The sequence below is a fragment of the Zosterops lateralis genome (assembly GCF_965231275.1).
Source record: "Zosterops lateralis genome assembly, chromosome: 2".
Lineage (NCBI taxonomy): Eukaryota > Metazoa > Chordata > Aves > Passeriformes > Zosteropidae > Zosterops > Zosterops lateralis.
Window position 1 is genome coordinate 105008942 of NC_139763.1, and position 143760 is coordinate 105152701.

Genomic DNA, 143760 nt, shown 5'->3' on the forward strand with positions numbered 1-143760 from the left:
CTGGGAAACAATTTGAGGGCAGTTGTTAATAATGTGGATGACAAAAACCAGAGGAGCCTCTCTAATTGGTTTTCTGAGTCCCTCGTTCTCAGGCTGGCTGATTGGAGTTGTGCTGCCTAATGTTACTTCCCACTCTGTAATCCCTTGCTGTGCAGAGAAGGGGAGAAAGTGTTGTGGGACTGCAGCAGAGGCAGCCCTGCTTTCTCCTCCCTGACAGTCCATGTGCTCTTGTGATAATAGCTGAGGTTTATTAAATGGGTCTGGTGTCTGCATCCCCTGGTAGGCAATCCTTCTTCATGTGACTCCTTGCTGTGGAGCCGAGCTCAGCTGCAAAAGGATCTCAGCACCTCATTCTTTTTAGAGCTCACCCTGCCAAAGCCCTGCACCAGGAACAGAGGTGAGGTCCTCCCTGGCCAGCAACATGGAGAGAGGCACAGACAGGCTGAGTCTGTGCAGTACAGGATAACATGATGTTACTCAGGGTAACATCAATCTACCCTTATGTAGGTATGTGTTGTCTCCCTCTTTTTTTTTTTTTTTTTTTTTTTTTTTTCCTAGGAACTATTGTTTCATAGAAAAAAAACCCCAATTTTATTCTGTGCACAGGCTCATAACTTATATTACAAGCTAAGAGAACATGGACATCTGATGTTGTAGGTTGTTTTATGATATGTTGTATGATTGTTGGGATTTGTTTATACCAAGGACAGGTCTCAGCCATGCTCTACCCCAGAGCTCCCCTGCCTGCCCTGGGAAGGGAATTCTCTCTGCCCCAGCTCCCTGTGCTGGGGAAATCACTCTGGGGGAAGCTGAAGGACAGAAACAAATATCCAGAGGGAAGCCAGACCCCACAAGGGCTGTGGGTCCTGACTCTCTGCCCACGAGGCCAAAAGAACAATCTCACATTTACTGCAAATTTATGGGTTAATATCTTAAAAGTCTGACATAGCAGAGGCTGTGCAATACTTCAAGCTACTTTAGCATGCACATCTTGTTAACATGCCAGCCTAATTCCACTCTTTTGCTTCGCAGACAAGCACCACTTTATTAGCCACAAATCCATTATCTTCTCATTTGAAAGGCTCTGAATAGCTTATGGCAACATTCTGCTTTTGTAATACAACAAGTCTTTTCACATCGGTTGAAAATACTTTAAGAAATGAAAAATAAAAATTCAACAGTGACAGGCATTCCAGTCGTGCCTTTCATCCTCCCTGTGTGAGCCAGCAGGTGCAACTTGACATTCTTTAAACAAACCTTCCCCCTGCTTTGTGGCTGAATAAAGGCCTTGACAAATGCTTATCCTTTGATATGATGTGTACTTGACAAAATTCACAGGGAGATCTGAACTGCTGCTTTGAAGCAAATACTTATTAGAACACTGGAGAACTAAAGTGCACTGTGATTTGGCTCGGTTGCTAGTAAGACATCAAGTAAAATGTGCCCATTATGTCAATTCAAAGCCAAATCTAAACACTGACTTCTGAGAAATCTGAAGAGAATTTGGGGCTGTGCAGCTCTCCTGCTTTATTGCTTATCTAATTTGCATTTCCTTCTCTGTCTGTCAGTTCCCCTCTGCGTTTCTAGCCGAGCAGTTGGTGAATCATCTGGAATTCATTAAATATTTTCCATTACTTTATTTTGCTTTCCCCTTTCAAGCCTTCTCCCCCTCTCCCTCAAAATGCAATGCACTTCCAGCTGAACAGGAAAGGGGATGGAGACTTGTATCCCTTTCACAGCTTCAGGGCTGTTCCAGATTTGTGTTTCATCTATGCAGGTATTCAGTGTGGAATATTTGGTCTAGATTACTTGGAAAGGTGCCATGAAGAATGGACCAGCAGAGGGTCAAAAAAAGACTCAAGTTGTAGCCCAGGAAAGATTTGTAGGTGAAATGAAATTAATTCATCTCTTTCTGCTCAGAAAAAAAAAAAAAAGAAAAAAAAAAAAAGAAAAGAAAAAAAAAAAAAAAAAAAAAAAAAAGACTCCTAGAACAGTTTTCATCCTCTCTCTCTATTAATGTCTTGAACAATGCTGCAAAATGTCACAGTTCATTGCAAAATCTTCTTTCTTTGTTGCACATTAGTAACCCTGAGCCTGCTTTTAGCTGTCTGGGTACAAGCAGGCAGCTTCAGACATGATTTTCCAGGTCTAGAGAGCACTTTAAAAATGCCTGACCTGCCTCTTCCACAGCAGATGGCAGGTAATGCCATCCTGGTAGAGGATCTCTCTCTGATCCTAACAAGCTGTCTAATTTAGCAGAGGTATTTCAAGATGCAGCTTCAGAGAGCTTAGGAAATTCAGGTTCAAATCTGGAATCAGGAAGCCTCCCTGGATGTATCATTTACTCACTTTACCTTGATATATTTATGGCAAGTGTTGATAACTTTTTAACAGCTTTTCTGTAGTCTAATAACCTCAAGCATAAAACTTTTCTCACAGTTTGGGCTGAATAGATAAATACATCACATAGCAGCAAGCAAGTAAAGGAGAAAGGTGCTCCAGGTTTTTGTTTCCCCTGTTGTCACAGAAAGAGTGCTTGGAATTCTTGATTTGTTGATGTGTTCAAGTGGGAAGTGACACTTGTTTCTTTTCCTGAAAACTACCATGTAAGCAAAACAAATCATGTTTTGCTTTGAACATACAGGTTACATCCAAATATTACACCTTACAGCAGGTGTAAACACAGATATCAATACACAGAAAAAAACCTATCCACTTGCAAGGCTTGCTGCCCTGGGGAATGGTTTTGGAAGACATGGGTGAGGAGCCCAGAGGGCTTTCCAAGGCTTGGGCCATTCAGACATAGCACTGGCCTGTCCTCAGGTGTGTTCAGCCAGCTCAGCCTCAAGTGGAATTAATTTTAGGAGAGAGTTGTAGGTAACTTTCAGGTAATCCTGCTGCAGAGAGTGCAGTGGAGTCTGAGGTTCACACACAGGGCTTGTTTCTATTTTTCTACCTAGACAACCCCAAGGGTTGAATCCCTTAGAAGCAGCGAGGGTTGCAAACACAGCAGCTGTCAGCAAGCCTGGCACTCTGACACTGGAGGGGGCAGGTGCCACTCATGTCCCCTGGAGCCAGCAAGTTCCAGGTGATGCCTTAAGTTTCAGCTTTTGTGTTTTCAGATTCTGTGATGCCCAGGGGTGCAGTTCTGAGCCTCATATTAAGTGCTGGTGAGCTCTCTTCACAGAGCAGGGAGACAAAACAAATCCTTTTCCTGCTGAAAACCAAGGACAACTTTCAGCCCAAAAGCACAAACAAGGGTGGCTGAAGGGAGGAACAAGAAGAATGGGACCTCACAACCTGAAGCTGTAATTAGATAACTAAATCCCAGTATGCAAATGGACCAAAACTTATAAAAGTGTGAGACCTCGAGACTGGTCAGCCACTTTGTGACTATTTTGGGTGCATCTTGGGTGTAGCCCTGGTCAGGCTCTTGTCCTGCCCAAGGTGTATCCTGGAGGCCTTTTAATAAATACCTGCTTTATTCTCTAGCTCTGTCCAGTCTCTGTTCCGAGTCAGTCTTCCCAAGGCGTCTCAGGGAGCACCAGCTGAGCTGTCAGGGTTTATTAACCTCCTGCCATGCACACACCCACCTACACATGTTCAGCAAGAAGCCAGGAGCACTTTGCCTGAGCTCAGCAGGACGAGAGTGCTGAGCCAGAGCAGCTGGGCTGGGCTTTATCTCAGCAGGCAGAAGATCAGAGCTAGTCCTGGTGCTGGCACTGGGCTAAGGAGGCAGATTTGCTGATGCTGCTGCTCTCAGATTTCGGCTCTGTCCTGGTTTAGGGCAAATTTGGGATGAAACCTCCAAATGCGGTTCCTTTGGGAAGCAAACCCAAACAATCCCCGGGAAAAAACAGGTCCAGGAAAAAAACTCCTAAGAAAAAATGGAAAAAACTATTTATTTAACAAAGTGCCCACAAGCACAAAAAAAATACAATAATATGAAACAATAAAACCTCTCATGGCTCTGAGGTGAGATGGTAAACTCTGAAAGTCTTTATGGGTGTAGCCTGGCTCTCCCAGTCTCCCATCAGTTCCTCCAGCCCAGGCCCCAGTGGGCTGCAGATGTGAGATCCCAGTGTCTCTCTGGGTTTTTCAGTCCAGGACAGGTTTAAACAGTTCCCAAGAAAAAGAAAAAAAACAGTCCAGGGAACTTCTCTGCCTCAGCTAACTAAACTAACTAAAAGCACAGGAGATCTCTGTCCCACTGTCTGTCTGTGCTGCAGACAGCACAGTCCAGGGGTGGAATGTGGAGGAGTGAGGGCAGTTTCTGAAAACAAACTGCCTGCTTCTTTTTCCTCCTCTTCACTCTCAGAACCAGTCTGAAAGGTGTAGAACTTAATATACAGCATAAATAAACAGACAACTGGGGATACAAGCATCATAAAGTCACCCTAGGACAGGCTCCTGGACACGGGGCCAGAGCTCTGGAGATCCTCAGGCTGTGGTGTCACAGCACCTAAAGGCTTGGCATCACCTCCTGCAACCAGAGCTGCCCTGCTAATCACCACAGGGGCTCAGCAGAGGAACTATTAATTAGTGGTGCTAAGCCAGGGACAGCAGAGAGTCCTGCAAAATTCATATCGGTGTCAGCCCTGAAAGAGCTTTGCCTCTATTAAAGAGATTAATGGGCAGTGTGGAAAGTGAAGTCCTGCTGCTGCATCTCTGCTTTGGCTGCACCCCTCGGTCTTTCCTGTGATAGTCTGAGAGCTGTCATCCCTTTGTCAAGGGCTAGAGGAGGCTGCTTTGCCCTTTTTGTACACAATTTTGGTTTTTTTCAGAGAACCTCTTCTTGCATCTGAAATAGATGCAGCTCCTGAATTTGCGTGAGACATGGAGTATAGCAGAGCATCCAGGGGGAAAGAGTGCATGCGGCTAAATCTAGAAGCCCTCAGAGAAATTCACTGTCAGGTTGGAGTAAAGGAAAAAAAAAAAAAAAAAAAGAGGAGTTGTTCTTTCCATGTTTTAGTAGTTTTTTATGTATGCCAGTGAGACTCTCCCACTTTCTTCCATGGGAAATACTGGAAAAAGCAAACTGAAATATGATTATATTCTTCAAACTAGCTGTTTGTAAGTAAAATGTATTTCATCTTCTCCAATGGAAACCAGGGGAGTCGGTAAGGTGATTTCTTTTCCTGCCATTATCCACAAGTTTCAGTCTCTTCCCACGTCTGGTAAATGTTTCTAGGAGTCTGTAAAAAGACATCTGGGAGGCTCCCAGGCTCCCAATATTCAATTAGCATTTAGTACTACACTCTTTTCTTTGCAAATTAAAAACTGTGCAGTTACCATAGCAACCTAAACAAGATAAGAATCTGAGTGAAGACAAGCTGATTTAAGTGAAGATAAACAGACAGCAATGTAGATATTTTAAATGAGTCTGGGAGTTCCTTGGCTGGTTGCGTTTTTTGCTTATTTCTGAGGGGTTTTGTTGGTTTTTGTGGGTTTTTTGGTAGTTTTTTTCTTTCCTTTTCTCAAGGTGTATTTGGAATAATAAACCGTAATCCTCACTTGAAAGATCTCTGGCAATGACTGAGCAGCAAGAGACTGGTTTTGGTAGAGAAAATACATCCAGCACAAACCCATGTTCTTTCACAAAGTTCCTTGAACTCTGCTTTTAAAAGTGGGGGTTTTAGACAACAAGAAGTAGGTGTAGCCATCTCCCTGTTTTGTTTGTTGTTGTTGTTGTTGTTTTTTCTAATTAGGGGCTGGGAGAGTGTGCTGAGACTTAGTGTGGGCAAGGAGCTCTGAGTTTTGTTGGGTAAGCAGGTGGGTTTATGCAATGTGATATTTATATTGCAGTCTATAACATGTTTGCACAGAGCTCGGATCAATGCATGTCCCTTTGGACATGGGCAGATCATGATTTACATTTGGTTGGTTGTGCAGATGGAGCTTCAGAGATATAAAAGCACACCTTCTGTACTAGTTTTGTGAAGACCAAGCACAGGTATGAACCTGAAATTAGAGAATTTTTCCCCAAAATGCTGGCACTGTGCTCTCCTTTGTCAAGGTGGTACCCTTGAGCTCGTGGCAAATGGGACATTTCTGAGCCACAGAAAAATCCTGAACAGTCCATGGAAGTTGTCTGGCATATTCTCATGGAACATATTTCTCATGGTTTCTAAGCAGTTTTGTTTTCAAATGAAGGTGAGGAGAAGGAGCTAATTCCAAACTCCCATCCTTCCAGAGTGCAGTTTGCCTGCAGTGCTCTCCTCCACATCACTACAGGGTTGAAGCTGAAGCTTCAGGGTGACTCTTCTCTGCCAGCCATCCTGCTCCCTGTTGCTGTTTAGTGAGAATTTAACTCCTGTGAGGAGCCCCTCATCAAAGTTTTGGCCCCGGCAAGCCAAGCCAGTGCATGTGTAGCTCAGTGCCAGTACTGAAGTTACCCTGTGGGATAATGAGCTCAGGAAGATGTCACTTATGCTCAGCTCATGTCAGTGCAGAACAAATGTACCTGTAAGAGGTGATTTTCTGCCCTGCATCAGGTTGACTGAGGCAATTTTTTTGCTGTGGTGACAATAAAAATGAAGGCAGAAATTATTGCAATATTTTATACACATTTGTGTTAATACACTTCTAGGACAGTGTTGTGTGTGAGATCCTATACGGTGTGGATAATAAGACAAATTAGGTATTCCAGCTGCAAAAACAGAGTGTGCAGGGGATGATGTGCAGTTCAGCTGCAAAAATACGGCATTTTTGTGACATTATGTTCAACCCTCTTCCCCTGAGACGTCTCCTTCCAGGTCAGTGTGGACAAGACAGCCATTGCCAACATGATGGAGTCCAGTTGCTTGGCAATCAGGAAATTTGCCTTTCTGCAGTGGCCAGTTTTGTACTCCCAGCAAATACCAAAGTCAAATGAAGAAAATTGGACTGTCAAAATCTCTGTTAGCAGAGAAAAACACAGTTCGATTGGGGTGAGTAGGATTTTGTTAGAGAGAGAGTAAAAATACATATGTTTTGAACATATTTAGTTTCCATTAAATTTCACAGCTTAGAACATTTCAATAAGGGTCTTTCCATTTGTGTCTCTTTCAAGTTAAAGTATATCTTTTATTTGACTTTATTTATTTCCATTAGTGTCATCACCATCTCCACCTTTCATTCTGGTAGACTCACTGAATGGTCCCTGTCAGAGAATTTCACTGATCCAACCCTAATTTTTCATGTGTGTGTATATAAAACTGTGCATTACACACTTTCACAGGGGTGAGCAGCAACTCAAAATTCCTGTGGGAACCACCTCTTGGATTTCCTTTTCTTATCATGTTCCTATGCTGGTATCATACTTGGCTGGATGCTTTAACAACTGTTTAAAAATGGGAGCTCATAAGTGACAGGAATATCCATGAATTGTTCAAATTCTGTGTTCAGTCAAGGTTTATGTGATTTTAAATTCTTATTACATAATTATGTGCTTTAAGGATGCACACTCAGAAAGTCTCAGCTGGTAGGATTAGGGAAAAAAAAGTCCTTTTGCAGCAAATCTACTGAAAGAAATATCTGAGATTTTGTGTAGACTAAATTTTCCCTAATCCAATGCATCCTGTGTTCCAGTCAAAGCATCCTTCACAGTGTGACTCTCAGCTAGTGTGCATAATTCATTAACTAATGCAAATTGAATGGCTCAGGAAATAACTCTTTTTTAAGAAAAAAAAAAAAAAAAAAAAAAAAAGAAAAGAAAAAGAACTCCTCTTGTAGGAAAACTAAAATTTCTTTGCTCAACAGGGAAATTCAGAGCTTTATATCTGTGCTTGTTTTTCTTCCATGCACGTCAGCCTATTGCAAACCCCTTAGTGATATTTTATAGCCAGAGGTTGAGGTGATTTGGGAAAATCCCAAACTGGATGAGCTGCAAACTGGAGACGATGACAGACCCCTCAAGAGCCGATTTTGGTTATGGACCATGTGCCAGTGCAGAAGGCTGTGGTCCATTCAGAAATTCAGATTTTCAAGAGAACCAGATCCCAGTGACTGATTGGATACAGAAACTCTGATTTGATACAGAAAAGGATGAGGGAAGTTGGTGTATCTGTCAGCTGTAAACATGGAGGCAAAAAGTGTGTTTTTAAGAGGTTGAAAAAGGGTGCGAATTGTGTCATCCTTAGTGCTGGATGTGGCAACTTGATGCAGCATCTATGAGATTTGTGTTTGGTTTTTTGTTTTGGTTTGTTTTTCATTTCCCTGCTTCCACTGGGTCTGTTGCAGCTGCAATAGTTAATGAAGTGCTGAAAATGGAGCTGTTATTCAGCACAGGGGGAAAAGCCTTCCCTCTGCCGGCTCCCCACAGGCTGCAGGAGTCCCTGGGATGGGTCAAGGGGAGGACTTGGCCGTGAGCTCAGGCAGCAGAGCCCGATGAGCAGAGCTGGGGAGTTTGACAAACAAATATCTCGGCAGCTGCATCCCACCCAGGCTGGGACGGGAGGACAAACTGTGAGGTGTAGCTGGAGCTCCCCTGAGTTCCTGTGCTCCTGCCTCTGCTCTGCACAAGTGGGGCTGCAGGCATTCCCCTGCAGGCAAAAAAGGACTTTCAGTTTAGGATAAATCCCTTGGTTTTGCGTTTGTCCGCCAAGGTGTTGACGTTTGTCTTCTTTTGGTTTATTTCACGTGAGGCTCAGCCACAGACATTCTCACAAATAAACAGACGTGTAAGACTTTTGCTAGCATATTTACTTTTCCAGTGTGAAACTAATGAGTGACATATTTCTTTAGCAGCTGCCTTGCTTGTGCAGCCCCTTCCTGCAAAGATCGTGCCCTGAGAATAAGGGGGAAAAATATAATGAGTTCAAAACCTGGTAGAAGGATAGCAAACATGTAAGTATAGATGAACACTTAATTGAAATAATAAATGACTCACTCCAGCAAGACCCTGAGTGAATCCCAATCCTGGACTTCCTGTGCTATGTGAAGAGCTCTGATGGTGTTTATTTAAATGGGAAACAGTCTCTGCAAGGAAATGGGTAAATAGGGACCTCAGAAGTTCAAAGCTAAGGTCCTGCAGAAGAAACACCAAAGCTCAGGGCCATGCCCTTAATTTGTGTACACCATTGGTCACAATTCTTATCAATCAATGATCTATCTCAGTGCTTGTTCACTTTATTTGGACTTATTGAGCTTGCAAAAAATTGATCTTATTTGTTTTTAGCTTGTAGGAGCTTCTGTCTCTTCAAGCTTTAATGACAGATGAAGGTAACACCAGATTTACCTGATTTTGGACAGTGACTGTCTCGTTTTGATTCTGTCTTGAAACAAAAAAAGGAAATGGATGTATCCAAGCATAAAAGAAATTGTCCAAGCAGTTAAAGATACTCATTTGTAAAACTGCTTGTCTCATATTCTGGAACCTCTGGAGAAACAATTATCCAAATACATTTTCTGGCTGCAGCAATCAGTGGAGGTCAAGCTTTTTATTTGCCAATACCTTCTGCAGTGTTTATGTGAGTTAAGTAACAATCATTTTCTTCAGCACGGATGTTTCCAGCATGTGTGAGACAAATTTTGCCAAACAGATGAAACAAGAAGACATCTCCAAAATGTGCAAGTGAGGCACAACATCACATTTACAGCAGGGACAGCTTGTCAATAGAATTGTTCCTCTCCCAGCAGTGTCTGCTGGAGCTGCAGACAGAAAATCCCAAAGTGGTGTCAGAGATGCCTAAAATAACCATGAAGTTATTTTCAAGTTATTTTCTAAGGAGGTATCTTCTTCTACCATGGCCTGACAATGAAGCTGTCAGAGATTTGAGCAGGCACTTGGCCCCAGAGCAGAGTGCATCAGATCTGAGTGTTTGCATAACTCAGATGCAAGAGTTGTAGCACAAATATCTCTGAGAACACTACAGCTGACAGGGTCTGTTGTGTTCATCATAGACTGAGTGATGGAGGAAGTACTAAACCCAGTGATAAATTCAAATTCCTACTGAAATTTCCAACTTGATCCTTGCTTGGACCACACCCTGTTGAATATCTGACCCCTCAACACACTGGGATATATCCAGACCTGCTGTGGAAGATGAAGGGTATAACATGGTCTGTGCTTGAGGGCCAAATACTTGGCTTTAACTCTGCAACAGTGTGGACAACTTCAGAGGGCACTGCATCACTAATTTATTTCCATTAGGAGTGGGATGAGCCCAGGAAGACCCCTTAGATCTGTGAGTGCAACTCAGTTTCTCTCCTGTCAGTTCAGGCTTGGTACCTCTCTTTCAAAATCATGTAAGTCCAGAATGTAGTAGAGAGCAGTGAGGGTTTTATTTTGGGGAAAGTGTTTTTTTTGTTGTTGTTATTTTATATGATTGTTTGTTTATTTGTTTTCCATGGTTTTTTGTTTGCCTTTTTTTCCTCTATTTTTAAGAGGAGAGATATTTTTTCATCCGCTGTTTGTGGATGTGTCTGGGGAAATGCACCACCACACAGATACAGTAAAATGGCTTCAATTTAGTGATAATTCAGCACCAGATTCTGGCTGTTTATAATGACTTCCAAGGAGTTTTCAGTCCTGCTTCTCCCTGGTTTAAATCCAACCCCTGTTAACCATGTCCACGGGATGACATCTGTGCCCATGAGGAAGTTTGCATAGCCTGCACTACTTTTACAGTGCAGTCTAAAGTGCCTAGTTGGGTATTGTTTGACAGGACAAAATATGCATTAAAAATAAAAAAAGAGGGAGGCAAAAGCCTGTGAAAAATAATTTGATGCATAAAAGTTTCTCAAAGACACCACTGGTGCTGCTTTGCAGTGTTGAGATGATTTTAGCCCTTGACAAATTTAGAGCCTTAAAAGGGACACAGCAAATGTTAACCAAAGTGCCTCCAGGGCATTGATTTTAAACACCTCAGCTTCATTTTGGTTTTCCATTTTTAGGCAGGAAGTTTATTAGAAAGGAAAAATACACGTTGCAGGAAAGGAGAGGCCTCTGGTAGTTTCCAAGTCAGCATTTACGTGACTCAGGTTCATTTGGAGGAGAATAATTTATGGTGGTGTGAATAAATAATAGCTGTGAGTTTTAACTGTCCAAACATGATACATAATACCCTGGGAAAGCTTCCTTTGCTGCATGCTAATGACTGATTGTTGGCTTTTATGTTATGAGTGACTGTTGCGAGTAAATCATTGGAAAATAACTGATGTGCTCAGGTTTGCTTAAGCAGCACTTGTCAAACTGCATCTTCAAGCCATGGTGAGACAGGAGTTCAGCTCACTGCTGCAATCACTGTGGTCTCTTTGCCTGCATTTGTTAGCAACCATGCAGGATCAGCTGCTGAACTTAAAATATCAATGGTTTGGTGTGATTTGCTTTGCACACAATTGCTGTTATATCAGCATCCCTCCTTGTGGGAATAAATTTATTGAGACATCAGGTAAGTGACCAGATCATCTGGGGAGATCATCTGTCAACTAATCCTAAAAGCAGCACAGAAATACATGCACTCATGTGTTCATTTTGTGTGTGGAGAAACATTTTCAAGCTGTTGTTAATCTCATTGTGTTGGCTGCTCCTCTATCAGCATCCACAGCAGGAAACACTTCCTTTTTTTCCTATTGCAGCTTTACTGAAATGCCTCTTTTTCTATCATTTTTTTAAATCATCAAAGAGAAGAGTCTTGCATGCTTTTCTCCCTGCTTGACACTGCTTCTTGACGGAGAACCTTGAAACTTTGTCATGAAAGGAAACTGTCTAAAATGTTGCTTTGATTTTCAGTTGCATCTCTTTGTTGTTTCTATTGAGGGACCTTTTGACAGGCAAGGTGTTTTTCCTCTGTCTCTTGCAGAGGAAATAAAATTTTGGGTAAAGAGATAACTGGACAATTCCAATTTTTTCCCTACATGTTTAAACCTACATTTTTTGTGCTTTGTGCATAAGCAGTTTTCTGAGTTGTTTCCAGGGAGGAAAAAAATAAACAAATAAAAATAGTGCAAAGGGTAGTCACACATCTTACAGGAGCAATAAAAATTTCTGCCACCTTTTTTCTCCCAGGTGACAACACATCCATGGAATTTCTTGGCTATCCTCCTGATAATATCCAGGCTCTGAGTTCACTATTAGAGCTGTATAAGAAAGAAGTCTTGACCCTTTTAATCTGAGGCCTTTGACAAGGACACGATTGCTTTCAATGTCACAAATGAGATTTAGGGTTTTTTCGGGTCTTCCAGCCTTGTGAGAGTGCAGGTTTGGGTTTTTAATTGCTTGATGGGAACAACAGTTCTTAATTGGATTAAGACTATAAAGGCAGGAGGATACCAAAAGCTCATCCATGTATTGTGACGGCTGTGGGTCACCACGGGTTTGAAGCCAGTCTTGAGGTGGTGACATGGATTTCAAAGATTTCATCTCTTATTTAGAGAGTTCATTGTGCCTGCCAGTTCCACTGCTCAGCAGAGCAGCTCTTCTGGCTTTTTTTTTCTCTTTTCCTCTTTTTTTTGCATGCATTCATGGCAAGATAAACCTGCCCAGTGACTGATAGGGTGAAACAACCCCACCGATAGTGAATAGGTAGGCGGCTGTACGACCAAACATGGTTTTGTCCTGCTTTAATTTCTCATGAAATATTTGTATTATTTTTAACAGGTTTTATACTGCAGGGAAGTTGTTCCCTGCCTGCATTTGTGCTCAGTTCTGTTTCTTTTGGATCCAGTGCACTCATCTGAATTTAGAATTCAGTGAGCAATTCTCTGTGGCAGTCACATGCATAACTTCTCACCATCTGGCATCACTATGGCTACTACTGGCCCAGTGCAGTTGCCATGGTAGTCAATGGAAATTTCTGAGGGTGACTTCACAAATCCAACACAGGAAAGAAAATCTGTCAATCCAGAAAAGAGCTCAGCACTGAAGCATACTCTTATCTTTTTCCTTTGCCCTATTCTTGTTCTGTGGAAAGTGTGATCCCACCTGACAGGTGGGGACCACTGCCTCCAGATTCATTCAGTATTTCTAAAGAGGTGGAGGATTGTAAAAATAGGTCCAAGAATTGAAAAAAATATGTCTTCCAAGAACCAGGTGAGCAGGCTAACTCTGGTGCCATCCTTGAAAAAACGGCTGTGGCACAAAAGCATGAAGGCAGGGGGGAAATCAGCTATCACAGCATCACATTCACAGATCTGGAAACAGATCTTTGCTGTTACCAAGGAAAAAAAAAAAAAAAAAAAAAAAAAAAAAAAAAAAAAAAAAAAAAAAAAAAAAATCCCTCTAAGTCCTTCCATGGTTAAGTTTGTTTTAACAAAGGTATGAGTGTGTTTGACGTCTGATTAATGCAAGTCCTTCGTTGTTGCTCTGGCTTTCTCAGGAATCAGAGAATTAAAAGGTTACATTGAACAAGATTCTTAAATTAGTTGAATGACTGTAATCAAGGGCAGGATTTGGCCCGATATCTTGGTTTTATTGATGTCATCTACCTCATGTGTCTCTAATACAATGGAAATACAAGAGTAGTTTCACTCCCTGTGACCCTCTTATGAGTGAGACCAGAACCTCACTAGGAAAAAGAGAGCTACAATATTTCAGAGTTATTTTCATGCAGACTTTCTTACTATTATCTTTTTCTCCTCTTTTCTATGTATTTTTTCTGTGTATTAAAAAACCACTTTCCCTCCTCTGGAGTGATTTTCCCTATCCCATGCCCTCCCTACTCCCAGCTTCCTTGACCCTCTTTTTACCTTTCTTTTCACACGATACACAATTTGGGTTGTTTTCAAACAAACGTGAACTTTTGCTTTGTTCTGATTTTATTTGTGGCCTGAAAAACAAAGCACATTAACTTGAAACAGACACTGAATTGCCTATGGGGGTAACTCGCAAAGTACTGATGCTTGGAAAGCTCCCAAAAGAAAACAAAGCCCAGCAGTCTTGCCTTGTTTGTAGAGCTGATGGAGATCATTGACTCCTAAACCTTTGCCATCTCCTTCCAACCAGCCCCCTAAAATAACAAATACATGGGTTATGTCAAACAGTTATGGTCTTCTGGATGGTGAGCCAGACATGAGAGTGACATTGAGGCTGTTCCTGCACATAAACACGAGTAGCTCATCTTGGGGGCAGCTCTGTCTGAGCTGTTTGCTCCCACCGGGAATCTGGCCTGACGTCCCAGGGAAAGCAATCCAAGGGATGGGTCTGGAAAACAAAGCTCCCTCCATGTGTGTGGAGTGAAGTGGCTCTGCAGGGTTTTTGTTTGTGGTGTCCCTGATGATGTGCTCGGTGCTCTGTGAGCACACAAGTTGGTGCTGGATGTCCCAAGTCTAACTTAGACAGCACAGCTGGCAGGGAGTGTTCCAGGCAGAGAAACCCAAGGCCAGGCTAAGGGGGACAGTGGGATTTTGTGGTTGGGGTGTGCTCACAACTCTGTGGCTCAGATCATGTGTGATTTGAATCAGCTTGTGGGGAAAATGCAGGCCAATCATGACATATCAACATTCATTCAGCTGACTTAAGTATTTTTCTGTGTAAAAATAAGAGAATTAACAAAGACAGTGCTGTAGTCTAAGTGTTATTTAAGATAGCTTGGAATAAAGCAATTGCTCACTCAGAATTAAAAATTTGATAGCAAAATTTCACTTCATTGCTAAAGAAGTTTAGCATTTTACACATATCATAGAAAAGTGTCATTCTTTATTGAATGCCATGCTGCTCATGTAGTTCCAAAGTTTAGGGAAAAGGGAAACTTTGCAGCCTTAAGGGTGGACCCCAGCTAGAACTTGCACACAGAAACAGAGAAGGAAGAGGACACCTCTACATACAACTTTGTCTAAAGGCACGAAGGTGGGAGTTATTTTCCTGCTCAAACGGGAACAAAAAAAGGTATAAGAATTTCTTTCTGCTATAAGAAACACCATTTGTTTCTACTTCTGTTTTGGAAACAGCAGTGGTAAAATGCTGAGGCACAGCTTCTGCCTTTGCAGTGTCTCACATAGGAAAAAAAATAGAGTGATAGTCTGGATTCTTGCTGCTTTCAGTAGGATTTGCCACAGGCTAAATTTGTGTTTGCTTCCAAGGCTTGGCTGCCTTACCTTGATCCATGGGAATGATTCCTGCTTATCACAGAGCTCTGTGCAGCCAGAGTGTGCTGTGCCCCCCATGCTGAGCCCTCAGATGGCAAAGGTTCCTCTGCAAAGTCTGCCATGTGTTTGAAGGGCTGCATGACAGACTTACAGGGCACATTAATGTAATCTGTCCTGTGAATAAATGGGGATATTGATCACAGAATACTTTTCTTATTTATTTTCCCCTCATATTTTCCTAAGGCATGTTTCCTCTTTTTGCTTGGGTTTCCTTGTCCTTCCTTCCTTCTTTCCCTGTTCCTTTTGCTTTCCTTTGTTTTGGACACGGTAAGTCCAACTGTATAAACATCCATCTAACAAAACCAGCATGTGATAGAGAAGCAGACTAAAAGAGAAATTGGGTTATTATCTCTTATACACAATAGATGACTCTGGTAAGGAGTGGGATGCTGAAAACATAATTTCTCACTCTCATGACCCTCTGGAGTGACTCCAGAGCAGGCAATGGAGTCACCCTCCTTTAAACACTAACAGGGGACACCAGCCCTGAGAAATTCCTCTCACAGTACTCTCTCTTCCACTGCATTATGCAAATATATTACTTGTGTTGACTGCTCTCAGCATTTCTTTTTCAGGCCCCATTTAGGCAGAATTATTGAAGTCATCTAGGTAATAACGTGAAAGAAAATAGACTCATTCAGTGACAGATTTTGAAATTGCAATTGGCCCTTGAAATGTGGGTGAAGTCAGGGACAGGTAACAGATGGTGGTGGTGGCTAATCCTTCAGCCTATTATTTACCCACATGGGGATCTGAACCACAGATTTTCATGCTGCAAATAAAGGAGAAATTAATCACTGTATGACAATGTATTGGTTAAATAGTGCAGTGATATTTGCCTCCATCCAGAAACCACATGCAAGGAAATGGGCTCCAAAACAAGAGTAAGGCTGTTTTTTGTTGACAGCCATCACATGATTTCAGAGGATAAAGAGCTCCACCATTTCATTTATACAGAAAAAAATTAATTTTCTGGCTGTGCTAAGGAGTCTGTGAAAGGAAACCTACATGCAAACACCCCATGGACTCTAATAGGAAATGATAGCTTCTCTGTGGAATTGAACTGGGAATTACATCACATGCGTAGGACTCTATAGGATGGTTAAAACCAGAAATTATTTCATTCTGTGTTATTTGACAGTCTCTTAGCTGGCCTTTCTTTGCTGAGGGTAGAAGTGCTTTGGTTACTGCAGGCCTTTATAAGTAAACTCTATTCGACTCTAGTAAACTTCTGCAGATATATCTATTAAATGCTTATTACATTTTGCAAGGTTTTTCTACAAAAGAAATACACAAAGAGCACTTCTGTCTATTCTGTTTCTCGGTAAATGCCTCCTTAAAATGCTGTCAAGGTGAGGTCATTTTTCCATTGGTCTTCCAGAGCTAAGGTACTAAATTTCCAGGTAACTTTCCTGCTATCTTCACTGTTGTTAACTGTGGTAAGGAGAAGGACCAGCCCTAAAACACTCCTGTCTCTATCTGACTATCAGAACGTTTTCCAGAACCCACTTTAGACAAAGAAGACTTGATTTTAGAAACAGATGTTGGGAAATACAGGTTCACAACTAGAGGGAAGGTGGAATACAACCTGAGCCTGCAGCAAATACCACAGCCCTGCCCATGCATTGGCATGCAGAGAAGAACTCTGAGAAGAGGTCAGGACTTGGTCCAGTGCTCTATAAATATAAATAACTTTCATTTGTGGGTTTTGGAGGTGCCTGCCTATTTATGGGAGTAGGAGCAATAAGAAAGTTCGAGGTCAAAAGCAAGCCATGGAATTTTGAGAGGCTAAAGAAAAGCAGCGGTGAAAGTTGCATAACTGAGTAACAGTTTCCCTTTGTAGTCCCAATTTCATTTTTGCAGAAAGGGCTTTTTCCTCTGTGTGTGTGTGTATGCGCAGAAGGAAATAAATATGCACAATTTGCTGATGTATTTCACACATGAAGTGCTGACAGAATTATTGGAGATATCTATCACAATTTACAGTGCTGCACTGGGCCTCAGTGAACAGGTCCCCTAGAACTTCTTCTGTGTCTTTACATCCAAAGAATAAAAATCACCACTAAAAAAAAGAGGAAATTAGTCAATCCTTATAAAATCATTGCTCAGATTAGACTGACGTTGTGGTTAGGGATTCAAACAGCCCTGGCTATATCTTCTTTTCATTTAACTTTTTTTATCATTGACTCCAGTGTAACCCAGGGTGTTTGATCAGATTTTTTTGTTACTAATGAAGGTGTAGACCAGACCTCTGACACTGTCTTTCAGACCAGGGAGTGCAACTGAGTTGAACCTTAAAATTACTCTAATTGAAATAGTTTGTAACAGAAATACTAAGATTAATCTGAAGAATTATTTAGGGTTTCTTTTGTTTTTTCTTGCATTCCCCAGATTAATGTTTTCCTCATTTGGCATTTCTCGAACTTCTGTGTTACCTCTAGTCCTTTCAAACATGAGTAGAAGCTTTGTGAATTCAGGTAGTGAAGTCAGTATTTAGTACATTTTAGTGCTAAAGAAGCTGTGGTCTTGACAAAGAAATATGAAATACAAGCTTTAGTTTCAATAAAAATTGTAGTTAAAAGACATCATCTTTTCAGTACTCATCAATCAGATTTTATGGACAGACAGTTTACTGCTTCAATGCATAATATCAAACAGAGAGTCTGACCTGCTCATCACACTGGTCATGTCTTTTCTTTCCCAATGGAACAATCATACGGTAATGGGAATAATTTCCTTGGATTTTTTGAAGGGCTTGATTGTACAAACTTGAGAAAGTGTCCACACCAGACCTTCCCCCTGGTTCCTAGAGAGCAGGAAGGAAGGAAGGAAGGAAGGAATGTGTCCCCTCAACAGAAGAGTCATATTTTGCTCACATTTCAGTGAAAGCCTGCCTATTGTGTTTGTGAAACACACTGAGGAGGCAAAAGCTGAAATTATAGTTTATCAGTCAGCCAGACTGATTCATGGTTTATCTGCAGCTAATTGCTGACTACTTAACCTACTTTTAGCTGCATCCCCATATTCAGCCTGTTTCAGTCTTTAAATGCCTTCAAGTCAGTTGAGGAATATTAATTTGTTCCTCTGCCCAGAGGGGTGCCCAATTGTTGGGTCAGCTGTTAAGAAAGGGAAAATAGTCATTAGCACCAGACAGTTTGCTTTCTTCCATTTGATCAGATTAAAAATGATTAATCAGAACTAAAGACTCTCTACAAGCAGGCAGTTCCATGTTTGAGGACAGTCCACACTGTCCAACTGAATGCATGCCTTTTGTGAGGTATCATTTGCCATTATTTTGTATTATTTATCCAGTAGTAGCCCCTGGATGAATTAACTTATATTCTGCTTTAACTTGTACTGCCAGAGCATATAGTTCAAACAAGAACACACAGCCCCTGTGTTATTTAGGTAGGGAAAGTTTATTACTTCACATTTATAGAGCCTTGGTTCTCCTGTGCCTTATAATCACAGAGGTCCTTTACTAGCACGACCAGGAAATGAACTCACATCCATTTCTTCTAAAGAAATTCAGACTTACAGATTGAACATCAAATCACAGCTTCTGCAGCTCTGTGAGAATATATTGTGACTTTCATCCTGTTGCTCTACAGTGTATTTTAAAGCTGTTCTGGACAGTTTGATGGCTGTAAGAAATCAGTGTATCACTCTCAAAACCAAGTGAGCTTCAGTTGTTCACAGAGTGCGCTGAGGACTTGGCCTCTTCCAGTTCCTCCAGAGCAAGAAATTTGATGCGCTCCCTGATTTTGGAGCTGCCTAAGGTGGCAAATTTGTGTTCCTGAGATGCTCAGTCCATTTGAAACTCTCAACTCCTGAATCAAAAATGGGTAAAGGAAATTAATGAGCCAGGTTATGCTTACTTTTGTCATGACCAAAGTAAATTGAATAATCACGTTGCCAATATTGGGTGGACTGCAGTGACATTTAGAGGACAGGGCCATTACAGGTGACTCAGTTGCTCTCTATAGAATCTCTGTGCTTGGAAACTCAGTTTTTACTTCTCCTTGTGAACAAACAAGCTCCGATGTTTCAGGAACTCTGCTTCCCCTCAGTGAGGCACCTCCATCTCGATGGAGTCCCTTGGTTGCGGCTCTCTGGGAAACTTTGCTTGGTTGAAAGTTCAAATTCTTGAATTTTCGAATTCTTATTCAATCTGGGCAGGCAATATGCAAATTTTCTCAACAGAAATGCAACAATGGGGCAAAGGCTTAAGGAGTATTTGCTTGCCTGCATCCTCCTCCTCAGTGATTGTGTATGGACACAATCAGCACTTGTTCTTAATGAGGCTGGAGCTGGCCTGGAGAGAGGAATCCTGCTGGGTGGAAAGACCAGCATCAGCACTCCCACAGAGCCCTGGAGCTGGCTTTGCACATCTCCACCCTCCAAGGAGTGTGTTGTAAAAGCCCACAGTCCTTCAGGGGCTCTGACCCAGGCGGTGTGAAAAGGAAAGATGGATTTTCTGAGCATGGGATTGCCCTCAGAGGAACACGAGGGGCAGCTCCACAGTGCTGTGTGCAGCTCCTCCAGTAAATCAGAATGGTTTCCAAGGGTCTCCAGCTGTGTTATAGCCCTTCTGCTGCTGCCCCTGCAATACAACCACAGAGAAAAGCAGCAGCTTAAACAAGTGCTGGGATCCTGTAAATGCTGCAGCTCAGAATGCACCCACATGGAAGCACTTTGTCAGGGAGGGAACTGTGGTTTCTACATCAATAACCAAAATCTCTTGCTCTCTCTGGGCTGGCTTTACCTGATGTAGAAGATGGGAAGAATGAAGGATCCACTGCAGGCTGGTTCTGGCTTTTAAGAAGAAATTCTGGCTGGCCACACAGCTCTTGCTGTCGTCCAGCTAGAGTTGGTCACATTGCCACAGCTGAGTGGCTTCATCAATTTCACAATAGGGACTGAAATCTGCTTTTCATCTGAGTTTTTATTGGAAAAGAATTTTTGCCCCCCTCACGGATTTTGAAATACATGAATTTTATATACTGTGAGTGCAGGTGGGTAAATTTAAAAACTTAAGCATTTCTTGATATTAGGCCTACTTTTTAGCATTTCTCAGGAATTTTGAGGCTGGACGTATAGCTGAGGGGTTTTAAAATGCTTTGAGATGATGGTGGCAGATCTTTGGAACCCTTGATACATCACTGAGGAAAAAGCAAGACGTGATCCTGCCCTTTGCATGTGCCCTGTGTTATCTGGAGCCGTACTGTGGAAGTCAAAGGGATTGCTTCTGCTAAACAGGAGGTGTTCTTCTGGCCTCTGGCTTTGAGAGAGAGAGTTTCTGAACCCAAATTTCCTTTCTGTCAGCTCATGTAACCATAATTACCAGGCACTATTCCCTCTTATCCCAGTCCCCTATCTGACATCTGTGCAGAGCTCTGAAATCCCAAACACATTGGTGTGAATCTGTGTGAGTAGTCTGGTTGTGGGAATTTTTTTTTTTTTTTTTTTTTTTTTTTTTTTTTTTTTTTAAATTTCAAGGATTTATTTCTCTTTTTCTGATCAGGTGCACAGCACACTCCTAGTTCCCACACCAGAGAGGAAGCAGCTTCTTGCTGCACTCTCTCCTGGGCAGTAATTACAATTTCTCAGGAAAGAAGTTTAGTTTGTAATTCAACATTTCCCCATAGCACAATTGTGTAGCACCTATACAAATATTTGTTCCTGTTAAATGCTTGGGGAAAAAAAATCCCAACATTAGAGCAGAAGTCAGAGTAGGTGTAAGGTAGTCACAGGAACAAAACCTTTTATTTCCCTGTCCTTGCATCTTGTACAACATTTATTAAAATTGTAATACCATTGACTTCTGTAAGAATAATTCTTAGATACTTGTAGTTCCTGGTGGATTCTGGATTGATATTCTTTAATCTATTTATATATTCAGTTGGCATTCAGAGGCACAACAGAACTGTCATCATTGCCTGGGTATAAATCTTAAGGAGCAGCAGGTGAGCATCAGCAGGGACCCCAATTCCTGTGCTCCTCCAGTCCTGGAGGATTACAAGTCTGATAAAGGAATGAAAGTAATTTTTTTCTGATTAACTTTGTACTCAATCTTCTTCTGGTGTCAGGGTACTACAGCTTATACCATCTTTTATTCTGTGTCAAGCAGTCACAGAGGAGAGGATAGCATGACAGATAAAGCTGTGATGGTTACCAATTTTTGGTCTTTTTTTTAACTCCTTAAGGATGAGCATTTAGAGCAGAACAAAAGCTGTGAGATCGGGAGGTTGCCACCCAGGATTTCTTGTGATTATTGGATAGTTTTAGTCCACAGTAAAATAGATAGAAAATGGGAATGTAGAGCAAGCAACTATGACTTTTCCCACATTTTTATTTTAACTTCATATGGAAGGAAAAAAGGCCAGGATAAAAAAATATTTAAGAAAATTAATTTTTTTATTGAATATTCATAGCCTGCTGGTGAGAAATGCTGGGATTATTAAAATATGTGTTTCTCTCATGTGGAAATAAGGCTGTCAGATGTCCGTCCCCACCACAAAGAAATGAAATTGATATGACTGTCAAAGTATTTACATAGTGGTGGCTCTTATTTAAGCTGTCACCCTTAACACCCTGCAGCAGTACCCCCCTCTGCCTGCATTGTGGTGCCCCCAAACTCAAAAAAAGATTTTTAAAAAAGCAAACTTTCATGGGGACTGTGGAATCTTTGCCTATGTTTGGGTTGGACTGTATGAACTATTTGAAACAATGCATTTTGGTGAGTGATGTTTCAATATCTCAAATCTATTTGAGTGGGGGGGAAAAATCCCTTAGAGTTTTTTGGGCTGTTTTTTTGAGCACCTAATTGTATAAAATTTTAGTTTTGTATGAGGGTCTCCTTTTTATTTTCCCTATGCGGAGTAGGAGGCCACCTTAGCTATCCACATGAAATGATAAAAATGTTTTATCTCATTGTGTTGAATGACAAGGGGTTCAAGAGCAATGAACGCATGATCACAAAATGATAGAATGGTTTGGGTTGGAAGGGACCTTAAACTCCATCCAGTGCCACCACCTGCCACAGACAGGGACACCTTCCACTATCCCAGGGTGCTCCAAGCCCTGCCCAACCTGGCCTTGGACACTTCCAGGGATCCAGGGGCAGCCACAGCTCCTCTGGGCACCCTGTGCCAGGGCCCCCCCCCCCCCCACCCTCACAGGGAACAGTTTCTTCCTAAAATCCAAACTAAACCCATTTTCTTTCCCTTTGAAGCCATTCCCCCTTGTCCTGTCACTACGTGATCCTTCCTCTGCTTGACTTCTGAACTGAAGATTGTCCACGGGTTTCCAAGTAAAACAAAAACTGAGATTCATTTTAGCTTTTTACAATGCAGCTGCAGCTTTATGCTTTTGTGTCCAAAGAGGCTTAAAGGTAATGGCATGTGAAATTGTTCCTCTGCAGCACTTTGGGTCCATGAGAAATGAAGCCACGATCCTTTATCTCTGCAAATCTTGCAGCAAGGGGAAGAAATTAGTTGTAGGAAGATAAGTTTTGACTAACTTTAACTGGAAAAATAAGTAGCTAAAAAATTACAACATCCTCAAGTGCTCACTACTCAAAAGTTAGTCATGAAAAGTTAGGAAATCAAAGCCAAAGCACAAGTCTTAATGAAATAAAAAAAGGTGCTCTCAATTTGAATTCCAGTCCTAAGCTATTAAGCAACACATTTCCAAGTTTTTTCAACAACACTGAGGGTGATATGGCAAATATACATTTTACTGTGCTTTGATAGTAATTGTATTTCTGCAAAAGAGATTTACTGTAGGTTATCTGTTGAAATCCAGCCAGGTCTTTGGTGGAAAAACCCCTGCCTTTTGTCTATGTTTCACTTCTACATCATCAGCCAGACTGTTTCCATATAAAAAACGTGACTGGAATTTGCAGGTATGTTAGTTATTGGTGATTTCACACCTGCTGAGAAGCCAGACCTTTGACAGCTATAAACAGATGCCTCTGTAACACATTTGGTTCTGCTCGGAGACTGGAAATGTTGTTTTAGTCTCTATTAAAATAATAATAGTGAAAACCATAGCTTTACCCTGAGTAGTAAAACTTATGCATTCACAGTCAGGAAAAACACTCTTCATGATAAAACTATTCATATGTTCATTCAGAAGAAATATTTTTTGCTTAAATTAATTTTTAAACTACACTTTATCTGATGCAAATGTTGAGCAGAAGCAAAGTTGGACTGAGGATGTTAAATCTGCGATTATTCATCAAACATGATCTTCACCTGGAGTTTCAGGGTCAAATCCAGTGGGTCTGCAGGCAAAGATTGCATTACCTGAGAAATATTGTTTTTCCACCCTTTAGGTGTGAAAAAAGAGGTCAAATATTCCATATAATATTCTCTGGTTAGAACATTTTAGCTTCTGAAAATTGTTGTGCTGTAGCAATACAGAATATAGACACACAGGAGCTTCCAAATTGAAAATGACCCAGACAGCCCCTGAGGCCTCAGTTAACTACAATCTTAATTAAAGCTTGACTGTGGGCAGAAAAAGGAAACAAAAAAGTTCTTAAAAAATGCTTAGAGGTTGTTACAGTGGTTAGTAATGCTTTGCAATAGTGTGTGTGCCTTTTCAGTAATAAATGGATTGCATAAATGATAGATGTGGGAGCTCCCATAACCTGATGAGTTCATTATGGAATTAGGTCTTTAACTCACGTGCAACGCTAATCATAGAGGAAGAATGTTCATCCTGAAGCTGGTTGAAAAGAATGGTAACTTAAAAAGCTTTAGAAGACATCAAAAATCTTTAAAAATCAAGTTACACAGGTAACAAGACCAGAATGTGCAGAGAGATCTAAGTTTTGATTTATTTATTTTTAATTAGTGAGTGCTCTGTGTAGTGCAGTGAAACAAATCTTGTTTGCCAGTGTTTCCCCACTTAATGTACTTTATGAGAAAAGCCCACATCCTGAAACATTTAAATCTAATTGCTTCTGACATGCCTATATCAATTTTTATATTTTTTTTAATTCTATTTTATGTATTTCTCTTCTTGGTATCCAGTTCTTTCTGTATCTCTGTTCTCTCTCACTTTCATGTGACCTTTCTTACTGTTTTCAGCTTCCTTTTCCTTTCATCAGCAGGGATTTCAACAGGGGGGCACTAAAGCCTGCAAAACCTCCTTTTGGGTGGGATATTCTGCTGTGCTGTCACTTTGAGGATGCCTGTTTTGATGAGGAACCTGAGAGCTGGAAGGCACTGCTGGAGGAAAAAGCCAAATCCTCTACTCTCAATACAAACAGGTATTTGCACATCTTCAGGTTCGGGTTGTCTTCCCACCTTGTCTAAATCCTGCAGCAGCTTCCCCTCTCCTCCACCTGGGCAAGGCACTCTGTGCTGGGAGAGCTTTTGGTTGTGATCTGGATTCACACTTCACATGAGTGTGGAGATTAATTAAGTGAGGGATGGATACCCAAGACATTTATAATTAACGCCTTAAGTAAGTCATAAACCAGCTCTGAAGATGAAAGCTCCTTGCTTGGCTGATTTACTGAATCACACATTCCCCCTTGACCACTGTTTTAAGGGCACAGTCTTTTGCCAGCTCCACGCATGTGCTTTGAGAATTATTCATTTCAGAGCTCCCTGCACTATCAACAGCTCAGTATTTTTTTTCCCAAGCATGTTAAATCCTTTGAACCTGCATGGCTTCATGAGAGCTGATTAAACCTTTTAGAGCTGTGAGTCGATATTTTGCATGTTGAAGGACTTCATCTCACCCTTAAATCTTGCTGGCTCATGGGGTTCCTCACATGAAAAGTGCTCTCCCTCAACTTTGCAGATGCTTCTGTTTCAGCCTTAGGTTTCTAAGAGGGAGCAAGTAACTTTGAACCTTATTTTCTGCTACAGGGTGGGCACACTTTTCAGTTTCATTGAAAAATCACTATAAAAAATAAATAATAATTCTGGCCTCTTTCAAGGAGTTGCATACCTTTTTTTTTTTTTTTTTTAGAGAGAGTGTTTGGGGTCTAGTCCAACCCTCCTGATGTCTAAAAGAACCAGGGACAAGAAGAGAAGCCAGCATGTCTAAAAGCAAACTAAGGAGGTTATTAGAAGTATAAAAGACACCCTTCAATAAGTGGAGTCCAAATGGAGATTGCAGAAAAGATAATAAACCTTCTGGCAAGCAAAATGTGATGCCATAATGAAGCTGGCCAAAAATGACTTTGAGAAGGAAGGGTTCAAAATTTAACAATAAAACCTTTTTTTTTTCTTTTTTTTTTTTAAAGTACATCAAAAGCAGGAAGTTTGCCAGCAAGTTGATGGGGACAATATATTACTGAAATGTATAAAGATCATTCTAGAAGGACAAGTCCATCACAAGAAAAGCTGGACAGAATTAAAAGGGTGAATGCTCATTGAGGAGGGTTTTCCTGTTGGAGACTGTCCTGAGGAACTGCTGATACTGGGGCAGTCTGATAGTAAAGTGGATTAGGATACTAACACAGCAAAAGAGTTAAGGGCTATGTTTCACAGGTGGAATTTGTGCAAAAACTCTAAAGAAACTGAAGGAGCAGTCACCTCTTATGGCACCTTAACCCTTCAGTCAGCCTTGGTTAAGAGATTTATCGTTTTCTGTGTCTGACTCTGCTTTTCCAAAAGACTTCAGGACAGCCAGGCAATGACAAATATCTGTCTGACTTTCACATTTCCAAACTGATCTAATATTTCTTTGTTATAGTCAAAACAGCAACAAAAAAAAACCCAACCCAAGCCTATGCTTATTGCAGAGCAAACCAGCTCAAATTTCCAGCCTCAGTTCTCTTGTGTGAATAATTGCTCCAAATCCAGTTGAAAGGTAATATTGGAGTTTTATCTTTGCTTGATTGTGACAGGAGACCACTTTCTGTTCCAGCTTGAAGTCCCACCAGCTCCTTCAGTCTGATTCAGGTTCATTCACTGCCCAGCTGGAGTGGAGAGGAAGAAACAATTCCACCTAAAAACCAAACAGGGGCTGAGAGGCATTTGGTGGTTCATATTTATGGGGGAAAAGCTGGTATTCCCAGTTCCGTGTGTATCAGTGTGGCTGGTTGGAAGGGCTGGCCTGAGCTCTGTTCCCTGTCCCCAGTGCTCAGGGGGAAAATACGGATTAAGTGATATTTTTGGTTAAGACATACAAGAGCCACCTGGTCCCTGCCTGATCACCAGCGTAAGTCAGAACAGGCAGTTCATATCCAATTTCCTCTGGTCCCTCTGGAGCTCTAGAAAGCCAGGAAAAATCCTAGAGCTCTGCACTTCATCTCCCTCCCTCAGCACTCCCATTCCTTGGTACAAATGCTGCCATCTGCATGGAGGACTGAAGTACATTCAAGGATAAAAACCCATTTTGCCCACCCTGTACCTGCTAAGCTTCTGTGCAGAAAATAACTTCATCTGGCCCTTTTTTTGCCCTCTCTTTTTTACAGTCAGTGCCATAAACAGGCTGTACATAAACATTCCTTGAAATTGTGAGCAGGTAAGGGCTGTGCTCAATAACAGCACTTCTGTGCAGTAAAACTCCCTGCCTGTGTGGTGCAGGGCTGGGACATTTTGTGTGTGGAGATGAACCCCAAATGCCTGTTGATATAAACCAGATGGGCTCATTCTATCCCAGTGAATACAGAGAAATACAGAGAATGTTGGTGGTGGTAATTTGTGGGTTTGCTACTTTCAGTTTAGGTCAAGGTTTAATTTTACTTTCCAGTTTTACTTTTGAGAAACAGGGTGGTCGTTCCTAGCTGGAAAACTTTGACCAACTTATCTGAATATAAAGATGAGCTTTACCAAAAATGGGGAATTGGAACCCAGCTCTACTTAAGAGGATCTTAAACAGACTTCTGATCTCTAAACACATCTCACTTGTTTGTTTGTTTTTATTTTGAGGTTTTGTTTTGGTTTTCCTCTTGTCATGCATGGCACATGGAGACAGTAATTGTAAATGAGCATCTCCAGGTGGTTGTTGCATTTGTTATACTTTGAGCTACTGGTTTTGGTCCTCTTTACTGTCAGACACAAAACTTTTTGGGTGCTGTGGTGCTGGAATTGCCTGCAAAACCTTCAGGAATGAGCAGGCCTTCCAGAGACACTTGAACACGTAACTGGAAAGGATCACTTCTTACCTGAGAATGCCTTCAGAGTATATTGCTGATACTTTTTTGTGAAATATTTTTGGTTAGCTAAAAAGGGAGAAGTAAGTAGTTTCTCTCTAACATACTTCAAATATATATATTTTTGATGATGATCATAGCTGTCTGCACTAATGAGTCTTTGATTTTATCCTTGATTGCAATTCATAGGGTGAAGGTTTTTTCAATTTCATGAAACTTGCATAATTACAAATTTTGTTATTTTTCAAACTGAGACAGAACCATCTTAATTTCCTTTAATTCACAGACAACATGACTTGTGGAAGGGAGGATGAATTTACTGAGATTTACTTCAGGTGTGTTACAGTTACTTCATGAAATCTTCACATTCCATTGCAGATGTTCATCTAAACTAAATCTCCACCTTTTACACTGGTGGGAGAAAGTCCTCTTTGCCTAGCAACTGAAATAAAATAAAAAAGTTATGTCTGTGTTTACGAAACTTCAGAAGTCTGCAAAAGGCGGGACTTGGTTAATTTGTACCACAGCTTTTCCCGAAGATCACTTTGTGCTCAATTTCTCCAAGCAGTGTTTCTGACCAAAAAAAAAAAAAAAAAAAAAAAAGGCAGAAATTACCATTTTTACACTGGTCTTTTTCTTGCTTAAAACACTGTGAGGGTTGTATCTGCCCTGGGGGCTGAGGGAGAGGGGAATAAGGATGAGGATGAGGATGAGGGTGGGCAGGAGGAGGATGAGGAGGATGATGAGAATGAGGAGAAGAGTGAGGATGAGGGTGAGAGTGAGGATGAGGATGAAGATTAGGTTGAGGAAGAAGATGAGGATGTGGATGCGGATAAAGATGGGGATGAGGACAAGGATGGCAGATGAGGATGAGGATGAGGATGAAGGATGTGGATGCGGATGAGAATGAGAATGAAGATTAGGTTGAGGAAGAAGATGAGGATGTGGATGCGGATAAAGATGGGGATGAGGACAAGGATGGCAGATGAGGATGAGGATGAGGATGCGGATGAGAATGAAGATTAGGTTGAGGGAGAAGATGAGGATGTGGATGAGGATCAGGACAAGGATGAGGATGCAGATGAAGATAAGGACGAGGACGAGGACGAGGATGAGGACGAGGACGCGGCGCTCTCCCGGTGCCGCAGCGCCACCGCGCGTCCCCTCCCATCCCCGCTCCGCTCCTGCATCCCCGGGAGCGTCTCCGGGAGCCCCGGCATTCCCAACCCGGGGGGAGCGGGGACACGAACACTTTTAGACCGCCTAAAGAGGCTCGCAGGGGTGTCGGAGCTGGGTTTGAACAGCTGTCGGGGCACGAAGCTGCGCTCTCTGTCCCTCTGACTAGCTGGTCCCCTCCCTGTCTCAGCTGGAGCTGCCCGGGGGTGTCGGGGATGAGGCACGAACACTGTGTGTCCTGATTTAATAGGGAACAAACTGATGCTGCCGCCTCTGAGCTCCACAGCAATGCCGGTGGCCCCGGGTATTTCGGGCATTCCTGCATTGCCCGCCCAGGAAATTCTGTGCCTGAGCAGCCCCAGAGAGGTTTTTCACAGGTAGCAGTACATGCACATGAAAATCTTACCTTTAAAAACCTAAAAATCTTACCTAAAAAAAAAACCTTTAAAAGGCGACCTTACCTCTGGAAAATCAATTTATGGAGCAGCAAATGGATGGATAAATGATCCCCGTGGGGGGAAAAAAGATAATGTAACTCATCACTGGGAGGCATGTGGAAATATCACCAAATTCCAAGGTGATGTTACTGAGCTGATAATATTATTAGCAAATATTTTACATATGCCTAGTTTCTGTGTTTCCAGGTAACTGTGCTGGGTTTAACGGCTCATATAAACATACAAACATAACAAGGTCTGGTGTATCACATTATATCAAAGCTCTGAGTGAGAAACTGGCAGTTGCTTATCCAAAATAGCGTAGTTTGACGTGACAAGATTTTTGCCGGCCAAGGTAGAAATTCTCCACTGGAGGGGATGATGTGTTTTGTCCTTAGAATATGGGATTCTCCACCAACACAGGCTCCACTTCAGTAATCAGCCATGTGAGAAACATCCCTTTCTCCTTGGTTTTGGTACCTTAATTAAACCCATTTGCCCAAGGAGGCAGATGTAGAGTGTCTGAGGGGTCACCTCACCGTGGCTGATGTCAGCAGACACACATGGCACATATATTTTAATACAGGCTATCCCCTTTTGTCCTGTGAGCAGGAGCTCTCCTGCCCCACAGTTCTCAGTGCTCTGTATGGGATTTCTTATTCGTGCTGTCTCAAACTTCGAGTGTTTGTGTTCCTTTTCAGATGAACTTTGGTTCTGACCCTGCTGAGGGTGCATTGCTTGTTTTGGAAACACTTGCAATATCCCTGGATTGTTTGTTTTCCACCCCAATATGCTGCTACATTCCTGCAAGCTTTCTCTGGTTGTAATGCAATGTTTGGCCAGGAAACAGAGAATACAAATGAAAAACAGTGCCCCAGTCTTAGGGAAATGTAGTGAAACTGTGGCAGAAAGTGTTTTATTGGAAACAAGACAAAGATTTCCAGAGAATTAATAAACAAGCAGCTGCTCAGCATCTCTGCAAGACCATCAACTCCAGATGTGTATTTCCTGGAAGGATCAGAGTATTTTGTTTAACTCTCTTCCTCTGCCCTCAGCAGGTAGGAGAAACAGAGGTCAGGTCTGGTGCTTATGTTCCAGAGGAGATAATTAGATATTTAATAAGTGTAGCAACAATACAATTTGCATGACCAGCTAACCATCTACAGATTTTTTTCCAGTACTAGATCCAAATCACTGGCTTTCTCCGGGTATTTGTTGAAGACCAGCACTTAACAGCACATAAAGAGTCAGGCTCCAAAGGGGCAGCAGCAGGAAAACGCTTCTCCCCTGCAGAGCTGAGCAGGATCTGTCTAATGTTGATATTGGGTCTCCTTTGCCAGGGCAGTGGAGTTTTGGAAGGGTCGGGACCTGTATTTTCTGAAACAAGGGCCCAACTCCTCCACAAAAAAATAAGAGTTTCAAAAACAGTGATGGAGAACATGAAAGCAGACTCTGGTCCCCAGGAAGTCACAGCACCATCAACTTCTTGCCCTGGGAGAGATGGAAGTTCAGCTTCTAAGGTGAGGCCAGGTACTGAATTCAACAGCAGCTGGTTATGTCACCTCAGAGGGCTAGAGAGGAATTCTGCCGCCCTGTCTCCACCCTGACAGTGCCAACAATCCAGGTTCTCCATGATAGCTAACACCTTTCCCTTCAAAACTGTTCCAAAAGGATACAACATCTCAGTACAATCCTGGAAGCAGATATTCCCTGTAGAGAGATCACAGACTGGCCCAGGGGAACAGCAAGGGACTCTCTGTTCTCCCAGAAAATACAACTTGAAGAGCTATTGAGCCAAAGGATTAAGACCAAAACATTGAAACTGTTGGGATGCTTCGAATCCCAACAACAGGAGCAGAAAAATAAGTGTGAGGCAAATCAGGAGATTTGGAGATCTTGGAGCTGAGAAAACCTGAGTGGAAGAGATGAGATTTTACAAAGGTTGAGAAAGGGACAAAGTCCTATATGACCAACCCAGTTTCTTTCCTGGTTTTTGAAACAGCAAGGGAATTGATAATTAAATACCAGTGGTGGGCTCTGCAGGACACAGATGTGGCTGAGCCTGGCAGAAGCCAGCACACCTTTTACACTGCAAACAAAGCTCTTATTGCTAAGCTAAGCAGGTCAGGCAAAGACACTCACAAGGATCTCAAAATGCTTCGTTTGCACTCAGGTAAATATCTGTGTGAGCACCCAAGTGAGCAGCAGGACACGCAGGAATCTGCTTTCTCTGGAGTGGATGATGAATGGGTCACCTCAAGACAATGTTTGGACAAACCTTTTCTTGAAAAGTAAGAGAGTCAGGAGGCAGGGTGGCTTTGCCCTGTGAGGTGGAGTAACAAAACTGGCATTGCACACAGTGAAAAAGTGAACCTTGTGGCCAGCAGCACAAAGTCTTTGGGCAGAAAAACCTTTGCAGGTAATGCGGAGACGGGGAATTCCTGTAAGCACATTTGCAGATCATCACATGAAGATTGTAGTCTCTGTGGAGACAAAGGACAGGGACAGACAGCTCCCAAACTACGTGGGCCTTCCCTCCCTGGAACAGAGCAGCACAAATGGGCTGCCAGTGGCAAATAAACTCAGCTGCAGTTTGCAAAAGGCATTGGTGTCATTGCAACTTCCTTCATCCTTAGGAACTGAAAGTCTGGATAGAAAGTTCCTGGTGGGAGTTTAAACTTGGTATTGCTGCAGAAAGCCAGTATGGCTTATGTTCAACACTTTAAAAGGTTTTATACTGTGCATTTATATATAGCAAAATGTACAGCAGACATGGGAAGTCATCAGATTTCTGGCTTGTCTGGAAAGTTGCTTTCTCACTCTCTGTATACATCATGCACCAGGGACAGGTTAAAGCTGGTGTCCCCGTGTAGGACTGCCACAAACACGTTTCGTTTTTGTTTGAAGTCAGAGAATCTTTAGACTTATTGCCTTGAGTCTCTTCTGACTGCAAACATAAACCTCTGCAATTGCATCCTGGCAGATCTTTGTTCTGCTGAAGAACAGCACATAACCCAGATTTTGGCTTTGAGATCCTCAGTGTAACAAGGCAGATTTCCAGAGGCATGAAAGGTGGTGGGGTGGTTGACTTTCAACAGCAAGGGGATGCACAAATTCCTTCTGTGCCCTTGGAGATCATTCCTTTGCATATTGTTCTGCCATTTGCCTAGAAAAACAGTTTCTGCAGTTTAGTATTTAAACCCAGCATTAGCAGCAGAAAAATCAGTGCACATAGGGAAGAAAAGCCATTTGGTTCTGGGCAGAGACACAAGGAGCTTTGGGGCTCTGTTTAATATTTACTGTGCAAACTTCTGAGAAATTAATGTCCACTTTTTAAGTTTCACTGGTTGCTTGTTGTTTGGTTTTGAGTGGGGTGGAAGGACAGAGGATTCTTTTTATACCAAGACCTACAACAGGGTGTAGAGTAAAACTGATTAAATCCATTTCATCCTTCATTAGCAATGATCTCTCCTGGCTTCTGGTAGCAGCTCAGCATTTCAGGTATTGGGAAAGTTAGTTCTTACTTTCTTGTAGATGAGCTAAACTACATTTTCACCCCTGGAGATCACAGATCACCAGCTTCAGCTAAGGATATCACTGACACCCAAAATAGAGCAAGGAACTGCTAAATGCATCCACTGCTAATACTGTTAGTGGTGAGGAACCTGGGACTCCTGGGATCTCCACCTTTTGATGTAAGTCCAGAGCCAATTGAGAAGAAAGGTTGCTACAGAGTGCAAAAAAAAAAAAAAAAAAAAAAAAAAAAAAAAGGTGAGAGAGTAACCTTTGAAGTTACCTGCTTTACAGTAGCTCTAAAAGCCATTTTATTTTCTGTGAGAACAAAATACGGAAAGGTGATTCACATCATTCACGCCAGTGGTTGGGTTGTTCAGTGACATGTAAAGAACTCACCAATCCCTCCTGCCCCAAATTATTGTGATGAGATTCTGTTCACTTGTTTTGGAAAAAAAAAAAACAAAAAACAGACATAAAATCAGCCTGTATTTCAAATTCTTGTCAGGCTCTTTGTTGAAAGTCTTTTGCATGTAAATAAAGTTCAGAAAATAATAGTGCAAGGCTTAAAAAAAGACTGGCAGGGAGCTCATCTTTTGTGCAGTGTTTGTTTTTATAGGTTGTGTTTTTAAAGATGAAGACTTTTTTAAAACAGAGCACGCTTGGAAATGCTGTTTCATTTATCTCTCTGTCTGAAATGCTGAGTGCCTGCAAGAGCAGCCTTCTCCTGTGGGGACAGGACACCAGTCCTTCTCTGGACTGTTTGACCCGGGCTGATTTCATTCCCCCTGCAGGGAGAGGTACCCCAAGCCCCGGGGTTGAACCCAGCCCAGGGGATGCGAGGGCAGTTTGGGGCACACCCTGATGTCACCTTGGTTCCCACCCCTGGGAAACAGCAAATGCAGCACAATGGCTTCACTGGGAGCGTTTTGTGAAGCTGCCAATGAACTACTTAGGAAACTTCTGGAAGACTGTGAGAGTATAAACCTCCAGCAAGACACAAACTCCAGCTCATCTGCACAGCTTGGGTAATGCCTCTATTGCCCATGGTGCTTGTATAAATTCAGGAATTACAAGGTGATGGGTTTGCCTGCTCCAGGCAAATGGGTTTGTTAAATCCACATAACCTCCTGTCCCAGAAAAAAACCCTTTAAGCACAAGGCTGGATTTTACCCAGGTTTAGAAGAGCAGATTGCTTTTCCATGGGCTGAGTTAGCAGGAGTCTGTCACCAGCTGGTGGCAATGATCAAGCACTCTGTGATAGGCTAGTAAAGAGCAAGCCTTGCTTTAATGACAGCTGTGTTTTGGTGAGGTTTTTTGTGAGCTGACTTCTGGTTGATGGAAATCATACCAGAACTTAAAGAAAGGAAAAAACACTGGTGGAAAGGTAAGATATTGCTGAGTGGTAGTCAGAAATATTGTTTTATAGATAAACTACTCTTTCCTGGGCCATATTTTAAGCAAAGCTGGTTTTATTTGGTATTGTAAGTTATCCAAAACTTAAAACAATTCACATGTAGTTCAGTATGTGTCTTATTCCCTACTAATGACATTTTTTAAATCTTTTATTTATGATATAATAAATATGGCCACTGTTGCATTCTAGAAATATTAATATTGCTCGCCAGTTGTGTAGCCCTCACACCTGCTCAGTTTCCTCATGCACGGTGGCAGCATTGCTGGTGCTTTTTTGTGTGTGTGTGTTTTGGGTTGGGGGGGAGGTTGTTTTGAGTTTAATGTTATTTTTGAATGGTCAATTTTGGTTCCTTGTGTGTGTCCCTCCCTCCAGTGCTCAGCTAGAGTGGACGGCAGCCAGCCCACCAAGTTGGGTTGTGTTTCTGACTTTTTTCCTTATTTGCTGAGATACTAGAAATTCCTGGAAAAAAACCCCAACCCTACAAAAATTCAAAACTTTTCTTTTTAAAAGCCATGTAATTAAGTCCTGAATTACATAAAGTTGCACCAATTTGCCCCCACTCAATTGTTCCAAGTGCCTGTAAGCAAAACAACAGCTCCCTTACAACTTAGCTACTTGTTCACATATTCCTACTGGAATTTAGCTGCCCCTTGAGCAGAAGGGTGTCCCCAGGGTAACGAGGAAGGTACAGCTATTCTGTGGACTGAAAGAATTTTTTAAGAGCATGAACATCTCAGTATCTTAGTTCTTACTCAGAAAGTGGTGTATTACTTGTCCATTAGGTATTAGCTGTTATGGTTTTCCTTGTATTTCTCTTTTATTCTGGGGTATATAACTTATATTTCTGGCAGATGAAATGCAAAATTGTGTCCAAATCAGGCTGGTAATTTTGATATAAAAAGGAGGTAATAAAATACTAAGCATTTATGATGAATGACATTAAAAGACCAACATCAATGCCCCAGTCAGTGACAGGTAGGACTAAAATGACAAAAATGAGCATGGCCTCTCTTTCTTTGAAGATGATCTAGAGACAATATCGAGCATCAAGAGCCCTCAATCCACCAGAAAACATGCAGGCATCAAAGCATGTAAACTAAACTGCTGTAGTGTAATTGAGAACCAATTTTAGGACTGGGTTTCACTTTCAAGGAAATTGGGACATGTGGAATTGTAGCTCAAGTGCACAGGAGCTGAAAATGCAGAGCAGGTCCAGCTGTTCTGTATAAACCCTGAATGGCCCTTGCTGAAATGATTATGCCTCAGAATACAATGAAATACATCTGATGGAGGAGAAAAAACAGGAATTGGTTGCTTGCTCTGATCTTTTTTGTTTCCACATGTAGTTTTAAGCAAAGCCTAATTGCCTCAGGTACTCTTAAACAATTAATAAACTTAATTACCTAGAGAGTATGGATGCCTATTTGGGTAGCATTTTAATTGGAGGCAGTTCTTTTCTTTGATGCTGAAGATGATCACAATCTCCTAAGTAAGGCATTAGACCACTAGAACAAGCCTTGCACAGCAAAAATGAACAAAAACATGCAAATGAAACTTAAAATGAAAAGAAACTTGCAAATACTGCTTTATTTAATTCTTACAATAGGGAGGCACTTTTACATTAAAAAAGAAGTGCAGAGGTTTCATTATTAACTACAAAACTCTAAAATATTATTCCATGAAAACAAAGAGAAATAGTGTCTGCATGACAAAGTGTTTGTTTTTTTCTTTCATTTCATTTTTATACAATTTATTACATTGAAACAAAACCTTAAAAAAACCTCTAAAAAACAACAGCAAAACCCCTTTTTGTTCCTGTAGGCCAGAAGCATTTAGAATACTGATGACACTTTGCTTTGTGTTCCTCATCTTACTTTATGCGCTTGTTGTATGAGGCAGAGTCTGACCCAGGGGCTCTCCAGGATTAATGGGTGCCACAGAGATATTATAAATAAAGTGATCATGTGTTTTATTTGATGTCAAAAGTCTCAATTCAGCTTTGCCTTGCATGCAAAACCTGCTTGTTTCAGTCATTATTCTTCAACTGAGACCCGCATGCAGAATGTGTGTGCTGGGATGGTGGAAGAGCAGGGAAGGCTGACTGCAGGAAAGGATTTCCCCTCCATGGAGTCAGAATTCTAAGCTTGTTTTCCATGCCATCCTAGAAAAGTGACCCAGTAGTAATGGCAATGAGCCCCTGAGTGTCAGCTTCTTGCTGGGCAGACTGGGAGGCTGTATTGGGTGAAAGGTGAGAGCAAATCCTGTATTCCTCTACCCAAGTGGCAAGTGAAATTACCAAGTTCAGCCAAAGCAATAATAAAAGAGATGAAAGATGGGCTCAGATTCTGCAGCACTGACCCTTGCACTTAACACTGGAAGAAACCTCACAGATGTCACTCAGAATATCCCTGGAGAAAGGCAGTCCTCCAAATGAATATTGTCACAATCCATCCTTCTGGACACACATTTCCACTTCAGTGTCTCAAGTGAAGACAGCAGAGCTGGGGTCAGGAATGGTGGCAGATAAATGTCTCTGTGCTCAATGGATGAGAGGACGTATTTATACCTCACAGCAATTGTCTTGCTATTTATTTGGTTTGGGGTTAAAAAAACCACCAGGTGAGCTGCACAGGGAGGCTTCTGGTGGTGTGAAAATGAGCTTGGAAGTGGAAAGCACACTCAAAGGACATTTAAGAAATATTGGAAGTGCTGGAAATCAGCACACCTGAGGAAAGCAATACTTTTCTAATTACCTGTTGGTTTATTAAAGTTGGCTGAGCAGAATATGGCTTTACATTCTGATGTTACTGGCAAAATTCAGGTTTTCAATGGCAGCAGGGCTCACAAATCAATCTGTTCTGGAGCTCTCTGAAGGCAAGGGGGTTACCCTAAATAAAGGGAATATGATGGATCATCAGACTGCTTATGTTGAAGAGTGCTAGTTTGATGGAAGAAGTATTTGCTGCAATTCCTTGGCTTTACTCAGCAAATTCCAGTTTGATGTCCTGTGATGCAGAGTTTCTTCCTTAAAGCCACTTCCTCTGTTTTTCAAAATTGCCTGGGGTGTATTTTAACCCACTTTGAAAGTAAATGACCTGACCTGGTCCAGAACTCTTTCCAAACTCTAAAGCTGAGTTCTAAAGACAGACAAATTAAAGCTGGTCCAGTATAACCAAAACTGTTTTCAAAAACTGAGCTACTTAAAGAAACACTTCAATTTTGAAGTTGCTTTGCCAACACAGATACAACCTGTAAACATATTCTCAGGGAGTTTGGGCTATAGATTCCAGGGTATTTTTTCCTTCACCAAAAGCACATATTACAAAACCTGTAAAGATTTTTCTTTGCATGTTATGCTTGAAAAAGTTTAATAAGTCTGGTTTCATTTAGATTCTAATGCATTAAAATGATTTGCAACTTGTAACTTCGTGCTGATATATTAAATATAAAATGTAAAATTCTTCCTAAACAGAAATTCCTAAACTTTCTCTCCAAGCTAAATATTTCAAGGACATAGCATGAACATGCAAGATAAATCTAGCTTTAAGATTTCTTACTGATATATAAAAGAATGTTTTACAAAATTTTGATCTTGATTGTCTCTTTCCAGCTGAACAGAGAGGGTTTTTTTCCTCCATTCTGTATTAAAAGGGAGCAAACCACACTGCTGCTTATTTCCCTGGCACATCTTGCATGCAATAATGCAAGCTCCATTATGGCATGAGACTAATTACACAAATTATATCTGAAAGAAAAAAAAAGTTCAATTAAGATCTGAACAGTTACTGCATGATCAGTGGGCACGAGTGAGATCTGATGTCGTTGTGTTTGGAAATGGCTTCATCCAGATCCAGCTGTCTGCTGTTGACCTTCACCTCCATGCAGCCATTATAAAATGCAGTCACTGGTGTAGCACCCAGAGGAACATCTGCACAGAAACACATTCAGTTTATTAGGCCAAGGCATGCAAATTCCTGTGGATGTTTGAGATCAGTCAAAACATGGGGAATACTCCACTCCCCATCCATTATTTAGTCACGGGAGAAAAGGAGCGATTTGGCAGGAAACACTTGAGTTATTCTCCCTTTTCTTTGAGATCAAGATCAAGTCAGCAAAGCTGAGAAAGGCCAGTAAAATGTTAAATATGCATTAGAAGGCTGTTCCCATCCAGAAACTGAACTCCAGGAATGTTTTCTGTAGTAGCTTTTCCTGTATGAACAACAGTGACGCAAGGGTTTGTTTCCTGGAGCCCACTGCTCTTGTCCTGAGCTACAAACAGATGTTTCTGGGCTTGGAGGTCACACAAAGAACTGTCATGCCTTTGCCAGGAAGCCACTCTAGATTCAAATCTGCTGCTTCTCATTTGGGGCACCCCTGGGAACTTCACATATTTTACTGCTTCCAGGTGAATTCTCTGTGAAAAACTCTCTTTATCTGCTCCTCTTTTAGGTATTGCTTGGCTTAGGGCAGCATCAGATCATGGATATGCTTCCAGAAAAAAATATGTTAACTATAAAATCAAGCAGGCATTGGTCTCAAGTCTTAGGGTACAACTGGCTTCTTACAAGCCAGACCTAAGGCCATGCAAGCATCTTCAGCAATTAGAATAAGGGTGATTAGGAGCTGATGTCAAAGGAACTCTCTTTTTTCAGGTGTTAATCACTCTATCCCTCCTTAGGAGATAGATCTGGCTATTTTATTTTACTGTAAGCTGAAGTATTGCTCAAAGAGTCCTGTAGGATTGTTCCCTTCTGCTTTTTCCCCCCAGTGTGGAAAACACTGCTGTCACAGACCCATGGAAGTTTCATTTAACCTGCATCGGCTGTGTTGAAATAACAGGGGAATACTCCCACCACTGTTTCTAGTTTGTAGAAAGGGGTATCAAAAATGGGGACTTATGGCCTTCATGAAATACATGGGGTTTTTGAATACAGAGGCTCTTTTTTTTTTTTTTGGGGGGGGGGGGGGGTGTTTGTTTTATTGTGTTAATTTGCATGTTTAAGATACCTTTAAAACTTAAAACAGAGATGACAGAAAACTGAGATTAAAGAGCGGCAAGTAACTAATACTGGCTTCTTATCTCTTTGGGATGCCTGAACAATGCAAAGCTCTGTGGCTCTGTCGACTTCTCTGTGGCTGGCAATGTACTAAAAAAGAATCATATAAGCATGACAAAGATGAAGAAGCCCAAGAAATGAGTGGGATCTTAGTTACTGTTCCTCTGTTAAACTGCAGACTCACCTGTACTAAGTAAACACTGACTCATTCCTTGTCAGTCAAGACAAGTCAGTCAAATTTGTAGCATCTTCTTAGGAATTGTGATTCATTCTTCATAAAATAATAGAGGATACAGAACAGCTCTACCTGTAGCAACATTGTAACCATGGCACCATTCAGGTTTTGACTATTTGTCACCTGGAGAAGTGCAATTTTTCCTCTTGATTCAGCCTGAAGTCAAAGTATATACACAGAAGTATGTGCATACAAAATAATCCTTGTGATAAGGATAATGTTAACATTATGTCTCAATAATGTTAACTTTAAGCTTGCTTTGAACAAGATATTTGCTGTTTGAACACATTCTCTGTCTCATAAAGATTGCCAGTCATCTCTTGTGCAGAGTTTAATTGTTGAAACCATATTCCTGACTTCCCCTTCTGCGCTTCTGACACCTGGATTATTTACAAATGTTTGCTTTTCTTACGTTTTTGATGCAGTTCCTCAATTGTGCCAGATGGTGGCATTTCAGAAACGTGCAAAGCTCACCCAACTCAAAAATCAAGACATTTCCAAATTCAAACCAAAGAGAGAGAGAGAGAGCCATGTCTTAATGTCTGAATAATGCTACTGTTGAAAAGCTGGCTGCCTCCAAAGCTGAAATGACTGGAGGAAACAAGAGGCACTTGAGGGGAAAAAAAACCTTTCTTTTTTTTATAATTGTAGGCTTTTCCTAGCAAGGGTAAGGCTGAATGCAATGAGGCTTGTAGAAACAATCAAATTAATGAAAAGAAACAGGCCTCACCTGGCAGGCCACCCAGGTAGGTGACAACATTTGCCATCATTGCTTGATGCAGAGTTGCGAGTTGCTCGGAATTGCTTCTGTCTGTGTGTGAATCAACAGTCAGTTCAAGTTCCTGTCTGGTCACTAGGAGTCCAACCTGCACTCTTCTGGGGGTACATAACTTCTTTGATTCCAGCTGTGCAACAGTGATGCTCCCAATGGTCACAGCGATTTTCTAGATGGAAGAATGGTAGATCACCAAAGATGTCACATGCAACTTTAATAAATCAAATACTTGGTTTTAGTGCACTTTGTATTTGCAAGTAGAAGAAAATATTAAAACTGGTACCTTCAGCTGGAAAAGCTGGTGCGTAACCATCACTTCTGATGATGAATGCCATTCTTAAATTAGTAAGTGAGAATGTTTTACAGGGAACAACTCTGGCTACAGTTCTGAGGTGAAATCCTGTTTCACCTATGGTTTTAAAGGTACCCAAGTGTTCACTACAGGTTTAATTTTTTGGGAAAAAGCCTGGATTAGCCACAGTGTATAATTATGCTCTATTTTGGGATGGCTGATGTAGAAGGATATAAAGGAAACATAAGGACAACAAAAACTGTTTATAATTTGGAACTAACATGATGCCATTACTGTATATGCTGCTGTCACAGTTCCCTTTCTAATCTGGGCATTTGGAAGGAAAGGTTAAAGAAAACATGATGTAATGGATTTGAGCTCAGATTACACAATGTAATCTCCTTGGCATGAGTGATTAGTGTTTAGTCACTGCTGCAGCAATCATTAATAGACAGATATTTTCTGCACATTATTACACGACCTAATTTTCAAAATCTTGAAGCAACCAGCTCCATTGCAAGTGTGAGTAGCTGTTTTTTTTAGTTTGGTTTTTCACCTGGCAGCCACTAGGAGAATTGTAAGATCACCTGTGAGTCAGAGGAGTTAGAGTCCACTATGGACAATGCAAGAGGCACTGTTTCATTAGAAACCAAGGCAAACATAACGCCAGTGTCTGTGGATGGGCGAATAGTCAGAGTCACATTTATTAGCCAATCTTCAGCACTGTCAAGATTATCTGTTTTAAAGAGAATAATTGAAATTAGTAAATCCACCTACTGATGAAAAATTAATAGGAGTTAAAAATTAGTATTTAATCTCCTTCCTACTGTGGAAAAATTAGTGCTCATTTTTGAATTTACAGAAAGAACTATAATTCTAAAGAAACCCAAGAAAACAAAACAAACAAACAAAAAACCCAGCTGACTTTTAATCCTGGATCCGAATTCAATAGTACCCAACCTTTGCAAATAAACTTCTGAAAGTAAAGCACTCCAGAAACTGAACAGATGATACTACTGGGATCAGATTTCTCATTCAAGCAAATTCCTAACAGAAGTTAAGGGAATCACTGGTGGACGTAGAAGTGTATAGTTTGGTTTGTGTGTCTTTTTAAATTTTCTTTCTTTTAAATTTCATCAGTTTCATCACCAGTCCAACAAACGACACAAGGATAGAAAAATACTTACTATAGTTGATCTGGAATGCTGCCATTCCAGTGCCAGGGTAGAAGGATCCTCTCCCCACTGCTACTAAACAGTGTTTGCTTTGTTTCTCTTGAATAACTTCATTGACTCCTGAATGTCCCTGGTTCATCAGGTTCCAGGCCCGGATACAACCATCCAGACGAGGGTTAATCTGTAGCAGAATGACAGGATTGGGGGTTTGAGTCCAAAGTTGGCATTAAAATGTTAATAACGAGGCATTATTTTACATATCAGCTTATTTCTGTGCAGTCAATACCAGTCTTATCAATGCTACAGGTTACAGCAGTGATGCTAGGAGAATACAAAGGGCAGGCATTTGGTATCTCAGCCTTCAAAAGGTATTTCTGCTTTAACATTTCCCACTTCGCTGCTGGGAACTGGACAAAAAGAGATTGCTTCCACTTTTAAAGCTGGTGTTTTGACCTAGACAAAAGGACAGCAGATTATCTGTAGCTGAAAGAAAATGATCACTAGCAATGCTCTTGGTTCAAAGCTTTATCTTTATAACAAAGTACAAAGAAATTTCTGGAATTGTTTTCTATTGGATAAAGGGATGTTATAGCATTGTTCCATAATTTTTCTCTGCTTTTCTTTTGAGCAAAAATTGATTTTAATTTATTGAAAAAAAATCTAAACTCTGTTGAAATTGCCCATTAGTTTGAAGGCTCCTGGAATGTAAAGAAGACAGTTGCAACAACTCGACTGTACCCATTCCTGAGGCTGGGAGACTGAAAGAATCATGGGCCCTGTCCAGCCTGGGCCATTGTAAAACCTTGTAGGAACGAAAGCTCCCTGTGCTACCTGCACAGTGAATGCTGCACTTATTTAAAGCTTAGCAAAAGGCAGGACCAGGACATGAATCACCCTGAAATGCACTCTCAGCAGCAGCACTGGGGGTGATTTAGGGAATCTTAAAGCTATATTAGGAAACAGGCTACAGAATCCTCAAAGATTAGACCAGAAGTGCTGTGTTTTTACAAGTGAAGCCCTACTGAAGGCAGACTGAAAAGCTTTACACATGTTTATTTTCCAAACAGTGGTTTAATAACCACATTTTCATTTTCTAAATGGCTTCCATGCCTGGCTTGCTTCTTCTGTGACTCCCAGGAGTATAAAACTGAACAGAACATGATCAATCACTATTAGTCTTATTATTATTTAATTACCTGTTTAACAAGAGTGCCGCCCACTCTGCGAGGTAATCCTGCAATGTACACCTTGGTTTCCAAGAAACCCTGGGATTGTTTAAACAGAGTTCCTGGGCTGTTAATACTCATCACAGCCTCTTTAGCTATTTTTACACTGATGCTGTGTTCTAATTCTTCAACTGATATCTGGAATAAAATACAAACAATTACATATGCACACACACAAAAATGTAGACTATATTAAACATAAGCCTTATGAAACATGACTAATATTTCTTTAAATATCGACCTTGCAAAAGAGTTTAGTGCAGTCACTGTTTAGATTGTATTTAAACTTGATGCAGGACAGCTGTCCATATCCAGGGACATTCACAGGAGGGTAACAAACAAAATCTAACTGACATTAAGAATTTGGTGTGCTCTATAGGTTATATAAATTAGATGGGCTTCTCATCTCAGGTGCAAAGGCTTGAAAAGCAAGATGAATTTTTTGATCTAGCAGATGTAAAATTTGCTCTAAACACAAAGTATCCACTAACTGTGCACTTGATCATGCAATCACAGTTTTGAATATTCTGCCACTTTCCTTTTCATGCTTAAATTGCAATGTTGATAGCTAGAGTAATTACACTTTCCTTGATTGTTAAAAGGTAGCAGAATTTCCTGTGCATTTCTTGGTTTGTTTTTAAATCTGGGATCTGAGTGCATCATTTTAAGCCTTTTAGTAGTTGCTCAGTTTCTCCCTACTTTATTTATCAGCATCTTCCCACAGTGAGTAGAAGCAAGGGAATGGGAGAAGAAAATCCAACTTACTATATGCCAGAGCCCATCATTAATGGCTTTGCCTCCACTGGTGACTTTTGTTCCAAACTCATTCTTGAACTGGATCTCAATCTTGCCATCCCTGAGAGCCAGCAGGATCCATGCTGAGTTGTCCAGGGACTCTGCATAAAGGATAACGCCCTCTGCGTCGTACGTCCGGAAATCAAACTCTGCTGTAAATCTGGGTTGTGAAGAAGGAATCTTAATGAGACAACAGGAAAGGTGAAATACTGTACAGCCTAGGATAGCTCGTTAGTAGGGCTAGAGAAAGGTTCACAAATAATAACTTTTGGTGTCCCTGTATTTGAGCAGTTGTGATTTTTGCACAGTTAGTCAAAAACAGAATGGAGCATAAGCCTTGCTCACTCAAATCCAGTGGGAAAGTTTTCAGGTTAACACCCTGACCTGGGATTTGAAAGAACCTTGCTGCAGTTCTCAAATCCACTCTGAGCTTTACTTGTGAAGGATATCCCACTCCTCTGAGTAAGGAGAGATGTAACATTCCTATTACATTTAGTAGGGATGCAGTGCAGACAAAATAGAAGATCTATGATGTGGTTCAACTGGGTTGCCAAGTGTTGTCCTGAAAGAATTATAACCTAGAAATTCGCTCTGCCTTTTATTTGCCATTCTCTCATTTGAGGATTTGTTGGCTGGATCTACGTTGAATGTGTGTATGTAGCAAAATTAGGATTTACTGTGCAGTGGAAGAGAGGAGAGTAAAAAAACAGTCTTTGGGACTAGACAAAACAGATTAAGGGTGAAAGGAGAAAGCATTCGGAAGCTGGGGTTTGCCAAGGCAGAACTGGGGTGGCTGTCCCTTGCAGCGCTGCTCTGTGTCCCTTAGATGGGGCTGTCCTTCACTAGACACACCAAACACTGCTCTGTATTTACACCAGACTTCAAACATTTATCATCTCAGAAAGCTCTTCCAGGACAGCATTAGTGCCCAGTCAACTTGGAACAGAGGCAGAGGACAGAGTTCTCAGTATTTATGTCCATCTGTACGGTTCTGAGGCTCCGGGGATCACCAGCTCAGCAGCTGCTGCTGCTGTTACCTGCCAATTGTTTGGTCACTAAGTCAGGGAACGCTGCAATTCCGGCTGCTGCAGCAAAGGAGTCCAAGAGCAATAAAGGGGTCAGTGCCACAGGCAATCGCTCTGACAGCTGTATAGCAAATCATCCAGCTGGTGCCCCAGACAGGGTACTGTGCTCTGTGGGTGTCCTTGGAACACTCTGTGTGTGAAAGCAAGCCCAGGGAGGGGCAGGGGGGCAATGGCCTGATTTTGTTGCTCAGCAGGATGGGCAGAGCATGTCCCAGCTTCTGCCCGGAGCAGGGGTGAAGCAGCAGCAGCATCCAAACTAAAGCCATTCCCATGTATAACTGCATATACTGTAACTATTTTCATGGAACGTCTGAATTTGATGTTGCTAGTTCTAAATGCCTTCCTGTTTAGTCATTCATTCATCCATTCATCATATAAAGGTATCTTATATGGGGGAGATGGTGACAGGATTTAGGCATGCAATGCATTCTTCCTAAACCCTCAGAAAAGTAATGGAAACAAATGTCATTCCAATGGATACTTTTATCAACAGCAAATGCTTACCTTGTGACATTTGGCAGTTTGAACTTTAAGTAGAGAACAGGAATTCCTATAAATTGCTCTGCCAGGTAAAGCAGTTGATAATTCTTTTCAAGATTCAGTGGGATACACTCAGTTACAGACTGAAAATGGTAGAGAAAAAAAGGTTTTTTTGATTTTTTTGAACTTGAATATCTATGTACAAATGAAATGGTGTGGTTTTGCATTTGCTTGAACCATCAATTATTTAAAGTGCTGGAGGATAATCCAGGTTGACACACAGATCTGGTGGACTGAAACTAATATTTAAATATTTAGTTTTTGAATTTAAAATTCCAATCTTCCATCAGGCACTTTTCTTTCACCAGGCATATATATGACACCCACCTCCTAGGGAACTACCAAGCTCTGTTATTAAAGTTCTGCGGAATCTAAACCCACACAGATGTTAGAAGGGAAGAATACAGAGCTGTATCTTGGGAAGACTGTGTTAAAGAGAAATTAAAGAATCACAGTGCTTATGGACAAGTAGGAGTTTCAAAGTCTCTTTGGTCAAATTTGAATCCCTCAAAACATTCGGCGACTGTCTTCTACTCTGCCTTTGCTCTTCCTGATGCAGCAGTTCCATTAAATGTACAGGTGCTCTTCTTGAATTTTATGACCACTTCATTTTATGGCTGCTGGTGTCACTAGTCTTTAGATTGAACATATTTTCAGCTGACTGAACATTTTTTTTCCCCAATTAAAAGGCATGAAGCTAACTTCCAGATAGAGAATTAATCACTTTTGAACAACAGTACTGAAAATAAGGGCATCTTCCAGCCTCATTACATCTCTCCATTTCAAGGATGAGCAAAATGAAATAGAATGACTGCCAAAGTGTTGTTCATTAAATTTCAGAAAGTACAAACAAGACCTAACACACAGATGCTGGAACTTGTGTCAGATCTTGTTCCTGCAGTTTAAGCCAAATTTTGTTATACTCTGTTAGAGGTGTTTTATTGTTGTTAAAAGTGTTTTATTGTTGGCAGTTATCTGAGCTCACTTCACATAACACCTCAGACTGCCTGAACTTTTCAAAGTATAAAGAGAGAACCACTGACAAAAAAAAATCCTTGGACTTCAATCCTTGAATCCCGATTCTCTGGAGTTTCAAACTTTCTGCTCCTATGAAGTGTAAATTTTCAAACTGATCAAGAGCAGCCAATCTTAGCTGCAGGATGTTCTCCAATGGGCAAGAATTACTGAGTGCTTTTCCTTAAGCTATGGCAGATGAGAACTGTGGAAAACAATCCAAGGGGTTTTTTTCAATCCAAACATAGTAATTCTGAAATAGTGAGTGAAAACTTTTGCACAGCCTAAGGAAAACTTGGGAACATATGGACAAAAGGAACATTCTGTCTCTGAGTAGGCTGAACAGGAATTATTTGTTTGATAGGAGAAAGCTAAGGCTTATATTGGAAGCAGCAGGGAATAAAGATGCCTGGCTAAAGCAAGCTGCTTTTGACAGGACTCCTGTAAATGAGCATGCATGAACTGAATGGCATCCAAATCCCTGCTGCTTTGTGAGCCAAACCATAGATCAGAATCTCAGGATTTTTTAGTCAGTTCTCAAATAGCTTCCTATTTTCCTTAATCTCAGATATCCTCTCATCAAGAAAGACCCAACTTGGTGATCTTCCACATAGAATTTTACATAGCACAATTTTACCTCACAATTCTTCATGTCCTTAGAGAGCTTGAACCCTTTCTTGCCATCACAATAGCAGCTGTAACTTCCTGGTGAGTTCACACAGAGTTGAGCACAAATATTTTCAGCACATTCATCAATATCTAGGGGAAATTAAAGCAGACAGAAAGATTTTTTTTTTCATGGCACAGACTGAAAACTAACACAAATTAATGGAATAATGGACTAGAGAGGTTCTCTGGAATCACATGAATCTAAAAGGTGATTTAATAATCTAATAGAGGCCTGGAGTGCAGAGCTGGAGACAATTTGATCTGATTTCTGAGGTGGATGGATCACAAGGTGGGTGGATAGTGAGAGACCTCATAAATTGCTACCACAGATGGCACAGATCCCATTCTGGGTTTTGTCTCTTCCTTTCCTTGTAAGATACAATGAGAGCTCAGATTATTAGAAGTACATATGGCAAATATGTGAAGAAAAGATCTGCTTTATCAATATAAACCCTAAATAATCTCAGGGGAAAATACCTTTTAAAATAGCATACAATAACTTCATAATGCCTAAGTTTCAGACATCGCCTACTTGTGAAGAAGAATAGTCTGATTTGAGATGTGATTTAAGCTGAATTGATTAAAAGAACTTCATTTTGTATTAGTAGGTCGTGCAAAATAGGTAATTTGGCTGTTTGAATAGCCAGTGTAAATTTTACATTTCTAATATAGAAACAAAATCTCTCCTTGACAAGAGACTCCAATGCAGGTGATTTGGGCTTCAGATTAAAGAAACTGGAACATTTATTCTGAAGCAAACAGCCCTTCTAGTGGGAAGAAACAATTTTGTATGAATGCATGCATTTAAATCTGGGGGGTTTTAAGACTAAAATACTTTTTTTTTTTTGGATGTTGCTTGGAGGAAGAAAGGTAAGGAAAAAGATAACAAACCCTTTTCTGTTCTTCAGTCTAATAGGATCTGTCATCATAGAGATAGCTGTGCATAAATGTATGTAAATTCAATTTTCCTAATAAGCATAATTGAGTTTAGCCACCTACAAGCAATGCGACAATGAAAAGCTCATGTCATTTAGTATTTCTGTAAGGCTACATTCCTGTCAGGCTGCACAATCCTGTCCTTAGACAGGATTTGGTGACTCATTTAATGTGGTTACAACAAGGTCTAAAAGCTTAGCAGCATAATCCTCCTGCTAGGGAGGTAAGACTTTCCCTGCTGGACCATCGTCATCTTGCAACCTCCTGAATCCATGCTCCAGTAGAAACACAACACTTTGGTGGGTTGCATCAAATTGAATTTATCTGAAGGGCACCCTAAGAGGAGTAAGAATTAATTACTGTGAAGTTTTTCTCACTTTGGTACATGCAGGAACAGAAAACTGTCAGTAGTGTTTTAATCCCATAGTAACTGGACAAAGAGCCAACACCTGGATATGTAATCACTGCCACTGTGCAGAGCTTTGTCACAGGAGACCTGCAGGAAAAGCCATGCAGCAAAATATTCATGGCCACCAAGAAGCTGCTTTTGTGTCCTTTTGAGCAGTAATATAAGGCAGCTTTTAAAATAAAAACCAGACACTGATAGGTTTTGCTTAAACTGATAGTGTAGATTTGTCTTCATTGTAAAACTCTAAGAGCTGTTTACAACTGAAATTTAATTTCTGGTGTACAGTAGACAGAAACTTTAACAAGCAGAGATAAATAAAACAATCTAAGACAAATATGGAAGTACTTTCAACACTGGAGAAGTTATGATCTTTGTATGAGTGGCCTCTTTCTATTTCACTGCTAGCTATCAATACTTTCAACTTTCCTATGATTGTTACAGAACTTTGGAAATTTTTAGTTTCAGTTTTTTATTTCAGAAATATTCTTTTGGAGCAGTTTCTTTTTTCACAGTTCCTTTTCTGGATATTTAGGAGTAGTTTTATTTGACATTTGAGGCCTTTATAAAAAAACTTAAAAAAAAAATCTTTAGCGAACTGCCGTGCTGTCATGTAATACAGCCTGACAACCTGATAAACAATTCAATAAAGAATATGAAGATTAAGAAATACACCCGTAGATGAAGAGCTGAGTTTGGTATAGCAGTGGATTAAGAGAAGCAAAGGGGAAAGGAAAGATGAAAGATATGAAAAAGGTGGAGTTGGGGGCAAAGACCCACCTTCACAGTTCTTGGAGGTTGAATTATACGTGTAGCCCTCTGGGCATTCACACTCGTATCTCCCCTGGGTGTTTTTACAGACAGCTGTCCCACAGATGTTTGGATCTAGCACACATTCATTTATATCTAGAAACACAAATAAGGCATTAGAAAACAACTCCCACTCTTGCACACCATTTTTCTCCCCAACCTTATCCAACACTGCACAAACTGAGTGAGGCTGGCAAATTTTCTTGGTAGCTCTGCCATGTCCCAGCAGACTAGAGCTACAGTCAGAAAGATTTCCAAAGGGCTGTAAAAGACACTTCTGCATGACCCCAGTGAAAAAATTCTCTGCCTGCCTCTCTTTCCTATCTCTTCATGCATTCTGTGGGTAACAGGGAAAGGGATGCATGTCTAGGAAGGCAGAGAGAGAAACAGGCTGCAGGTTTCCCATAAACTGAACCAGACTGCATAGTAAAATTCCATCTTGGAAAAAGACATCCAGAAAGACAGGAGATAATCCAATCAGAGGTTCTTCCATGCTACAATCAATTCATGTCAGTTCTCTTTTAATTGGCTATGCTGAGAGGTGTTCAAGTCTCTCACTGTCTCTCTATCCCTCAAACCATTTTAGTGTCTATCTTCTGTCTTGTTTCCAATTTGTCAATGTCATTTTCCCACAATGCAAATGTGACAATGGGATTTAGGGTATAGTATCAATCTTACTAAGTGTCTCTGAGACAGAAAATATCAGATCCCTGGTAGTACTTCACTCTCACTCGTGAATGCAGGGATCATTCTGGTTTTCTCTGTGGTTTTGTAGCAGTTGTGGAAATGGTGCTGCACAGGAGATTCTGCCACTGGCTTGCTTGGAGTCCTGGAACTGTAGTAAGTGAGACCTGCCCTGAATTCAGATTACTTTTCTACAGTTAATAAGGGTATTCTGAATTCCTAGTTGTTTTAACTTTGTAGTTGCATGTTATAAAATACCTGAATGCAGCTTATTGAATGATGAAACTAACACTCAAGGTACTAAGGTATATTGGTCTATTTTTATCTTTGATTACTTTTTTACCAGATTTTCCACTATCTAACCAATTTATCTGCTTGCCCTCTTTCATAAACCCACAGTCTTCTGTCATTCTGTCATGTCTTTAGAGGTTATTAATTCACAAAAATATTTAGACTAAAGAAAGTGACAGTGGAAGATGGCCATCAAGTTTAGCCTCTAAAATTATGACATTTTCCAAAATCGCTGCCATAATTTGGTACTAAAATATGACATTAAAATGCAATGAAGTTGCAATTTTTTTCTAGCTATGCAGTAATAACTGCTAATTATGTCAATATACAGTCTTTATTTGGAACAGAATGAAGCCTGTAGGTCGTGGCCAATGTTAGACACAAGCATGTACAGAAAAAATGATGCTGAGTGAATCAAGGAAAAATCATTCTCTCCATTAAGAGGTTTTTTTTCATTCATTAATAGTTTCTTCTCCAACAAACTTCAAACTGCAGAAAGAGCAACGTGGCTAATTAGGAGTGATTTAGCCTAAATCAGTGTTTACCAGAGAGAATTTCCATGGTAACAATATCAGCTATTCCCTTCACTTTAGATTCTTGTTTCTGCATACTTAAAGGACATGCAAAACTGGTGAAAGACCAAAATAAGATTTATGGAGCTCCAATAATGAAACAGAATCTCCTCTGTAGCTGTTCCCTCTTTCTTTCCTTGCTTCTTCACCTGGTTCATTATGTGGCTGCCCAAATACCTGCGGTGTGTAAGGAATGAGCAGCCAAATTAAACCAGGACTGGATCTTTCAGAGGTAATGCAAGAGCAAGTACGGAACTATTGGATCAAGCCCTGCCCTCTCTCTGGTCAGAAAGCATTGTGGTGGCATGGAAATGTGTTCCCCTGAAGCCTCCCTACCTCCACAATCCCGTTTGTTGGAATGCATGAAGTAGCCATCCTCACACAGGCAACGGAAGCTCCCAGGGAAATTGGAACAGCGTTGGCTGCAACCTCCATTCAAGTCCTCACATTCATTTATATCTATAAAGAAAAGGAAATAAAACTCTGCTGAGAAGAAGGCATCAGCTGACCCGCTGCAAATACAATTCAACAGCAGAAATGTAATTGTGCTTCTGGAAACCAACATCACATGGAATTGAAGGCTGTACCTTCCTCACAGTTCTCTCCTCTCCATCCTGCTTTACAGACACAGGTATACTTGGCTTGCCCATCTATGCAGTCCTTATATCCATCTTTATGGCATGGCAGGGGGCTGCACTGGTTTGAAATTTCTGTGGGATGGAAAACATGGAAAATCTTTGTTATTTGGGGTTATTTCTCCTTAAGAATCACTTTAGTCTTTTTTCTTCTCTTCTTTACAGGTACCTGCCATGAAATAGGAAAGGTCTTGATGAATAACATGAAGCACCCCCACAACAATCTTGCTACTCATTCTATCAGCAAGAATTTTTAAGTGAGTGAGTACATACAAAACTAGCAGTACTTTTTCTTTGTCAGGCAGAAAACAACTAGAGGACAAATTACTTGCAAAGCTATTCCCTGCAAGATGTGACCAGACTTGATATTATTATATTTTAAAGATGTATTTCAGTTTTTTAAAGAGCAGTGCTCTCTCCCCATCATACTACTACAAATTTCACTAGAAAGATCAAAGTCTCAAAAATTCAAGATTAGAAAGTTGAGTTTCTCTGTTCAAGAGTGGTCAGACAAATTGGTAATTTATTGCATTACTAGAAACTGATCTGGAAAACATGTTCGGTCATAACCACGTGTAGTGTAATTATTAAGGATTTTTTTGCCTTCCACTGCTTTCAGTGATAAAAACAGTGTCAGATAGTTAAGGATAAGTATTCTTATCCAAACTAACTGAAAGTTTCTTTGATGTAACCAGGCTGTAGGAAGTTTAGAGAGACGTTTAAACTGTGACAAGTAGGAAATATTGTAAAAATGGCTTGCTATGAATTTACTAGAAAGAAAACAATTCATGCTGGACCTGTGAATGTACAGGCATAAAAATCAAGCATTTGAGAAACATCCCAAGTTTCATGCTTTGTGACTTTTCGTTTGGAACTGGAGACTGTGCTCCAAATAGTATTTGATTTTGTTTTGGTCTTTTTTTAGTTGGTTGTTTGGTGGAGGTTTTTTTTTGTTTTTGTTTATTTGTTTGGTTTTTTTATTTTGAAATTCTGAGCTGGTAATGTAACTATGGGACAAAGAGTGGTAGAAATGACAATTAACAAGAGAATCTCTCACTCTACCTGACAGAACATGACTTGCTAGAGGCAAAGGCTTTGGCATAACTGTTACAGATGTGGTAAAGTACAGAGGGCACACTGGGGAATATTGCTGGGTTGGTGTAGGACATTTCTGTTTGCAGAAGAACTCTGCCTTCCATGTTGCAGTCATGTTGTGTTCCTTTAACTTTATAAAGTTAAAAGCAGTCCCTTAAACTGCTTTCTCTGGAAATGCTCTGTCTCACCTCATGTTTTTTTGTCAATTTCTGGTTTTGATTATTGAGTTTGCCTGAGCCAAACAACTATTTGTCTCTTTTTCTGTCCCTGTGAACTGATTTTTAGGCACTGTGTGCTCCAACATCAGCACTTACCCTTGACACAAGCCCTCAGGTCAGCTGGAGAGTCTGGAGTGACTGCAGCCACCCTGAACACCCCTGCTCGATGGGAGGCAAGGCAGTCTGCAAATGCAAAGCCACACATTCAGCTCGGGGTCCAAACAACTCATTTACACTGAAATTACACCACTTGCTGCATGGCATCTTCAAAGAGCCTGTTCTCACAGCCTGAATTGTAAAACTGGTCAGGGCATGTTAAGGACAGCTGATCACAGCCCAACCTTCAGAGAGCCTCTGTGAGGATCTCAGCACACAGGACACTCTCTGCACTATAATCAGCATGGAAATAATCCCAGTGCTAGGGGCAGAAAAACTAAACCAGTATTACCCAAATGAAAGCATCACTGAATCATATACTACAGTTGTTTAGGGTTGGTTTTGGTTTTTTTTTTTTTTTTTGTACTTACTTAAATATTTGGGATAAAAATATTCCTGCAGAAAGAAAAGAAAAATAAAAGCTAAGAAAAAATTCAGGTAGATAAAATGACAGCAAAATACATCACTGAATATTTTCTGAAGTATATTGGTATTATAACCACAAAAGAAGAAAAAAGTTACTTTGAGTGTCAGAATATAGGCCTGGTTTTCTATATGACTAAAGCAGAAGTTTATTTAATACAGAAAAGACTTGGTGCAGGGATTAAAATACTGCAGTGAACTGGACAATTGCAAAATGAAGGCAATGCAAAAGAACTGGTTGTCAAAATTATTTTGAAAATTATGTATTTAAATGGGAGGATCTTGCCCAGTGTTGTTATTGGGAGCTGTGAATTCCACGTGCTTCTGTCTTTCCCTCTGTAAAGAACTACTATCTATCTATGCTATAGATACTCATAAAATACTTACAGTTTCAGGATTATTTTCAAAGATTTCCCTGGCTTCTTCCCTGTTGCATAACTCTTCAATGCATTCTCTCTCTAGATTTCCCTTCTTACTTTCTTCCATGAAGGAGTTTGCTCGGCGTTTCCTCAGCAGGAACTGAGAGGCACGCTGCTGGGGTAAAACTGGGGAGAAACAAAGCAACCCTGTTATTTACCTCTTTCTGCAACAGTTGAAAAATGCTGTAAACACTGAGGAAACATGAGAATTTAACACAAAATTCTGAATTAAATGCTTAGTCAGGAGTTGATGTTCACTGTTGTTTTGAAAAATGAGAGGAAGAAATTCTAGGATTCTGTATGTGGGAGCTGTTTCTGATCAAAAAATCCTTAATCCTTAATCTGTGCTATTAATCTCTAATAGCATCTATGCCTGAAGCATAATTTACATGTCATACTCAGGACAAGATTTATTTTTTTTTTTTTTTTGGATTACAGTTATTACAAAGTGAGGTATGTAACCAACAAGTAGATAAAAAAAGCTGATTATATTACCGGTTTCAGTGATCTGCAAGTAAATATTCTGACCCTATTTAATTTATGTGAGACCAAAATTATGTCTTACAAAGTCAAGCTACCTGTTATGTGTAATTAATATAAATGTCATTTTATTTTTCAGTACAGTGAAGAACAAGACAAAGGCGAGAATGCCATCTTGGGAATACCACGGCAGACAATCTATAAATGCATTCACATTTTACAAGGTAAAACAATCATGGCCAGCTTTTATGTTTTAGATCCAGCATGAGTCATTATTTAATTTTCATGTATCTGGTTATTGTCATTTTAGTGACTTTTAACAAGTGGTGAACATCGAGAAATGACACTAAAAATGAAAGATGTCTGCTTCAATGTTCTTTGCAGAGCACACAACACTGCAGGAACAGCCTCTAAATTAGACTGCCTGGTTTAATTTTTGGATATAGCTTGTGATCAAGAGAAAAACAGATGAGCACAGCTGGAAGAAGTCCAGCTGAGTGGGTAAAAGAGTGCAGATGACAGGTGTTAACTGGAGAGCATCACACTTCCACACCTGCCCTCCTTTCCTCAGCCTCTGCACAACTTAACCATCCAGAGCTGTGTGAGGGTTGTGACAGCCACAGCCCAAATCAGCTGTGGTGGCCATCCAAATTCATCCCAGCTCCACAGAAAAGAGCCATCCAAGCACACAAAGTCAATCCAGGGCTGCCTGTGAAAATTCCTCAAACCCAGGGCACCTTCATGAGCCACACCAGCAGCCAAGTGCCAGAGAAGAGCTCCCAGTTTCTCTGTACTAGCAGGAAAGAAAAAAAATCAAGGAAGCTGACTAGAAAGAGCAGCTAATGAGGCCCAGAGGTTGAATGGAGACAGATTTAACATTTACTAAAACCACACAATCCTAAACACACTAAAGGTCTCTATCAAGTGGCAGGGAACATTCTGAAGTGCTGCAACACTGGGTAATGACCTGAAGAAACCTTTGTGCTACTGAGTGAATTTGATGTGGGCTGAGCTTGTAGCTACAAACTAATCTATTTGCTTTCGTTCTAGTAAAACTAATCATCCTGGTAAGGCAGTAAATAAGATTTCCTGAGCATAAGGTGGATGTACCACAGCTCACCTCCAAGGTTTTACAGCACACCTCTGTCTCAGAGAGCAAGTTGCTTAGAAATGAAAGAAGTGTCAATTAATTAGACTAAATGCTTTATTTCTCACTACTAAGAAAGATGCAGAAAGACCATCAGTACTGAGGCAGAAGGAGTGACAACAGAAACAGGAAATCTGTGTATTATAGCTGCTGGGTTTATTTCCATGGGAGATTTCTACCCCCACAAAGATGATTAAGTAGCTGCGGTGCACAGGCTCTGTGGTGGAGATGAGGCCTAATTCACAGCTGACTTTAAACCAGCTTGTTTTGACTTTTAGCTACATCATTGTCATTTTCACAGGTCTCACAGTAAATAAAAACCAAGAACTTTTCAGTTGTTTACATAGAGATGTAACACTTTCTACTTCATGTCTGCAGTACAGTGGGGCAATGGCAGCAAGTCTTTTCCTCTACATCAGAGCAGTTTATCCTTCTCCCAAGTTGATTTCCTGCAACTTCTGACTTTAAACAAAAGATGCAACTCTGAGCAAATTCCATGTTTTTTAGTGCAAATATTTCAATCCCCATGCACAGAATTAGCAGTGTATTTATTCATCTGTGTTTGAATTACCAGGATTATGGTAGCACCTTTATTAAAAACAAAAAATCCTGACTGCTGCTGCCAGTCTGATTACAGGAAACTCCAGCCCATTTCTGACCCTGCCAAACCAAGTTAACCCTTAATGCACTCAGGGTGCTTCATGTGGTGATCACTGAATCCCTGTGCAACTCCAGAGCCTAAAAATTTCCAGAGGTGGTGGACAGCCACTGTGTAGTGAGCTTACCAAGCATCTAAAAGTGATGCTACTAAAAAAGAAAAAAAAAATTGAGGGAGAGGATGAGATTCAGTGCTTTCTTACAGCTGTTCTGTTGTACAGATGCAACTATAAACCTGCTCAAAGTGGTCCACTTAAACATAACTTAGAGCTGCTTACCTAAGCCCAGCCAAGTTGAATAGAACTGAATAAATAGTGATCTCATTATAGGAAGCGGCACAATCTTGTTTGCACAGCTCTGTAACTCCAGTGATGAGAGGATTTTGACAAGCTCCTCAGTGACATTATGCAGCCAACAAAATAAAGTTAGCCCCTGGTATTTACCTGCACCTTCTGCAAAATCTCACCTGATGTTTGACCAAATCCACCTGCACTGAGGCTTGCAGAGGCAAATCTATGATTATTGAACCATATGAACTGCATTATTAAGCTGTTTTCTCTTCTTCCCCCTCTTTTCCCCTGCCATTCCAGAAATCCCTGGTACTGTTCAGAGCCAGGGATAGGAAACTGGATGGTATGGAGCACTGAAATTTTGGATGAGCAGCAGGACAGCTGATTCCCTGCTGTAACGCAGGGGTATGCACTGGTATGCATAAGGCATGCAGTAAGAAGGTAAGGCACGCAGTGGAGAAGATAAATGGAACCGAAAACGTGACAAAAACAGGAGAAAATATCATTATGAAATATTTATTAGAAGGTTTATTTTTAGGACCTGCTAAAAACCTTATAAAATGAACTTTCGTCTTTTTGATCCTGCTCCCTTCCTAAGTCAGAAACCCCAGCACCCGGCAGAATAGTAAACATTCAGTTTCTCTTCTGCCAGTTTAATCATTAGTAAAACAGGTCAGAACCAAGCTTGCTTTGAGCTGCAATTCTGCTTGGTTCAGTCTTTTAAGCTCAAAGACTTGTGTCAAAGACAGAATACTTTTTTTTCTTTTCTTTTAAATCTGTATGTGACAGCAAGTAGCTCTTATCTAGGCTGAGATAACTTTAACAAGGGTCAGTGCCTCTTGCCTGGACTGCACAACAAAGCCCATTTTCCGAGCAGACCCCGCTCTCCCGTGGCGTGTTCCAGCACGGGAACCCAGCTCCCTGTGCACACCCTGAGCCGCGAACAGCTCCAGAGCCGCGCACAGCCCCGAGCCCCGGCCCGGCTGCCCCGCGGGAGCCGCCGCCGAACCCCCGGGACCGGGAAGGGCCGCGATGCCCCGGAGAGCCGGGAAGGGCCGCCCGCCTCGGCCTCGCTCCGGGCCGCCCCTCGCCCCAGCCCCGGCCCCGCGCCCCCCGCCCCGCCTCGCCTCACTCACAGGTCGCCGCCTGGGCCAGGGCCATGGCCAGCGCCAGCAGCGGGAGGCACCGCGACCCCATCGCTGCCGGGGGCGGCCGGGACTGCGCGGCTGCGGCTCTGCGGGGCCGGGCGAGGCTGTGGGGGCGGGAGGGAGGGGCGGCGGCGCGGCGGGGGGAGGCCGGGCCGTGTCCGGGCAGCGCTGCCCTGCGGGAGCGTCACCAGGGCGCCGGGACAGCGCCGCGGGGACCCGCCCGCCCCGCCGTGGGAGGCGGCGGCTCCGCGGGCGGCCCGGGCGGGAGCGGAGGGCGCACACCGGGCAGGAGCGGAGCGGGGCGGGCGGGCAGCGCCCACAGCCCCCCGTGGCCGCACGGTCACCCCCCATGGCCGCAGGGTCGCCCCCGTGGCCGCGGTGTTTACTCCGGGACGGCTCGGGGGTGCGGGGAGCGCGGATCCTCGCCGCTGATTGGCTGATCCTCCGCGGGCGCCGGGCGAGCCGCCCCCTCCCATTGGTCAGAAGCAGTCCCGCCCCCTGGCGTGTGCGTGCGCGCCATTAAGTGTGTCCCGCGCCGGCCGCCGTCGGCCGTTTCCCGGGGTGACGGGCTCGGTGCGGCGTCCCCGCGGCCGCGGCGCTCCCGGTGCGGCGGATGCGCGGCCCCGCCTGAGCCCCGAGCCGGGAGCGGCCCAGCGCAGCCCGAGCGCCGCCGCTGCCACCCGGGGGCCGACGCCGGTCCCCGCCGGCCGCCGCTGTCGCCGTGGCGGGGCCGGGCCGCGCGTGGCGGAGCGCCCCGGGCCCCGCGCCGCCGTTGAGCTGCGGGGCCGCGGCGGAGCCGGCGGTGAGCGGGGCGGGGAAGGGCCCGGGGGAGGCGGAGGGGGCTCGGCTGCCTGAGGGCTGCCTTTCTCCTTCCGCGTCACGGGGGGGATTTTACAGAACGCGTTGGGCTTATAAACTAAAAAAAGTGCTTCCAGAGTGGGAGAGGTGAGCAAGTGACACATGCGGGAAGCGAAGCCCGGATTTTGGAGTTGCTGCTCTCTTGGAAACGGGAAAGGAAGGTTTGGGACGTGGCCGGAAAGTGCAGATGCTCTCTTGAACTGCTGGACTTGTAGTAACATCTCTTTACAGAAAATGCGAGAGCCTAAAGCTGTTCCGCACGAATATTTGAGTGCTTTGGGCTTTCAGGACATAACAGTTGTTGCACCTTATTTAGCTCTCAACTACAATTTTGGCAGCGGGGATGGTGTTCACAAACTTTTGCTGTATATGCCTGCTTTGCTGCTCGGCCACTTGTTTTGCTGTTCAAAACATAACACAGTCAAGTGCCCATATAATTGACATTCAAACAAGGAATATTACAGCAAGAAGTTGAAAAGTTAAGTTGTGTGAGGAGGGTCAGCTCTAAATGATTTGTTTAGCTGTGTTTCCAAGAACGTGGAAGCTTGCAGTGACTGAAATAAATTCTTTATTGTAAAAGGCTCTGCTGAAGGTGGTGTACTAAATGCACTTTGCTAAGTGGTGTGGAGGCTTCAGTGCTAAGTTTGATTGGTTTCTGGGCTTGTTGGTTTCGTTTGACCTCAGCAAGCTGACAGAGGTAATACCTGGAACAGGTTTGGGATGTCATTAGTGCAGCCTATAAAATACCTGCCACATGTTCCATACATATTCCAGGGATCAGGTCTCTCCCAACTGGCATATCAGAATGGGATTTGCCTCCCTACTGTAATATTTTCGGCAGTGTTCAGTGTCCTTTCCTCCTAGAGTGGCTTGTTTCTGAAAATTTTAATCTAGTTTCTCAATTCCTACCCACCTCCTTTTAGGGTTTTGTATTTAAACAAAGTCCTTGTGCTAGGCCATAGTTGCTCTTGGCTTTTCACTCTTGAATAAGTTCTCTTCATCTCATGAATCCCATCTCAATGCTCTGGGCCATATGTAGGCTCAAGAGCAATTTTGTGATACTTTGCATAGATAGTCTGTATAAAATGGGATGGGAATTGTTCTGTGGGGATGCTCAGGCACTGGAAATGTTACATTTTTGTCATTTGACAAAATGACAATGACACCTTTTGTTCACTGAGCTGTTACATTTTGCTTTTGTGTAGCTCTGTTCTCAAAGTGAGCCTTGTTCAGAGTTTCTCGTGGGCTGAGGCACCACAGCCCACTGCATGTGGGCTTTTTTTTCTTGTCTAAAATGATTTGGTATTCTTCAGAGCTTGATTTTAGTACTTGTAACAGTTGTAATCATTTTGCTCCTTTTAGGAACTTTTCTACTCTTCATCCACTCAACTCTCCTGTGGAGCAGCTCAGGTTCTTGTGGATAATGGAATATAAATGTTTAAAGAGGATCTGTGTTCTCTGCTTTGGATGAAACCTGATCTGTTTCTGACACTGAATGACAGCAGATCCGTGCAAAGGCATCCTTGAAAATGAGCTTCATAAGATCAGGAGTTCAGTTCCTACCTGTATAAATTATCTAAGCCATCACAGTTTATTAGGACTGTTATAATATTTAATTATTCACTTTTTGGCATCATTTAAAATCACTTTAGGTTGAGGTTAGTTATAATTTAAAGTATGAAATGAATTTTGAGATAAAAGCTTTAGGAGATCTGCTTCTCAGAAAGAGGAATGTTTCTGTTTCTTTTTGCTTGAAGCATGGAAAATGGAGTTGTGGAATGATGGAAGTACTTGGTGCTCCTATTTAATTTAGTGACAATTACTAGATATCATTGCCACTTCCTCAAAATACTCACTAGAGAGCCACAGTTCCCTTGCTGTGGGATCTTTTTTGTGCAAAAGAAATTGGCAGTTAAATGAACACACTTAGCAGGTAGGGATGTTCTTTGTTTGCTTTTAATGCCTTATCCTGTTATGTTCTTGTAAGTCTTACTCATGCTTGAAATTGCTCCTTATTCTCTGTCAATCAGCAGGGCTGTGGGAGCTGTTGCTGAGACAAGCACTGAAATCTTGTAGCTGGATGTGTCTTGCTCCTCTGACTTGCAAGTTTCCTTCTGTGCCGTGGCCTGGCATGATTATTTGGGATAAGTAGTGTGTGGTGGCTGCCCAAATCTGTAAAGGGGGGGTGGATGAAGTGTGAGAGGATGGAAAAGGGAAAGATAATGAGACTGAACACAACACACTGAACAGCCAGGCTGCTGCCTTCTTTGTGCAGAGTGCCTAACTATTTTTTTTTCTTCCCCTTTTTTTTCTTTCTAGGAGTGACAAGACAAGACCTTGGCTCTAAAGTCTCTCTGCCAGTCTCCTTGGGTTGCTCTGGCCTGCCCACATTATTCCTGTAGCTTTGGTGGCTCTGGATGGCTGGTGAGGAGGGATGTTCAATCTAATGGCCAATTGCTGCAACTGGCTAAAACGGTGGAGGGAACCTGTCAGGTAAACATGGCAAAGTGTTTTACATTTCTCACCTTCCCACACTGTGTTTCACCTCTGTTTTATTCATTGTTCCATATTTGATCATGTCCAGCCTCTCCCCCACCAGCACCCCCAAGTTCTTTCTCCCCAGGGCTCTTCTCCATCTGCTCATGCCCCAGCCTGTGCTGATGCCCTGACCCAGGTGCAGCACCTTGTACTTGGTCTTACTAAACCTCCTGATATTCCATGGGCCACTTCTTGAGCTTGTCCAGTTCCCTCTGGAAGGCTCCCCATCCTTCAGGTGTGTCAGCCTCACCCCTCACCTGCAAACCTGCTGAGGATGCCCTCAGCACCTTTTCTGTCTCATTAGTGAGGACATTAAACCACATGGTCCCAGTATGAACCTCTGAGGGGCACTGGTGTCACCACTACCCTCTGGCTGTGACTTACCCACCTACCTGTCCATTCCCTGAGCCCATCTCTCCAATTTGGACACAAGTCCAGATAGGTGATATCTGTAATCTTTCCTTTGTCCACTGCTCTGGTCACTCCATCACAGAAAGCCTCTAAGCTGCCCAGGGTAAAGTTTGGTCGGTTTCTGCCTTACTCTTCCAGTTTCTGCATTTTGAGGTTCTAAAGTACAATTTGTTTATTTTTGGGATTCTTTTCTCAGAGGTTTCTTGTTCTTCTGAAAGAACTTGTATAAATTATACTTCATGTTTGATACTATTACAGCTTCAAGTTTGCAAGTAACAATGTTTTTCAGAATTCTATCACTTAAAGAGGCATAAAATTGAGCAAATTGATTTGACCACTGGGTCTTTGTGAATAGGAGGAAGAACTGAGGTATACACACATAAATGTGGTTTTCCTGGGGCTTTTAAAATCCTCTCCTAGTAAAAATATTAATATTAACCTGTATACCAGTTTGCTACTAAAATGTGCATTCTTAGCACCACAGATTTGCACATTTACAGTCTATAAACAAAGGCATGGTAAGTCCCACATATTTCCAGCACCTGGTGTTGTCTACACAAGTGTGTGTTGTTCAGACACCCTAATGGAGACAGAAATAATTCTCTAATACAGGAAAAACTTTGAGAGATGGTAAAAATACAGGGTAATGGAACTGCAATTACAGAAATTATTAAAGGGGCCATGACCACACCAAATAAAATTTTAAGTACTGTGAAATTAAATTGCAGCAGGCAGGTAGCAGTTGAAAGCAGAATCATTGCCTCATGTGAAACTTAGACCATGGTTTGAGACTTTTCATTTCATACCTTGTTCTGCTGTTCTGTTTCATCAGATGATTGGACATATTAAACACCAGACACACAATAGTAACAGTGCCTTGGTATTTTGATATCTTTTTTTGCTGGTATTTGGTTGTAAATTTGCTGTGCATATGTTTAAAAAATAGAATAAGTTATGTGTAGGTAAAGGAAAAAAATTAAATATCTTTGTATTTTTTTTTCTCCTTTTGGAGGAAGGTGACACTAATAATGGTGGGTCTTGATAATGCTGGGAAAACTGCTACAGTCCGAGGAATTCAAGGAGGTAAGTGATTGGTTTGTCATCCAAATGGAACACTGAGAGTATCATTCCTAATTTTCAGTCATTTAAATCTGAAAATATTGCTTCATCTCTTAATGTATCTCTCCCTCCCATATTGTTGAAAGACAACGTTGGTTGTACCATCCAAATATCACATCTTAATACAAATGTTACAATGGACAATACAATCCGTGGACTTGATTTTTTTTTTCTCTTTTTTTCTTGTGTGTGTGTGCTGATGTTGCTTTCAGGTGATCATTCCAGTAATTTGCGTACAGCAGTAACCTTTGTATAAAAATGAGTGTTGTAACTAAGTATATATAAGCAGAAAACGTTTGAAAGAAGGAAATTGGTGTGTATAACATTAAGGATGGTTCTAGTGTTACACATTTTTTATCATCATTTATATTGAGAAAATGATGATAAATGAAACAGCCACTAAGAGACCACTCGATTTTGAAGGGTACTTTGCCCTGTCTCATGCAAGCAGGATGTAATTTGAGATAAAGCTTGCGCTTATGAAAACAAAAATTCTGTATTTTTTTTCCCCCTCCACTTGAGGGATTGTCTTTCTAAATAACTTTCATCTTGTGCAAGAACAAGAGTTTACTTAGTAGTGTTTTGGCAGACTTAGAGACTCCACCTCGAGTTTGTTTACTTGTGTTATGTAAGTTCAGAGACTTGCTAAAGCACAAATAAAATGATGAGTATTCCCTCCTATCCTCCATCTTTGCCCTGAAAACAGGAGCGTTTCATTATTTAGCTTTCCATTCTGTTTGAAAATCACCTTTACCATCTTTACCATTTGAATGTAACAGTTATTTCTAAAATACAAGTTTTTCAGGGGAAAAAAATGAGATAAAGATGTGTATTTCTAAAGGGAAGCTCAAGGAGAAGATAGTTCTAATTTCTTCGAGTGTTCCCCAGGGCTTGAATGTCCTGAATGCCCATCTTGGCTGTCTGAAGGGTAGGAGCAGAAGGCTGGTGGGGAATTCAGTTCCTGCACTGCTCTTCAGAGCTCAGTGCTTTTAGCCAGGCCTTCATTTTTTTTCCTCTCAACAAGCTGAATTTGACATGTTTCTCTTGCCTTGTGCTACCCAGCTGCATAAAACAGAGATCCAATTATCTCACCGAGCCCTGCAGGGCAGGCATAGAGGTGTGAGTCCAGGCTCTCTTTGCCCTCAGGAAAGCGAGACAGCAAGCCAAAAAGTATTAAATAGAAATCTATAGGTTTTTTAGCATATTGCATGGAAAATTAGAAAAAAACAGCATATAAAAATTAGCAAACAAAGGCTAAAACCTGGCCTTGAATAAGGGCAATCAAATAATTTACATCTCAGAAGAACAGGGTTTCAGTCATTGCATCTCAGCCCTTGATTTGAACTTCTGAAGCTGTTTTGGCAACCATGAAGGATAAAAAAATAAATTTGGCGGAGCGCAAGGGTGCCTAGGTCATAGTGCATTAACTGTTTTGGTTGTTTTCCTTCTCAAAGTTGGATTACTACCATGGAAATGAGAGTGGAAGAGAAGATGCAGTACAGTCACCACCACTGCAATGGAACTGTGGTGTGAAATATTAAAATCTGCATTTTGGGCCCCTCTCTTTTCTCGCCCCTTCCCACTCCCCCAGTGCTCCTACCTAAATTAATGTAAAGTAACTAGCTGAGAGACTAGTCAATTTAAAATTCCCCAAGGAGAGGGGAAACCTTCATGTAAGCAAAAATGTGGTCAGCAATATTTAACAGGGAGGTTTCACTCCCTGTTTTTAAAATGCAAATTTTGCTACACAAATCCCACTATAAAATCCTGTTTAAACTGAAGTCCTTCTTCTTTGACAGAGTCTCCTGAAGATGTGGCTCCCACAGTTGGGTTTTCCAAAATTGACCTTAAACAGGGACGCTTTGAAGTCACCATCTATGATTTAGGAGGTGGAAAACGAATTCGGAATATCTGGAGGAATTATTATGCTGAGTCCTATGGTGTCATATTTGTGGTGGATTCCAGTGACATTGAAAGGATGGAAGAAACAAAACAAGCCATGATAGAGGTTCTAAAAAGCCCTAAGATATCAGGAAAGCCAGTATTAGTGTAAGTAATGTAATAAATGTTCTTCAAATAATCTGCAATTGGGTGAATTTAGACCTAAAGAACTATTTCTGTTGTAACTAATACTGCTGTAACTTTAGCACTAACCAATATTGAAATTAATTTTATGATTTTATGTTTTATTTAATCCTTCTCAGGGATCTTTATTTCTCTCCTCTTTCATTAGCCATGGAAAAATAACAAGGTAGGATTTTTTAAGGCTTTGAAATTCTAATATTACTTGCAATGCCAGGTTAAAAGGCTTTACAAGTTTGGCATGACAACATGATGTAAAAATATTGTTGCTACTTAATTAATTAAATGGTAAATGGTTTGATTATACTCAGCAATAGTGTGATCTCTTAGCAATAAATGTCTTATTCACTTAACACGTGGTGCTGCTGGTAGATGATCAGCAAAATCTCTTTAAAGGAGGCTTGCTTGAATTGTATTGGGCACATGCTTTTTCTCTCTTTAATAGGGTTTGTAAAAAATATTGAAAAAAACACGCTTTATTAAATTCCACACCAAAAATATTTTGGTGTGGAATATATATTGGATAACAAATACTCTTTTGAAGTTGAAAAATAAACTCTAAAAGTTTAAAATGGTTTATCAAGTCAATATCTTTATGTCTGGTGAGCATAAATTCTCCAGAATGCATAAATTGCACAACATTCCTGTGCTATCATAAGGAATCTGTACAGGTAAGAGGAGAGGCCTCTCATTTTCAAGAAGTAGTGATGCTCTGCTGGTTGGAAGCTGGACATGATTAATTGTGTTGATGAAGTGGAGGGTAATTCAGCAAAGTAATGGCGTTTATATTGAAAATAGATTAGATTTCACTTTTCATTGCTCTGAATGTTACTGGCACAGAAGAGGCAATAAAGCCAACTTAGTTTAACTCAAATGTGTTTTGAAAATGCAGCTGTGACAGTGGAAAACTGTGTTGTTTTTTTTTAAATTAAATACAACTTTATGGGGGGATTTGGGTTGTGTTTTGGTTTTGTTTGGGTTTGTTTTGTTGGGGTTTTTTTGGTAGAAATCTCTATGCTCTAATCCTATAATTGAAGTTAGTTTGAGTATCTGACTGGACCTGCAGAGAACGCACTCACTTCCCTGGATCTTGATACTGCTTTTGGATCCCTATCAGTAGCTAATCAGAAGGCAGATTGTATTTATTAATTGCTCTCATGGTGACTAAACCAAGTTTGTTGATGTTATTATTTTTTATTAGATTAAACATCAAGCCTTTGATTAGAATTTGCTTTTGCAGGGTCTCAGTTCTGGGGAGGGATCTAGTAGTTCTTGGGTTTATGCTCTCTGTGTGAGCCTGCCTCTTAAGAAGCCTCTCCTGTATTGTCAGATTTTGAAATTTATGCTGAAAGTTAGCCTTTTTAAATATTATACTAATTTTAATGTTCACATTTTGTTTGTGGGTTTTTTTAATAATGAGGTACTTGCTACCCATGTAGCAATAAGTTCCCTAATACCTTGCTGCATTTTATATTAGTGCATTTTAATCTGTGCAGAATAGGCTGAATTGCACATAAAATTGGTGTTAAATACTCTGTCTTATGGAAATATGGGAATATGAGAAATCTGATGTTCAGTGTGATATTTTCTACAAATTTAATTGCTGCTCTCCCACATTGTTATTTATTGCTACCCATGGATTCTGCCCACAGAATCATTTTAAGACAATTTTCCTCAAGTGCTGATAGTATTGTCTTTTGCTGTCTCCTGGTATAAATTACTTAGAGATGTTAAATTTGTCATTTGGGTGTTTTTTACTGTTCAGTGTTATCACCTAATTTATGTTTATGGGTAAATTCTTCTGGCAGCTTCCTCGGGACTTACATAGGTATGCAAGTTTAAATTTTCTTTACTTTGGGATTATTTTTGTCCTTTATCATAAAGGAGCACACAGACTTCATATTATGCTGGCAAATAAATGCTGGTTTTGTTTGGGATTAGTTGTGTTTGTTTTGAGGTTTTTTTTGGTTTTTTTTGTTTTTTTGTTTTTTTTTAAGGTAACATGGAGCACGTGCAATGGGAAATGCAAGTCTGTGTGCTGTGACTGATATTTTATAACCAAGGAAATTTTTGGGAAGGTATTTTGTTAGGAGAAAGCTACTTTCTACCTGTAATTTTGGTGATAAGGGATTATAGCTATTAATGTTTCACTTTTCTTCATAGAACACTTGCAGCTGGGCTTTAATTTGTTTGGTTTTCTGCATATTTATGTAACTGCTGGTAACACTGGAAAGTTACTTCAGTGATTACTGCAAAATTGCTGCTGCTAATAATTTTGAATGCTCAATATCAAATTCAGTGTAAACTGTAGTTCATACTATTATTTCATACTGTTTATTTTCAGTTAATTGCAACCCCTATCAAGGAAAAGGTTTCTACAAGTCTTTCTCACTTCCCAGTTCTCCAGTGTGTTTTATCTGTTTTGCCTGTATCTAACCAGTTTACAGCTGGAGATGACTTACTCAGGCAGCTGTTTGCTTAAGTATTAAAACTTGGATTTTGAAAACTTGAGTTTTATTCCATGATTGAAAGTACAGCTCTTGTTTATTGGCTAATTTCTACTCTACCCTTGGAATGTAAAGGTATTTTTAATATATGCAGTTAAGGGGAGAGTATTTAATGGAATAGTTTCAATGGTGTCATCATCTATGTTTATTTTTTGTTGCTACTGGGTAAATAATATTTTTACTTTAAGATTCAAGCCTTTGATTGTATTTTGATATCAGCTAATTTCAGTTGCAGTTTTAATCTAGGATAGAAGGAATCCAACTACTTCTAAATATCACAGTGTGAAAATGACTTTGGTTGTAGATTAATTTTTTTTCCGCACTACATGCAACTAAAAATATCCGGTTCACTTAGTGTCTTGCTGAATTGCAGTGCAGTTTGTTCTGCCTTTTCTGACTATGCAAATAAAATGGTATTGATTGTGTCTTTGCACAGCACAAAGCAATTCAGGAATGCATTTCTGGTTTGCTGTTAGGTTTTAGTGTGGAATTTTTTTTAGTTTCTTTTTGGAAATAACTTTTTTGTCTCGGTTACATTGCTATTGTCTGTTAAATTGCATGGAGAGCTATTTCTCAATCAGTTCCAAAAGGAGTTGGTTACAGGAGGCGGCTTCCTACCTAAATCATTCTCTGGTTCTAGATTATGGAGGAGGAGTAGAGGGTGTAAGGATGGAGTTTTCTTTTTTATTCTATTTTTTTGTTAATTTTTGTGCTAGCAAAAGTGAGACTGCAGATGTGACTGTGTATTTAGGTAGGATAGGCAGCATTAAGAATGTGCCTTCTGAGAGTGTTATTAAGGGTCATATTCCCCTATCCTTGTAGGGCTCTGCCTGTGGAGCTGAATAATATAAACATCTCTGTGTCAGTTTATGAAAAGTTGATGAACTTTTCCTGTAGAGGTAGTATTGAAACATTCCTGATGAGTTTTCTGACCTCTTGTTTTGTTTAGGCATCCCATTCTGGATTGTTACTAATGGTGTCTGCTTTATGTGTGGACTTGTCTTGTAGAGTTTCAGATTCCTGGGGAAAAAAACCATTTAGAATTAGGGCAAGTAAATATAAATGCTAAAAAAACCACAAGGCAATTAAAAATACTTCTTATTATTTTGTGAAAAGTAAATAAAACATTTTTATGAATACTGTCTTTGAGATTAACAATATTTTCAATGCTTCCCAACAGCACAGGGAGTTTATTGCCACACTGTTTTAGTTTGAAGAACCAAACTAAACTTTAGAACTTCTAAACTTCGAAGAAGTTCAAAAGAACCAAAAAGTGTCACTTTTATCCTTTGATCTTATCCTATAGTTCATGTGTTTTTGTGAAAACCATAAAATTCTTTATTCTGTTTTGAAAAACGGATGCAGTTTTTCCTGAGAGCTCTGCTGAAGGGAAAATGGGAAGAAAAGTGAAGCAGTTGAGGGATCCCATGAGTGGTTTCCCAGATCAGTTTGGTGTGGAGGAACCATTGATATTTCAATCAGTTCATTTCTTGTGTCATCTGCAGCACAGACAGCACCAGCAACAAATTGCTTTGCAAGGGTTTTTTTTTTTATACCTGACTGCAAGCCCAAACTTTTCTTTGGATACTTGAGTATATTCTTGAGTGTTGTTCATGCAGATTTCTATGTTGTTGATCATCTCCCCTTGCTCCTCCACTAGAACTGAGATCTGGATAAAGAGTTCTTTCACATCTTTGATCTGGTTCTCCAGATTGATCAGCTCTTTGTGTCTCTGCTCAATCTCTGACAGCTGAGCTTTAGTGATCTTGACTTCAGTGAGTAGATTTTCATTGAAAATCTCCCATTTTCCTTGCTGGAGCATGTCATTGACTTCCTCCTCAGACACCTCTTTCCCAGCTACCTCGAGCTGGCGGAGGATGAAGGTCCTGCACTTGTCCTGCTTGGCGGTGATGGCCTGGTTGTAGGAGAGCATGGCCTGCAGGTAGCGGTGGGACAGGAAGGCGTGCTGGGCTGCCAGGATCCTCACCGTGGCTCGGGCTGGCCCCTGCTCGTTTTCAGCTCTCCTCACTGTCTTTGACAGCTCGTCCAAACACTTGCGTACGTGCTCTGCTTGGACTTTGATTTCCCTTGCTACGTTAGATTCCTTCTTGAGGACGCTGAATCTCCTCATCGAAGACACGAGGCTTTTTTGTTGTTGGCTGAATTTATTGACTTCTTCCACCAGATTATTAATTTCGTTCTGGAGCTTCTGGATTTCCTGCAAGTGCCTTTCAGTTATGGGCTCTTTTTCATAAATAATGGCCTGCTGTTCAAATTCCTCCTGCTCCTCCTCTTGTACAGTTGCACCATTGTTTTCCCCAGCTATCTGTAGTTCCTTAGCCCTCAGTCTGAGCTCTTGCAGACGATCTCTCATGGTTTTTGTGGTCAGGATTCTTTCCTGTTTATTGGTTTTTGTTGTTTAATTTTTTCCCTCTTGCAACACAGGAAGTTAATTCCAGTATCTTTTTTGTTTGGTTTGTTTCATCACACTGTAATCAAAATGTAACAACAATCAATGTTAGTGGTTATATGTATATATGAAAAGGAGTTTTGGAGATTAGAGCCACTTCCCTACGCACCAAAGTAAAATTAGCAATAAGTTGGAAGTGGAGGGTATTCTGAGCAAGTTACAGTTTGTTAGCCCAATGCCATTTTTTTGGTAAATTTGTGATGCAGAGCACAGAACTTAGAAGTGTGGAGAGGACTTTTATTTTGGGGAGAAGAGAAGTAACTAACTCCAATTATTTTATCATTATTCTTTACTTGATGAAAACTAATCAGCCTATAAATCTTTTTGGAAATAGAAGTGAGTGTGGCTGTGCCATTTTTGGATTCTCAGTAGGAAATATTTTAGTTTTCCAGATTGAGACAAACTTTGTAACAAAACAGTGTTCTGGCATGAATTTAGATTTTTAATTTGGCCACACTCAAAAACCCTTCTCCATTTTTATTGCCTTTTTTTTGCCTAGGGAGTTAGATAGTAACTGAAGCAGTTAGCTACAACAAAACAGAACTAACAGAACTCTGATCATTTAGGAATTCCAATAATTTAGCATGAAAATAAGTTAATTTATGTCTGAGTTTTTGTGGAGTTGAATCCATATCACTTATGTTGCAGCATGAAGATTTTCTAAGCATTTTTTGAATTACTGTTACACTGTCATTTACATTCTTCATAAAATTAATGCAAATGTGTATTGTGAACCACAGTGGGCTACAATTCAGAGCTGTTTCATATTTAACAGAAAGCAGATATAGTTAGGTTTTATTCCCTAGCTGTTGTGCAAGCTTTACTGGAGAGATAATTAAGAGCAAAATATTTTCTAAAACACACCCAGTGGAAACTAAGTTGAACTATTTTTAATCATGGGGAAGAAGGTATTTTTCTCAAACTCTGCATAAAGTGTTTTCTTGGACTGTGATCAAGAATGGAAAATTTCACTAAGAAGTAACATGTTCAGGACTAGAAGATTATGGGATTTTTTACTTAGGGTCTTCTGGTTCAATCAGATGTGTGTCTTTCAAAGGGCTGTTCGAGCATAAAGGTTAAACAGCACAGTGGTATCTTCTGGCTGTTTCAGAGCTTTTAGGGCTGTTCTCTGAAACAGTAGCATTAAATAGGTGCAACTCTTATTAAACCCTGGTTCTACAGGTATTTTTTTCTTAGCAAGCAGCTGTAGGATTTCTTAATAGTATCCAAATGATGCATTTTTAGAAACTGCAAAGAGTCTGTGCAGTAACCTGTCACTATGCAGATGATTTTCTTGTATTTGAACCGTTCCAAACGATACTGCTGTGGTGTCTCTGCTCCCCTCTGCATATTTAAAGTCTCTGAATAGATTTTGGTATAACTCATGGAGTTGAGCAGTGTGGACACGTCTTGACAGACTTAAATCTGGCTTTCTGCAGGAGGATTAGCTGAAAAACAAAACTTGAAATGCTTCAGAGGGTCAGTCATGAGAAAGAATGTTGATATTCTACCCTAGTGTGGATTTTCCTTACTGCTCTTTCCCTTCCCCCCTTAATACCTTAATATTTCAATTTAGTGTTTGTTGATTCACATCAAGACAATCTCAAAAGCCTGGCAATCATCAGAAGTTACAGTAATGTGCTGAGACTTGTGATCAGACAAGTGGGCAAGTTATTTATTGGAGAACGTTATTCTGGGATGAGGAAGATGCAAAGTGTATTAATTTCATGATGGCCTCTCCATTGCTGAACTTTTCTGGGGATGTCCCCATGGCAGAAGTCAGGCAGTTTCTCCCAGATAATATTCTTCAGGAATGTTCCAGACCTGCTTGGCACCACCAACAGGGAAAGTTCAGCCTGGGGCATGTGAAAGGATCCAAGGCTGCTGAAAAGGCTTCAGAGAAGTGACCTGAAAATCTGTTCTAGTCCAGCCTCACACATCTGCTGACCCATGTTAATTTAGCAGGGCTGGGCAAACCTGGGATGAAAAGCAAATTCTAAGGGCACCATTAATGCTTATGCTATGAGGTGACAGGAATTTCTTGTGTCTAAGAATTGATGCATTGCACTTGAAATAGCTGTGTTCCTTGGGGCTGGAGGGAGAAACCTCACAGAACTGCAAAACAAATCTGCAGATATTGTTAAATATCAAAGAAGTGAGCAGAAAATACTGGAGATTTTTTTTTTCTTGTTTCAAGATCAGTCTCACAAAAGACTGGAATGTAAGCAATCGAATCTTAGTTTCATATCTTCTCTGCTGTTGGGCTTGCCTTCAAAGCCTGCCACTGAACAGGCTTGCCAGTAATTGTGCTTGATTATACTGGCAATTGGAACACATGCTGGTTTCAAAGAAATGAGGATGTCTTCGTGACAGAGATAACCTTGGAAATCGTTGGCTTGGCCTCTTGAGTGTTCCACAACAAGCTCTGTTCATTTACTGAGTCCTTGTTTTGTCCTACGTGTTTGTGTATAGGGGCGCATCCTGTTTTTCTTTTCGTTGAAATGAAAGCACCTCACTTTCCTTGAAGTGTTTTTTCAGTAAAGGGAGAATATGCCTATTCTTTAGAGTTGACTAAATGGAATATGTGGACTGAAAGCACTCCAGTGACTTAGTGTGGCCCCTACATTCACTGCCCATTGCAGTGTTATCATGCAAACCCATTGGTGATTAAGTTTGTTCTTCTTGAAGCATCTTTATTTATACCTGTATGTAGTTATAAATAGTTGACAGGTTTAGAAATACAATTTTCACATCCTTGTCAAATATATTTTAAGGATATTGCAAGGGTCTTTGCCGTCTGATAACTTGGCTGTGTTGCTCCTCAGGAAGAGGGTTATATGAATCTCCCCATTTGAACAGATGCCATATGTGACTGGGGAAGTCTTGATAAAGATAATTACCTCAGCACACTGACTAGGGGAATAATGGATCCTGGTAGCTGGACCACCATTAGAATCTCTCATGGTGATAGAGTATGTCCAGAATTCAAAGATGATGAGATTGACAGAAATGAATTTTTTATATTATCATCTCCATTTAAAAAAACCAAACAAAACATGGCAAGTTGAAAGGTCCACTTGCTTAATTGCAAAGCAACCACATGGAATATTCTTCCACCTGTCTGATAAATTTATCAGTAGACCCAGAAAACATGGAGCCTACATCCAAAAATAAGATTTGGGCTACATTAAGTTAAAAGACGTAATTGGATATGTGAAGTAGGAACGCTAATTGTATGAAACTGTTTTGTTTCTGGTTGTAATTGGATTTAATGGCTTCTTATTTGGCTTTGCTTGATTGTTTTATTTCTTCCTCAGTCCCCAGATTACCAAGGCCTCTTGTTCATTTTGATTTTTGCTTTTGTTTATTCTTTCTTGGTTATTCAGCCCTTTGATTGAAATGCCTGACAGCAAAGGCTGTTTCTATTTGATCTTTGATACCATTGGCCACCTTGCCTTGCTTTTAACATCCTGCCCTCTCTAACAGAGAAGAGGAGTTGCAGGCAGTCAAAGAACAGAATCCTCTCTTTAAGAGCTCTGAGATGTATGATCTGTGTTCTGGCTCATGCTGCTGCCTTTACCACTGCTGAAGCTGATGGGATTTTGTTTGTTAGTGGTTCTTTTTGGTTTTGGGAGGGCTTTTTTTGTTTGACTTTTTTTTTTCTTTTTTAATGATGCACCAAAAATAAGGATAGGTTTGTTTTCCTGACCCTTAGCTATGAGTCACTTAAGGGCACTGGGTAGATGATGCTTTCAGGCAACACGTCCAAAAGAAATTTCATGTTACATGTAATCCTAAACATTTGGGTTTGTATTACTATTTTTTATTCATTTCCAAGCTACAGTGAAATTACATGACAGCTCTGTCATGCGGTGCCAAGAAACCCATCTGACATTTTTGCATGCACAATGGCAATGAGTCCTGGAGTCATACTTTGGAGCTTGGTTACTGCTTAAGTGTCTTAAGTCAGCAACAAAAAATTAGTGAGAGACATATACTATTTAAATGGATATAGTTCAAAATCCTTACGGTAGTAGGCTTTGGGGAAAGCTAGTGTTTTGAGTTGAAATTCGGTTTGTGCTCTCTCATGTTCTCACAAGGAAACAAGGAACTTGTTCGGCAGTGTTTTGGAATCTTGCCCTGTCACTCAAAGATGTATCTGAAGTAACTAAAGTAGGATATCTTGCTACAAGTTATGTTTATTTTCTCCTTTGTTTAAAAAGTTTCCTTTAACTTAAATACCTTGTAAACAAATGTGCCTAAACTAAGGATTATGAGAGACAAGGTGGCTGGATGAAAATACCCTCTTAAGCATCTCTGTCTTAAGATAAGTCCTTGGAAAAACATACTTAAAAATAGTTTTAAGTTCAAGTTTCTGTTTGTGGAAAGTGTGGGAGCGGTTCAAAAATAAAATACCAAAGGCAGAGAGCTTGACCTGCCTAAAAATATGCCACAGATGAGATGATAATGCAAAATCAGTAACAGTTTCAGCAAAGGGAATGATCAATCCCAGCTTCTGTCTGGGCAACCTGTGCCAGAGCCTCACCACCCTCACATACAGAATTTCTTCCTAACATGTGATCTAAATCTTTCCTCTTGCATTTCAAACACTTCAGCCTTGTCCTATCACTGTGTAAAAACTGCCACAAGACTTCCCAGGGAAACCAAAATTACCAGTATGTACAAGAATAGAAATACAGCATTTCAAGCAAGGTAGCTTGAAAATTCTCTAATTAATGTGAAATGGATTGTGGCAGGTGGAGAAATGTGGATATTGAATAAAACCAAGAAATTAAAATAAAGCAGACCTGAATAATCAAAGAATTCATTAGGTGGGGAAGAATTAGGCCAAAGTTGCTGCAAAAGTGTAGCCAAATCATGCTGCCCTGGAGTGAGTTTTCCAAGAGATATGGAGAGAGGGAAAACAGACTTAAAATACTTCAAGACATGCTTGGGCCTTTGACCACAAATCTGTAACACAGTCATGTTGTAAGAGATGTTGTTGTCTGGTGTTGGCGTTTTGCTATTTTTGAAATATTTGATTCAAATATACCTACAGTGAATCAGCTGCAAATCTGAGCTTGTTCCTTGGGAGTTTTGAAATCTTCCTTATGATTGTGTGGCTGCAGATGTAGACTTGAGGAAAACATCTACCAGCATTTCCATGTCTGCAGACATTCCTGCTGATACTTTGGGTAATAGGAGATGAGGAGTTCACGCTTTTGCAGTGAGGGTGATGGACACTGCACCTCACTGACAAAACAATGATCTCACTCTGCAAGTGGCTTAGTCTGCAGCTAATTCTCTGTAATTGGTAAGAACTTCATGTTTTTCGGGGGATTTTTTCACCTGTTTAACCAGAGATTTGCTGTCAGAAAACCTAACAGAAACCTAGAAAGAAACTCATGATCTTCTCTACCCAAAGATCACATTATTAAGGTCCAAATATTGATATATTTTAAAGCAGTATTTGAAAATAAAATAGGAGCAAGAGAAAGGTCTGCAGCAGGATAGAGTACAGGTGGAATTGTTTCCATTTAATAGTTTGAACTCATACTTAACAGCTTTGTATTGCTCTAAGTGATGTGAGAGATTTGTCTTCCTGACAGTAGAACTGCAGACTCAGAATTTGTGCTGTGCACCATCCCACCTGCTTTACATTCCCATTTCATCTCTGTCACACCACAGAGCTGCCTGTCAAAGCCTTGGAACTTCCCTGTAATAAATGTAAGGCAGAGTTTTTTAAAAAACATACAAGCAATTTGACTATACTTAGCTTGCTTAGGGTTTGATATATCAAGCTGAAATAGAGTATAAAAAAGCAATTTACTTTTTTTTTTTTCCTTAGTTTTGTCCAAAACTATATTGCTATATCATTTATTACCATTTGTTTGGAATTACACATCTGGAAGCTGAATATAACTTGCTTTAGGTGAGCAATTTAGACATTGTTGGCTGCAGCCTGTTTGACTAAGAGGTGGGATTGAGCTGATAGCAGAGCAGCATGTGTCAAGAAACGTTTTCAGTAAATAGGAATATGATTCAGCCTTGTGGTGAGAATGAGGGCCACTTAACAAAATGAAACCAATTATAATTGCTAGTGTTCTTGTGACCAGTTCAAAACCTAATATGAGACTGAAGTTGCCTAGAGATACTGTAAACTGGAGGAGTTTAGAATCTCATATTTAACTATTCACTTATTTAAATGTGACCTGGAGGAACTGTCTAGGGAAAATGTTGACTTACAGAACTGTCTCCTGCAGCTCCCTGAAGTTGCATGAAAGCAGGCCAATAATTTTGTAGCACTTAATTCACCGTTTTTTCTTATAGTTTACCATAATAGTCAAAGTATTGTTCTGTATGATACTTGAAGGCATGATTTGAAATAAGTCCCTTTATTTGAGAAAGAGCCACGTGTCAACCATCAAAATTTACTGATAGGTTTGTCATTGTTGTCAGCAACCCCGAGTGAGCAGGGGCTTGAAATGCTAAAGAAGAATGTGCTTGAAGGTCTGTTAACACTTCCATTTGGAAGGCAATATGCAAAAAATCACCTGATAGAGCAGGCTCAGAACTTCATCAAGAGTGCCTTCCGTGAACCACTTGAAACTGTTGGTCTGTTTTCCTATTTGTTTGTTAAAAGTATGAAAAATTCTGTTTTCCATGACTTCCTCAAAATGCTCATGAATTGACAATAACTAAAGAAGAAACAAGCAGACAAGTCACTTATTTTTGCCTCTGTGTGGGTCAGGAGTTTGACTTTCACGGCTGTTAACGTAAGCAAAGCATAAAGAGACAAAGCTCTTCATGCTGCATCTGCTGAGGCCTCACTTCTCTGCAATAAAACATCCTTCTGATGTCCAAGGATTGCCCAATAAAAAGGTTAATGGATAAGAGATAAAAAAATCTAAAGGGAAAAAGGGCAGAACAGCGTTTTTAAATAGAAGATTCACTGTAGAGTGAAGAATATGGCATTGTTCTTTCCCCTTGTTTAGACTGCTGTTAATTTCAAAGGTTCTTTCTTTGTTTTCCCAGTTAATTCCATCCCTCAAAGCTGTGGCTTCTTGACGTAGCCTTAAAGACTAATTCTTTTTATCTTAGGTAAACCATTCTCATAAAGATTCATTTTCCTACAGTTGCTTTCAATCATGGGGATAGTTCTGATGCTTGGAATATTTTGACCTCAGGGATGCTTTGCTCTTTGTGAATTTTGATGGACACTATGCAGATCTGACCCAAAATTTTGGGGTTGTGATTACTGATTTGGAGTAAATATAACCTCAAAAGTAGCATATCTGAGACATTTTTACAGATTTTGTATTGCAAAGTAAAATTTTAATACTGGTTTAGTTTCTGTTTTGTTGTTTGTTTTTTTTTTCCCTCTTTGCTCAGTAATTGAGATTTTATAGGCAGGCCAAGGAAACTTCCACAGCATTCAGACTTTGTTTTTCTCTGGCAGAACTGGCTTATAACAGAAATATTGTCACTGAGCTGTAGATGTCAGTTGTGCCAATGCACACATAACACTCCCTTTCCACATTGTTTCCCGTGACTCTTAAAGTTCAAAAGCTCTCCAGTCGCTTAGAAAAATCCTACTTGATCTAAAAGCAGTAGGTGCCAACTTTCTCTTTATTTCTTGCATGACGTATGTTTGTTACAGTAAGACAATTCAAATATACTTTATGTGAAACTGAAATAAGCCAAGCATGATTTTATAGATGAAAGCTTCTTACTCAGCAAACTTAATATGATAAACTAACAGCCACTCTGCTGTGTTTTCAAGTATGTTTTGATATGTACCTCCTGCAGGTTTTTTAAATATGAAAAATTGCTATTTATGAAGTTCAACTGACTTGGAAAATTAAAATCAAAGCCTGTCCTTTAAGATAACTGATGTATTCCCTAAAGAAGGGGTTTTTTTGCATAAAACTTGCCTGAAACCCTGGTGTTCCTGTACAGCAGAGCTATGAGTCCATACTCAACCACAGAAATACCTCTTTGCAAGGCAGACATACATTATTTTTATATCTTGACACTTAGGCACATTCCTATTCTAAACCTCACTACAAAGCCTTTTTCTGATATTTGCAAATTTAGAAATGTTAAGTAAGAGAAGAGTATTTACCTCTGAATCCTGTGCTGGTGGCTTTTACCCTTTACACAGGAACTCCTGAGGTTAATCTTCAGTATAATCCCCAAAACATTTTTCCAGAATATTCCCTGAGTAACGTGTCTTGAGTAACATTCCATGAAGTATTTCCTTCATTATTCCTGCTTCTAGTTCTTGTATCGTTGTCCAAGTGTGATCATCCTCAGGAGTGGTAGAGTGAGAGAGAAACTGCCTTCTGCAACTGCAGGAGCCAGGCAAATTGATTACTTTGTGCCTGGGGAATCTGGTTGTGCCTGTTTGAAAGCCAGCCCTGCTGGGAGGCGGATCCCTCTGGAGTGCCCAGGAGCAGGAAGTGCCTTGGAGCAGCTCCCCTGAGAAGCTGCAAGTGGAGCAGTGGAAGCACAAGTGTCAGTGCAGGCTTTGCTTTCTTCTGCACCAAAGCGTGGAGGGAAGAGGAATTACTGAGGGTAGATGGATCTGTTTATGGGGGGGAAAAAAGGCCCCCCATATGCAGAATAATGCATTTGACTACAGTATCTTAAAAATACTTGAACTCTGTTTTAGACGTTTGACCCAAAGTCTGAAGTGGGCAAGGATATCCAGCAGTAGATGGACCTCAGCAAAACCACTTCAGTTCCTGGGGAGATTAGGCAGAGACAGCTGTTTGGATATGCTGTTTTTACAGGTACAGCACCTCAGCTGTATTTTTGGAATGCAGTCAGTATTGCTGCAGAGAAAGTGGAAGCTAATTGACCAGAAAGATAAATATGACACCTTTCAAGGTGTTAGAGGTTAAAAATCAGCAGCTACTGCGAGCTGGGGGATGTTAGTGTCAGATTGCCACTGAGCTATGCAGCTTACCAGCATTTCATTCTGCTTCAGCTGTGCTTTGTAGGCTGTGCAGAGCAAGAACAGCAGAAATAGTGCAGTTATTTAATCATCAGGTGTGAGAGGAATAGGCTGTGGCAACAAACACTGCTCAGAAATATTTCCTTCAATTAGATCTAGATGAATTGACAGCACTGCTGAGGAATGCTTCTTGAGACTAAGAGGCAGCACAGTAGGATTTTCAGACTGTAACAAAATAGGCTGTGTGGGGGAGAAAAAAAGTGGAGGTTATTGTTTCTAGCCTTTTGGTTACTTTCTTGCATTGCATCTCAGTTTTTCCCTGCTCCAGCTTTGGTTTCATAGCTAAATACTGAGAGAACAAGTCTTGTTCTAGCTGGTTGGTGAAAAGAAGCAGTGCCAGAGTATTACAACATATTGAAAATATCTCTGGTTCTGTATATGCATTGAGCAGCAGTTTGGGGATCCCTGCACTAAATCATGCAAAGCACTGCAAAAGTTCTCTCTTTAAAAACTGGGAATTCATTATCAAGGAAGGGCAGGGACAAGAGCTTTGTCCTCTTTCCAGCTCTGCAGGCCAAGCCAGCAAAGTTTGGATTATCAGTAGGACATGGGGATTTTTATCCCTGGGATGATGATAAATAAGTGAATGGTTTGAATTGTTTGGACCACAAATAGTTAAGAATGATGAAGACTGAGAGAGACTGGACATTTGAGAAGCTGCCTTTCTATGGTCTACTTCATAAACAGATTCTTGGAAAGGAAGATGAAAGATTAGGTAATGAATCGAAACATCATGAGGGTGATGGTTACAAAGGATGGGGTTTTGGGCTGTAGATGCAACACAGCATTTTTTCTAAAGTTTTTGGTGGTGAAAAATCTCGTGAGAATAAAATAATTAAGAATTGAAGCTCTCATACTGGCATTCTGGAGAACATGGAAGAATAAAGTCTTAGATCAAATTAAAGTGTCGACAAGTTCTGGTAACTATGGAGTGAATTCTTACCACTGTTCTTTCCCAGCAAGGAATTAACATAAATTCAAACTTTGGCCTAAGTTCCCTAAAAGCCATTAGAGTTAATGATAATGAGATTTCAGGAGGAAGACTATGATGTCTGGTTCCAAAACCTTCTGCCACTGAACCTGTGGAAGCCAAATATTTGTCTTCTTATCCAGAAAATTGAGTCAGAGTTCCCATGTCATTGAAATATTGCTAATTTTCAGAGGAACATTATTTTAGTGGAATCCCTTTATTAGAGAGAAGCAAGTACACATTTCTTATTTTCTAACGCTGTGCAGCACTTAGCTTGGATTAATAATGTTGTAGAAAGTACAAAATAAGGTTGGATTGTATTTTTCTACTCCTAAATGAATATCTGTTTTCTAGAGTCCTGTTTCCTACCATATGTAAGTGACAAGACAATGGTCTTCATCTTACAGAATTCTTATTTTGTGACTTATGTGGGGTTTTTTTTGCTTTCCTCTATTTAATAAAATACGGTTTTTAGAGACATTCATGCAAGTTCCTCCCTCTACACTTTTTAAGTTTTACTCAAGAAGAGCAAGTTCAAAACATTGCTTGGTATCAGAGAGAAATGCTGGGTAGCAGGCAGAGCTGAGATGATCCTGAAGCACTTCTACACAGGGAAATGCTCAAGGTTTGGGGAATTGCAGAAGTGTGAACTTTCTTCCAGAAGCTCCAACAGATTGTCCTGTGTTGCTTTAGATGTAAAGCAGGATGATCTTTTATGTCCATTTTCTTAACTGTAAATATGATTGCTTTCTCTAGAAATAATATTAAATTATTACTAAGCACCTTAGTGATTATCTAACATTAGTATCTGCTGAAAATGGTGCATAGACTAACATGCTTAGTAGAAAAAAATAATTAAAGCTGAAACAAGGAATTTTATCATCACTTTCTCAGTCTTCCCCTTCTTCCTAGTTTTGTCCCAAACTCAGCTATTGGACATGTGAGAGTCTGTCTTGTGGCCGGCAGGATGCTGAGTGTTCCTTTTGATCTTCCCTCTAGGCTGGCAAATAAGCAGGACAGAGAAGGAGCTCTGTCAGAAGCAGATGTAATCGAGTCCTTATCTCTGGAAAAGCTGGTTAATGAACACAAGTGTCTCTGTCAAATTGTAAGTAGATTTTAAGATGCTGTATTTTCTCATGTCTGTGTAAAGCTTCCATTAAGGTAGGAAATTGTGCTACATGGCATAAAACTGGAATTTAGATGTAGTATTCACTGTCCTGTTAAGAAAAAAAACTAGCAAGGAGTCATTGTGGTTGGAGACAAAACCAGAAATCTTTATGAAAGCTACTTAGTATTGGTCAATGTTTCAGATAATATATCCAAATTAGTAGTCCCTGAAGTTTTTCTTTAAGCCTTTGTTTTAATCTGCCTAGGGCTTTACTTCCACAATCTTTTTCTGATGGCACTAAAAAACATTTTGAAAGACAATGAGGGTTATGGTGTTATTAACCAACATAAGAAGGCAGTTTTACAAAACCATTTCAGCTTTGGATTTTAAAATGAAAAAATAACTTTAATTCATTAGAGAAATTTGCAAAATTTATAGATCACTACATATTGCTATTATTTTCTTTAATAGCTGAGTTAAAGCAGGGCTTAGCTCTGTTTATTAAGTCATGATTATCTGAGTGCTTTCCTTCAGTTAGTGCACTTTGCACATATAGCAGTCATAAAAATTAAAATTGCAAGTTCATCCTTGTTTTTTTCCAAGGAACTTCTGTGCCAAAAATATTTTCTTGAAAAATACTCAGTAAAAAAAGACCTGAAAGATACTAGTGTATTCCAGTACAGCCGAATTGCTTAATTTCTGACATGTGCCAGTAAAATCCTGTTCTTGTTCTTTATTTATATTTTTTGTGTAATTAGGAAAGACACCAGATCACACACTCTTAAGACCATTTCATACTCTAATGGACACCTTCTTTACCAGGCTCTTTAAGGATAAACATGGTCCCAAATTCCTTCAGTAGGATGACTCCTGGGATCAGTTTAAACAGAGGCATTGTGAAACAAGATAGAAAGTTAGACAAGGACCAAAAAGCCTTTTGTTTCTTCTTACTCTTTTAGTTAGTTTTCCACTGGATCTTGAAGTTTCCCCACAAAATATTAAAGCAAATGGAAGGAGTAATTTGTCTTGCAGTTGGACAGTGTCAGTGAGAACGATCTTCCTCTTATTTGATATGTCTGTATATTCCATGTTACTAAATGTTTATATTTTGTAACCAAACTGCAGCAACAATAATCTTGGTGCAAACTGAGAACACTTCCCCAGTGCTGGTCAGTGTTTGAGCTCAGTTTTCTCAGAGAAACAAGTTGCATACACCTTCTATACATCTTGCTCTTGAGTAGGTTCTGCTGGAGGGTATTGCAGGGCTCCATAGTGAAAAGGACTCATATTTGAACCTTATTTTAAATATAACTGGTCAGAATATTTTTCTTCTGTTGTAAAATGTACATTCCATATCTGAGTGTGGTGCCATTTAAATGCTTGTCAGACGGAGAGAGCACTGAGAGTTTTTCAGATGTTGACATTGGAGAGTTGGTCTCATTTAATCTTCATAAACACAAATCCTGAACATGATCAATGTGAAATATCATCTCTGCATGCCATACACGTAGCTGGATCTATTCAATTGTTATTCAGAGAATGCTTTAAAAGACACATACAGTGCTCCAAAACATTCTAGAAAACAGTTCCCAGGAGATCTTGAGAAAATGTCTTGTCCATGTTCCAAGCTTGAATCAAGCCCTGCTGCTTTTGTCCCAATTAAAAGCTATTTTACTTGTCTTCCTGACATGAAAAATTTAGAGGAAATTATTCTTTTCCTATTTGCAGTTTCACCTTATGTTTTTGAAGGCTATTATCCTACCTCCCAGAAGTGTTCTAATCTAAAGAGAAGCATTCTTGGTCCTTCAATGTTTTCTTACCAGATGTGTTTTCATAACTATTTCATAACTATTGTCAGAAGTGTTTCTCAGTGATGTTTGCATTTATCTTTCAACAGATTTGCCTAGATCATGTTTCTCTCACTTGCTCCTGAGAGTATAATGACAAAAAGTTTTACTCCAGTTGAGGTGCAGTGCCTGTTCTGATGTAAAAATCTGAATTGGTTTGACAGCTTTTCTGACAAACTCACAGGAGATTTTATTTATCCCTGAGGTGCTTATGAACTTGTTGAACTTTTTTTCATGAACTGAAACAAAGCTGATTCTCTTTCATCTCAGATTTTTCAATCTTGATTGATAAATCTAGCATGGATTATTTATAACCCACACTTCTCAGTGTTTTACGAGCTTCACAGTAAACAGTAATTGTTCAGCTAATTTCTTGTTTCCAGTCAAGGAATGTGGTCTGAACCACAAATATTTCTTCCCTCCTTCTCCATATATTTACAGGAACCTTGCTCAGCCATCATGGGCTGTGGGAAAAAAATCGATAAATCAATAAAAAAGGGGCTATTTTGGCTTCTCCATATCATAGCAAAAGATTTTGATGCCTTACATGAACGCATCCAGAGGGACACCACAGAACAAAGAGCACTTGAGGAGCAGGAGAAACTGGAGAGAGCTGAGCGAGTCAGGAGGATACGAGAACAGAGGTATTTCCTACTCCATCCCTTCCTCTCTTCTCTAAGATATTTGGTTCATTCCTGTGCATAGATCTTATGGGTACCAGCCTATCAGTATTTAAAGTTTACAAGCCAAGAGTCTTTCTTGAAGTTTTTGCCTCTTCATCCCCTTCATTTGATTTGCTGCATGTTGGAAATGTACTGTGAATGAGAATTGCCTGGTAGTTGTGGAATAAATTTGGCCTTACTAATATAACTTCACAGAAGACTGACCTAAAAAGTAATTCCTCTGATTTAATCTGAAGTTACTTTCTAAAATAAAGTATTAAGATAGACTCTCTAACCCGTATGTAAATATCAAAGAGTAGATATGAAAATTTATTCAATACTATGCTTAATAAACTTCAGAATATCCAACAGGTGAGGCATGAAGGAACTAAAAATGATGCAGTGAGGGGAAGCAGGATAAGTGATTTATTGCTCCCTTTCAAAGTCCTTTCTGGGCTTTAGCAGCCTGCTGTGGTGACTTGAAGAGCTGATGTGAATCATTTTAATGTGGGTCATTCTTAAAATATTTGCTGAGCACCCCTGTCCTCTGGTCTGCCTTATATAGGCAGAGAATTTTGAGTCTGAGTTAACTGTGAGAAGTAGCTGGGAAGTGTCTTGGACTATATTCTGACTGTTTTGGTTTAAATAAGCAAGTAAATTATTAAAGTACGTTTTAAACAGCTGGAACTTGACATGGTTTTTATATATATTTCACAAATTTCTAAAAAAAATTCGTTTACTCCTAATCTGCCATGTCTCTGCACACAGAAAACCTCCTGACCATATTAGATTGTGTTGGGTTTATGCCTCAGTGAGAGGTATAGTGGGGAGGGCTGACATTGTTCTCTATAAAATTTGTGGTGTTTTCATAATATTTTATTCATTCTCCCTCTTTCCCCTCTCCTTGCCCCCAAAAAACACCCCCAAAACCAAACATCGAAACCTCTGAAACAACATAAACCCAATAACAATGCCAAAGGGAAAAAGAAGAAGGAAATGCACCTGAGGAGGAAGACCCTGAGCCTGGGAAATGTGGAAACCCCTTCCAGCCTATATCTGCTGTAATCTCTGAGGTAGGAGAACAGGTGGAAATCTGGGTCAGTTTAGAACTACCACTAACAAATGTCTGAGAGGCAATGAAAAAAATGGGCATTGGAAGGAGTTGTTCTGTCTGCACAGCACTTTGTTAATTCTTATCTTAATCTTGGCAGCCTTGTTTTCTGTGCATTGAATCAATGTTTTCTTTATAAGAAAACCTCTAATATTGATTGGGGAGCAAAAGTTTTGTAGATACAGTATAATAAATGTAAACACATGACTGAAAATGTTTCCTAATTAAAGTCCTGGGATTCAGTAGTGGAAAATATTCAAGGTCTATTAGTTTCTTCTAAAGTGTTTTAGTGATGTGGTGAGTCAGTGAATCAGATTTGTAAGCATAACCTCTTTCCAGTTGAAAATAGACTTTTGAGAATTTTTGTTAATTTTGAAACATGAAAATCACATTCATATACTAAAGTTTTCTTAACCTACTTTTCTGAGTTCATATTTTTTTATTCAGTTGCCTGGAGATAACACAATCTAAAGAAACATGTAAACTTTTCCAGCAAGTAATTCAAACATTTGCTTTTCAGCCTGTCATTGAGGCTGTATGCCACAATAGGTATTTATCCAAACTGGGACAGCATTTTCTGGAGACTTAGGCTCTGTGCATCTGTATTTTTTTAACTAACACATTAATAAAAAGTAATTGAGGAGAAAGAAGGTAGAAGGTTTTTATGTTTTTTTTAATAGAACCAAAAATAAGAAAACAGTCAATAAATCTAAAGACCCTTTTGTTTTATAATTCCCCCACCCTTCCTCTGGATAGGATATTGGAAATTTAGTTTCTTCATGTATGAAAATAAATTCTATGCTAAATGTAGGCTATTTGGGGAACATTCTCATTTTTTAATAACCTTCCTGTCTTACTAGTCAGTTTACGGCATTAGAAGTCATTAAAAAAAATTGTCCTTTTTGTTAGAATGAAAATAAGCTGGAAAAGGAAAAGAAGAGGCAAAAACTGGAGACTGAAAAGACTACAACTGTGTTGAAATCCCAGGGAGAACAAGACCACTCATCCAGTAGCAGTAGCCAACACACAAATGACAGCAGGATGGAAAGGTGCAACTCTACAACTGCCCAGCTTTTGCAGCATGCAGAGGAGAGTGACCAACAAGCCTCAGAATGCCTTGACTCAGGTAAAACCGCTGCCTTTTAAATCATTCCATGGCATTTTCACATGCTTCTTCCTTCTGTCCATATTATTTGTCATCATACCCCATACCAATGTTATCTATTGGAAACACAAGAATGCAGGAATAGGTTATGTAAGTTGAATTTCTTCATGGAAACGTAGAGTTTGCATCTATTTTATGCCCACAGTTGATTTTGTAGAGCAAAATGTTGAGTGATTTACATTTCCCATAATTTTATGTCTAAGTTTGGACTGAAAACTCAGCTGTATCTCCCCAACAATTGTATTAGAATCTAATGTAGGATGCTACTCTAATATAACTGCAGGATATGTAATGTTTTATTTCTGTTGGATGTAGATAACAGTAAGAAAAAAAGTAAAAAACCAAGATTAAAAAGAGGCCACAGAGTAGAACCTGTTAATGCAGAGGACTCTCTTCCCAAGAATCCTACACCACCACCAGCTCTTCCACCAGGTAAGTGTAAAAACAAGAATTGGTGTCTCAATTTGTGGTTGATAATCCTTTAAAAGTCTCACTTGTGAATGGTGAAACTGGACTGGTCTTCATACAGAGAGGAGCTACTAAAACTTCCTCTCTAGAAAATCTTTGATGCAGTTTCCCACTTCATGCTATGAACTTCCAGCAGCATTGATTTGGCCTATTACATGGGGGAAAACATCATTTTCCCAAAAAAAGAGCCAAAAAGTTGATTACTCAACTGAAGTGATTAAAAATATCAGTATATTTTTGAAGTTATTTCATCATGGTTGCAATGTAGTGAATAGCTTGGGCATTTCTAAATGCTCTGATTTCTCCCAAGGAGATGTGGTGTCTGTATAGCTCAGAATAATCCAGTGCAGTCATGGAATGCTCTGACAGTTTTTGTTTCCCTTTAGTTGGATGGGGAACTCCCAAACTTAATAGACTTGGAAAACTTGAGCCTCTTGGTGAAACACATCATCCTGGTAATGGAAAGTATTCGGGGTTTTGTACCTTTTTAAACCATTCTCCATTGTCTCTTCACTTCATTCTTCGTCTGTTTTTCATTTCTAAATTCCAATTTTCATTGACCAAAAGCTTTCCCTTTTGCTTAGTAGAAAGCATCTTTTTGATTTTTTCAAGTCTGATTTTTTTATTAGGAAAAAATGATGAGTTCTCTCCAATTCCCTTATAAAGTTTATAATGGCGTGGGATATCAGAAGTTGTTAATGATCTGAAGTTTTTTGCACCTAAAAATTATAAAGTGACACGTTGCAAAGAGTAATGGGGCCAGTTACTTGAAGAGTCCAAATCCGTACTGCATTAAAATGAAAATTTTTAACTGGAAATATCAAGTTGCACTAGGCAGAGTCTTGATTTCTTGCTTCACTAAAGATTAATTTCTATTTTTGGAAGATTGTGAAGGATAATAAGAAAATTGTTTCTCTTATGTTGATATTACATTTTTTCCTGAGTTTGAGATGATAACTTCTTCGTTTTTCTTATTATTTTTATTTTTCAAATTTTGAAAAGTGTATTTGGAGACATCTGGAACACAAGAACAAGGAGCTTCTCTGCCAGTGAATCAAAAGAAGCCTGAAGGGGAAATTAGATTACTAAACCCAAAATATTTATTTCTCACAGGAATGAAATTCATGTGCTTAGAATGTGATTTGTAATCTTAATTGTAAACCAATCTTGCTCTTTTTTTTAAAGGCAAATAGAGAGAAGGCGACAAGAAAGGAAAGCCAGATGAAGAGGTAGGGAGGGGAGGAAAAGGAGCTCAATTTTCACCTGTGCCCAAGGGAGGTGTTGCATTCTGTAGGAAGAGCATGGGTGGGACAAAGAGGAAAAAAGCCTTGCCTAAGTTAGGTGTTAATTTGTAAAATAAGTATAATTATTAAATAATTTTGGAAGTTAACAATGGCAAATATGTTGGTAGGGAAATTATCTCTTGACCAGAGGTGTAGGAGCAAACTTGAAGTACTCAGAATTTACAGCTGAATTCAAGGCATTGCCTACTCTTTGGGAGATGTGTTCTTTTTTTCAGGAATTTTGAACCCACTCACGAGATTCACATTTGCAAATCCTAGCAAGAAAGCAGCTATTAGGAAAGCACTATTTATAAATGAAAAAGTTCTTTGCATCCATAGCCCAGCACTGTCAAACCTTTAGTTAGGTCCTCATTTCCAAATATATCATTTATTTATTTCACTTAAAGCAGCTGTGGGGTTTTAACTCTGTCAATATGAGATCCATAGAATCAGAGAATTACTGAGATTGGAAAAGAACCCTTGAGATCATTGAGTTCCACTGTTAACCCAGCACTGCGAAGTCCATCTTGAACTTAGTTTAGTTTCCCATCTGGCCTTGCCCATTTTCTCTCACCCAACAGTGTTTTTCAATGAATTCTTACATATTTTGCACACTGAGAACCTGCTCTTGAGTGGAAACTCAGAATTTGCCTATGACCAGTGGAGTCTACCTTGGATTCTTTTTTTACAATAATTGCATCTTTCTGAAAATCAACTTATTTTTGGTTGTCTCTTCAGCAGAGAAATAACTCAGCGAGGTTTTTTTCCTTCCTCTAGCTTTGCCCAAAATTCAAAGGTGGATTTAAAAGTTTTTTCAGACATTTAAACTTTGTAATTACACACTTACTAAAGCCTGCAATTTTTCCAGTCATGCTAATAATTTTGGCACAACATGAGATGATGAGCACCTGGTTATTGTCAGTGGAGGAGACATTTGCAAAAATGTTAAACCTCTTTCATTATAGGAGGTAAAATTCTCTGCCACTCCTAAAGTGCTCTGCCAGACCTCAAAAAATGGGTGAATAAAACCATCCACTGGACAGATTTTCATTTACCTTAGAATCATTTGTTGCAGTTTTCTTGCTGCTGTAATTAGTGCTATTGAAATCAAAATATTTACAACAATAATATAAAAGTGTTCTAATTTTGCTGACTAAATGTAAGGTTAATTAAAACCTCAATCCTACAGACAGGTCCACATACTCTTAAAGCAGTGCAGTCAAGTTTGTTTGCTTTTGTTAAACTTAGCTCAGGAATGCAACTTTAACAGACGTTATTGCACCTGTAGAACAAGTGGGATATATTCTTCTTCAAACATTGTGATTTATTAAAGCTGAATTTTGTGTTGGCAGGCCATCAAGGCTTTGCTGGGGAAGAGGTGGTCTGTATAAACAAAATTGAGATTTGAATGCTTCAAAAAGCTGCTTTTATTTTTTTCTTGATTTCTACCTTTTTCCTCTTACCATCTTTCATATTATTTTGCTTGTGAAGTGCTTTGCATGATTCAGTCTGCATGGGGTTTTTATTTTATATCCATTACAAATGGCCGAGAACACTTGTTACTCTTTTCTGATGTACTTATTTACTTTGTCTTGTGCAATTTTACCACTTTAAATTGACATCCTTTATTGACAAAAGGAAATGTTGCAGTTTTATCTAAAAATTCTGAAATAGTTCTTTTAGAAAGTTATTTTAGCTTGCAAGATAAATGCCATGCATAGATGGTCCCAAAACTTTGGATTCTGCCCAGTATTACTGTCATTTAAAACTAGATTGCAGTGCAGCCTTGACTACAGCACATACAAATTTCAGTGCTTCATTTTTTCAATTGCTGTTTGTACACTTTGGATTTCTCCTTTCCTATTTTTAGGGATATTTACAGATCCCCTTTGGGCTTGATCTTGCAAATGCTGATGCATGTATAACAAAATGTAATTAAACCCTCGTTTGGCCAATCCATCTCTAGACATTAATTAACACTAGGTTTGAAAGTTTGCTTGGAGGAATTAGCTCTAAACTCATGGAATACTTGGCTTCCATTAAGAAAGCAAGAATTTAGTAAACGTTCTTTGGGCCAGGAAGGTGGCAGGCGACAGATTGATGTGTTTTTCTCCTCTGGAATTTCTTCCACAGATTTCTATGGAAAGCCTCTGCCCCCGCTGACACTACGCCAAAGACCCAACAGTGATACCCATGATGTCATTGCTTAACTGGAGTGCAAAGAGAATTTTAAAAAACATCATTTTAAAATTCTGTTTTGTTTTTTTAACCTTGAAGGAATTTTTTTTACGTGACATTTTCTCAGCATATGACAACTAAACATGGAGTTCGTCCTGTTGTACTTAGGTGATCAGACTTTATAATTTACTTTTCACGTCACCAGCTCTTCTTCAGGATTTATTTGGCTTACCTGTGAAAAGACATGGCTGTAAACCTGAAGAAAAATCACCTTCAAGATCCCGTAATACTGGATTGCACATTCCCACCGAGACCTTTCTCCAGGTGCTGTGCAGGTGTTGGTATTTTTTTCAGGGAAAAAATTATTCTAAAGCATTTTGTAAGATTCATGTATGATAGGGTGAATATAGAAAGGTTAAACAAATATTAAATATATTTTTCTACCTTTTTATAAAATGAGTTGAAAGTTTGAGTGGAGCTGTGTACCTACTACCAATAAAATGATACCTAGGGAGCCTTAGAAAGTTGATAGTCAAGTGCATAAAAATCAAGTGTGTTTGACTCTTATATTTCTCTTACAGTACCAATACATTTTCTTAGGTGTTACATTACATATTTCATATTTCTGGCAAACTGAAGCAGAGAGTAAGATAAAAATTAAAATAAATACTTTTTATAAAAAATAATACTATTTCAACTGTCTGGAAGTTTTCTTATCTGTTGTTTTCTTTGTTTTTTTTTTAACTGAGTTTGACATAGGAAATAAATTCTGTGGAAAAAAAGAAAGAGTGGAATACTGTATTGTCTACTACAACAAGCGAGCAAATTGCACTCGTGGGGAATTTGCACTACTTAAATCATCCATTTTGATGGGAAACTGAATCAACCAGTATGCAGATAGTTGATTCCTCCCAGTTTTTAATCTCAATAATTCTAAAATACCATATCGCAAACTAAAACCATGAGTTTTAAGGATTTATATAACATTCCTTTAAATGTGTTGAAAATCACATACAAGTGATACTTAACCAACAAGGGTTATAATTTGTTACATTCCTATTTAAATGTTTTTACTGTTACATTGGAGACAACCAGTGGTGTATTTGTAAAGGTTCATTGTTCTGCCACTTAATGACAGACAGGATGAAGCCCTCATTCAGGGCAGTTTTTGGAGAAGCAGAATTTGATAATTTTATATCATGCTCTGTCAATAATGAGGTTTTACCAAAGGAGTTTAGTTGTTGAAACAATGTGATACGTTACATGTTCAGCACTTTGGTACTGGAAATCTTTGCCATACTCCCCTTGCAGTAAGGAGTTGCACAAACATCTGGCATGTTAAAATGAAATGATAAAGATTTTTAAAGAGTAAGGTGGAATCTGTTCCAAGCTTAGCATCTTAAGGATACTAAATTTGGAGTAGGTGGAGAGGCATATTCCTCTATGTTTGCTAGTTTAGAGAAAGAGGGAAACAGTGTCTATGTGACTACCAGCATGAGAACACTTTTGTTGTATTCTAATACTGTAACATGATTCAGTTGAATTATTCTCAGGATTTGGTCATTTTCCCTTCAGACAACACAAATACTAAGGGGAGGGGAGGTTGCATAAAAATTTTTATGTGCAGTCTCAACTTTACTAACACTAGCTCTGTTGCCACTTAAGTTTTTGGCTTAAAGGCTCTACTTTTGCAGACATACTTTTTTACAGCTTCAATTTCTAGGAATGTATAACTCTTTTGTTTTCCTCTTTCCTAAAATAATGTCATGGAAGTCTTTATTTAAAATAAAGCTAAATACTGCTGTGGTAACGAAATTTGAAAAACTAAAATGTTGATGCTTATATATGAACTGTGTGTTCTGTGTGTTGTGTATGTGGGCACATGTATCATTTTTGATTTTTGCTTTTAAAATAAATTTTATCAGTATGTGACCAAGGTACTCAAAAATGTTTTATAAGGTTTTGTTTTATTAATATGCTTTGTAATTATTTACTATGGCGGGGTTTTTTTCAGTAATTTATACTGCTCTTTTTATTTGCTGAAGATGACATTTATGTATAGAATAAAACTAATGCAAAGCATCAACATGTTGCCTGTATTACCATAAATTTACAATTTTTTGGAACTAAGCCTAGACATTAATATTTAAGGGCTGCAAGTCTCACGTTTCTAAAATGTACGAAATAGAGACCTTATAGACAGAATCTTTGCATATTTTTGCAGGAGAGATGTGATCAAATTTAGAATATACTGAGAGATTGTCAGTAAGTTAGGTGTATATGTATACCTATAAAGAGCTTTGATAGTGCAATTAATATCTGAGAGATAAAAGTTTTACAGCTGTAAATTGAGAGCACAAATTAGATTTTGTCAGACTTTGTCATCCATAGGATCACTTTTGAAATATATCAGTGCATGCAGCTATTTAAATACAGGAGTGGTAAGAACACAGAAATTCACTGTTTAAGCAGAACATTTTGCATTATCTATGTGTAATGTCTTAAATACATTTTAGACATAATATTTTAAAGGTAAGTTGAAAGTATCTTCTTAGAAGGAATAGTAACATTCATGAACTGAATTAGTGTAAGAGACTCAGTGCTTCAAAATAAGTTTTTCAGGTTGTTTTCCCTTTTAGTTACATCCTAGAATCCACAGAGAGACCTTACCCATAGATTTAAAGGTTTTAAAATCAAAATTATTAAAAATAGACCTAGTTGGTATCCATTAGGTCTCTGGTGTGAGATTGGAAAGGATTGATGGACTGTAACAAGGTAAACAACACAGCTTCTTTTTTTCCCCTTTAAATAAGATTCAAGCAGTATTTTTTCAGTAATATATTCCAATATTCTAGTGGAAAGTTCAATACTGTAACTTCAGGATGCTACCCAATAACTTTGCCATCTTGTTGGCTTCCTGGCTCCTGGGGTTCATTCAACTTGAAACACTTTATTATTTTGAATAAAACATACCCACCAGTATTTCAATAGATGCATTTGTAGATGGAATAAGTAATGGAGCCTGTTGTTAATGTAATTTGAAATAAGTTTATCTGCAGTGGCACATGAGAGAGATATAAGATGCATTTTTGCTGTTTGCCGTTTGGCTGTGATGGTGCTGATGGGCAGATAAGGCAGAGTCCTTTCTTTGCTTTGGTGGAAATCTGGTTTCAGACACAGTGGTGGCACCATCTATCCTATGGTGGAATATAGCCATAGATTTAGGGAAAGGTGACTCATTCAGCAGATCCTTTTGTTTTATTTGTATGGTAAAATTCAATTCTTGTGCATATTTGCTGGTATGGTACTGGCCTTGGCAGAATTACAGCCACAGAGAACTACTTTTTATAACCAGTTTTGTTCTGTATCTGTTGGTGAAACTCACCAAAACGCCTTTCAGGTTTCCTTCACGTTTGACAGGTAAGAGGTTTTGCCTCCAGGCCCTTTGTCTCAACCCTGACAGAAGCATTTTAAATAAGCTTTCAAGCCTGGTGCTAATCTGCATGAGGTGAGCAAAAACACTTAGTCTTCGTTAGCTGCTGCCTGAAACTCAAATATTTATCCATACAGCAGCACTCCTGCCTTTACCTTTGCACTCCTTTCCAGTCAGGGTTTCAGAGGCTGAGTTCAGCCTGCAGAAGCTTTAATTAAGCTACTTCTAAACAAGTTTGCCACTTGCTCTTAGTGAGAGTTGGCAAATGGGCACGAAAGAGAGGGTGTGTGGGGATTGGTTTTGTTTTGCTAGGACGCAGTGATTGCAGCAGGAGCTGCCCAACAGAGCATCCTTGGATTCCTTCCTTGGAGGAGCAGTTTGCAGGTCTTGGATTCTGTCCAGATGAAGGGATCAGATGAGAGCAGCCTCAGATTTTTGTGCTGCTAAACCAGTGACAGCTGAACTGGGGTACAGTGGTCCTCCTGATTCCTGTCTCTGGAGAATGTTTTATCTGACAGTGTGTGTGAGAGAGATTTCTGTGAATAATTCTCAAACCTCCAGCAGTTTTTCATGGCAGAAGCAGCGAGTTAGGCTGGAGCTGATCTCCGGTGTGGTTCAGGTGAGCTGAGCAGCACTTCCAGAGGCTGGGCCAGATGGGAATAAAGGTCTGGTGACAAGGCACAAGCACAGACCTGATGGCGAGGGCGGTGTGGATGCCATCAGAACCTCCATCAGGCGCTGGGATGAGGATCACTTTTGTAAATTGTTGAAGAGGTGCTGTGTACTCCTGGTTTGTCTATTTGGTGAGGCAGAGTCGGGATGGTGAGTCAGCCTCCCACGGTACTACGGGAAAAAGTGCCCAGGGAAGTTGTGGGCTGCCTCAACCGTGGCAGTGTTCACAGCCAGGCTCGATGGGGACTTGAGCATCCTCTACGGGGCTGTGTCCCCACCCCTGGCCGGGAGAGCTGGGACCAGCTGCTCTTTAAGCTCCGTTCCTGCCCCTTCCCGCTCTGTGTCGCCGTGCAAAGCTCCCATGGCCAGCCGTACAGCCGCGGGAAGCAGAGCGGAGGGGCCGGGCCGGGCACTGCCCCGCCCCGCCCGGGGATTGGGGCCATGCGGGGGCCGCTGCCGCTCGCCCGCCGCGCCGGGGCCGCGCTGGGGCTGGGCCGGGACCCGGGGCAGGTGAGATGGGGCCGGGGCAGGGCAGATGGGGCAGGGGAGATGGGGCCGGAGTTGCGGCAGGGGCCGGGCCGGGCGGGCCTGGGCCGGAAGCGCGGTGGGAGAGCCCCGGCCGCTTCCTGCGGGGGCCGTGAGGGCGCTGAGAGCGCCTCCAGCCCCTGTGCGCCCCGCCTTCCTCCTCCGCACCCCTGGGTGTCTGTACCTCTGCACCCCTGGGATTCTGTGCCTCCTGCGGGCAGCTGCTCCGGCACAGAGAGAGAATTCCCGGCCCCACAGCCGGCCCCGCTGCTGTCCCTGCGGTGGGACGGGACGCCGCTGGGCTGCCCTTAGGGAGGGGAATTCAGCCTTTACCCTTGGTTTGATTAGAAACCAAAAGCTCTTTCCCTTCCCTTCGTAGGTTAAATCCATCAGAGTCCCAGGAGCCACTGGATTATCAACACAGTAGACATGGAGGGGTATTTATTAACGAGCCGAGCAGGGAGGGAGAGTGTGCTGCAGCTGAACTCCTTTGCTCTCTGAAATGTCTGTTACATAAAGATGTGGTCTTAATGTCTGAGCGTTCTCATACCACTGATACCAAGTTGATGCAATTAGTAAAAATTTTTTTATTAGTTCTAGTGAGAGGCTTTACTGGTTTTGTTTTTTCTTCCTTTCTCTGAAGCTGGAGAAGAAAGCAGAAGGGAAGGTGCAGAAGCAGATCTGTCGGGTGGTTCTGGACCACTTTGAGAAGCAGTACACAGCAGAGCTGGGAGATGCATGGAGCAGAGTCAGGTCTGTGCCTTTGGGGAGATGGAAGGAAGGGAGAGAGAAGAAATGGAATTAGCAATGACACGTGTGGCAAAGGCTGTCACTTAATTTGGGTCTTGATCACACAGCTGCTGAAAAACTTCATTATTAAAAAAGAAAAAGCATAGATGCCATAGCATTAGTTTTAATTGAGTCAACTTGAAAACTCTCCAATTGGATCAATGTGGTTTCTTCTGCTTTAGGCAGTGAATACTCCTGGGGATTTTTTTTTTTTTTTTTTTTTTTTTTTTTTTTTTTTTTGAGATTAAATGAAAAATTACTAATAGGAATTCAAACAGAAATAGGAGAAATCCATGTAAGAAAGGCCTGAAAGACAAACAAGTGTGTTTCTATCACATACCACTGATGTCTTTCAAAAATATCTATTGATTTAAGTTTTACTGGCCCAGCGTTTGCAGAACATAAAATGTAAAAAAGAACATTTGTGAAAATGGCATTTTAGTGTTGTCTGGAATGAGCACTGTAAAGCCAATGTGTTTGTGATTATTTTTGTTGTTTGCAACTAATACTACAGTTATTCTTTGTCCCTAGGGAAGTACTTTATAGTCAGGAACAGCATTTTGCTTCATTTATATCTTCTACATAAAATAAGAAAAATGGAGAATGTCTTGTCACAGAAGAAGTTGGTGTTTTAAATGCAATAATTACAAAAACCAGTGGCTTGCTTTCCTATTGAAATATTTTCCTGTGTACTTTTCTAGCCAAAATGATTTATTTCTGACTTACACCAGAATTATCCAGTGGTGAGATTGTGAGTGAAGGCTTCCTACACTGTATTGCTTGATTGGATATTGAATGGCTTTTCCTTTTTTCACCCTAGAGATGTGCTGACCTCTCCATGGTGCTGGCAGCACGCCCTGCTGCTGAACAGATTCAGCCCCAGCCCCAGGCTGGAGAGCAGCCTGGCTGAGCAGGGATATCATCCTGCCTTCCCAGCAACTCTGCCCTACTTCCCAGCAGCCTTCAGGTGCTACAGCAGGACAGCTCCTGGCAGATTCCCTGCTCAGAAACACCAGCCTGGCAGGCTGAAGGGGTATTACCTGCTCAATGCTGCCTCGCTGCTGCCCGTGCTGGCCTTGGAGGTGCAGGATGGGGAGCATGTTCTGGATCTCTGTGCTGCACCAGGGGGAAAATCTGTGGCTATCTTGCAGTGTGCCTGTCCAGGTAAGGGAGCCAGGTGCTGCTGGGGGAAGAAAAACCAAACAACAGTTGTTATTTCACCTAGTTCCATGCTGTTCAATAAGGATTTTATGAAATCTGTTTGCTAAAGGAGGATTAAAAACGCAATCCTTGCTTTAACATAGGTTATTGCAGAGTGGCAAGTAAAAGCGGGGTAGCTCTGTGGATTTTTTTCTCCACTATTATCTCTCCAGAAGTTACTTAAAGCCACATCAATTGGCTGGCACGGGGATGTAAGTAATCTGCAATCTTAGAATACTTGTCTTTTTTTACTTTTTTTTTTTCATCTGCTGCCTCTTTTGCCAGTGCTGTGCAAATATTACAGGTAAATTTAAGTGTGCTGATGCAAAGCAGAGCGTAAGAAATGAAATGTGCAAGATGTGTGCAAAGGGAGAAGGTTTATGGTCAGGAATTGATGGGAGAAGGATTCTGAGATGATCAAATTGTTTAGAAGGCAGCAGCAAGCAGCAGCTTGGGCCAAGGAGTTAAAGCAACCTGAGATTGCTGTTTCCAAGTTTATTTGCTGGCTTGGGTAATAATTGTTTCAAACTGTTCACAGCACCTTATGCTTTTGTAGAGAACATTACTATAACCACCTACACCAGCTGATGACAACTGGTTTCCCTCCCTCCTCAAGAGGAATGAGGTGATGCTAATGAAATAAATTAAATAGGAATTGTCGTTTCAGAAGGTTTAGGGAAAAAAACCCAAAACTTTACCCTCTTTCTGCTTCTGAAGACCCCAAATTGTTGCTGAGAATGGAAATTGTGAAGAATTGATTCTTAATATACTTCAGTGAATATTAATATGGACCTTAAGATACCAAAATCGATGCTTTATTTATTTAAAGGCAATTTAATAATATGGGGCGTGCACTTCATTTAGATGATGATTTAAGGAGCCCAGGGGAGGCATTCACTCTTTGGATATGGGTCATGATTAAAGCTTGTTTCATTGTGGAAGGCTGTTGCTACAGAAGGATTTGCTAATAAATATTTAGGGTTTGCTCTGTAGGAGCATGTTGAAATTTATTTAGGTTTATAAAAATTCAGTAGTATTCTAAAAAGTGCAATAACACAGGCACATAATATGTAAACTCCATGGTAGTCATGGCAATGCAGTAGAACTTCCAGATGGGTCTAACTCCTTGTATTTGTAAAAACAAAACAGAAAAAAAAATATAAAGACTTCTCTTTGGGTGTTTACTTGGTTTTTGTTTATTTTTACTTAATTTTCTAAGGTCATTTTCACTGCAATGAATATGATGATTTGAGGGCAAGATGGTTGGAGCAGACAATAGAATCCTTCATCCCAGATCCTTTGATGAACTTGATAACTGTCTCTAAACTGGATGGTCGACAGATTGGAGATCTTCAGCCTGAATTTTATGACAAGGTAACATTATTATTGGCAAATTTTATTTCTGCATTCTTATTCTTCTTCCTATGCTGCTTTTTAATTTATTTTTTTTTCCCTGGCCCCTCACAAAGATACCTGACCTATCAAAGGGAATAAAGTCATGTACAGGATTTGTAGAGCCTCAGGAAACATTTTATGAAGCTTGTTGTGCATTTATTCCTGTGTTGGGTGATGCTGCCTATTCAGCCTTGGGGGTGAATTCTGAAGACCTTGTAGCTGTTATCTTTGCATGATGTGCAATTAGGAAGAGGAGGAGAACAAGACGGAGCTGCTCAGGTAGATCTTACTTTTGGAGTATTGATTTTTTCTCTCTCCACTTGCTAACCCCATAAAAACATCTAAAAAATAGCAATGGGATCATTTCATCCCCAGAAAGGAAAATTAAATTTTCTTAACACTTGCAAAAGAAAATTGAATATTTTTTGGCACATGGTGTTCAAAAAGTGACCATCTTTGCTGAGATATATATATATATTTTTTTTTTTTTTTTACTTTATTAATTGTCTAGGTGCTGGTTGATGCTCCTTGTTCAAATGACAGAAGCTGGCTCTTCTCTGCTGACCCTCAGCAAGCTGCACTCAGGCTCATGCAAAGGAAGGAGTTGTCTTCCCTGCAGTTCCAGCTTCTAAGGTGAGAAGTGCAAAAAGTCAAAGGAACTTCCTGCAATTAATAAAAGTTACATGGGGGCAAGATCTAACAAACAAACCCAGGATTCCTCCTCTGAAAATAATGTCAGGAATATGTGGTTGTGATGCTGTTTAGAATAACCAGTGGGTCTGAGATAATGAGGGTGTGGAAATCTGTGTGGGTGATGCCAGCAGTGGGACCTTGGTCCTCTTAAATCACTTATTCACAGAAATGTCCATTTGTAGATGACTCACAACAGTCTGATGTAAAATCAAAATATTTTAGGTGGACACAGCTAAAATGATTTTAGATATATTCCGTATTGATTGATTGTAGCACAGAAAGGGTCCCACTCCTAATTACAGGGTAAAAAAGTGAAAGAATGTGAGGTTTGGTGAGGGAAAGAGAGGATTGTTTGTTTGTTTTTGAGAACATCCCCCCAATAATCCAAAGCCAGGCTGTTGTGTATTACACATTTTAATGCCACCAGCCATGGGCTGGCATTTGTGAAGCATTTCAAACTGCACAGTTTCTCTCATGAGGAAAAAAAAAAAGAGTGACTTTTCAATAAAACCTTCTAAACTTGAATGTTATTTGTGGAGTAACAGTCATGCCTGAAGTCCATCTGTCAAAGCAAATTGAGGCAAAAATAACATATTATTAAAAAAAAAAAAAAAAAAAAAAAACACAGGAAAATTTTTATGGAAAGTTCCCATTGCAGTTCAAGATAGTTTTGCAAGACTTCCAGTTGAAAAAGGCCTGGCAGAAGCCTGTGATTTATAACAGAAATATGAGGATCTTATTGCAGTAATGCATCATGTCATCCATTTCCTTTGAAGAAATCAATCACATTTAAAACACTGACCTGTTTCAGTTTTCCCTTTTCAATATCTGACATAGAAAATCCAATTTGTGAACCTGTAGCAAAAGGAAGCATACATCATGCAGAGAAATTTTGAGAATTTGCATAAATCATTCCACATTGTAATCCTGGAGAACTCATGACAGCAGAAACCTTGTTTTTTTTTAAAAAAAATACATTCCTGTCAGCCCAAATCAGATTTAATTGAATTATTCCTAAACAGAGAGAGAACTTTCTGTTGAAAATATTCTTTACTTTAGCAACAGTAATAAGAATTTGTAAAGACAAAATACCTTTGCTATGTAAATTGTAGTAAAAGGAAGGTTAGGGTTAGGGAGTTAGAGTTTATGAGAGTTTTTGGATAAAAGGGTTATTGGTAGAGGATATAAGGGTTATTGATTGGATTCTTTGGGTTACTGGGTAAAATATTTGAAGTATAGTTGTCCACTGGCTGGTTATTTTGTTCTTACCTGATCACTTTAGAATGAATTCCCAGTTCTAAGGACATCTCAGATCCCATGTAACAAGGAAAAAAGGAAATGATAAAGCAAGATCAGAAAAGGCCAAATGGTTCGTGACAAGTGAATTAGAACTAAAATTCTGGAGTACTTCCCTTTTCAAGCCTCTCTTTAAGGACTAGAGTGTTTAAGGACTAAATAATTTATAATTATTTATTAATCAAAAGTTGAGTTGGAATCTCTTCTCCAGTACTTGCAGTAATATTCAGGAGGGCTGAGCCTCCATGGATCAATCCAGCTGTGCTGCTTTTTACACGAGCCTGCTCCTGCAGGGCTCAGTCTGGTTCATTGACTCAGATTTCCTGGTGCTTTGTGCTCCCAGCTGTTCCTGACCTTGGTGCCTATACCTGTAAACAAAACCAAATGTAAGGCTGAGTCCCAGCAGTTTTATTGAGAAAAATGTAAGAAATGCAGTATAAGAGCAGGGAGTGACAGAACAAGGGGAATGGCTTCAAACTTAGAGGGAGTGGGTTTAGATGGATAGTAGGAAAAAATTCTTGCCTGTGAGGGTGATGAGCCCTGGCACAGGTTCCCAGAGAAGCTGTGGCTGCTTCTGGATCCCTGTAAGTGTCCAAGGCCAGTTTGGATGGGGCTTGGAGCACCCTGAGATAGTGGAGGGTGTCCCTGCCCATGGCAGGGGGTTGGAAATGGATAATTGTCAGGTCCCTTCCAACCAAACCATCCTGTGATTTGAAGGTGAAGCTTGAGGGACTAAGCATTATTTCAGTTTAGCAGGAGGATTAAGTGTAACATAAAAATGAGAAGAATGAAATTCACAGTGGAGTTCTGGTTTTATTTCTGTCACGCAACAGCCTAAAATTTGACATTCCCTCCTTCTCAATTAAGGAATTGCTTCACCACTAATTTGTTTTTATGGATCTGTTTTGGAGGAAGCTGGGGTCATCAAAGAGGGAAGTTAAGGAGGGAAAAGTAGGGTTTGCAATACAATGTAATTAATTAAGTACATAGAGGCTTCAGAAAATGAAGATCTGGAAGAAACTGATGCAACAATCTTCCTCCTGCAGCCTGTATAAAATCTGAAATGTAAATAAGTGATATAAATGCTGAACAGCAAATGTTCTAAGCAATGAGGGCACCACTGATTTGAAGGAAATTGAAATTGTAATGATTGCTTGTACCCAAACCAAAGCATCCCTGCTGAGTGCTCTAATCCAAGAACACACTGCAGATCTTGTTATTATTTGGTGTTCGTGCAGAAAACAAATTGCAAACTTAAAAAAAAAAAAAGGGAATATTCATTTCCTGATGCTAAATGCTAACACAAAATGCAGTGGTTCCCAAAAGCAAATTTACCAATGTTATCAGTTCTCAGAGAGAAATTAAATTTTGGGCTAAGCTTGAATGCCCAATTATGTAGTGGTTAAACTGTTATGGATGTTGTAATTATTCTTAGGCTGGTTTCTGCAGCTGAAAGGAACTTGTGTTAGGGCTCAGCAAAAAAAGAAATCCAACAGAATACAATTTAGAAAACTCAGCAAAGGCATTCAGAGTGCTGGAACCCTTCTATACACAGCATCTCTGAGTAATTAAACAGCTCTGTATTTTCACTGAATTGTGGAGTTTTCCACAAGAGGGGAATTGTGTGCTCTTAGCTGGGCTTTTCTGTGGTTATAGAGTGAAGGCAAAAATTGTGTTTATAAATATAAAATCACATATTTAGCATATGTCACCACTGTACCATTTCTGCTGTGTGGAGTAAATTGTGCTGAGAATTGCTTAATCACATCTTCATCTCTTTTCCCCTGGAATTTTTCCTTTTGCTCCTCTGTAGCTACTCAGTTAATCCTTTTATTGTCCAAAACCATCTTTTCAATTAGCTCCACTGGGAATTTTTGAGAATTCCAACTGTTGGCCCAACAAATCTGCTGTGGATTGTGTGGCTGATAGGATTCTTTAGCCACTTTCTATCTTAAAAAAGCTGAATTTTTTGTGTGCGTGTGTGCTGTGCCATTCCCCACAACACTTTTGGTTGGGTTGTTGGAATTTCTTCCCAAAGAGTGCTGTGGCCACTGCTGTGGCTCCAGGTGTTCCATCAGGATTTTCAGGACAAATTTTGTCTAGGGTAGAACAGACTGGGTTTTTTTTGGATTTGTGGATTTTGGTTGTTAAGTTGAGGGGTTTGATGCTTGTGCCTCCTTTTATTTGTAATTCAATTTAGTGTTGAAAAAGGCAGTTGATTTTCATGATTCTCCTGTTATTCTGGGCTTCAATGTTTCTCCACAGGAGCAAAGTTTACTTAGAGAGGAGCAGAGGGAGTGCTTGAACTATTGTCACTGCCCATCTCAAAGTATTAAAAAAATGCTATTTTTACACTGAAGGGTTTTCTGTACCATTTTGTCCATGTTCAAAGAAATCAAAGCAAAACCTTTACATGCAGGTCATATTGCCACAAAGTATCTGGACTCTTGTGAGACGCAAAAGGTAATGTATCCACATAGTTTAAGTCCATAAAAATAATAGAATTGGCGTTTTTTATTCTGCTGAGACATTATCTTGCCTGTTGAGCAGAGATACGTTGTAGTTACCAAAAGATGGCACTGTTGAAGTGCTGTGTTAGTTTAAAATTGCCCTAAATATGTGTCATCTTTTCATTTTAATGCAGAAAGTGGTCGAATGATGAACATAATGAATGCTGCCCCTTCCCATGGCATGCAGCATAAACCCAGGCACAGGAGGATAGGCTGGACATGGAGGTGCTACCTGCATGCTATATATGAAATATATATTTTTGTGTCTGCCCATTTGTAAAAGGATGTTTGAGACACCAAGACTTTTCTCTGTTAGTGGGAAAAATCCCTTTTAAGTCCTGGCTAACTATATTTTAGTTGTCAGGAGGAGTTTTTTGGGTTTGTCATGTGGCTTTAGCATGATCATTTTTTTTCCCCTGAGATATTAAACAGTAGTGCTGTTTTGTTTTCCCTAATTCAGTAAATCTTGAGAAGTAAACTGAAAATAAAAAGAGCTTTGAAATAATATTTTTCTTTCTAAAGTCTTTTCTGGTACTTTTTCAATACAGGGAGTTAGGATAGATGAATGCATCTGTTGTACCTCTGACTTTCACTGTACAATATGAACCTGTACCCAGAGACACACCCTGCAAAAATAGAAAGTATTTTTTACCTGTTTTATGTTAGTGCTGTAAAATCTTACTTAGAAAGGAGAGGAGCAGTCTGCATGTGTTAAATTTATTTTACAGAACTTGTTGAGTGAGATGGACAGAAAAAGGCTCCAGAAAAAGTTTCCAGGGCTTCTGATGTGTGTTCTGATGTTTCTTCACGTGAAGCATGAAACCTTGCAGTAATAGTGCCTGTAAACTTGTAAAATCCATTGCAGGAAATACATGTACCTGAAATAAAATTAGGACATTAACTAGATCTTTATTTCAGCTGAAAGTTTTAGCTCTTTAATAAACACAAATGTCATGTGTGCACTAAGAGAAAAAGAACTGCAGATTAACTACCTTGAAATAATGTGGGTTTTTTTAAACAGGGCACCGTAATAAGAGGAAGGTGAAAAAATATTTTGGCATCTTAATCATTCTAGGTTTGACTTCCTATTTTTTGGGAGTCACAAATTATCAGGCATTGAATTCCTTTAGCAAAGCATCCATAATTAGGATTCCTAGTGAAAGAGAAATCTTAATTCCTAGATGGTGGAGTAGGACTAAGTTATGCTTCATCTCCAACCTGTCCCTTGGATGAGTTTGTTTTCCTGCAGTGATTAGAGAGGAAGTTTCTTAAATGTACTTGAACAATTCTCTGATGAACAGATTCTCTGACAATCAGACCCTCTCCTGAATGAATTCTGTGTGCTGCTGATGAGGAGAGGACCAAACTCCCTGGCTCTGCTGGCCCAGCTCAGTGTCACCCCGTGTGACTTTGAGCCCAGCACTTCCTCACTTGGAATTTTGCAGCTCCCTGCAGGTTTATCAGCAGCTGAGCACGGCTTAATCAGGGCTGGCGGGTGCTGACTTTGAGCACAGGCACTGAAACAACTGTTGCTGCACTTGACAAGATGGATAGATACATTGATTAACCTTGCTGCCAGAAGTCATCCTCCTCAGGTATTTAAATTCCTGCTTTAGGTTCCAAATAAAGAGAGCTGCACTTACCTTTTTGGGGCATGGGCCAGTGAAGATTCACAAGCCGAGGTTTAGATATGGGGGGATTTTGAGGTGAGATTTTCAGGTTTTCCCTCAGAGGCCTGTGCTGCTCTTTCTCTGATGGACTCAGTTGGGGGAGCATGATGCCCTTGAAAGTATTGTCTCGAGGGATTCTTGCTTTCTATATGGAAAAAAAAGGATATTTAGCAAGCGTCCAGGCTTTTAACCTTGTAACCTGTAGCTACATCTACTTTTTCTTTTATCTTTCTCACTTTACATGGTAAAAGAATTTTCTCTCTTGTCTAGATGCTGTCTTAGAGATAGGAAAGTGGTTGCCATTATCTGCTTCTCTGAGTAAAATTCTCAGGTCTGGTAAAAGTACATCTCAATTGTCACATTAAAACATTCCCAGCCTTACTGGCTGCCCTCAGGGCTTGGCACTCCTGCATGCATGGGAAAGGTGTAGCTGGCAGGGGAAAGTCTGTCAAAAATGAGTTATGTAGGTGGATTGTGATAATAATCTGAAGATCAGCTCGACTTTATGAGAGCCCACTTAGACTTCAGCTCTGTTCTCTTTGAGTTCTAATGTGAAAGATAAAAAGCAAGATCCAATACGTGGGGGTAAAAAAAAAGTGATTTCAAATTTCTCCAGATGGCTGTGAGGCCAAGAGACAGGACATCAGGGTCTTTTGCTGGTTTGCTTGATGGCTTTTCATGAGAAGGGAAGGTTGCACATCCCTGCATTGCTTTAATTTAGTTAATTCCATATATGTGGGTTCACTGTGGTTCCTCAGACAGGCCAAGAGCAGCAGCATGAGTGAGCCCTGCCCTTTTAAATGGGCAGCTGCCAGCAAGTAAAGGAGCTGGAGAGACATGGGAACAGCTTTTGGCTCCAGAGCTGCTGCTTCTGGAGCCCTCTAAGGGGTAAGTGTGTGTTGGGGTGCCAGGATGAATATCTGGCACTTCCAGTGCCTGCTGGTAGGTGCAGAATTTTAGATGAGAGCTGGGAGGGATGTCAGGCTTCCACCTCCTCTCTTTCCCTCTCTCAAGATGGCCGTGTGAATGTTGTGCTCTACCAGATTGTGACAGGAGCATTCTCAAACATTTCTGCAGGCTTTGAAAAGCTACTCAGGGGTGTGAGACTAATTTTAACTAATTAACAGGTTTAACTGATTTTTTTTTTTCAGAGTAGCCTCAAATGAGTCCACTAGGCCCAGTTAAACTGAAAACCTAAGTGCACTGTAGCCTGTTTTTGCCTTTAACAGGCTGAACTTGGAATTGCTCCCTCATTAAGGCTGGATATGCTCACTCTCTCTATCTTTTTGTTGAAGACTGATGTGACAGGGGCATTAAACACGTATTTTTCTTAGAGCACCGTCAGTTAAGAGAGCTCTGTCCTTTTACACCTAGTAAAATCATAGACTTCAGTAAAATATATACTTGACTTGCTGATTATCAAAACCAAGACTCATAAAAGAATTGGAGAAGGTACTGGGTATGCTCCCAAGAGAACTAGCTTTGGTATAATTCTCAGGAGTTTTCACCTGCTCTTATCACTGTCTGAAGCAGCCTTTGTCCTGGTGTTCCCGTATTCTTTTGGACAGGACTTTCAGAGCAGCTTTGATCTGTCATCAGCTTTGATCCTCCTTGTGTTGAAGCTGTTCTTTATTGATCATTTTCCCAAAAAGTTGCAGTTCTGTTAAAAGGGCTTACCTTTTCCTCTTTTGTATTTTCTTCTTTCCTTTCTCAACTGTTTTTGGTCAGCTGTCACCCTTGGGAAGTCCTCAGCTGGTTTCTGGAGGAATTGCTATTTCCATGGCATTGTCTTTGTCTAGACTTGGAATCAGACTTTCTGCATTTGGGGGCTGCTCACCTCATCTGGTTTGAGGAGGTGGTTGTTTCTTTTCTTCTTTTTATTTGTCCAGGATATTTTTTTCCCTGGACTGTGAGGGGTGTGTAAGCACAGTTTTGTCAGTAGTATCTACAAATCTCTGTGTCATTATTCAGTGTCATTTACATCATTCACCTGTTCTGAGTTTCTTGTTATTGAATAAAAGAAATCTTTTGAAGGAACAATTGTATTTAATGTGCTATTTGCCTGTAGTATCTGTTTGTATACTGGCTTACAATTCAGTCTTTCAGCCAAAAATGGCTCAAAAATTGTATGATTTAATGGGATTTATCTTCAGACAGTGTTTTAATAGCACATGAACTTTTTGTGTAGCTTCCTCTTTTAAAAATGTGATGGTACCAGGTTTGAAGAATACTCTTCTGTGGTGCAAAATTTTTGAGTTTTCTCCTTACTCTCTTAATTTGGAGTAGGTGAATATATCTTGCATATCTCATTTCTGTACTCATAGGTTGTATTTTATGTGTCTGAATAAGGACTTGGTAGATCTGCTCTAATGGGAAATAAGCACTTTATTGAAATTCCGTTTCAGTGGTAAAGTGATAAAGAGCCTCTGTTCACTCCATCCACCAGTAGTTGTGAAGCTTTCAGGCTTTAAGCCACTGTTCTGCCTTTGTTTAGTCCAAATTTGTCAACAGGTTAATAAGTGATGGGCACATAAACAAATGATATGTGATCCTTAAAAACTGAGGTTGAAAAGCAGAGGCTCAGTGACACGCCCAAATCCTTTTCCCTGCTAAATAAGTTGCAGAATTAGCAGGAATGTTTCTAAAATTACAGCCCAGTCATTAATTCAGGCTGTTACTGCAGGTTCATAGAAGCATCTTGACCAGTGTCTAACTGGCCCTTTTGATGTGGGGTAACCCATTTTGTGTGCAGTTGCAGCATTTTCACAGCAGTGCTGAGCACAGGAATGCTTGATGTGTATTCTGAATGGATGCTGCTTTCTGCTTGTCACTGTGGTGTAAAAAACTACCTTCAGCTAGCTGAGAATACAATAATAAATGAAAAGTGAAATTGTGTTGGTGGTTTCATGAACTGTCAATTATATACAGTTAAGACATTTCTGTAATGTTATTTTTGTCATATTTATTTATACTCTGGATTTATAAATCTGCACATTCTCCCAGTAGCAGTATGTCACTTTTGATGTTGATTTTTTTCCCTTTTTTCCTGTTGTGCTTTGCAGGTCTGCTGTGAAAGCCCTGCGTCCTGGTGGGTCCCTGGTCTATTCCACGTGCACCCTGTCCAGGGCAGAAAACAGTGATGTGATCAATCTCCTCCTGAGCTCCTGCAGCAATGTGATACCTGTGGATATTAGTGGGATGGCCAGAGGTGTTTCCCAGGAATTCACTTTCCTCAGTGGGACACAGCAGCATGAACTGCTGGTTCTCCCAGAGAAAGGGAGAGCTTGGGGTCCCATGTATGTGGCTAAATTAAAGAAAGTGTCCTCCACCTGATGCCTGTTGGTTGTATATAATTTATATGATAAATTAATAATGATTTAAATACGGTATGTGTATATGAACACATCCAAGGCAACTGAATTTAGAGACTTGCAGTTTCCTGATCAAAAGGAAGCAAGAAGCTTAACTTATTTTAACTTAAAATACTGAATGTGCCTTCTAGTGTGAGCTTGTGGGCCTCTGAGAATTCCTCAGGATGTCGAGGGAGCTTTGTGTTGTTTTCAAGGTGGTGCTTTTAAAGGGATTTGGATTCTGGAACACAGGTATAATGTGGTAGAGTTTTGGTTCTGACACAGTATATTTTTTAAATAAATGGTTTTCAGTGGTCTGAAGTCATGGAAATCCTGAATTCTCTCTAAACACATCTAGAAATCTGTTTTTCTGCAAGAACTGCTTGGTATGTACAGTGTCATCTGCAAGCACTGGCACAACAGGTCTCACATTTGCTAAGTTGTTTACTTAAAAAACAAGGGTGTCTTTTGTTTACAGATGCAAATGTCAGCAGTTAGATCAACACCAGCTCTTTTTTTAAAAAAATTTATTAATATTCTTCTATTTTGAGCTTGCAAAAATATGAATTGAAAGAGTAATGGTGTACATATTCCAGCCTATGCTTGTCTTGAAGCAGAGTGGAACCCTTTCGTCCCCAAGATGGAAGGTGATCATCATTGTTTTTAAAAATGTTGTTTGAAAGAACAGAGGTAGATGAGTTGCTCATGTGGCAGTGGAGGTGTGTGACATTGTACATTTATTAATTTCACAGAATCACAGAGTGGTTTGGGTTGGAAGGGGCCTTAAAGATTATAAAGTTCCAACTTCCTGGCTGTGTATAGGGACACCTTAGACCAGGTTGCAAAGGGATGGGGCATCCACACCTTCTCTAGGCAGCCTGTTCCAGTGCCTCATTGCTCTCACTGTAAAGAATTTCTTTTTAATATCAAATCCAAAGCTGCCTTCCTTCAGTGTGAAAACATTTAGTATATTTTATGTGTATGTTACAGAGTTTGCCCTCAGAACACTGCTGTTTCTTCTGCTGAGGCAAACAAATGCATCAGAGGCTCTGAAACCTCATCCTTTGCTCTGTGAGCTTTCAGTTATCCTCTCCCCTGTTTTGGGATGTAAAATATTTGAGGTGGCCCTGTAGGGTTAAATTGTCAGCAATGTCTCTGAAAACTTGAGAGGCTGTAAAGTTCATGCAATTTGAGTATGCAGATGATGCTGTGAAAAGGCTTGACAGCATCTGTCCCAGGAACAGTAAATGTAATATCCAGATTTGGAGGCATGTCAGGCTACTGGGTGAAATAACCATACCTCTGGCAAATAGCTTCCCATCAGTTTCATTTGCCCTGTGGAAATTGAAATGGAAAGGCAAGAATGTAACTTGCTCAGGGAGAGAATTGAAATATGTGCTTGAATTGGATGGTTGAGGAGGACATGGACTGGGTAATCACAGGAAGAACAAAGAGACCTTTGAAAGCTGAGCTTCTCTCAGTCTCAGCAGATGGGCAAATCCCTGAGAGCTGCTTTAGACCTGAACCCTGCAGCAAAGGAGAAATTGCAGCCCCAAGCAAGATGAGGACAGGAAAATGACCAATTTTGTTGGACTGGGGAGTCCTAGGGAAATCTTCATGCTCTCTCATGAAACTGCCCACAGTTGTATGTGTAGCACACACCAGTGCCAGCACCTCAGAGGCCACAGAGATTTCTGGAGTTCAGCTGCCCTCGTGCTTTTCTTCCATCCCCTTTTCCAACATCCAAAAAATCACTTCCCTGTTTCAGAGAGGTTGGCACAATAAGACACTGGAAAGCCTTATCTAAAAGCAATTTCAGTATTTACCAAATTTTATCCTTTATTCAGTGGCATCTGACACAGTTCAATTATGGCTTGTCAAAAGCATTCTCCACTGTGGAGTGGAGTGGAGTGGAAAAACAGATTACACAATGGACTGATGCCCCTGACGAGGGGACTAATGAACTCTTGGCTTTCTCATTAAGATGTGCCAAGAGAAGGTGAAGCACCTTGAAGGAGGGGCAAAATGAAAAGATCAGGACCACAGCAGTGGGTGTAAAATATGAAATACTGGAGAAGAGAGTCTGTGGCTTTTAGCATAGAAGAGCAGCAGTGCTGCAGCCTATTCAGGAAAAGCTCTGTGAGTGGAGAGAGGAGAGTTCCTCTGGGGGACAGCAGTGGTAGAGCCACAGGTGCCTGTACTGGGCTGGGAGGATGCCCTCACTTCATTTGACTATCTTAGAAGGGGAATTGAGGACATCAGTTATGAAAACTGCAGTGGGATTGCTTTAAACTTGCAGGCTCTTTAACTTAGCTGTAAGCATTTAAATCAAACGTGTCTACCTGTTTCTTGGCTGTATTGGTAGGTGTTTCTATCAAAAAAAATTGATTTGGTGAGTGGGAGGAAAAATTGAGAATTGGGTCTGAATGTAGTAGAATATGGCTTACTTCTAACTGATGTAACTTCATGCAGTATTGGCTCTAAATGAGATTCTTTGTTCCAGGGGAAATTGGAACAGCACATGCTAGTACTCTTAACTTCCAGGGAAAAGTGAAATCTGGAGTTCTCTGTTTGCCAAACCTGGGTCAGAGCACACAGGGCAGACCCAGTCACTGGTCACAGCTTTTAGGTGTCACCCCACCAGGTGATTCCTGACTGAAGACTGGTTTTTATGAGACAGATCACAGCAATCATTAGTCAGAAAATGTTTTCCTTGTCTGATCTTCCTGTGTGGATCGTATGACTTGAGGTCAAGATCTAACGACCTTGGAAGTTTTTTATTTTCTTAGTAGTTGTGCATACTTTTCAACAGGGCTGAGCATCATACAGCTTCCACAGCTCCATTTCAAAAATGTTCTGTGTGCAAAATGCCTGGATGAAAGAGTCACAGCTGCTCTTGAGAGGAAGAGATAGAACATAAACCTGGGTCAGTTTTTGTACTTCTCTGAGGAATTTCTACTCCTTACAGCTGAGTCCCAAGTGGTTCTTCTCATCAGTGTTTTCTGCTGTTTCTCTCTGAGATGGCCCTTTGCACATGGTGTCAGAGGAAAAAGAAATGGATCTGCTGCCCTAAAGCCACAGGGAACAATCCTATAGTGAGAGGTGTCACAAATGTTGCTGCAGAACTATTTTTTTTAAAGATGATAAAGGCACTAGAAGGCAGCACAGCAATCCAAATCGAATGGAGGCAGCACTTCAGCTGATCGGTGACATTCTCAACTTGTTGTTTCCAAAATGATGCTTCCCTGACACAAGGCTTTCATCTTTAAGGACCACAAGCATTTGGCCTGACCTCACTTCTGACAAGTCCAATCAAATAAAGCAGTCAAAACAGACAAAGGGCTCATTTGCATGCAGTGTCAGAGCAGATCCTGCAGCCATCCACAGGAGATTTAGGCTGATGCTGCTGTGTCTCAGCCCCTTGTGCTGCTCTGGGGTAATTCTTGTCCAGCTGCATCTATGTTGAGGATGGGCCCTGACACGATTCCTGCTGATTCTCCCCATCCCCAGTAACTTCCTTTTGCTGCTAGGGAGGTCTTTAGAGTCACATTTCTTCAGTGAGAATTTGGGAATGGCTTTCAAACCACCTTTGGATGTCATTTGGCAAAAATTCTGTCTCAGAATGTTGTTGTAGCACCTTAACCTGCTCGAGGTCCCTTGATCTGAGAGTGCACATTTTTTAGATCTACTTTTTCCTCTTTGATGTACCAGGTCCTAACTGAACATCCTACCCTAAAAAATAGAGATTGGGCGCTCTCTGCCCTAACCAAAATAGGGTAAAGCCCAGAAGTGTGATGAGGCAGCAGGGAGAAGGTGGGAAAGTAGAAAAGGAGAGTAAAAACAGAAAGGTGGCTTCCTTTTTTTAATGATTTCAGCCTTATTGAGAACCATCCCACCACTAACAGATGAGCAGCTCTTCTTGCCTGCATTTGGATGTGCTGGGCCATGAAAAGCAGGGAAAAATGTCACTGACAAAGTTCTCAAAAAGTATTTTTTAATTGTCTCAAAGTGGAATAAAACACTAAGAGCAAATTCAGAGCAATATATATATGTACATGTTTTTTAGGAGGTTTTTTTTTGCTTTGTTGATTTACTCCAGGAAAAATCTATCTTGTCCAAATGTGTGATTAAGTAGCTGGTGGAATAATTCTTTACAGAGAGGAGAACATGCCAGAACATTTGAGTGGTGTAAAACAGGGCTGCAGAGAGGATTAGAAAAGGTACAAGGAGGAGTCATTTTGTGTTGGCAGAAGTAGACTTAATAGTACTTTTTTATCTGTAATTTTTATGATTCTGTGGCTAACCAGGGAAATGTTTAATGTTCCTTGTACAGCGAGTGAAGGTAGAAGGAGGCAAATTGACATCCCCAGCACTGTTATAATTCATTCCATTACTTCAACAGGGCTTTTATATTGTCACGCCCATAAAGCGCCGGTGTGCACGCTCAGAGCCAATCCATCTTTATATACTGCTGCTGATCCCATTGAAGGCAATGGCAAAACTCCCATCAATTTTAATGGCAGTGGGATATGGCCCATTTTGTAGATATACAATGGATATTTCCTGCACACACAATTTTTTTTTGGTGTATAACGTGCCCCTCATCCGAGGTTCAGAGAGTGTTTTATAAAGTGGTGAAGTCGCAGCCATTGATGCAGTCCCCAGCTGATGAGATAATGTGATCTGCCTTTGAAAACAGGATTTAAAGGTTGACCTTAATTTATCTACCTGTTTTTTTAATTTGTTAGGGGCACAGGATGCAGGCAGAATGTCTCCCTGTGTAAGAATACTGCCTTTGAAAAATTTGCCCAGATAAATTGCAGGAGGTAACTGTGTTAGAAATAGATGCTGCACTTGCAAGGTTAACATTATGCTACAGCACTTAAAAACTAGAAAGCATCAAAGAAAATTGAAGGCAGTATGGATCAGTGGGTTAGTACATAACACAGCAGTCTGCAGCACTAGAGGCTAAGAAATGTCCCTTTTGAAAAGCAGCTGTTTGGATAGTGACTCACTCAATCAGCAAGGTACAAACAAACAAAAAAATTTAATTGGATGAGTATTTTAACTCATGTTCTAATTGGGAAATGTTTTGAACAGAGGTAAGGTACCTTTTTCCTGGAGAACCCATCGTCCTTGACCCTCTTTAAAGAAAATGCACAATGTATGAGCCGTATTTTAGTGGCTGTAAACCTTTTTGGTTATGCATTGAAAGCTCTGGATTCATAGCAGCTTTCAGCATGTGCACAGTGGAAATGGAATGACCTGCCAGGCTGATGATTTCACTCAGGAAGCTTCCTTGCCTCACCCTAATGTATGCTGGAGAGCAGCACATTCCCACTTTAATGCAGGAGCAGGGTTTGCAGAAGACTCAGACGAGAAGTTTGCAGTGTAACTAAAACTTTTAGGATGTAGCTGTGAGTTATGCACTGGTAGAGAGTAAATAATTCAACAGGCCTTGCTGTACAACACTCTTCCAATTAGTGCTCACTGCACTCACAGCTCCTGCAATTGGATTATGGAATTTAGGAATTCTTTGCTTAGCTGGGTGTACACAGGATCATATCCAGCTTTTGTTGAAGCACACAGTGACTCAAGCAGTGCCAGGACGTTGAGGAGTCCCTCTTTCTGATGGTGTTAAGTGCCTGTGGTGCCTGGAGGTGACACAGCAATTGAAGACACAAATGCCACCGTGCTGAAGGGCAGCAGCATCATCTCAATGCACAAGCAGCCCTCTTATATCCAGTCCCTTACAGCCCACCTTGAAAACAGCACTGATTTAAGACATGTGAATTAACTGGTTTTGGTGGGCTGCTTTCACCATCTTCATCTTTTCAGGTTTGTTTGTATTGTTTATTTAAAATACGCAAGTAGCCAGATATTTTGATTTATTGGTTTTTATTTTGTTTGGGCGGAGTTGTTTGTTTGTTTATTTGTTTGTTTGTTTGTTTTAAATTATAGAATACAAAATTGCCAGGCTGGGGTTTGTATTCCTCAGTGATTCTCTGGAGATTCCAAACCTTGAATTCCAGTGCTGAATTCCAGTTCCAGGTGGAGCTGTGTCCCCAGTGCTCAGCTGTGCACCACAGCACCATTCCTTGTACAGCACCTGCAAACCACCACTGGGGGCTTTGTGGGGAGGCTCAGGGTGGCTCAAGAGTTCAGTCCCTGGTTCCTTTTTCTACTGATTTCCTTTGGCAATTTGCTTCTGCTGTGATTTTTAAAAGCACTTAGTGTAGGCCTAAGTGGTATCAAAAATCAGATCTACCCATTGCCTTACCTTGAAAATAGAGTCAAGACTTACTGGACCACATTTGGTGGTTTGCCTTCAAAGTCTCCAGGATTTTTTTTTTTCCTCTGTCTCCTGATAATTATGCACACAAATGAGCCATATAAATCTTGGAGCAACAAAACCACTCTTGGCCCAGTGGCATTTGCTAACTTCCACAGAACCACCGAATCACTGAAGCTGGAAAAGACCTCCAAGGTCATGGATTCCAAACTTTGACTGAATCTTAACTAAACCATGGCACTGAGTGTCACAGCCAGTCATTTCCTGGACACTTTCAGGGACGGTGACTCCACCACTTCCCTGAAAAATCTGTTCCGGTGCTTGACAACCCTCTCAGTGAAGAAATTCTTCCTGATTTCCACCCTGAGCCTCCTCTGCTGCAATTCACACCTTTGTAAAGGTCTGACTCGACTCCACCAATTTTCAGAAGACAGCTGATCTGGGAGTTTGTTTTCTAAGTTACAAGGCTATTCCTATTCTGTGCTTACAGAATTCACTGGTTTTGCTGAGAATGTACAATGCTTTAATAGCAGAGGGTGGGGATGAAGAAAGCTTTTTACCACACTTTTTTTTTTTTTTTTTTTTTTTTTTTTTTTTTTTTTTTTTTTTTTTTTTTTTTTTTTTTCCCCAGTGTATGCTCTCAGATGACAGCCTTGCAATCCACAGCAGCTGTCAGTAACCTGCAAATCATTTCTGCCCTCCCTAGCAAATGTCACAGTGGCTGTTGGCAATACACTGTGATGTCTAGAGATGACAAAGATTAGAATATGTGGAAGTTGTTAAACAAAAATTGTATAAAATGTTCTTTCTTAGACAAAACAAAACAAAACAAAACAAAAAAAAAAAAAAAAACCACCACAAAACAAAACAAAAAAAAAACCAACCAAAAAACCACCAAGCTCAAAGCATAGATGCCTGGCTTTCTGACAAAAGCCTGCCTTCTTTTTTTTAATTATTATTTTTTGCAGACTACAAAATACTTTAGCCTCTGAACTCAGCTTTGCTTTAGTCTAAGATATAAGCTGCTTTTTAAAGTTATTATTAAAGCACTTTTTAAAGTGCTTCACCCATGAAATAGAAAATTACACATAAAAAAAATCTGGGTTCTCATCCCAGTTTTCCCATGCTGGAAACAAAATATTGTAGAGTGAAACATCTATCTAGAAGATCTAATAAGAAAGAAAATTAAGGTAATTATAATAATGGCTGAAACACCGATTTTACAGTTATTTCCAGGTGTTTTCAAGTGGCAGAAAACTTTGAAAAAAAGAGTCTTAAGAGTATTGGGAACAGAACTCTGAATTTCTGGGTTTATCTCCTTTAATGGTCTGATTTGCATAAATTTGTGGCTGTGGAGCTTGTTTTGTTTTGCCTGTTTTTTTGAACATGTTTGATTATTGATTTGTCTTCATAGAATTAGAATAAGTGGAACACTTGGAAACAAACAAACCTATGCTAGGGAGAAGTGTCTTAAAGTTCTTAAATCTTCTAAAGTTTCTTCTTTTCCCTTTTTCTTCCTGTTGAGGAAAAGAAAAAGGGAAAATTGCTGTTTCTGAAATAGGCTGTAAAAGAATGATAATTTAAAAACTTCCCAGGAAGGCACATACTCTGTTGAATTTAAAAAAAAAAAAAAAAAAAAAAAAAAAAGGAATTCTCTTTCCCTCTTTACATGATCCCTTCAGTCTGTCTGCAAGGTTAATGGTGGCTAAGTGACCCTGTTAAAGTCCTTTTCAGTTCCTTGGATTTTTGGGCCTTCAAAATCCTTTCAGCACTTTGAAAATGTCAATTAAACTGAATGCTCAAAATGGACAAAGTTTCAGTTCTATGTGACAGCTCTTCAGGTACACAACTGCTGGTGGAGGAAAGTCTTGTTGATCTGATATGGGGGCGTTTAATAAAAATATTGTGTAGACCTATGTGGGAAAAGCAAAGGTAAAGTTATGTTGAAATATCTGCAACTGGTCTACACTATTTAATGGATTATTCTTATAATGAATGAAGCAGGATCAGGCATGAACAGGGGTGAAATTTTGCAGTCCTACCTACCCATCCTATCCCACCAATATTTTCTGGCTTTCTTTTCAGAATGGAAGAGACTTTTATGCTCTCTGCCTGGTGAAAACTCCTGTTCAAAATTTATGCAGGTTTGCAAACAAGTAAAAGTTTTCTATCTAATCCTATTTGAATTCCTGCAGCTGTAAACCTCAACTTTTAGTGCCTGGAATGGTAATAAGTTGGATATATATATAAATATATATATATACATATATACAGAAAAAGAGATGTATATTGGTATGTATATTCACAGGAGACTGTATTAATATGTAATGACACAAATGTAATTTTCACTTCAATTTCAGAGAATAAAGCAAACCCATCTTCTGTCGGTCAAAGTTCCCCCACATCTCCTGCCTCAGAAAATGGGACTTGAATTTACCCAATGAAATTAGAACGTCATGGCCTTGACCTGAATAGAAACAAATGTTAAAAAAATATTTATACAGAAGATGCAAGTGTAATCCATGGGGCTTCTCTGGCTGCTAATTTGTGAGCATTGTTAATTCAGTGGCAATGACCTGTATTAGTGCAGCTGAGTGTCAATATTCACACATGTGATTATATGCATTAAAAATGCTCCATTTGCCTTTTTCTCCCCCCTCCTAACATGCATGATCAGTTTCAAGTAGAACACTCTCAAATTTGTATTATATTCAGCCAATCCAGATCTCATTATGTTGGACAAACACTGTACAGGAGGAAAGTGGATCACATAAATGCTCCTAATATTATTCATGAATTTTCCTACTGCAGCGGTTTGGAAATATGCTACAAATATTATCCTATAAATTACTTTGTTTAAGTTCTGGTATTGTATTTCTGTCGGGTTTTTTTTTTTTTTTGTTTGGTTTTGGTTTGGTTTTTTGTGGGTTTTTCTTTTTTTTTTTTTTCCCCACAGCAGATTGCTGGGCAGAATATTGTGAGTCATGGCTTTATTTCCCTTCATCCAAGAATTTTGCAGTGAAGGAAATACAAATAAATCTGGAACTGGAAGGGAAACGCCAGGAAAAAGGTCAAAGTTTTGAGGTCAAACCATTCGCTGTATGGGGCTTTCTAGGGCAATTGCCACCTTTGGCCTTCCTTTTCTGGTATTTCTGACAAAAGAATCTTTCTGGCTGTAGTTAAGAATGCACCATATAAAATCCTGATAGCTAATGAGGTGAGAATACCTATTTGAGAGAGCAGAGACCAAGCAGAATTTTAATCCTGAGAGAATGACCTAATTCAGATGATGATTCCAAAACCAAAAAAACCGCAGACTAGAGATGTCCAATTTGTCGTGCCAAAGAAATATTTATCTTTGAAGTCTAAACATTGTCTCATGCCCTGTTCTGCACATTCCTGGCTGTGATTAAACACCCTTGTCCTTTTCCAGCTGTCAGCCAGGATCCAGACCTGCTGTATGGGGTTTGACAGTTGCCACTGAGTTTGCTGTTCCTCCACTATTTTCTTTGGGTCTCTGATCCTTCAAGCTTAGGATGATGAAAGTAATTAGCTAAATGGTTGTTCTCTAAATATAGAGAAGCCTTCTAAGTAAGGGCATAGAAAGAATTAACCTTTTTTGCTGCCACACACACCTCCTAAAGACTTGAACAATCGATTTCACATAGGTAACAAATTAAAGTTTAACAGCAGTGTGACAAATACACTTTAGTTTTGCAGCTTACTTCACATGCTCTAGAAAAGGAGTGCTTTGGCAGATTATCAGTAAAGGATAGATTTGGGAATGGACACAGACAGAGAGGTTGAGAGGCTGCTTTACTCCTTCATCTGTTGAATTTTTTGGGTTTGTTTTGTTGGTTTGGGATTTTTTTTTTTTTTTTTTGGTTGGTTGGTTGGTTAAGATTTTTTAGGAGAACATAAATATGCACAGCTATTCCCCATATCAGGATCTGTTTTCATGTGATTCTTTTCTGGATTCTGAACTAACCATGTAAAATTGAATTAGGAAAGAGGATACACTGCTTTGAGGTAGAGTTGCTCAAAGGTTTTTAGGTATTTTTGGTCTCAATCTGCTCTACTCAAGCGTGATAATGGATAATTCGCTTGCTAAACTGGAATAAGGTTTTATTACTAAAACATCTTGTCAGAAAATTGGTAAATTGAAGCCAAGAAGTCAAAAGACAATGAAAGCAGTCATGTGTGTCTAACAAAAGATGAGTGTGCATGTCCTGCTTTTAAAACTCAGGAGTATAAACATTGAATGAAACTTTCTAAATGGAACCAAAGTCTCTCACTGAAGGAATCACCCTATAAACAGGAATTTGCAATACAAATTAAAGAAGCTTACTTCACAAATCTTTATAACTATTTATTCTGTATAATTAACTGTATTTTGAACGTGTTGAATCAGATGTACAGATCTCAGCTTGAGATGTGATTTCCATCTGAGCTGGAGCTCTTCACTTTGTTTTTTTTTTTTTAATATACATATGTATATGCTTCATATCCGTCAATGATTAAACATATGTGCTTTGCCTTTCAGAAAATCAAACACATGATGTGTGATCCAGAGCTGGCTGAATCGAGGAAACAACTATACTGATTTTAGGCATCAGCTTTGATGTGTAAATGTGAGGGCGTTTGGCACTTTTGAAAAGAAAAGCTTTTCCTTTTGGTAATCTATGACTTTCTTGCCCTTCCTCAGAACAAGAAGTCTTTGCTAATTTGCAGTGGTGAATGAAAAAAAACCTTGTCCTCTAATGAACTTTGTGCTCTAGCAACGATACAAGGCTACTGCTTCAGTACACGGTATTCTCTTGGATTTTGATTCTTTTTTTGTCAGTGTTAGCTCATCTTTATTTAGGATGCGTCATAATTTACTGTTCAATGTTCTGTTCTCTGTCTGCAGAAATAATGAAACAACAATAAGAAGAATCTTGACTGCAGCACGTGTCCTCTGAAAGGTGAGAACAGTTCAGAAATGCTGTTTTCTCCAAACAGTAAGCAGTGCTATTTAGGAAAGTGCTCATAAACAAATGTCTTACAGGGCTTTTTGCACAGCATCATTTTTAAAGGTTCTGCTTTTGTCAGAGAATTAAGCTAAAAACCATCTGCCTTCTCTCTTATAAACGTTGGACTAAATCCAGACTGGGAGGTGGTAGCCTCACCTGTACTGAGCCGGGTTCACTTCAATACTATTGTAATTCCAAGTAGCTGTAATTGCCTCATGGAGCTGTAAGGAGGGAGCAGCATCTCCCTTCTCTCTTTCCCTGCTTGCTACAGCCCCCTCTGATAGAGATGCCCGAGGGCAGGAGTCAGAATGGAGCAATGACCGTGGGCTTTTTGCCCCACACAGCCAGTGCTCTTCCTTCCCTGTCTGCATCCTGCCCACTTGTGCTCTCACCTCCTCTCACCTGATGAAAACTCACCTGCTCCTCTCAGCTCGTGGTTACATCCCTCACACTTGGGATGGTCACTCCCAAATTATTCAGTTCCCCTTTACCAAACGCCCCTGTGAAAAACGCAATTCACTTTCTTAGTAAAATTTAAAAAGTTTAACAAAAAGGCAATTTAGAGACAGACAAATCCCTTTCTGTTGCATTAGCCTGTTGGATATTTATAGACTATTATGGATTATTCAAACATTCTTTTGAGTTTCAGTGTTCTTTTGCTTGGTTTTAACTTTTGACTTGCCTTAGATTAAATCAATATATTTTATTTCTCCTCGTGGTTCCATCCTGTTGTTCTTACACTCCCTGATAACGGAGAGGCAATAAATTCTTCTTTTGGGGTTCTGGTTTCTGTCACTGTTATCTTCATCCAGATACGGTAATTCACAAATTGCCTTCCCCATTCTCTGAGTTAGTTACATGAATTTTTAGCATCATGCAATCTCCATGTTAATATTATGCCATGGCCTAAGATATATTTATCACACTACTATTTCTAATAGCAGAAATAATCAAAAAGTTATATTAATACAGCAAAGTTATTCTAACATTATACATATAGCATTCATTTTAATATTTGTGAAAAGCCAATAATATAATATGTATTTATAACACCCCTGTTCCCTACCACTTCTATTTAACCCTTCCCACTGACATCCACTTTACATCCATTTACACAAAACCTTCCTTTACTCTTAATGCTGTTTATCTGGGACTTTTAATGTTTTAGAACATGATCAGTAGCGTCTGATACTCACACATATTTTTATTTTTGCACAAATGCAGAGTGGTTTGCCATTAATGACTTGGAACTCTGACACCTGATTGCCTATAATAGTTTTCAAGCCATGGAACACGTTCTGTACCTCTAAACTCAGATGGTGCAGCACTAATAATCCAGATTTTAATCTTGCATGCTATTTTTATAATTTTTGCTCAGTGGGTTTTTTTGGGGTTTTTTTGGGTTTGTTTTTTTTTTTTTTTTTTTGGTCTATTATTTAACCACAGAAAAACAGGGCTACACTTAGCAGTGGGTTTGTAAAATGTAAATTTTCCATAGTCCCTCACTTTTCCTTGCATCTTGCACAGTGCTACTCCAAGCAGCACTGCAGGAAAGCTACCTGACTCAGGCCCATGGGCCAATGTCACCCCAGTGCTGACAGGAGCTCTCTGTGCTCTTCTCAAAGGTAGAAAGAGGAAATTGCTTCTGTGAGGAATGCAAGACAGATGGCTGCAAGTACAGCAAGCACTTATTGGTGGAGGGAAATAAAACCTGTGCCTATTGCACTCTGACAGATTGGTTTGAAAGGGTTCCATGCAGTTCATTACCTCCAACCTGGTAAAAAGAAACTTATTTAGCATCAGTGACACCCCACGCTTAATCCTAACTCTTTCAGTGGGGAGGCAGAAGATTATAAGTAGTGGTTTGAGAGCCAACAGCAGCTCTTTTAGGCACCTTAAATCAATTTATCTGTAGGCTCTCTGTAATTTGCAGGATGAGGGAATACTGGATGTGAGAGACAGTTGTACTTTTCCATGAACAAAAAGGTCAGAAAAAAATTGCTTGTCAGGCAGGTATATAGTAAACATAAATTTAGCCTTGTGTGGATCAATATAAGGTTGTGTGTTCATATCCGATTACCTTAGATGGATTAAGATGTTGGGTGTTATTAAGATAATAAAAGACAGGATTGGCTTCATAATGGTGGCACTTTGTCCTTGAAATTCTGTGGCTGGAGAGGTTCCCATCTGTAGATGCCAGATGGTTCTTGAAATCCAGTTGGTGGAATGAAGGGAAGATTTGTACCTGAACAAGGTTTTCCTGTGAAGTTTCCTTTGGATATTCTCTTCCTCCAGTTTCTTAAGTATCTTTCTTCTTTTGTATTGTCTTCATTTTCAGCCTCAGTCAACTTTCCATCTTTATGTTTTGTTAATGAACAATTACTAGAACAGTATCTTGCTTCTGTAATCTTTCTGGTTTTATCAGACAGCACACCTGGCCGTGCTCAGGGTTGCCCATAATTTTTTTGTGGTAATTTCCTTGAAACTGGGCTTAGAAAATTGAGAAGACACATTTTATGAAGGTCAGGTAAAGCATCCATCTCTCCCCATTCTCAAATCTGGTTTGTGAATGTGAAAAAATATCTGTTTCCTCATTAAAATTAGCCTGGGGTTGAACACTTTTCCTACTCCTTACCCTAAAGATCAGGCATGTTCTAGGCTGCCCTCCCTGCCTTTGCATTGCTCTGTTAGGGTGTAATTATTCCTTTCCAAAGTGTCATTGTAAGGACAGGATTCTTCTGGATCATATTTCTCAGACAATTATTTCAGGCTACACTGTTATAATTGATCTTGCTTTATGGCTTCCTTGTCTTTAGGAAAAATTCTTTTCATCCATTTTAGATTACACCTAAATCTTTGCTTTTTCAGCCTGCATGCAGTGTGTATTTTGAATACATTAATTGTTTGAGGGTGGTTTTTTTTGTTGTTGTTGTTGTTTTTTTTTTTTTTTTTTTTTTTTTTAAGGGGGGGGTTGTGGGTTTTTTTGCTTTATATGGCATCTACTAATGTCTTATGATAGAGACAAAGTTTAGTTTGAACTTTGTCCCCTTCTGATTGAGCTCCTGGCTGTAGTATTTAGTGGGTTTCATATCTCTCCGTTCAGGTTTACCATAAAAATATTAATATTAAATATTGATTAAAACATATTGTATGTATGTCCTGGCACAGCACTTTTGTAGTGCCTCTGTGAGAATATTTCTATTTTTTCCTTTGACTCATCTGCGATGAAATCCTGGGGATCACTTATGATGAATCATTTTAATTGCACTGTGATTTGTAACACAAGTGGAGGTCTCTTGCTCTGCTGTGTCTGATATAAATGTAGGCTCTCCTTCCTCTGAGTAATGGGTTAAGATCAAAACATCCAGCACAAATCAATATTAGATACAGCCCAGCATCACCTGTGGATAGGCACTGCACTAGAGCAGTGAACATAAAATGAGTCACCCTTTCTGTGGCTTCCTTTCCCCTGTGTGCTGGATGAGCTCTGACCTCTGGAGAGGGGATGGTTGTTTGTTTGCTTGTTTGTTTGACTTCCCAATTGTTTTATCTCTGATTAGAAGGCCCAGCTCACAGTCACAAGCCCTAAGTGTCTGAAGAGTCTGAGGGCAGAGTGTTACAGATGAAAGTGGCTGGAGGAAAGGAGGTTTGCTTTTCCAAGGAAAGGATGGATGTAACCAGAGCAACCTGTAATGGCTCTGCGAGTTTGGCTCCGGCTAGGAGATAGGAAATGAGAGGTGGCCTTATCAGTGTAACAGCCACAGTGGTCTGGATCGATCCTAATGCAGCTCTGACCTCGTTTGGCTGCAGGCTGACCCTGTGAGGCTGTTCCAGTTTCTCAGCACCAGCAGAGGACACAGACCTGTCCCACTTCTCCTGGAAAACACGGGCTCAGCTGGGATGGTGGCAGAAAAGGTTCTGCTCTCCAGACAGCAATCTGCCTTTCTTCCTTGCATTTCATATTCCACGAGGGTGTACAGCATAGAAAGGATTTTTATTTTTCTTTTTTTGTGTTTGTTTGGGTTGTTTTAACTAGCCTTGCCTGGTGGTTTATCTGAATCTAACTAATGCATTGATAAGGTGCCAGCTATTGTAATCAACAGACAGGAGGCAACCAACTCGTGCAGTTGCTCCTTTGTTACTTGAGACCGCAAAATGAGTGTAAGGATTAACATTCGTGGTTAGATCAGCACTTCAGGTGCTGAACTTTGCAGTTTCTTCACACTCCTTTGACCCTGCACGCTTCATAGCCACTCGCAAGCCTCTCTGTTGGTGGTAAATGGAGTAGAAAGTGGGTGGGGTTTTGTTTGTGGGGGTTTTTTGGGTCTTTTTCTTCTTCCTAACTTCGGTGGTGGAAGTTGATTATAATCATCTGAAAAGAGATGGTTTATGGCTCATCAAACTCCTACAGGTTTTGCTTTTGCTTCCTACTTTCAGCATTGCTTTGGATGCTTCTGAGAGCCAAACAAGGGAGACGTGCTTTTAACACCCTCATTAGGGAGGAGGAAATATTTTGCTTCCAAAAGCCCATATTCTGTTGTTTGTTACTGCAAAGTTAAAAATAACAACCTTAGAAATATTTCAAAGTTCTCTAGAGAATGAAGCCTGGTTCAGGAGACTGATGGCCAGATTATGCTCCCAGGTATGATATCAATCAGGAATAACTCCATTGCATGCAGGGTCATTTCTCCAGCTTTACCAGGAGCAGAATGTGACCCTCAGTTTAATTTCTGAAATGGCATCTGAATTTATTGGAGCCCTGCATCTCTGCAAGACCTTTCTTGGCTTTGCTGCAGTGGTAGCCTGATGTAAATCAGATTTCCTTGCAGCTGAGAACAGTGCTGATTATATATGAAGCTCTATTAGTGCTTGCTGGAGTTTTGTGTTCCTGAGACCATGTTAGGCATGCAAAGAGCTCACCCTTCTGCCTGTGACCTGCAGAAAGAGTAAAGTGTTTTACAGTAGTAATAAAGAGATTACATTAGATGAAGTTATTCTCAGTAACTATATCAGGAAGATTGAGAGTCAATTATCCTGGCCAGGTTCATCTTTAGGACACCAGCAAAGCAGAGGGTGCAGACGTTTATACTGTACCAGCAAAAAAAGATTTAAAGGCATTGTGTTCTCACTGAGCACTTGGGCCTGTTCTGCAGGAGCAACCAGGGAGGTCACTGAGCACATTTTGGGAGCTGCAGGCTCTCTTGGGGTGCTCTTTAACCCTTTGCACTCTTTTACTCAGCAGCAAAAGCAGGTTGTGTGGCTTTTGTCACTTGTGGAAGTGACTGGTAAGGACAGTAATGCTGAGGCTCCTGCTATTTCTGGTTTCTGTTTTAAGAATTTCTACTCTGTTGCAAAATCTGCTCTGATTTCAGAAAACTTCCCAATACTTTTCTCTGCTGTCTCTGTGCGCTCTCTCACATCTAAGTTGCACATATATAATTTCCCTACCATCAGGTGCCAACTTCATTCCTTCTTTTTCCTTTTCCTTTTTTAAAATAATACCTACAAGATGTAGAATGCTTGCTTTCCAAAAGTAAAAGTTTTTTTTGTTTTTGTTTTTGTTTTTTTTTTTTTCCTAGGTGAAGCTGAGTGTCCTGTAAGTGAAAAGATTCTGTTGATTCTCTCATGCTTCGTCTGCAGAGGGGGAAATGTTGCTTGAAGAAAGGCCATATGCACTGATAGATGATCCTGCTAATGAATTTTAAGGAAAGATGTCTGTTCTGAGAATGTGATAGCTGAATCTGTCACCTCTGCCCCTCACAATTAAAATAAATTGATGATCAGCTGGTGGGTGGGACTAACACTGGCAAAGATATGCTGACATAAATCCAAGCATGCCTCAGTTACTCTGTCCACAAGATTTTATCCATTTTGCCACCCTTTACTTACCTTGTGAAGGAGATGCTTCTTTCTCTTCATTCATCTGTGGATTTACTGCATTTTCTATATATTGAATTTTTGCCTGTTGGAGCACTGAACTGTGCTCCTGATCAAAATGGGTTGAGTGATTCCTGTTTGACTGAATGACAGAAATCCCAAATCTATCTAGTGTGCAGTGGTGTCAGAGAAGAGTTATTATGTTTTCAACAGCTCATGGTGTACCCAGAAACATGTATTGTTTTCTCTTTCCAGGGACTGTAATGCATTTATGATTTCAGGTGTTTATAATGAGGGCATTTCTATCTGTTTTGAGTTAATTCTAGCCGGTGAGTGCCTTTATAGAATCACCTGTGGCACAAGTTAAAATGGTCTGCTTGTCCAAAGAATGAACCTAAAAAGTGTAATCATCACTTGATCTGCCATTCTGAATCAAGATTGTCTATTAACAAGTCACTGTTTTGTTTTGATGGTATTGATTCCCCAGAACTATTGATTCCCATGATTACATTTCAGGAAGCAGCACACCTATTTCTTCCTCAGGCTCTCCTCAACAACACTTTGTTTTGGCAGTGATGGCTGAACTGCTAAAGCAGCTGCCTTAGAGAAATAGGGAAGCCTAAGGAACCAACCTGAAAGGAAAAAAATAAAACTAAAAAGCCACACCCCTCAAAGAATTTGCTTTACCTTCACGTGGACCAGTGTATTGGAGTGGTTATCAGTGGAATTCATCTACATCTGCACCTGGAGGGGAGAAGTCAGGGAGCAAAGCAGGATGCGTTTTTACTGAGATCCAGAACATGAGTGTGATTTATCCCTGTTTTGCTCCTCTATGGCTCTGTTAGCTGCACTTAGCGGTCTGAGGGGTTTACTGTAAAGATGTTTTCTCCTGGTTCTGTTCCCAGTTGCTGTAAATCAGAAGCTCTTTCACTGAGCTTGTGACTTGACTTGTAAAAAAAACCAGTGCAGATGAGGAAAGAATTCTGCTTATTGCATAGTATTTCTGGCTGTCAGCAACAAATGACTATTTCTGGATGAATTGCTGCTTCCATAGATGAGAGGGTTGGATGCTGCTTTATGGAAAGTCCAGAGAAGGATCCAGGTAAAATTGCTCAGGCCAACAAATCTTCTGTGAGTTCTGGAATTCTGTCCCAAGGTCATCAGAATCAAGCTTCAACTTCTGTAAGAAAGGCTTTCAACAGCTTTTGTAATGAACAATTTTTGTTGAGAAAGGGCAAAGGTTGCCCCAAACTTGTCTTTGAAGATGTTGTGTGGGACTGGGGGGAGAGAGACAATTTCTCCTGCCTTGGAAAGGACTCCAGCCTACCTGAGGACACAGGTTGCTGATAGCAGCATCACAGATCCCCTCAATTCCTGGTTAATTCTGAAAACTGTGTGATTTTGCATGCTCAATTCTGGCAAATTTAAAAACATTATTCTAAATCTCTGTCCTGTTGTTCACAGCTGCTTCACAAAGCTGGCCACTGCCCTTTCTAGTTACTACCACTACTGAAGTGTGGATTCTTACCGGGTTTTTTTCCCTCCTCTTTTTCACCACCGAGTTGTTTAGCTGGCTCTTGGAGGGGAGTTCTTCCTTGTCTCGAGACAAACTGAAGAAAAACAAACAAAACAAAACAAAAAAATTAGGAGGTGTCTGTCTGACATTCGGCTGTTGACAGAGATCTCCAAACATCTGGCAGACTCGGCAGGGTTAGGCAGCCTTACACTTGCAAACAGCTTACACTTTCAAACAATGGCATTTACATGCTTCAGAGCTTTCCTATCTCCTTATCTTGTCCGTGGGCAATTAATAAGTTGGAGCCATTCAGCTGAGTGAGAGTGGTGCCTTGGTTGTGTGCTTTTTATAAAGCAGCTGAGGCGTGAGGAGACTGTGCCTGCCTGCATTTACATGGGCTGCAGCTCACGGACATGGAGACTCTCCCTTTGATGCACTTTCTTTTTATCCTCTGCACTCTGACTTATCCAGCAGGTGATAAAATATGCCTGCCCCTTGCAATCAAAATATTAGGCTTTTATGTGCTTGATTTGTCCCTTGAGATCTCCAAACACTTTGCAAACCTGTTGTGAAGGGAGAGGCTTTATCCTGATTTCCTGCTCAAACAAATTGAGGAAGAAAGGAGTGAAGTGATTTGGCCAAGGTTTGTGTTTGAGCTGCAAGGCCTTGATCTGTATCTAACATCCATTTCCTAATTCTATGTAGCAGTGAATCTTTAAGAATGTTTGAGTGTTTGGTTTTGGGATCAAAGTAGGGGAATCCAGAAAAGTCCACAGCATTTGGAAAATGCTTCTCAAAACAATCTGTGGGAAAATTCTGGGTCCTAGGCAACTCTAGCTTAGCTGGTGAAGGTTGTGAGTGTATAAACTAGTGAATTTTAAGTCCTTTTAAAGTATCACTGATCAGAGCCTCAAAAGTTGCAACACTTTTCACTACCTTTGTATTCAAATATTCCCCAAGCCTAGATTGCTGTCCCCAGGCACACCCCGAAAGAACAAATCTGCTCTCATCACTTTCTATCTCTTGGGAGCACTTTTCCTCAGGTGTTCCTTTTCCACTTTCCCTCCAATATACAGAAGAGAGATGGTCTGCTTGTTTTCTGTTTAAGGCTCAGGAAAAAGAGTGATGAAGGGACCATGACATTCATTTTTGCTGGCATTTCATGTGGTAGATTTCCTTTTCTTCTCACTGGCAAATGAGAAGCTTGAAGAATCCCCTAAATGATCTATAGATACAGTGACTGCCATATAGTGGCCCACTCTGACTTGTGCAGGGACTTATTTTTGACACAAAAACACTAACAAAAATTTTAATGAGAAATTTGTACAAACATGATAATTTTGAGGTATTTCCCATGTTAATTCCCATGTTAAGGTGGTCATTCATGTTCGGGTCTCTGTCTTTCCTGATGCTGTTACTTCAGAGTGATTGATGTACAGTAAATGAGACAAATATGTGAAAATATGTCACATGTGTCCACAATGACAGATTTAGGTAATTCACCAAGATAATTTTAAAGTGTCCCTGGTTTCTGCATTTGTTGCAGTCAACTCTGTAGCTTATGTTTTAGGAATTTTTAGTCCTGACATAATAATTTTCAATGGTAAGAGCGACTTTAGTACTGAAACTACCTTAAACTTATACCATCATACACATGAAATAGTAAAACAAAACAAGTTTAGACCTGGACAAGAGGGAAGTACTGTGTTGATCCAGCCTGGAGTAGCTACAGTTTATGGTGGGAGATTTTTTTGCTGCTTGTCTCACAAGCAGAAATATGGAATCATAAGGTAAAAATGAGTAGCACCTTCAACATGAAGGCTGCCTACATAATTGGAATTCAAGGAACTACCCAGCTGCTGAGAAGGAATTGGTAGGTGTGAGATATTTTATGAGAGCAGCCTTGTGGTATGCCTGCAGCAAGAAATGCAAACACATTAAACTCTAAGGTAATGTTGCTTAAATAATTTGTGTGCTTCTGTATATATATATGTTTGCACAGTAGCAGAGCAGTTATTGAAACTGATGCTGGATATTTCTGGAGCTTCTATTCAGTGTAGGGGTTAGCTACGTGGAATTTTGAGATGTGATGGCATTAGACATTTCTCAAACACGTGCCAAAACAAACAACCCAGTAATTGCTTTTTTGCTTTTCCATTGTACACTGCTATTGTAACTGCTTCCATGTGTTTGCACTGACTTATTCTCATCTGTAGTGCTTTTTTTTTTTATTATAAAATATACAAACAACTGAGACAAACTTAGAAAATTATAAAAGCTGCAAACACTTGGATCATCCAGCACAGTGATGCACTAGGACACCTTGCATAGCTTTTCTGAATCAGCCATATTTACATTGCTGTGATCATCTAAAGCAGGTTTTGTAACTGTGCATTTTTGCTCAAAAGCATTCTAGAGCAACATTGTTACAGTCAAGAAAAACAAACAACCTGGCTTTCCTGGGAATAAAATATTTACAGAGAAGAAGCAGGTGTGAAATCCACTGGCAATTCCTTGGGCAGAGAATGGAGCACAAAGCAGATGGGTTTCCCTTCCAGCTTGGGAGGCTGTTCAAGGATGTTGCAGGTGGCATCAATATTTGAAATGTCCACAGATGCATTCTGCAAGGAGGGAAGGGGATGGAATGGATTCCCAGGTTGTGCCACATCCTCAGACCTCTGCTCTGGCAGAGCCCTTCTGCACAACTGGGCTCTTCCTTGGGACCTGGGGCTTCTCCCTGCAGGGCACCATGGAAGGCAGGGCTCTGGAGGTGCCCCATGGCACACAAGAAGCACAGGGAGCTGTGAGGGGCTGGCCTGAGCTCTGCTTTCCATGCTCAGAATGACAGCCTTTTGCCTCCTTAGCCAGGTATCAGGTAAAGGCCAAATTTTGGTCTGCTCAAATTCACTGGTGTCACCAGAGGTGGGCAAATCTGCACCAGAAAGGATTCCCATCTATGCAGCATGTTAACTTTAGATATCATGACATTCTGCCTATCACAATGTACTCCAAAGTTAATTCCCATCTGATCATCCAGGAAATGTCAGATGTTGCAATGTCTGTGATGGATATAATAAGACTTTATCATCAAATGTCTACCAAATGCTAATGAAGGCAGAATAAACAGTAAAGCAAACACCTTGTCAAATTAATCCGTATAAAAAAAATCTGTTTAATTATTAAAACTGGCAAAGCATCTAGGAATGTGGGATGAATCCAGAAGAGTGACAGTTTTTTTCATTCTCAGCTTCACCCATCCCTAATATTAGGGAGAAAGTGGTTATCAAGTGAGATGGAATCCATGAGATCTTTCCCTGCCCTTGGTTCTGTGGAAAGCCCAGCATTAAAAGAGATTAGGATTAGACTGGTTTATGAATGAAGGGAATGAAAATGGTAAAAACATCTAAGGCAGTCTGGGAATGTGTCAAATAGCAGATCTCCATCATTTCCCCTGATAACCAAATCTACTCCACCCAATAGAGGAGAGAGAAGAGCAGCAGTGTCTTGGGTGCAGCTCCTGAGGTAGTGAGTTGTTATGTTTTATTTTTTTATTTTTTTTTTGCTAGAGTTGGGATTAAATGAGCAAAACGGTATTTCTTGTTTGGACTCAGATGTTTATTAATTCTTATCTATATTACAGTCTCACAAGCCGTGAGTTCTACAGCACTTCTAGCTAACAAACTAAAAATGGAGCCATCTCTCTCTCTTCATAAGGCCTTTTAATGGTTAACTATCTAATTAAGAAATGACACTTAAATTATTTTTACTTTTAACTTAATATCTAACTACCCGTGGTCCACAATGTGGACTTTTTTATCTAATTACAAAATACTTCTTAGACTCATGAAGAAGGTGAAAAAGAAGGACTGGCTTCTGCCCTAAAACTTCTATCTTGCTTTATATATATATATAACTATATATATTATTACTATATATATATTGCTAGTATTATTTATATAATATTACTATATTTTAAAACTTTAAACTCCAAGTTTTCTATGTGATATTACACACTTCTATTTAAACTACACACTCATAATCCCAGTTTTATCATTCAATTTAGGAAGCCTTCTCCATGACCTCAGGTAAAATGCAGTGTTTTCTTGGGGGTCAGTGCCTGTCAGCACAGAAAGTCTAAAATTCTCAGTGACCAGAGTTCCAACAGTGAGTGTTGGTCCAGGAGCCTGGAGAGCACCCACCAAGGCTCCAGAATTCCTGTGGGACAGCTGGAAGGGCCCATGCCACCTGCAGGGAGCTGGAAAACTGATGGGGGGTTACATCAGCCCCTCTTGGCACAGAGACTGGTTGGCTACAGGCTTTGCATTTCTACAGGTGGTTTGTGGATTTCCCCCAGAGAGGAGGTGGATTTTCGAACTCCATTTGAGAGCAGAGAACACACGGTGCTGAGCTCCCATCTGCTGCCTTACACAGAAATGTTCTGCTTTGCAGTTAATGTTCTGTGTTAACACAGCTGAAGGCTGTAATGGATGTGTCTGTGTCTGCAGGATGCTGGTAGTTGTGTTTAATAGGCACTTATGTGCTTAATATGATGTAATTGTTAACATAGGATTTCTACACTGTAATAAATCCACTTATTCATGAAGCTTATTGAGAACCGACCAAAAAAGGAACGTTAATGATTTTCAAGAGAAAAGTGAAAAATCTCCTGTTTGGCAGACTTAAAATAGTAAATGATCTCCCTGAATAGACCAAAAGAGTCCACTGGAAGTTACTGACTGGACTAGTACCTGAGGGACATAAATACTATGCACATTTCTTTCCTTGGTATTTAAGAGAGTCTTTTTCCATGTGGAATGGGATAGCTAGTATAGAAATTGCACTTACTCTGTTTTCCCATCCTGTCACTTAAGCCAGGACAAGGACCTCAGGCTGGCAGTGCTTGAAGGAAAGGAAGTGCAAGATTTAGAGATCATAACCCTGTCACACCGCAGCTCATGGTGAGGTGGCCATTTATACAAATTCATTCAGATGCTTCTTTCAAGCTGTATTTGTTGTATTCCACAGAACTGGGCCATGTGTTTCTGCCTTGGAGCAAAACTATGTCTATTTTCCCCTAGTAAACAGAAGACTGGTTTTCAGACTTAGTGCAATATAAACCAAAAAGCCATACATAAAAAGAAAAGAAGCCTGTACTTGATGTAAAATTTGAAATAATGTTAGGTAATTCAAAAGAAAATTTCACTACTGCTCGTTTCAGACTTGGGTTGGGTTGTTGGGGTGATGGAAAAAACTCTGCATGAAAATGGATTCTCAGCAAAGCCTAACAGAGTATTCAGTGCTATGCTTTATAGTGTGTCCATAAATAACACAATAATAAAATAACAGCAATACATTTAGCAAAATACACGATGAAAAGTGATGATTGTCTATAAATTAAAATGTCTATTTTCCAGCTACAGAAGACGTATCAATTAAATATCTTCCTTTGAGACTAAGAGCGGGTCTTTCATCGTAATAAATATTTTTACCTGTAAAATTTGTATGAAATGAGGAATTACATGTTACTGGAAGTCATCACAATCAGCCAGTGGAAGGTGCCTGTTGAGTGATTTACTATCACATGGATGAAAGGTATGATGCTGTGGCTGCATCATGGTATAAGTGGCCTCCTAGAAAATTCAGGATTGTGTTTTAAATGTGGCCAAAATGCTGACTGAGTCATGGATTTCAAATGTGTCATGTCAATAATAAACGTGATAGAAAATCCCATCCCAAAATGGTCATGGCAAGAAAGGGTTAGACATGGGCTTAGTAATTCCTGCTAAAATGCAGAGGTTCCTCTCTCACTGGATGGAAACTCCATTTCTTCTCTCTCTCTTCTGCCAGAACTGATTTGTGCTGAGAATCAGCCTGTGTAGGATTTAGTGTTATTTATGCAAACATTTGCACCACATTGATTAAGAGCAGAGTGCAGCAGAGCCTTTTATAAGCCTTAATAAAATTCTGGCTGTTGTCATCACTTGGCAATTCATAAAACGGTGTGCTAAAACCCCATAACCTTGTCTGTTCTGTCAAGAGTGTTCCCCTGTCAGATTCATGTGGTTTCAGTCCAGCTTTTTCTTTTGTCTGTTTCTATGCAGACATAACGCTTAACAAATGATAATGTGTAAACAAGAGCATGCATTATGCAGATAAATAGACTCCCACTGCTGAACAAGTCCTTAGCAGTTTGCATTAAAAATAAATACAGATGCAAACCGGAATTCAATATTTATTTTAACAGCAGGACTTTATCATTGGTAGCATTTCCCCGATGTTTCCAGGATTAAATAAGTGGCTTTTAAAAGAGATTCACCAGTCCAGAAGTTTGAAGCAGTTTAAACCTTTTCTTAATAGCACCAAAGGGAGAGATAATAACAATTAGCAATTCTTCACAATATCAGGAAATTACATCTGCATTAGCCGGCTGTGAAATGCTGGATCCATGCAGCCACAAGTCTCTTTACCCGCTGATAAATGTGGCCATCAGAAGTGAGGAGAAGAAGAAGAAGGCACCAAGATTTCCACAAATCTCAGCATTTTGAATAATACTGAAGTTTTATTCAAGGCACAAAATAGATTTGGATTCCATGCTCCACTGAAAATCCAGAGGAAAGAAGCATAACTCTCACTAGGCTGTTAAATATTTCCAGTATGTGGTTCTCATTAATTTTAAAGATGCTGCTTAAAAGTAAATTTGTCAGACGTTCAAAAATAAAAAAGGTGGGTTTTTTTTATTTTTCTGAGAGCATCACATTTCTAAGCTTGCCTGCAGCATTTCTTCTTGAATGCTACACTGAGTCTAGCTTCAGTCTAGTTTCCCTCATCTCCCCATTCCAGTGTTTTTGATGTGATTGAGGTCCGAGGGGCAAATATGAGGTTCAAGGGATTGGTACTGGAGAAGAAAACAGTGTTTAGCTCCAAGTTCTAGGTTCAAGATGAGATCACAAAAAGTGCCCTGGTGAGGAGCTATTGAATAATAATGAGCAGAGCAATGGGAGCACAGCAAGAAATGCTCACAAATATTTCTTGGAATAAAAGTATAGTTACACTTTTGCATTTTAAGTATTATAGTAAAAAGTTAAGAAAAATAAAAGCACTGAAACACCTGGATAAGAGGTAGCTGGAGTTCTGCTGTCTTGTGGTCATTGTGGATGTAATTGTGCTTTTTATCATGCTACCTATTTAAAGACGTTTTCTCTTGCATAGACATTCATTGAAGTAATTCCATGATTTTAAATCTCTTGTTGTTTCATTGAGCCTGTCCATCAAAAGGAGGGAAATGCCATCACTGTATGAAAGCTGCATTGCTTGGTGTAATCAGTTAAGTCTGTTCTTTCTAGTCATAAGTCTTTCTTCCACCAAAGGATCTTGGGGAGAAGTTTGATTCTTTTTGTTGGCACAGAGGTAAAGAAGGAATTGGAGGACTGTTCTACAACACCAAACTGAGTCCAGAAGGCTTGGAGTTGAAATTTTTCAGGCAGCATTTGTCAGAGTGAGGAGCACTCAAGGTAAGTCAGAACTGCTGGCTGAGATCTCTCTTGCTGCAAGTTTTCATGCTGTAAAGTGAGCCCTGGAAATGACACTGGAACCAGTGGAATTTCCCACAACCTGTTTGTATACAGTTCTCCAAATAAAAAACTTGCAATGTGCGTGTGTTAGTAACAAATTCCAGCCTTGCAGGTTAACAGAAATTAAAAGAACAGAAATCCATGGTGTCTGCACTGTCATCATTGGGTGAGCTTAGACAGGAGACTGGGACCTGAGTTGTGTCAAGTCCATGACCACATCTAAAATTCAGTAGATGTGTTTCCCCTCACACAAGCAAGGGGAGGACTTTTACCCTGCAGAACTCAGCAGATGCTTAGGGGACTGTGTCAGGCTTTCTGTTTTGTTCTCTCCTCTCCCTCAGCCAAGTACAACATATGGTTAAATTTCCTGTTGCATCGTGGTCTGTTAATGAAGCAGACACTTAAGATAATTATACTTCCTTCTTCAAACTTCCTGATTTGGCAAGCTCATCTATTTGGAATTCTGGGATATTGCAAGGGTTTATTTTTTTGTTTCCTTAGTTCTCATTATACATGAAAAGCTGTATATTTTGATTTGTTGTCATTTGAAAGTCCAATTAAACGTTTCAGAATCCGGAAGAACTTTTGAAGACACTCCCCTCCTCTTTTTTTGTTGCTGTTTTTATTGTTCTTGGGTGGAGGGTGGGTTTTTTTTTTTTTTGTGTTTTTTTTTTTTTTTTTTTTTTTTTTTTTTTGTGTGTTTTTTTTTTTTTTGTTTGTTTTTTTGTTTTTTTGTTTTTTTGTTGGTTTTTTTGGTGGCTTTTTTATTTCTTTTGCCAGCAAAAGCAAATGTAATGTTTCATTTGGGTGATGCCAGCTGTCCATTGTGAATGCAAACAATGAGGCAGTGGAGCTGCATGGCTACCTTGAAAGAATGTGTGAAATACAAGTTACACATCCTGCAGGTGCCTCTGCTAGGAGAATCTATTCACTCAGAGGACATTTAGCTGATATACTGTACAGCTGGTAAAACAATGCCTTCAGGCTCTCTGAAAGTTTTCACAGGAAATTAAATGCTTTGGAGTTTGCTGCAAAACGTTATTATATAAAACCAGGGTCATTTTGATAGTGCTCTTTTTAGACTGCTAATTTCAGTTCTGTGTCTTCCATCTAATTTGCCTCTTTTATTCTTTGTTTTAATGAACTATATACAGTAAATTTCTAAGTTGATTTGTTGTGGGCTTTTTTCTTTCTTTTTTTTACTACTTGGTGATGTTGAGCTATAGACATAGCCAGCATTTAAATAATAAGGAATGTGAATTGTTTGGCCTTTGACCTATGGGGTCTTTGCTATGTGTTTCTTGGTGCCCCAGTGTTCTGTAATCTTCAAAACATTTGTTCCCTATTCTAAAAGCCATGTCCAGATTTCTATTCCAAGGATCCTTTATAAATCATGACAGTTTAAAAGGCACCAGGATAGCAAATGATGAGGGGCTCTGCATTTTTTTGTGTGCCTCTCATGGAAAATGTACATACTTAGAGAAAGTCAGAGTAAATTAGCATAATCTGTTCTTTCCAGTTCCAATTTCATCAGACTAATTAAAGATGCCTCAAAATCCTTTTGTATTCAGCAAAGAACACAGGTTCTTAAAAGCCACTGAGCTTCATATGGCTTAAATGCCTGTCTGAAGTTGAAAAACACCTTCTTAAAAGCTGGAATAAAATCAAACTTAAGTGCCCATGTTCCTCACAGCCAAAGCTCTCATGCGGCCTAATTAAGAGCTAGTTTGTTATTTGAGTAGCAAAAAGTACAAACTCTTGGAGACCATGCTGAAGAAAAGAATTACAAAAATACCTAACCCATCAAAACTTTAAATACCAGAAATCTTCCTCTCCTTCCTTACTCTAATCCTAGGGGCAAAACTCCAGGCATTCTCAGGGACTGGAAGAGGAGAAAAAGCTGGTGAGAGAAAGAGGCACTGACTGCATTAGATTTCCTTACTTCTGATGTAAGGAGAGTGGACTGCACAGAGAGGGAGGTTTTTTAGCATCATCATCCAGAGTGGGATGCAATGGCATAAGTTTCATGTCGGTATTTTTTGTCTGAAGCCTAAAGATTCACATCAAAAGAGAGCTGACCTCAAGAGCTCTGATGAACAAAATGAACATTCACATTAAATTTGAAAACATTGATAAACTACAGTTGGATGATGTTGGTGACTTCCCATGTGACATCAAGTTTGGGATCCAGTGTTTTTCTGGGAGTGATTTCAATAACTACAGCAAAAAGAAAATCCCTACATTTGCAAGGATTCTAAGGAACTCTGATTATAATTAGTGTCATGAGCTGGGGAGAGGGTTTTGGGGAGCTGCACTTAATTCCCAGGGGTGGAAGGGAAGGGAGGAATCATCAGCATCTTCCCCTGAAATGTTCCCAGTTCAGTGGGAAAGCCCAGCTTGACCTTGCCTAAACGTGAGGACAGAAGATGACATTAGGAAGATCCTCAATGTCTTATCAGGCACTCAGATCCTTGCAGAAAGGAAAGGTTATGCTAATGAGTGTATTTTTCCTTTTTTTTTTTTTTTTTTTTTTTTTTTTTCTCCCCAGACTGCTGACACAGAACACTGATGAGATTTGGGGGGAGATGTTTCAAATTAGAAACTTGGGAAGAGCTGACAGTTGCAGGAGGGTACTGAGGTCACCCAAAGACATCTGGTGGGACTGTCAGTCAGGAGCACGGTGCGCGTTTGCCAGGTGTAGGGTAGGATAGAAAACTGAGCTGCACTGGAGAAGGAATAGATGAAGGTCAGGGTGGAATTTTCAAAAAGTAGTGAGGTTACAGATGTGAACTACATCAAATTAGGCACAGGGCCAAACCTGCATGTTAGAAATGCTGGTATGCACAAATGTTTATGAAAGTTGGAGTCATTTCTGCATTTAAACACAAACCAAGTCAGCAAAAATTACAGGAAGAAAAAAGGTACCTCTTGAGAACTGTTGATTACAGATCTCCAGCAGACTGTGAGTATAATCACCTCTGTTTATTTGGGCCTCTGGATTTGGGCCCAATTTTTCTAATTTCATCCTTCCTGCCCTGTGTGTGTTCCCATGTCCTTCCTCCTCTCTCCCCACTTTCACATTTTTGATGTTCAGGAGTATTCAGGTTTGGTGTCTCTTACTTCCCACTACTTGTTGTCAGCTCTTCCCCTGACTGCTAGCACAGGTTTTGCTGAGGTCTTGCTGGTGATTGATGCTGTGGAAACACCTGCAGGTTGCTACTGTATTAAAAAATGCAGGGGTATCCTTACTTTGTCCATTGCTGTACTGACTTCAGTGCCTGGGAGTGTTTTCTTATACCACCTGAAGGATGGCCTGTCCAGGTACAGCTGGTTTGCAAAATGGGGCAGGAAGTGCCTCAAGAACAGACATTTATGGAACACTGAATGGACAAACCAACCAACATACTCCCTGATAGAGCCAGAAAATTAAATCTAAAGAGGCAAGAGAAAAGGGGTGAGAGGGATGAGAGAAAAACAAAGCTGTGATCTAAATACTGGGATATAATTTTTGAGCAAAATTATAGGTGTTCCTGTTATTTCTTTTTTCCTCTTGGGAAAGCAAGCTATGTGGCACAGCCTCCAAATCAACACTGTCTTTCTTGTGAGCTCAGGTAAACCTCAGATCCAAACCCAAGGAGAATCTTGAGTGTTGTCTGTGGTGGTTTAACCCTGACAACAAATTCTGTGCAGCTCCCTGCTCACTGTCCCCAGTGGGGTGGGGAGCCAGCATCACTCAGCAACAATCAAAGGAGTGTGTTATCAACATCATTGCCATTCTAAATCCAAAACACAGCACTGCACCAACTGCTGGGAAGAAAATTAACTCTATCCCATCCAAAACTCAGAACATTTTCCCTTCAAAGGGTTATATTGCAAATGCTGAGCTGTGGCAGCTGAGGATGAATTGGATAAGGAAACCAAGCTGACAGCAAAGCACTTTGCTTTAATACAGAAACAGCCTGGAAATCAATCTGGCTGAAACTTTAACATGGCTGCAATGACATTTCTACAAAAGGCTCCTTTGCTGGGCAATCATGCATTGCCACTTCTTAGGGGAGCAGAATTCTTGGTTGCATTGTAAACCTTAATATTCACAAGGATAAAGCAAAACCGACAGAATACACTGTGAGTGTGCAATAGCTACAAGGACATTAATGAGCTTGCAAGAGAGATTTCAGGGAATCTTCACCTTCTGTCAGGACTAATTACTGCTTGTCTGGAGGAATGGTTCTCATCTTTGTTATGGTAACAATGTTTTGGGCAGTGCTGGCACGTTACCCTGCAGATGGCTGTGCTGGATTGGATGTTAATATGGAACTCCAACTGGTCAATTCTAGAAATGGTCCAAACCTCCATGAGCTGCAGGGGTGCTGAGATCTGAGAGACCACACTTCATTCATCCTTTTTTCAGATTTGTTCCTTTGGTCCAGTGATTTGTGATCCCTCAAGAAGTGTGCTGACCCAGTGGCTCTATTTACCCTAAAAGGTCTCTAGAAAGAGAGAAACCTGTAAGGTCCTGTAGTTTAGGAAGCAAAAGTTTGGGTAGGCTGGTCCTGTTGCTCTTTTGCTCAACAAAAAGTTCAGTTTCCTTGACAAATGATGGACAGTGCCTCCAAAATCGGAACTTTGATCCCAAAGGGGCCCTGTGTTATTTTAACATAAAGAATGGTTATTAAACTGTCAGAGGGTTAATAGTTTCATCTTAATAATCTTGATAGATGGTGCACATTTCACCAGTGCTCCAAAAGCCCTCAAAGAGCTTTAAAATATTTTACTATTGGCTTGCCCTTCATTTCCCAAGGAAGTCTAAAGAGAACTCTTCTTGCTAATAAATTCTTTATCTTAACATAGCTGGTTGTCCCTTTATAGAAGGGAAATATATCCTTTGCTGTGCTGTCTGATTAATTGGTCTAATTTTATCAGGAAAATTAAATTCTCTTCATTATCTAGGAAGTTATTTAAAGAGGTCTGAGCAAAACCCCAGCCCATGAGCCTGATGACTTTATTAACTTATTATTTTTTAAGTGAGTTCTGTCTGAAGGATTCCCTTCAACTTTGAGGGCTATTTGTCTTCTGCTCTCAGGACTTCAGAATGACAAACGGGATGTCAGATATGACTTACTGTAAGACCTTATGGGATTCATAGAAGGTGGCTTTTACCCTTACCTCTAAATGTTCTGTACAAGGCAGCCTTTAAAGCTGGCCAATTTTGATGACCAAACCAGATATCTCAGTGGCTTTACAACAGGAAAAGTAGCTGCACTCTTAACTGAAGCAGTTCTTAAAACCTTATTGATCTTTGAGTGAGAAAAAGTAATAAAATATATGTGTAGAAATGTGGATGGGAGTTGATCCCAGTTGTGTGTGTATAGTACATAAAACAAAGGAGATCTCTGGCAATTTTAAAACATTGTAAATTAAGGCTTTGCTTCTTTTTGGTTAGACCTGTGTCAGAAAAGAATCATTTCCCCAGATGCACAAAGCTGATGAAGATCTTCATCTTTGTATTACTTCAAGCTGAATGTAACAACCAGACTGAGGGGCACTCTGCTAATTCACTTTATTCTGACCTCATCCCTGACTGAAAGGGCAACAGTTGGAAATGAGGTGAGACTTTGAAGGATATAAACCCTCATGCTTTAGATCATAAGCCAATTTGCAACCTGTGTTTAGGAAGATATTTTCCTAGAGGTTTATGGGATTATGAAAGTATAATTCCTGCCCAGGACCATGTCCAGATGCCTCCTGTGTGTCTCCAGGGCCCATGAATGCCTCTGCAACCTCTCTGATCAACCTGTGCCAGTGTTTGGTCACCCTCACAGTGAAAAAGTGTTTCCTGATGTTCAGGCAGCACCTCCTGTGTTTCAGCCCGTGCCCATCTCCTCTTGTTCTGTCACTGGGCACCGCTGAGAAGAGCCTGGCTCTGTCTCCTCAGCCCCCTCTTCAGGGTGATGGAAACAATGAGTAATAGGATGAGAAGACATGGCCTCAAGCTGCCCCAGAGGAGGTTTAGATTGGATATTAGGAAAAATTTCTTCACCAAAAGGGTCATCAAGCCCTGGAGCAGGCTGCCCAGGGAAGTGGTAGAGCTAACATCTCTAGAGGTGTTTAGAGAGGTTTAGCAGCAGATTCAGCAGTGTTTGGTTAAGGGTTGGACTCAAAGATCTTAAAGGCGTTTTCTAACCCAAATGATTCTGTGATTCAGATATTTATCTCCACTAATCAGCTCTTCCCTGAGCTTTCTGCAGCCCAAGATCTTGTCAGCCTTCCTTGCTGCAAGGGCACCTTTCTGGCTCATGTTCCCTGTGTTGTCCAGCAGGACTCCCAGGTTATTTTCTGCCAAGCTGCTTTTGCAGTGGGTTGGCTCCCAGCACAAGCTGCTTGTTCCTTCCCATTCGTAGGAATTACTCCCCATGCAGAGGAGGACTGCTCCTTGGTGGTTGATCAGTTCTTTCAACTCTTCATAGAAGGCACTGGAGGATAATTTGCATTTACTAAAACAAGAGTAAGTTACGACAGTAATGCAGACAACGGCCCTCTGTAATGTGTTACACTCCATGAATTTTGGAGGGAGACATTAAAACATAAGTGAAAGCTTTTTATTGATTGCCCAGAAACAGGATCTAGAGATTAAAAAATAGCTACAGGAAAGGAAAACAGAAAGCAAAAATGCTGCAGAGTTCTGTTCTTGGACTCTCTTAATTTACACTTCTCTGCTTTAAGTTTTAATGCTTCCTGACAAATCATATGAAACCTCAATATTTGTATGTAACAACTTGAAATGCATATCTTTATAAGATTAAAAGTACATTAGAACACAGAGAAGGTTGTCCATTATTTTTATTAATAAGTTTAATATAGATGCAGTGGTCAGGTAGATTTATATATGTACTTATTTAAGATTTATATATGATATAAACTTGACAGGAATATGATGTGGGAATGGTTGAAGTGCCATCTTCCCTATCCATAAGAAAGGTGCACTGAGATACCCTAAACCTCACAGAGCACAAAGTCTGGACAAGTATTTTATGGTAAAAGATAAAACAAACCCACATGTATTGTGCCCTTCGCTGTCAACATGATAACTTGTAAGTGTTCTTTTTCCTGCATCTTCCTTCTATTATTATCTTCCTGTCTGAGCTAAATGACCTGTGACAGATGAGAAATATAGGATAGTTCATGGACAAATAACACACTCAGAATTGGATATATTGTGAGAGTATTGTAACCTGCTATGCTGAGGCTTAACAGAAATGCAAAAGAATTTTTTTTATTCAGTCTGGAACAAGTTTCCAGGTAGTCGATTGAATGAAGTGCAGGATGAGGCTTCATTGTGTTAGACTTTTCTGATTGAAAGATTGGCTTCTATAATTTTGTGTGGAAGGAAAGAGCAGTGGGAACTTCCTGGTTAAATATGTGATGACAAATCAGAATCAATGCTGCAATAAACAGAATACTCCTGGCATTCATGCTTCATTCCATGAAGTTTTTTGAGCTATTCCTGGTTTTGGAGATATTTCCAGTTTTGATCTTTGGTCTGGAGGTTGGATGCTTGCCTCTCTTAAGCCCAGGTTGCAACAGCATCTTCATTGGGGGCAGGATGAAGTCACTACTTTTAAGGTCCCTTACACCTCTACAGTTCTGTAAACATTTTCCACCATCAGAGCTGGACACAAATTAGCTGCCAGGTTTTTTATCTCCATGTAAGCTACACATTTTGCTCCTTCACAGAATAAAGGATAAGTCCTCCCATGTGAAGCTACCTTTAATTCCTTCACAAGATAATCATCTGGTGGTAACCTGCCATCTTTCAGGAGCATTCGAATAAATGAATTATGGTCCCTGTGTTTTGTAGCCCTTTCTGTATAGTTGAAGTATTATTTATAGTGAATCCTAGGCAGGGCATATTCCATGGTTAGTGCGTTCTTATTTTTATGTGCTACTTCCAAACTTGAAGTTTTTTTCTTAAACTGATGCTGTTTTCTTCATGTAAATCCAGAATTAATTTCATGGCTGATGTCGTGGCTGGCTCTGGGTCTCTCTGATGCTCTTTCAGTAAAGGTGGTTGGAACAACAATGCCATCAGTTCAGCCCTCTTCTTATCAATCCATTTAAACGATGTTTAAATTTGTGGACAGGTGAGTGATTTATTTGATGTTAATGACAATCAAATTAAAGGATAAGATAATTCAAAGATAAAAGTGAGGCAATTTTACTCATCTTGACTAAGGAGCTTGTGACTCGAAGGTGTTTTTTTCTTCAGCTGCTCCTTGAAACATGACCTGGTTCATGAAATTTTTATTTATTGGTTTGGCTGTTGGTTTTTAATTCTGTATCAGATAACTCAATGACTGTTGCTTTTTTTTATTTTATTTGATCTGCAGAATTAATTGTTACTATCCCGAAGTAGTTGAAGTACATTTCTTGAAAATAATGTAAGCCGTGCACTTTCTGCCAAATTTTAGCAGCTTGTTAACGTTAATCCCAAGGACCATCTTGTCTCTGACAACAGCATCAAATTACAAATTGCTTTTACAAGAAACTTTGGAGATCAAGTCAATATTTTGCAAAACAGCTTGGGTTGTCACTGAGCAGAAGTGGTTTTCCTTGCCATGAACCATCTCAACAGCTAAGCTCAGCTGAGGTTTGCATGGATTTTCATCAGGAAGATCCAGATCTTCAGGTCGGGAATTAATGTTTTCTGGCTCACAGTTTCTTTTGACCAAGCCAGTGTCTGGTGGCCGGTGCTGTATGGCTCAGAGTTCTGTTGGTCAGTAGTTTGTGTAAATTTTAATTTTTGTATGTGAGAAAAGGGGTTTGTGTGCTAGGGGAGGGGAATTCTCTGCTACATTGGTGGGGTCCTTATCTTCCAGTGGTCATCCAACTCAAGATCCTCTCAGGTAGAAAAATCTTCAGAGTCTGAATCTTTAGAATCCATATACTGACTAGAGATACAGACATACACTGTGACCTGCAGCCAGCAGTGAAATTTTGTTAGAATTTCTGAAGTTGCAGAACTTAATTATTTTTCTGTCTCATATGTGTTGCACTCAGCACCCAGAAGATGCATTTTTCTACTTCAGGAAGGCAGGTTAAGAAATAATAACCTGCAGACTGTTAGTGGCAAATACATAGGAATTACTAATTATTGTGTTGAATAGTGTCTCTGAGAGGTGAACTCCCAGGCTGGCTGATTTAAGGTGCCTGTTGTCAAGGATAAAAACAGTGACATGAAACTGTATTTTTCTGGTATCCATTGGTTCTGAGTTACTGAGGAAATCCCAGAACTCCTATTTCAAATTGACTTTGGTGATATGGACAGTGAAATCCATGTTAGCATGATGTCTCTCTCAGGCCCAGTATTGGGCTAGTGACAAAGAGTTGATTTATACAGAACTAATAGCTTTAGATATAAGTGAATGCAAGTAGAGGGGAGTTTTTGGGAGAATGTCAGTCAGATTTTTGGCTTTTTGATTAAAGACTGCATTGATATCCACAAAGATGTAATAGGCTTTTGCAGTGATATGGAATTTGATGCAATATCATGGTTGCCTGAAGATGGAACAGTCTTTGGATTTGTCAATATGCCTTTAATTGATTTGAGGCTTTTTTGGTGCATCTCAGCAAGGTCCATGGCATTCAACACCTGGGATGTATAAAAGTACTCTTAAGGTTCATAAAACCTGTGACACAAAGGGCATCAAAATGTTAACTGCAGAGGGCAAATGACGGTCTTGCAGATCAAGATCACCAAGGACCTGGGCTCCACTCACATAACAGTCACATTCAAACAATATGGATTTCAAATCAGCACCACAGACTGAGAAACACTGAACAGCAGTGCTAGCTTTGGAATGGGGAAATGTATCCTCCCAAATCAAAAAGAGTGAATGTTTTGGCATCAGACAATCTCAAGCCTTCAGTGCAAGGTTGTTTCAGAGGCATACTGAGATGTGGGCTGTTGGTAAGGCATTAAGGAGTAGGAGGTGATAAAAAAAAGGATTTTTATCTGTCTAGTGCATTGGCAAAGATCTGGTTTTTTTCTCAATTCTTGAAAAATGGTTTTGTGATCCAGTGTTGTAAACTACAGCCAGTGTAGAAAATAAGCTCCAAAATCATCCAGAGACTGGAGAGGACTTTTAGCAATGAGAAATGCAAAACCAGTCTGTGTAGGTCTCAAAAAGATGGCAATGGGATGACTTGATTGCAAAATGTGGATGCAGTTTGACAGGGGGAATTAATGGGTAGTAATGGACTTTGCAAATGAACCTGGAAAGACACAACAAGTCAGCCATTGGAAGTTGATGCCAGACAAGTTAAAATGAGGCACAGTTTTAACTGTGCAGAGTACAAACTCCCAAGAGAAATGTTTGGTCCATTGGGTAAAATTTAGTGATTCTGGCACACAAGAGGTCATTCAAAATAATTGTAAGGGTCGTCTCTGCCTTTAAGCTCTATGAATAAATGTTTAAGTTAAAGCCCAGCTCTTTCATTTTGTGTAGCTCAACAGCCTGTTTGTATTTCATTTTATTCTCTGGCACAAGCCTTACTTTCAGCCTCCAATATTTATACGCATGGACTGAGGAGAGGTGGCTCTGCAGTTGGGCATCCCTGAATCAATCCCAGGTTTGATTTTGTGGTCTGTGTGTGTTTGTGGTTACTGCTTGTGGTCTGTTTGTGTTTGTAGCCTGGCCAGCCTGACCTGTGAGCACTCAGGGACTGCCTTGTGCCCCATCAGTTTTTTGTAACACAGTGGCACTGATGCTTTAATTTTCAGGTTTCATGTTTTCAGATTCTGTGCTGCCCAGGGGTGCAGTTCTGAGCCTCATATTAAGTGTCAGTGAACTCTCTTCACAGAGCAGGGAGACAAAACAAATCCTTTTCCTGCTGGAGACCAAGGACAACTTTCAGGCCCAAAAGCACAAACAAAGGTGGGCTGAAGGGAGGAACAAGAAGGATGGGACCTCACAACCTGAAGATGTAATTAGATAACTAAACCCCAATATGCAAATGGACCAAAACTTATAAAAGTGTAAGATCTCGTGACTGGTCAGCCACTTTGTGACCATTTTGGGTCCACCTTGGGTGTAGCCCTGGTCAGGCCCTGTCCTGCCCAAGGTGTATCCTGGAGGCCTTTCAATAAATACCTGCTTTATTCTCTAGCTCTGTCCAGTCTCTGTTCCACGTCAGCCTTCCC

General features: G+C 40.1%; 4 protein-coding genes and 1 long non-coding RNA gene across 9 annotated transcripts; 2 read left to right on the plus strand and 3 right to left on the minus strand.

Moving 5' to 3' along the window:
* Nucleotides 1-35288: 35288 nt before the first annotated feature.
* Nucleotides 35289-57049, minus strand: PROS1 (protein S). Its single transcript, XM_083855432.1, has 15 exons — nt 56952-57049; nt 53210-53367; nt 52771-52795; nt 52340-52426; nt 50883-51005; nt 50632-50754; nt 48719-48844; nt 46565-46686; nt 44878-44996; nt 43259-43448; nt 42464-42631; nt 41280-41448; nt 40680-40828; nt 39756-39969; nt 35289-37661 (listed from the first exon to the last, which is right to left on the minus strand). The coding sequence occupies exons 1-15, from the start codon at nt 57010-57012 to the stop codon at nt 37516-37518; spliced, it is 1980 nt and encodes a 659-aa protein (XP_083711558.1). The 5' UTR covers nt 57013-57049; the 3' UTR covers nt 35289-37515.
* A 687-nt stretch (nt 57050-57736) lies between these two features.
* On the plus strand, nt 57737-90691 carry ARL13B (ARF like GTPase 13B). 4 transcript variants are annotated; one of them, XM_083854777.1, is made up of 11 exons: nt 57737-57765; nt 60141-60314; nt 61783-61853; nt 63689-63938; nt 79937-80042; nt 82334-82536; nt 83534-83627; nt 84575-84791; nt 85146-85262; nt 85685-85753; nt 88715-90691. In XM_083854777.1, exons 2-11 carry the CDS (start codon nt 60256-60258, stop codon nt 88789-88791), a joined length of 1263 nt encoding a protein of 420 aa, XP_083710903.1. In that variant the 5' UTR covers nt 57737-57765; nt 60141-60255; the 3' UTR covers nt 88792-90691. The 4 variants fall into 4 exon arrangements, with proteins under 4 accessions (XP_083710903.1, XP_083710904.1, XP_083710902.1 ...); XM_083854778.1 differs by lacking the exon at nt 57737-57765 and having other exon boundaries at nt 59946-60314; nt 61787-61853; XM_083854776.1 differs by lacking the exon at nt 57737-57765 and having other exon boundaries at nt 59948-60314.
* On the minus strand, nt 67885-77487 carry STX19 (syntaxin 19). The gene is made up of 2 exons (XM_083855161.1): nt 77074-77487; nt 67885-68967 (listed from the first exon to the last, which is right to left on the minus strand). The coding sequence occupies exon 2, from the start codon at nt 68850-68852 to the stop codon at nt 67974-67976; it is 879 nt and encodes a 292-aa protein (XP_083711287.1). The 5' UTR covers nt 68853-68967; nt 77074-77487; the 3' UTR covers nt 67885-67973.
* On the minus strand, nt 89484-93987 carry LOC310905922. 2 transcript variants are annotated; one of them, XR_014589301.1, is made up of 2 exons: nt 93723-93987; nt 89484-92988 (listed from the first exon to the last, which is right to left on the minus strand). It is a non-coding gene; the product is annotated as an uncharacterized lncRNA (long non-coding RNA). The 2 variants fall into 2 exon arrangements; XR_014589302.1 differs by having other exon boundaries at nt 93574-93987.
* NSUN3 (NOP2/Sun RNA methyltransferase 3) lies at nt 93306-106613 on the plus strand (the record flags this gene model as incomplete). The annotated part of the gene is made up of 6 exons (XM_083854780.1): nt 93306-93374; nt 94033-94142; nt 94999-95342; nt 96598-96752; nt 97285-97406; nt 106005-106613. 6 exons carry the CDS (start codon nt 93306-93308, stop codon nt 106273-106275), a joined length of 1071 nt encoding a protein of 356 aa, XP_083710906.1. The 3' UTR covers nt 106276-106613.
* Between the last annotated feature and the right edge of the window lie 37147 nt (nt 106614-143760).

Coding starts and splice junctions, on each gene's coding strand:
- STX19 (XM_083855161.1), bottom strand. CDS start 68,852: ATGAGAGATCGTCTGCAAGAGCTCAGACTGAGGGCTAAGGAACTACAG.
- PROS1 (XM_083855432.1), bottom strand. CDS start 57,012: ATGGGGTCGCGGTGCCTCCCGCTGCTGGCGCTGGCCATGGCCCTGGCC. Junction 40,829..41,279: donor AGCATTCCAGATCAACTATA/GTAAGTATTTTT, acceptor TCTTTAAAACAG/ATAATCTTGACAGTGCTGAA. Junction 39,970..40,679: donor CTAACTCCTCTGACTCACAG/GTGATCTTACAA, acceptor TCTTCCATCTAG/AAAATCGCTGTGACCATTGG.
- ARL13B (XM_083854777.1), top strand. CDS start 60,256: ATGTTCAATCTAATGGCCAATTGCTGCAACTGGCTAAAACGGTGGAGG. Junction 84,792..85,145: donor CTCAGAATGCCTTGACTCAG/GTAAAACCGCTG, acceptor TGTTGGATGTAG/ATAACAGTAAGAAAAAAAGT. Junction 85,263..85,684: donor ACCACCAGCTCTTCCACCAG/GTAAGTGTAAAA, acceptor GTTTCCCTTTAG/TTGGATGGGGAACTCCCAAA.